The following is a 142,175-nucleotide window of genomic DNA, read 5'->3' on the forward strand; positions in this document are numbered from 1 at the left end:
CTCTCGGTAGGTCACTGTGCCTTTGCGGAGAGAGCACTGCCGGACTCCTGGGCAGCAGCAGCCATAGAGTTTTGGGAGGTCCTTCCCACAGAGTTTCCTCAGGAGGGGCATGGAGAGGGAGGCACTCATCCCTCCTCTCCGGCCTCCAGCCGTAGCACACGAGGGGATGCTCAAAGCCGCTTCGGGGGAAGCTCAGGTTGGGTAGTAGGGACAAACTCCACACGGAGAGGGTGGGAATCCTGCATGGGAATCACAGAACTGTCAGGGTCGCAAGGGACCTCTGGAGATCACCCAGTCCAACCCCCTGCCAAGGCAGGGTCACCTGGAGCAGGTGACACAGGAACGCCTCCAGGAGGGGTTTGAATGTCTCTGGAGAGGGAGACTCCAGGACCTCCCTGGGCAGGCTGTTCCAGCGCTCTGCCACCCTCAGCTTAAAAAATTCTCCCTCACGCTGGGGAACTTCTTGTGTGTTAATCTACGGCCCTTGCTCCTTGTCTTGTCTCTGGGCACCACCGACAAGAGTCGGGCACCATCGCTCCGGCCCCGGCTCGCAAACAGCTTCCCGGGCAGCGGCCGTAACCGAAGCCCTCGAGCGTCCCATCAACACTCAAAGTTCCATTTCTCTCCGTTCCCCGAAGCAACGCCAGGGCAGGGCTGCCCGTGACGGCTGCGGAAGAGGCGTCACAGAGGGGCGGTACCGTTCCCCCGCGGAGGAAGGACGGGCTCCAAGATGGCGGCGCCGGAGGAGCGGCTCGTGTCGGAGGGCGAAGGCGGCGCCCCGGGCTCGGCGCGGCTCTCCCCGGCTCCGCTGCCGGAGGCCGCCGAGCCGCTGGCGCCCATGGAGCCGCCGCCTCAGAGCAACACGCTCATGGGGTTGCCTATCGTGGCCATCGAGAGCATCCTCAGCTTCCTGTCCTACGATGAGACGAGCCAGCTGCGCCTGGTAGGGGCCGCAGAGGGGAGGCAGCGGGGCGGGGGCCCCGCTGCGGCCGGGCCGGGCTCAGCCCGCGGGGCTCAGCCCGCCTGGCCCGGGGCAGGTGCGGGGCTGTTGGCGGACCGGGCGCCCCCCGCCGGGCTGCTGCGTTCGCCGGGGAGGGGGCTGGATGAGGTGGGGTGGGTGGGATGGGGCTTTATCCCTTCTCCAGTTTCGGCGTGCGCTTCCATACAAGCGCTCCTAAAGCTCTTTTTACCGTCTCTTACTTCTTTAATTCCTTTCGCGCTCTGTGAGAAAGCACCGGGCTGCTGGAGGCTCATTTCTCCTAGTGACTGGTTGGGGTGGGTAGTCTATTGTGTCTCATATGTGTGTTTATTTTTACTTATAGAGCTTAAACCTACGAGTGTAGGACATGGTGAGCCTGCTGCTCCAAGAACCCTCCCCTATCTAGAAATGTGGGTCAAAAAAGACGATGTAAAAAAAAAAAAAAAAAAAAAGACTGCCTGCTTCTTTCAGTCTTAGTGGTAGATCTAATAACATGTAGTATCTGCACCTCTGAACTTGATAATGCCAAAAAACCCCGCAGCTGTCAGCAAGGAGATCAATGTATATCAATATTTAACTGCCTGCATAAGGAGCCTGATGTAAACCATGTCACATTATGATATGCTGCTGTCTTACTGAACCTCTTACGAGGTTATAAATGGAATAATAGTGAGGGAATTAATGCACAGGTTATGTAACTCTCAGTAAACGTGCATGTACTGTATCGTTCCTATTTTAAGAACTCGATTAGTTTAAACCGGATAATATTACAAGCATATTTCTGCAGGAAATTGGACTGTCTCTGTCCTGGATCGGCAACCGGAAGTGTTGCATCCTGACTGTAACTTTAAAACAAAAGCTCTTCAAGCAGAAAATATGATCTTATTTATACTACTCCAAGCACACCAGTTCCTAAACATTTCTAGTGTGCTGTCAGTGCACTGAAGATTTCAGCTTCTTCTGTAGGAGTAGGTAATGGATCTTTAAAAAGAGATGTACTTTGAGAACCACAGAGTAGCCTGAGTTAGAAGGGAGCCACAAGGATCATGGAAGTCCAGCTTCTGGCCCTGCACAGGACATCCTCAAGATCAAGGGTGGTACTTGCAGTTTGACCAAAGGGAAGGGAAGTACATCACAAGGTGTTTGGATATGCCACGTTTCAGGGTCGGAATTGCAATGCCAGGCACAGCCCGTGGCTGCACCTTTCCCGTTGCATCTTATGAGTGGTAGTGCCTGTGGGAGCTCTCACAAGTCAATAGAAGGCTTTTTCTTCCTCTAGCACGAAGTGTTTGTAAGCAATGCTGTGTTGGCAGTGAAGGTCAGTAGGAAAGATGATGATGTCAGGACTAAACCAGCTGTTTAACTCTCACTGGCACTTAAGAAGTAAAATGTAACACTTTTATGCTGTCTTATATAGCATCTCCAAGTTCCTTTTTCCAGAAGAGGACAGCCCCTTTCAGAAGTTTCAGAAATATGCAAAAACAGACTGGATAAATACCAACTTTGACACATACATAGAACAATACTGGGCGTAAAATGAAGGAAACTATTCAGTTGGTCTTTCCCTATTTTTAGTTTTTGAGTCAGTGACAGCCAAGAAAATTAATCTCCATCAAATTCCTAGCTGTTCCCTTAAGCACATCAGAAGGCATTATGAGCATTCTTCTGAGAAGAAAGTAGTCTTTTGTTAACCAGCAGTAATGTAAAGAATCAAAGCCCCTCTGGTTTGAGCCCATAAGCTTGATCAGCTGGGTCTTTTGGGTGGCTGTTCAGAGCTGAAGGTGTTCTTTTGGCAATTCACTGAGAGGCAGACACACAATGTTCTTCATAGCTCCAGGTGCTGTTGACAGAGAATTAAGGTAGCCTTTAAAAATAGCAATGCCTAGGCATAAATTCATAATGAAATTTCATGACTTTTGGATTTTTCAAGGTGGTGAGTAGCCTTTGGAAGGATCTGTATATCCCTGCTCTAAGATCTGCCTGGCACAAACAGTAAATTTTTGTTTTCTGTGAGAACTGACTTGAGCTGCTTATCAAAGATAAATGAGTGTATCTTTTCTGCTAAAGATACATTGCAGGAGCACATTAATTGAATGACAGGTATTAAATTGCTCAGGTCTCATGCATATTAGAAACGTGCCCAAAAGCAGACTCATTACCCCTTAGGATGTGGGATTCCCCAGGATAAAGCATCTCGAGGAAGGCAGGAAGACCCAGGACATCAATCAACCTAAATAAAGTTTGATCATACATGTTTAGACAAAAAATGTGGATTCCCTAAACCAGTCATTTTGATGCATTCTCTGGGTCCCAGCATGGAAGGAATGGATGTCCTAATCTGCTTTTTATTTTGGATCACCTTAGCTCAGTGACCCATAAAAAAAGGTGACAAATAAATTCTCACAGTTGAACTGGGTTTGGCTCTACAGTGTATACAAGACAACAGACTAAGGAGTTGGCTGAGTGGGAGGATATAGAACACCAGAATGTTTTCAGATTGAAATGGAGACAGAAACGAGCATTGTTTATGTGGAGCATAATGTCAGGCATAAGATCCAGAAGTCTTTTTCTGTCACCAAAGGATGAGGTAAAGAACATTTCCTGCTTGTGATGATTGCAAGGCAAGACCATGGGCCCCTCATTGTCCAGAAAGCACTTGCTTTCCTGAGCATAATGCTTTCTGCTATTCCTGGGGTTACTGTGTGTGAAAGCATAAATTGAAGCACCTACTGGTTAAGAAGTGAAGTAGATCTAAGGAACAGAGACTAAACAATAGATATTCAGAGAGCAGTCGTGTCTGAAATGAGGGAAATCTTGAGCTGTCAAACTTTTGTTCAGACAAAGTGAATGAGAGGAAAAGCAGCAGCATTTTGCTTTCAGCCCTTCTGAGTATTTACTTCATCTACTTCCTCTGATAGTCACCATGAGAGAAACACAGAAAACCCCAAAGACCCCTATGTCTGAAGCTGTACTGCTCTGGACAAGCCTCCTGTGCATGCTGACAGGGAAGCTTGCTATCTTCCAGCTTTTGAAGGCTCCTCTTACTGTGATATTTTTAGTGACTTGCAGAAGCTTTGAAATTTTTACCTCAGTGGGATAATAATGAAATTCTTATATTCCAGTTTCATTTTCAGTCACATGTCTGAGCTTGGAAAGGCACTTCCATTCAGGCTATTACTACAACAAGCATGATTAAAATCACACAATCCACGACCTCCTCCCATGAACACTCTGAGAAGGTTATCTTGGATTCTGATACACATCAGAATTGACTTAGGTTCTGCAGCAAACTTGTGCTTATTTCCTGCACAGCACAAGTAAGGACTGATAGCCTTTGGACAACATGGCTTTAATATTCCCAGTTTCAGTCAGTCTGTATTTACAGGCATTTCTATTTTAAAGTTTCTTGATGAAGTCGTAAACATTTTGCCACTTACTTTACCCTAAAAAAGGCATTTTACGGAACATGGTCCTGTGTGCCCTCTAAGAAAAAGAACAATCTAAATACTCCAGGATATTTATATCTATTTTGGAGTTGGTTATCTGGTAATGAAGCTTGGAAGAAATGAGACATGCTTGAGGAAACGGAAATTAGTAGATTGTGTCATTTTAGTTTGTTTACAAATGAAGTGGAAAAATAATTCATAGGATCATAGAAAGCTGTTATCACGTAAAAGTCAGCACATGAAGAAGCAACCTCTCTTTCTGCTTTTCACATGGACTTGGAATACCTTTCTAACCCTGAAATTTGAACACAGGGCCTGGTTGGACTTGACCTCTGAGGAAACACAGCCTCTTTCAGCTCTTTGACTAGAATAAGAAAATATTCACCAAAATTGCAAAAACAAGTATAAGGAAATACAACTTACAATCTGTCCAATAGCTAATATCAAGCTGTCTTGGACTACTGTGGACATCTAAAAGTATAATGATGCTACTTTACATATGACTGACTGCAATCTAGAAGAGGTGTATTTTCCTATAAATGTAGGTGCTATGTATGGTTTACATGGTGAGCCAGCTGAGAATTAAGAGATGACTGGTAAAATAAGTTGTAAACAAACACTTTCGATTTCTGGCGCTACTGATGTTTGGGTTCTAGGCTGATTATTGGCATAAATATGGGTAATGCTGAGAAACGAGCAAATAATTCTTCATGCTGTGTAGGGTAAGCAAAGGAGGAAGATTAAAAACCCCAGTGCGGTTCGTGTCTTGGGCTGCAGCTCCCTGGGAGGGCCTCTCTGCCACCAGATGTCACTGTGCATGAGGTTAAAACCCTCTCTGCCGCCTCCGAACGCGGAGCTGAGCGTGGCTGGAGCTTGTTTTCCTCCTGTGCCGGGTAACTGCAGAGCTGACGCAGCCTTGTGCAGGTACCGGTTCCTGCTCCAGGGATTCGGTAGTGTTAGAGCTGCGGGAAAGCTGCAAAGCCCCGACTCAAAAACGATTTAAATCCGTGCGCCCCTGGAGCTACGAGCTCAGGGAAAATGAACGGTTTCCTCCTTCCTGTAGGAAGGGCCAGCATTTTTCCATATACACAGGGGATGATTTAACTGGATCACTGAATGTGGGGCACAGTGTGCTAAGACTCTCCCTCTGCGGTTTGCCTGTCTGATCCTTCTTTGTTAGCCAGAAAGATCTGATACCGAGGAGCACGGACAGAGCCACAGTCACTGCTTAATGGTCTGTTGATACAGATCTGTCTGAAAATGGTCCGTTCTCACAAACCTTAAACCAGCTGTGACTAGAGGAAGACTCACAAAGCAGAACTTCCTTCTGTTTATACAGAAGGCATTACACAAAGTAATTGCAAGCTTCTCTGGGAGAAGTGAGAATCTCCTTCCTGCAGATATAAACTTACATGGACTTAAAAGTTATGAAATGAGGAGTGTATGGAGGAAAGGAGTATTTATTAAAAAAAAAAAAAAAAAAGAAGCTTATTTCTTGGCAAGGGGGGTCACAGTGGGAGCTGTGGACTTTAATACCTAAAAAAACCCAACAAAACCAAAACAATTTCAAAGAACAGTTGGGTCACTAAGCTCTTGCATCTTCAGAACTGAATAGCAATTGCTTTAAACTTTTGTACAAGTTGCCTTTGTCCTGTAACTAGTAACTTTGTGAAGGGAAACAGTTAACTTTAGCAGTTTATTATATCTTCTGCAGCTCTTAATGTCCCTTATTCCTAAATCTGTGGGGCAAAAAACCCCTGAGACTATTGGTGTCCAACATAGCAAATAAAGGAATCCTTTAAACAGAGGAGAAAAGACTTTTTTATACGAAAAGGAGAATCTTGTTCCATGTGCAGTGTTTTGCAGGTGTTTTTAAATTTAATTGTGGTTGACTTCAAAAAAACATAAACCTTAAACACTGGAAGAAAACCACTATGATTTCTTGTCTTTAAAGGTTTCTTTTTTTGAGACTACAAACTACTAACTTGATACACCAGAATCACTCTGGAGACCATGCTAAAAGCCAGGCATGGGCATTTGCAACTTCCATTACAATCAGAGGAAATTGTATCTGCTTCTAATAGGTGGCATTCAGCCTACTGTCTCTTGTTAGGCAAAATCAATAGATTTATTTGTGAACTGTGTGGAACATAGCTGCTCCTTTTTGGAGTATCATGACCTTTGGTGGAGATGGGAATGCCTTAATCTCAACTGCAGTTCTTGCTTGTTGAAATGGAACAAAACACAGTTAAGAGAATTTTTTGCTACCTGGCAAGTAGGGGTAAGATAATAGTAAAAGTGACTTGTGGCCTTAACTGAGCCTTAAGATTTCTTTTTACTTAATACAGGTTTGTAAGCGAATGGACTTGGTTTGCCAGAGAATGTTAAATCAGGGATTTCTGAAAGTGGAAAGATACCACAACTTGTGTCAGAAGCAAGTTAAAGCTCAGCTTCCAAGGTATGTATCAGTTAAAACTGTAATTAAATTTAATTGTGTTAGATTAATTTAAGCAGATTATTGAAAAGGAATTCCTTTCTGGCTAATTCCTCTTATGTATCTTGAAAATTTGAGTCACATTTGCCTTTATTTCATTTTTTTTTTCTAAAAGCACCTTGAAACTAAGATTTAATTACAGAATAATGGTGTGAAAAGTGTATCTGGTTTTTCAAACAGAGAAGACTGGGTTCTGTATTGCTCAACTCTTCTGGCAGATCAAGTGAGGATTCCTGGGAATGAATAAATGCCATTCCTTTTCAAGACCAACTGCCTTCACTGATCATTTATCAAAGCAAGTTTTTTGCTTTAAAAAAAAGGGCAAGGTTTTTCGCTGACAAGGATTAAACAGGAACAAGGAAAAGGGATTTGACATGTGAGCATTACTGGGAACTGGTTTCTCACTAAAATTATGTCTTTCTTCCTCTTCCCAGTGAATAAGTGCAGCTGCTGCTGTGTCCTTTCAGATTTCCCAGTCAGAGTGAAGCAACTAAATGCTACTTATCATAGAGATCCTTTGTCAAAAAGCATTTCTATCTCAACCTACACTTCACAGCAAGCACTACTAATATATTCCATTTATTATTTCAATTGCATTGAAGTACTGACCATGTAAGGGGGAGGGGGGGATAAAAATATTCACACTCACTCAGTGTCTGCTGATAGTTAGTACTGAAACCTTGTTCTGAAAAAGTCCTAAATTACATACTGAGTTTACAGATCACATAAAGTATAGTAATTATTTAGAGAACAAATTTTGTCTAAGAAAGTGTAGTATGCTGTTATGAGCTGGGTCTCAATCTGTATCTTTTATTTCCATGAAGACAAATGTTAGTGGCTACAGGGTTTTTAAGGGTGAAATTAATGTGAAAAATGTTACAGTTTGATTTTTTGACTCCTTGTTAAATCAGTGTCACCTTGTGGTCTGTTTCCTAGACGGGAGTCAGAAAGGAGAAACCATTCATTAGCTCGTCATGCAGACATCCTTGCTGCTGTGGAAACAAGACTCTCTCTCTTAAATATGACTTTCATGAAGTATGTGGATTCCAATCTCTGTTGCTTCATACCTGGAAAGGTAAAATGTAGACTGTATTATGTGAATATGTATCTGTGTTTAAAAAATAGCATTATGTAACTTAACCTGGCACAGCTGGGGCAAATTGATATAGAGAGAGAGAGTGTGTGTGTATATATATGTGTTTTTACATACATATATATATATAAACTGTTTCAGATACTTGCAAACAAACCTACAAGCCAATACTCTGTTTTACCAAGCAGTCTGAAATTAATAAACCAGGCTGTATTTAAATATTAATGATTTTAAATTTGATTTCTATTTGCCCTTAGATTCTCTCTTGATTCTGATAGTTGACTGGTGGTATACTCATGCTCTACAACCTTTCAGAAAAAACATGTGATCAGGCCATCTGAAGATGTAGTAATTTAGACTACATATAACACTAAGCACTCAGTCAATCAAGATTTTACGCACCTTTCTTAAGGATTTGAGTACTTCAGGTTAATTGAATTAAGACATTTAGTATGTCAAAACACTGTTCAGTACTACAGTGGATGGTATATTTTTGCACAGTAGGTGGAATTAGTTTTAAATGTAAAGTATGTTAAATGGGAACATTACTGAGCAGTTCTGGTGTTTTGGAATACTAACCCAGTGTTAAATATAAATTATGCAGGCAAGATGTACATGGAGATACCAGTGTTTTATAAGCTGTGAAATCACCAGTGCACAGGGGAATTGACAAAATCATGCTCAGAGGAAGACTGGTACAGCTCAGGGATTAAATTAGATCAGTGAACATTATCCTAATGCTCTGTTCATTGATCTTTCCATGTAAGGTTCGGATATGTTTGTGTTACTTTTTTGTGGGCAGAAAACTGAATTGCAGTGGGATGAATGGAAAAGTTATCTCTTGGATTCTGGGGAAGCATGCAGACATTTATGCAAGCAGTGGTAGGATAAACTGTGGATGTGGAATGCATTCTTATCTTGAAGAAGTAACTATTTCTGTGCACTCCTGTTGACTTGATATTTAATTATTTTTGAATTATATTCTTATTTGACTTTACATTCTATTTTTTATATCCCATGTATTTTTAAAAAATTAATATAACAAAGTCAAATGAACTCAAGTCCCTGATACTTACATGGTAAATGGAATACTTATTAAAAAGTGTTGCCCTACTATTTTGAAGAGTAGAGGGAAAGGCAGTACTCACTCTAGACCAGGGATGTGCAGGAGTTGGGCAGGTGAGCTTGCCAGCCATTTTCCTTCTGGGCACCAACTTGTAAGGACCTTGATTTTATTTTGATACCACTGCTAAAAAGTTTGTGGGTTTTTTAAAGAAATTATTTACTTAGTGTGTGAGTTTGCTAGCACTGCTGCTCACTCAACACAGTTACCAGTTCACTCAAGATTAATATTTTGGTCAATCAGATTTAAGGCTTAGTGTTCACTTAGTCTGTGGTTTCCCTCCCACCTGCTTTGCTTCCCTCAGGAAATTTCACTACAGAACTGCCAGTAAGTGAATTTGTGGTAGAATATGCAAATCCTGATTTGAGGTTCAGCATTCTGTGTGATAGCAGAGCACTGCTGCAAGGTTCTATATTGAGGATGTTGTTGCTAACAGGATAAAAAGTGAATGAAATTAGAGAAGTCTTTTGTTGTGTTGCTTGATGAGAAGCTTAGGTCTTGTCTAGCTTTTGCAACTGTTTAGCTAAACTTCATCAGAACAAAAGGTGCAACTGTATTACAAGATCCCTATTATGTGTGTTCTTCAGGAAACACTTCAAACATTCTTAATCCTGTGCAAAATACCTGTGTAGCTTTGGGTAAGAGATCAGCACTCCTATCTTGACCTGCCTCAGACTATAATAATGAGACACCCTTCATCTCTCTGTATCTCTCCTAACCAAAGGGCTTGTTTCCCAAATCTGTCAAGAGAGTTTTGTTCTCTGTCCGTAGTGGATTGGTGTTTTGTAAACAAATATATTTTGGACTTAATCTGAATTTGCAATATTTTGTGTATATGGAAGTGGACTCAAGTAAATATTTACAGCTCTTCAGGCTGACATAATGCTAATTCTTGCTTCTCCAGTTACATGTTTCATAACTGGCAGGAGTAGTGACTGCTCTGCTTTGGGGCTTCGTGCTCCAGGTTCTCCTGAAGGAAATGATCATGCTCTGCTGAGTATAGATTATATAACTTGTAAGTCAGCTATGGCTGTACTTAAAATTTCACACAATGAGCATTATTTCATGACTTTGAAGAGAGCTGTTGTGATAGATTAAATGAATAGCTTCTCTGATATATAATGAACAGCACTTCAAAAAGCTGATCTGGAGCTAAAACACGCAGTAGTGTGCAACTGTTATGTGGTAAAAACCCCGGAATATGCCAGAATTCCTAGAACAAACTGAAATAATCTTGCCTTTATCAGAAAATCCTAATTCTTCTTAAATGTTTTAGGTAATAGATGAAATTTATCGAGTGCTAAGATATGTAAACTCTACAAGAGCTCCTCAGAGAGCTCATGAAGTTCTTCAAGAACTAAGGGACATTTCCTCCATGGCTATGGAATATTTTGATGAGAAGATTGTTCCAATACTGAAAAGAAAGATGCCTGGGTCAGATGTATCGGGACGTCTAATAGGAACTGCCCCAGGTATTAATTCCAACATATAGTTAAGTTTTATTTAGTTTTTCTGTAAAAAATCACAGCACTGTATGTTTTTAAAGCTCCCTCCCTTAAATGGGAGCTTTATTACGTAAATATTGATGATACTTGCTTCTTAAGAATGCTAACTGAAATTCATTTGCTTTGAAATTTAAAGAGCCTTTGTGCTACCACAAGAACAGTCACTTGAATGTATGTTAGAATTATGCATAGTGTGTATTTGTTAAACAAATGCTTTTGTGCCACCAGTGAATGAGACTCTATCACTGCATTTGGTTGAAATTTGGCACGTGAGATGACAACTTGATGCCTTTTATTTTTAGGACAAGCAGCAAATGAATTTGCTTAAGCTGTAGTATTACACAGAGGGCTAGAATGGGCTTTTTTACTTTACTGGGGGCACTATTTTATGCACTAACAAGCAAAATAGTTCCAGGTAATAGTGAAAAGGCAATTAAAATAATGGTCTATAAATAAGCCATTAAACTGGCCCCTCATCTACTCTGTCGGACTTCCTGGAACTTTTGTGAACCAAACTCTAAGGTGGTTGCCTCATGGCCGAAGTTATCCTAATGGTAAAAGGCAAAAGATTGGTAAAATTGTAGAGTTTTCCCTATACAGGACATGTTCACACTTTAGGAACTGTGAAATTTAATTCTCTAGAAGGGTAACTTAGTAAAAATTGTGGAAAAAACCCCCATCTAAAACAAAAGCCCTATTGCTGGTGCTTTTGTTTCTTGTATGTCCTGTCCATCCTTTTAGCCATAAGTGTGTATGCCACCTTTTAATTGTATCCTGTTAGTTATACTTCCATTTTTTAAATTGTATACTTTTAAAGAAATTATATATGGGTTTACATTTTTTATTAATTATATGTGTTAATATATACTGAGCCTCTCAGCTGAGGAAGTATTGCTCAAACCCACAGTTGATGCCAATCAACTTTTCAAGGCTTTGTGGTGCATAAAATGCCTCTCTCTTGTTGAGGGAAGGGCATAACCTCTCCATTAGTGTCACATAATGGTAGCTGTGCTGGCATCCTAATGGACCAAACGGAGGAGGATGAGGATGACTGTTCCAGACTCTTCTGTTTGTAGAGCGGTTAAAGTTGCACCTTACTTGCACAGCCTTGCTAGAAGAGTATAATGGCAGCAAAAGTGATAGATATCTTTTATGGCAGAGAAAGTGAAAGAAATTATACTGTAGCTGTTAGTCTCCTTGATTTGCAGGAACTTTATTAGAATCAACAGTTCCAAGCTCAGATTCCAGTATGGTTTTAGTGCTTAGGAAGAGTGATTCTAAAGAAGCATGGAAAATAAATTCCTTTCTTCTAAAATGTAAGTTATACTGAAATACCTTGTTAAGTTCCAAACTACAAAATTCTAGAACTTTAGCTGTCTGCAACTAAGACAGCAGAATTTTGCTGCTCTAATGAAAGATATTTATTCAGTCTTAACTATTCCATATTAAGTAATTTATAGATGTTTTGTGGGGTTTTGTCTTAACATCTGGGACAGTAAGTCTAGATGACAACACAGTATCTCTACGCAGTTTTTGATACAGCAAAAGGAGGGGGGCTTCTATATAGGAAATGAATTATGAACTTTTTTCCAGATTACTGAAAAGCTGTAAGTATTTTAAATTAAACTGGTTGTGCTCTGAGATTACCACATGTTCTTGTTAGACACTTAAGTGGCTGTAAATCTGTTTACCTGTTCATAAATTGCAGCCAGTATTCAGATTCATGTGGGGGTTAGGGGTAAGCAAAATATGAACACCGGGACACCATTTCTACCCTTAAGTTGCAGAGGATTAATCACAGTTCTCTCTGAAGTTCCAGGGCCCTCTGCAGCACTGACAACAATGCAGCTGTTCTCCAAGCAGAGCCCTTCTAGGCAGGAAGTCACCAAACTGCAGCAGCAGGTGAAAGCCAACGGCACGGGCCTGACGGCGTTGAAGCGGGAGATCTCGGAGCTGCGCGTCAAAGTGCAGGAGCAGCAGAAGCAGCTCCAGGATCAAGACCAGAAACTGCTTGAGCAAACCCAAATCATTGGGGAACAGAACGCCCGCTTGGCTGAGCTGGAGCGCAAGCTGCGAGAGGTGATGGAGAGCACAGTAGGGAATTCTTCAGGTTCCGGCTCAAATGAACAATCTCCCAGGAAGCGGAGGAAGGCGGTTGATTCCACAGACTGTCCTAGGAAATCTAAACGCCTTCGGAGCAGAAAATAACTCGGGAGGAGATGGCGCCTTCAGGAGGATACACTGCTCTAGTAGCCCAAGCAGGTCTGCTTGTTTGGATACTGTGACCAGCTTCATGGTGTCACTTAGCCTGCTGGCTCTTCAAAACACCACTTAGACTTGAACAGTAATTTTCTTTCATTGACTTTTCCCCTGCTTTCTATATGGGTGGGCCTAATGCACAGAATCTTTAAGATTTGCAATAGCTACATACTAACCAGACCTGCTCTGTTATGTTTTGAAGGGTTAACCTTTTTTTTCCGTGCAGATGTGTTTAAAGTAAACTTATTTGTGTTTATGCATATGTTCACATGAAATCTTAAATAAATTGTCTTAACTGACTAAACGGTTAAGCGTAAAAACAGATGTCCTGTTCACTTGAAGGAGAGATCTGCTTTTAAAACCTTGTTTTTGAGAACTTGACCTTTTTTGTTACAAGTGACCTTGTCTGGAATGTCTGAAAAGTAGTTAATACTTTTTGGGGTTCTCTGTAATGAGTAAAACTGACTTCTTGAGCTACAGTATTGGCTATATATTTTTGTAAACTTACATGGAAGGGCCTTCTATCCAGTCTTCACATGCACACACCCTGGTTCTAGGTCTTGGGGGCCATACTCTACATTTGCATGGATAGATGCATGTACAGCTTAGTCAGCCTGCCAAAAGCACTTGCCTGAAACTGTTCTAAACTCTGGCAGAGAGCACAGAGACCTGTCAAGCAATTCCTTTGTTCCTCAGCCATACCTAAGCCTCTGCTTTCAGCACAACGGCTTCCTCACAGCAAGGTGGTCTGGGGAGGTGAGTGGCAGGAGCATTTGAGCCCAGGCTCTGTGGCTGCCACTTGCCCTGCCTGGAAGGCAGGGATTTATTGTTAGCCAAAGCTGGAGAATCGAGAGGCTGCCTGTGCATCGCTTGGGTCATAGGCCAACATCGAACACCTACAAATGGTCCCTGGAGTCACGAAGCTCGGGGACATCATTTGAGTGAAATGCTGTATTATGGAAAAACAAAACTATTTTGTGTGTCTGTGTTGGGGTTGGGGTGGAAATTTCTCTGTAACACTGATGACAATATTCTAAGCTTTCCTTATCCTAAAAGGTAAATCACTGCAGACAAAGCTTTAATTTCTTTTGCACTTCTGTTTTGAGCTTGTAACTGGAAAAGCATGTCTTGCACTGTTCAGTCTCTCTGGTCACTTTAACCACCTCAGAGTTGTGTACAGTGATTATTCCCCCCACCCCCCATCTGTATATTTTTGGAATCTTAGACAAATACCATTGTCCTTGGTTTTGTTTTAATGTACTAAACTGTGTAGCTTTATAATTTGACTTACGTTTCCTTTTTTTAACCAGCTGCTGCTTTGTCTTTAGGTGGTTCTGAATTCAACTTGGTATGGCACTGAAAATGCAAATGCTGCATTTGTAGCTGTTCTCAATCTTGATATTGCTACTGTGGGTTAAAGTGCAAGTTCATTTTGTATGGCTGTCAGCATAACCTAGTGGCTGTATTTAAGGCACCAAACAAATCAGAAGTTGTCTGGTCAGATATTATATAATTGTGGAAAGCTGACATTTTTCCTGAAACTTCAGCTACAATTTTTACTTCTAAAACATAGTAGCTCATACCAGAAGTAACATTGCAAATGCCTAATATTTGACAGACATTTTGTTTTCAAATAAACTTCTTGAGTAGTTTGAGTCTTTTCAAAAAAAAGGGCATTTTTCTTAAGCATCAAGGAAATTATAAAAGGCTGTCTGAGAGAAGACTTCGAAGGTTAACTGAGCTTTTGCTTGTACTGGTTTTCTACAGCTCAGAATGTTTTTTACAGCTAAGTCTATCTTGGAGATAGATATCTGCTGTTCAGATTAAAAATACTGGCATATGCCTTATCTTTTAAAAAACAATTTTGAGTCAGAGGGTCAGCGTTATAGCTAGAATTACTGTGTGATACAAATTCATTTAATGGTTATTTGTGATAAGAAATTCCTGTAATGGACTAATTACCAGCTACCTGTGGTTAAATACTTCTAACAAGTATAAACCTGTGAATTGCATTTACTGAAAAGCTTTATTGATACATCTCTGAATATTCTTCACTTTCATTTCTTTATGAATTTCTAGAATATGCAAACAATTTGCCCCTCCACACCATCCCAGTATACAAATTGTTTCAGGTTCCTCAGGAGTAGCATTTGTGTATGTGTTGGGGAATCTCTGGCTGTGTGTAAACCGAGCTGGAAAACAACAGCCTGTTCTTATGGGAAATGTTCTCTGTGAACGGTGCCAACTTGGAACCTTCAGCTCAAGGAAGTATCACGTGCTCCAGGATTGCAGGTGCTTCCTGCTCCTCCATGTGCTGACAGACAAATGGAATGAGGCCCATGAAACTTAGGGGGTAGAGGGGATGGTTACAAGGCAGCTCTGAGAAATTCCACAATAGAGGTACATCAGTGTTTTCTATTTCACATCCCAGAGAGGGAGATGTCCGATGGCTCTCGGGCTGGAATGTACACCAGAGAAATACACACATGGAGAAAACAGAATGAAGTAATCATTTGGACAAAATAGCTGGAACATTAATTTCTGACACCATATTGTCCCTTGTTAAATAAAAAGGATGCATTTTGCAATATATGAACAAGCTGATGAATCACCTGAAGTAAAACTAAATTTCTTTTCACTCTGAATGTCTGTGTACATTTATGTGAGTTGGTGTATCAGCCTCAAAGCAGTGTTGGTAGTGATTGGTGACTGTATCATCTGTTCAAGGGAGAGCCTTAAACCAGTGAGACTGAGATGTAGTTTACAAAGTTATGTAAAAAATTGATTGATTTGCAGCCACTATTCAGTTTTAGTACTTGTGTCAAGCACTGAAATTGAAAAAAAAGGTCAGAGCTGACAGAGAAAGCAATTTCAAGTGTCTTACATTTAGTTTCTTAAAATAACTTAAAACTACTGAGGCCAGCTTTACTGCTTTTCTAAAAACAGCAGCTTGCTTGGAAACAGCTTTTTGTTTCATAGTAAGGTTGGGGATTTTTTTACAAATTTGTATACCTAGTGAATATGGTGAAAATGAGATCAAAAGATACCACAGTGGTAGTTTTTTGAGGGAAAAGCTGTTTGCAACCAGGTTTTGCTTCCCAAATTGAACAGCTTCTATGGAACTACAGTATGTAAGGACACTCCAAACCTGAACTAACAGATGTAGTAGGTGGAAGCACTGAAGGAAGAAAGACTGCCTGCTTAACAAGAAAAATTTCACAGATTAAAGAACAGATGGAAACAAATGGAACTTCTTCAGTTCCTGATACTTGCTCAGCATTGCACATTAATCACTGAATTCATTAATGCTACAAAAGATGCCTCTGTGTAACTTCTTAATGTAAAAGGTAAGACAGAATTGAACAGAAACTTAGTTGCTCTTATTCAAATCTTCTAACAGTGAATTGTGGGGAGCACTAAGATTGCCAAAGGAATTTTCAACACCAAGAGCCTCTTGAAAATAGGATGACGTAGGATATAGTTGAATGTGCCTCAGCACAGGAGAGGATTTCCTGGTTTCTTGGTGTTCTGACAGTTTTAAGAGGGTACCTAGCAAATTACAGTGATAGATTGTTACTTCATGAATAAGTAAATTCAGTTTGGACTATTCTGCAACACGTCTGCTAGTTGTGAACTATTCTGTTAGTCTCCAGTCGCATTTCTGTGCTAGTTTGCACTGTGCCTGGGCCAGCTCTCCACTTTTATGGTTGTCCTACCTGGATCTCACCTTCACTGTTAGACAAGGATGCACTCCTGGCTTTGGTTTACATGTAAGTGAACATTCCAGGATTTTTGTTCAAGCTTTGTGCCGGCTGAAGACACACTAGGTACTGGATCTCTCTGTCTTTGGAATGGAAAATGTCAGATACAAAAACTGTTGGCTTGCTAAAGACCTAATGAATCTGGATTTGTTAACACAGTCTGCCTAAACCAGTGATTAAACTCAGTGATTAAATAGGAGAGACATTTTGCTCTCCAGTACACTTGGGCAATTATGTTGTCCAAAGCTTTCCTATTTAATATATATTTTTCAGTTGTTTAAGCCTTGTTTAACTGCTCTGGAATGTTTAGTTTATGAACCTGGGATCGTCTGTTTAATTTCCCTACTGAAATTCGCAACCACTTACAAACCTATGTATGTTTGCAGTGCTGTAAACCTGCCTCTGTGCACTGAACTCCTGATGTGCTGTCACTCCTCCAACGCTTCTGTCACCAGCTGACACACTCCTTCTTTTGGCAGGATCCTTCCCATGGAGGAGGAGGTCTTTAGCACAGTGATGGATTAGCAGTGCTGGTATTTGAACCAGAAGGGAACGCTGTCAGAAGCGTTACGTGTGGTGCTTGGAGCCCAGCTGAGCAAAACACTCGTGGCCCTGGCAAATCTGCAGTCAGCTGCTGCACTGGCAACCCCAAAGCTTCCTGGTTTATTGTGAAATGGTCACTGACCAGAAAGTAAACCTTGCAAGGTCACGGTACCTTGATGAAATCTACACATCTGCGTAGCCTCTTATGCTGCACCAGTCCTCGCAGTCCGCACAATCCAGATTCTGTGACTAAGGAGGGGAAGGCTGAGCATAACCTTTTCCATGTCTCACCTCCTTGCTCCATTTTTCATTTCTAAATCCCACCCTAGCATGCACAAATCAAAATGCATGCAAACCAAACTATTCACAGAGGTGCTGTGTTTTATGGATCCTGTGCTTTGTCCACTACTTTAGACTGCAAACATTTCCAAGTAGAGACTGAATTTCCCCTCCAATTGCCCTGTTGCACGTGGGACTTTCAGCAGCTTGTAGGCATAAACCTTTTGTACCCACTATTACTAATAAATTTTAAGTGATGATACTACATGAAGAGATAAGGGATCATTTACTTTGTGATAATACCCTCCATTGTTTTTATCTCTACTGCTGATTTAGATTAATTTGAGTGGATTTTTGATCGACTGGTTTAGATTATTATGAGTGGACAGCTAAAATTCTAAGCAAGTAGTGGTTCAACTTCTGCATAGGGTAATCTTTCTCACTGAACTGCCCACAGTCAGTGTTTTATGACAAATACATGCAGTAAAAGATTAAATGGACGTTAGTTCTTACAGAGGAGTTTGTCACAGTTCTTAAAATACCTTACCACAAAAAAGGAAGGAAATGGAGGCTTTGGTACAGGCGTTTGGAGTTGCAGTTCAGTACCTTTAGGCAGGGGTCTGTAAGCACGGGGTCAAACCAGGACAGCAGCTCATCGGAGCGCGGGCGGTGCTCTGAGGGCCGCTCCTTTCCTCGCTCCGCTCCCTCAGGGCCCGCCCCGCCCCGCCGGCAGGGGGCGCCGCCGCCGCAGGAGCGCGCCCGGCCGGCGGCGGCCAATGGGCGGCGAGGGCGTGGCGGGGGCGTGGCCGCGAGCCGCCTTCGCGGCGCTATAAAGTGCGGCGCCGTGGGCTCCGCGCGGCGGGTGGATAGTGGGCGTTGTGTTACCGCCATGGGGAATACTGTGGCTAGAGAGGATTTCGAATGGGTCTACACGGACCAGCCCCACGCCGACCGCCGCAAGGAAATCCTGGGTGAGGAGCCGCGGCGCCGCTGCTTCTTGCCGCCGGCTGCGTGGCGGAGCGGGGGGGAGGCACACGGGCACCCCACAAGATGGCTGCCCTTGCCGGGGGGCGGCGGGGCCCCCTGGAGCCTCCCGGCGGGGCGGCCGGAGTCGGCCGGGCCCGCATACGTGGAGGCGGGAGCCGCCGCCTTGGCGGCGCTGGCGGGGGAGGGGAAAGGAAGGAGAGGGGGAAGGAGGAGGGGGGCGGTCGCCTGCGGGGGCCGAGCCCGAAGCTCGGGGCGGCGGCGGCCCGGGCTGCCATCCCGAGCGGCGGAATAGAAGCCCGCGTTCCCCGGAGGCCCCGGGCCGCTCCCCGCCAGCGGAACGGCGATAAGGCGGTGTCTGGGGCGGCTGCGCCGAGGTCACCGCGGCACCCGCGCCCCGGGGTGGCGAATAGCGGCGTCCAGTGCGGCGCTGAGAGCGGGGCTGAGCTTTCCCGAGCCCTGGTGAATTACGGGTGGGTTGACGGCTCAGAGCCGTTTCCTTCCTGAGGAGGCTGGAGGTGGTAGTGGTGCTTGCCATGTACGTGTCTAGTTGCTGAGCAACGTGAAAGTGCTAAAATGACTCGATTTCAGATGATTCATTGTAGCAGTAAATATCACAAGTGGTAAGGTCATGCGTTTTCATTACCTTTGCCGACAACTCTTAATTGGGACAAAGGGAATAAAAAACTGTAATCTAATTGGGCTAGTTGTGAGGAGAGCTTTGAAATATCTTCTTTTTCATTTAATTTTTTTCCCATCTAGCTAAACATCCAGAGATAAAAGCACTGATGAAGCCAGACTACAACCTGATCTGGGTGGTTGTGCTGATGGTTCTGGCACAGTTGACTGCATTCTATCTGGTTAAAGACTTGGATTGGAAATGGGTGGTCTTTTGGGCTTACGTTTTTGGAAGCTGTATTAGCCACTCCATGACTCTGGCTATTCATGAGATCTCTCACAATAGTGCCTTTGGCAACAGCAAAGCCATGTGGAATCGATGGTTTGGAATATTTGCCAACCTCCCTCTTGGTCTCCCCTACTCCATATCCTTCAAGAGATACCACATGGATCATCATCGTTACTTAGGCGGTGACGGCATCGACGTGGACATTCCTACCAACTTTGAAGGCTGGTTTTTCTGCACCCGTTTTAGGAAGTTCATATGGATTGTTCTTCAGCCTTTTTTCTATGCCATTAGACCACTCTGCATCAATCCTAAACCCATCACTCGACTTGAAATAATCAATTTGTTGGCTCAGCTTGCCTTTGATGTCGTGATATATTATTTATGGGGCGTCAAATCAATTTTTTACATGCTTGCTGGTTCAGTACTTGGTCTTGGGTTGCACCCAATTTCAGGACATTTCATAGCTGAACATTACATGTTTTTAAAAGGACATGAGACCTATTCCTACTATGGGCCACTTAATTTGCTCACTTTTAATGTTGGTTATCACAACGAACATCATGACTTCCCCAATATTCCTGGCAAGAGCCTTCCACTGGTAAGTTTCCTTCCAAGATTATTACTTTTTCTTAAATTAAGGCCTACTTTAACATGAAAATAAGGTAGAGCCCTGACAGAAGAATAGGTTGGGAGCTTAAAAACAAACAAACAAAAACCCCACAATATAAATTGAGTGATAAAGGAGGTAATTATTTATCATTTTAGTGGTATCCTGAACTAGCTCCCTATATGCTGGGGCTCAAGCCTCTTCCATAAAAGGAGAGGGGAGGGAACGCATGTCTTAAGCTTTGCACTAACTTTAGCTTTCTGTAATTACAACCTGTCTTCTGAATTCTTGTTTGTAAGTATGCAAAAAACTAGTTAAGAGGTTGCAGATAACTCTGGAGATTTGTTATCTCTGCCTTTGAAATGTTAAGGACAGTATTGTAATGTGTGCTTTTCTTCAGTCTCTTCTAGCAGGGGCGTTCTCTGGTAGGGGAAAAGAGAGGGTTTGAGGTACTGTTAATGTTTGTTGTACTGTTTACAAATGTTTAATAACTTTTCTATTCTGGAGCACTTCAGTTTTCTGTAGCAAGAGCCTTTGAACCCTAAATAAATATCAGCTGTACATTGGCAGAATTAAGCGTTCTAAGCCAGGGCTTAGGCCTGTCATGCCTGCGTGAGTAGCAGAGCTGAAGCTTCTCCTCACTTCAGTCTTTGTTTCTTACAGGCAGGAGCTTCCTTCTCACTGTATCCGTGTTTCCCAATTGGAGCAGGGGAACACAGACTTCAGGGTTACATCTAAAATTCCGGTTTTTCATCTGACACAAAATTTGCAGTTTTGTGGTGTTGGTCTTGCAGCTTTGTTATTGCACTTGGCAATAGTGAGACCTTGTAAGATCGTCCCTCTGGTGAAGTCTAAACTTGATTGGTATTTCTGTGGTCAGTGGTGGAAGTGCAGCTGAAGTAACTGCCAGCACTTCTAGCAGAGCAGGTAGATAATGCAGTTGGTTTGTTGAGGCTTTGTGTGGGTTTTTCTGTTTGTTTTTTTTCTAAAGAGAGATGATTGCTCTTATTCATAGATTTAATCTTTCAAATACAGCAAAAGTTGCTTTAACTCGCCTTTGATACCTGGCTCTGTGCTGTGAACCAGCGTTTCACTTCTTGCACAGTACTTTAGGTATAAGCAGGGCATGAATTTTTTCAAGTATTTAGTTCTAGGGGTAAATACCCAGTTCTGCTGCAGGACTCGTAATCCACAGCTCTGATAAGAAAACAAAGCCTTTTGGAACAGGGCAGTTAATTTAATTGGACTGGATTCTGCTGTGCTGTGTGCTAAAGATCCCCAAGTACTGAACGCTCGATTCCTCAGCACTGGTGAGCTGAGAATTATTACTGTTGAGTAAAAGTACACTGCCTAGGTGCACTATTCTATAGGTGTGATGATGGGTCAAAACAAGCTTTGCCTTCAAACCAAGCATTTAAATATTTTGGGTTTGTTTGTTGCTTTTACAGATTGATATTATTCTTCTGACTAAAGCTATGGAATTTTGTGAAAAATCCTTTTTGTTCAGTTCATGTTTTTAAGCCTTAAAGTGGTTGGTCCTAAATAGCAGTAAAGACACCTAACTGAACCTGCTGCTCTCAGTTTAAATAGTGGTCTAGTCAACATATGCAACTGAGAGGAGAGTCTTTGGGAGCAGTTTATATTCATTCTTTGAAGTCTGTCTTCAGAAACAAAATGTTCCTCAGAAATAAAATGTTGTTTTTTTTTTCCTGAGTATGGAGATTTGAAATGACATGTAAAAATAGCTGGGTTAAACATCTCTTCCTAGAACTTAGAACATCATTTTTACTGCTACTTTTATATCTATGAGTCAGCACTGAACGGAGTCACTTTCAGTAGCAACCAAACCACTTGCTTTTGTGAGCTCCATCATCCTGTAGGTAGCACAATGAAGGGACATTGGAGTGTTAGCAGAGTTTGTTCCTGCCAGCTCCAAAAGCTTCATATGAGATTTATTTAGCAACTAGGGAATTGCTTTTTCCTTCAAGGAATGTTCACATTGTGGCATGAGTGGCCTTTCCTGTAGGAGCTAACTTCTGGAACGAAACTTCCAGTGCTTTTACACATCACTAGGTTACACATGGAGGACTGTAAAGTTGTCACAACTGATGTTAATATAACTAGTAAATAAACCTCATATCTCTCCTTCAGGTGAAGAAAATAGCAGCTGAATACTATGACAACCTGCCCCAATATAACTCTTGGATAAAAGTACTGTATGACTTCGTGATGGATGACACAATCAGCCCATATTCACGCATGAAAAGGCAATTAAAGGGTGAAGTGAAGCAAGATTAAACTTCTGGCAACCAAAAAACTTTGAAATGTCTGCTTGCTTTAAAGTGGCTGGTATAAAGGTCTCCTGCTAAAGCTGTTCACCTGTGTCCTGAATTAAGATGTGCAGCAACACAGCAATGCATCCTTAAGGATTTTGTAGCAGACTCCTACAAGCTATAACATTCCTCACAGTCCTCAGATTTGTTGGTTTAATGTGTCTCTATTTGCCTAAGGATCAGTGTTACATGCATAATGCAAAACCACTTTGTTTAAACAAAAACTTTGTTAAACAGAATTTACTTTGGTAGGTATTACATCTATATAAAATGTCTGTTTGACTCATAACAGTTTAAAAGTTCTCAATGTAGTATACTGCCCTCAACATGCTATTTAGATGACTAGTTTTAAAATGCTGTACTTACCTGCTAATTCTACACTAACATGATTTGTTAACTTAAACATTCTGTTGAAAATGTTTCTGAACTGATGGTTGGAAGAACTAAATTTGCACAGAAATGTTAAGTTTGCTTTTGTTTAAATATGTAATGTGTCGTTTGAAGCATTGCTTTAAAGGTCTACCTTTTCTACTGAAAGTACCTTAGAGGAGCAATCTATCAGAATGAAACTGCTATCTTCAAGATGGCTTTTGTGACTTCTTTGTTAAAAAAAAAAAAGATGTGGTATTCAAGGGTACTGCCAGCTCCAAGGGTCCCACCTACTGCCTGAGCTGCTTCTGTTGGCATGTGGTGTAAGCAGGTGGCATTTAGGTAACTTCATATACCCAGTGTGGGGTTTTATGTTGGAAAAGTCTTTTTACAGAGTCTGGGGGCTTTCTGATCTTCAAAGAAAAATTATTACCTGTTACTATGGTTTTAAATATAAATATTTACACTCACTTGGAAATTTGGCTTTTATGGAAAACTGAATGGATTAAAACTGGTACTATTCTGGCAAACAAGTCTGGCTACAACCACTGACAGTACTACCTATTAGGCACATTAGTCATTTGTGTACACAGAAAGGTTGTTAAATAATCTTGTTTGGCTTTTTTCCCCTAAATCCACAGTACCCTCCATAAATACTTGTCTTTCTTACCTATTAAAATGTGCTGAGAGGTGGTGATATCAAACTTCCTGCTTAGGAAATTTTTCATTGGCAACAGGTTGACTTGCTGGACAGTGAAAAAGCTTTCCATACCTCAGCACAGTAGATTTGCCTTCTACCATCTAATGCATTGATGATGGCTTTAAGCAGTCAAAACTGGCTACAAATCACCCTTAAATCTCAGATGGTTGTTCTGTGGTGTGTTCTTCGTTAATCTGAAAGATGGAAGGTGGAAGTTGTAGCTGCTGTAACCTAATTTTAGATTCCTTCAACTCCTGCATTTTGGGGTGGTTTTTTGGGGTGTTTGTTGTTTGTTTTGAAAAGGTGAGGGCCTGAAATGAATGTATTGGTACCTCTTAACTCGGTCTTGACTGTGGTGCTGTTTTAATGGGTGTTTTAAGTGTGGGCCCTTATCTGTGGCTAAGCAATAGAAGTGGTATGAAAGTCTGCCAGCCACCTACAAAGTTACTTCATTATGCCAGAAACCTGACAGGTGTAGCCAGTGTGTTGCTCAGGGTAGAGTGTAATGCCAAAATAGGCTTTGTCCAGCATTTTTACATGTAATTAAAAAGCCAAGATTAAAGTAATACTAGGTGAATTTTTGATTGGTCCCCTTATGCTGAAGGACTTAAGCTTTAGAGAAGTTTGGTACTTCTAAAGCAGATTTGAGACCCATTCTACTGAGTGGTGATATAGATGACCTGTAAAGAATCACTGCCTTTCCTCCCTACTCAGAGGAAAATGGACTTTGGTTGAAATACTTGTACAGGCTTAAGAAGTTGCAAACCAGTTTCTTTTTAAGCCACTTAATTAATAACTATCACCCTTTGTTTCTTAAATTGTCTTCGGTGTTAATGATTTATCATAGCTGGATGAAGGATGGAAAGTGCCTACAAAGTTTTACAGCTAAGAGCTATAGTTAAGAAATTCAGTTATCCTACGTGAATATTTAAGATAACCAGAGTTCAGAGTAAAAATTTTACCTATTTCATGGAATTCCTGCTTATAAACAGGACTGAAGTTGCCATCTTTCTTGTTTAAAATTGCAAGCATTGCGTTAAGGTGGTCTGACTATGATTTTCCCTTCCAACTCAAATTATAAATACATTATTTTCACTTCAAGAGGTACTGAATAGTGGGGAATTCTGAGGGAGATATCTGTGCTTGCCATAATCTTTCTGAAATATCTGGTACTGGCTACTTACTGGAGAACAATTTGCTGTATTAGGTTAATCTGAGCCAGTGAGACTTAAGTTTGAATTTTAACAATGGTCTCATTCTTGCAAGCATTGGTAGTGACCCTTTTTAGGCATATAACTCCTGTGTAAAACATAAAAAAACTGTAACAGCTAACTTCAATAGTAAGAACTGCCAAAAGCAGATATTTGAAAGGTAACCAGCATAGTTTCTTCCCTAAAAAACAGTTAGAAGCATTTCTGAACCACTGGTAAAAGTAATTAGGACCAGTTGGCCCTACTTGACTTGTTTGATATATTCTAAATGAACAGTGAATGTAAGTATGACTGGAGAAAGCATGGTGCTTACTCCAAAGGCATGACACAGAAATATGAAGCACTAACATTAAAAAAAAAAAAATACATATGAACCATCTAGTTATTGTTTGAAGGAATTAAATAGTTTTCATTAATGCAATTAAAACATATCTGGCAGAAATGGGTTAGTATAATTTTTGAAACATTTTATCTGAAAGTTGGAGGGAGCTTGTGGAGAACAAATTTAAAGCTAAAGAGCATCAAGAACCCTGACTGTTAACCCAGTTGTTTTTTCTAAATCTATTCAGATGGAATGAGTTAACTTTGGTGTTTCTACATGTTTGTTACGGTTTATTCCTGTCAGTTTGGAAAACATCTTATGTGAAATCAGTCAGGAGTTTTAACTGTCACCCAAGTATTTTAGCTGCAGTTAAATTGTGCAGAGCTCTGAATCCCCTTCAGGCCTTTTAGAATAACTTGCAGTTTTCAGAATAAACTTCCTTTCATGGCTTCTAACACTCCCTGCCCCCAATTATCTGAAGCTGCTTAAGTGGAGTAAGTAATGCATCCTGGAATCTGATTGTACTAGGCATTAGTTTTCCCACAGGACAGGCGTGGGTATGCTTTGCTTTCAGAACAACTCTTGCCTCTGGCATTCCTGATTTGCTGTTGAACCTGTCTCCTTCCCAACATTAACGTGCTAAATGGGTGCATCTGTCTGGTTGCAGAGCTCCATGCTGTCAGAGCCAGGGCAGGACTTCCTCCCTGGAACCAGAGGTCAGTTGAAACAGTTCAGATTTCCAGTTGTGTGTCTCAGAACTCCTCTGGTGAAGTCATTAAATGAGCTGGTGAGCACATAAGACAAAGGTCTCCAGGTGTTGAGACATGGATCTGTTGATGATGGTAAGTGAACCCTGTCAGATGGTGAGGTCAGTGGCTCACCTCTGCCTCCCTGACATTTCTTTCTTCTATTGGATGGAGTGGCATGCCCCAGTAGAGCTTAAAGCTGTTCATTCCTTATTCAATGATGAGGTTCAACAGCTGACACCATCAGTACTACAGACTGCAGGCCGCCATACTCCTGTTGGACTAAGAGGAGGAAAGTGACTTTGAAGCAGCAACCTTGTGTAAGGAGTCTGGCACAGCTTTTGGAAACTATTCCTCTGTAATTTGGAAGTCTCAAAAGACAGCAAAGCAAGTTCTGCTGTTTAGTTTGCACATTGCAAGGCACAGGAACCACTTCTGGGGCTGCCAACATTTGCTTCTGCAAGGTCCTAGGAAAACAATCTGTTAAAGAGGTGTGTCTGGATCATGTGGATCTGCCTTTAGCACAGCAACCTGCAACTCCACACAATTATCTCTTCTCTAGCAAATCTATTTCACAATCAAGCCTGAAGTGGGATATAAGACTTTAGTCAGGACAAAGATGTGGAAAAAGTTTCCTATTGAGCCATGACTGAAGACAGTATTTTTCTTTTCTCCTTTCAACAGTCCCCCACACAGTGCACTGCCTCTGCCCCCTATCCATGCTTAAGTTAGCATCTGCTATGCTCTGGGACAGGATCATTCTTGTGGTTTAGCTATGTTGCTAGCCTCGGGAAAAGAGAGAGGAGAATGGCATGATGAACAATTTCTTGATCTTGTCACAACAGAAACAAGATGACTGGAGGCGAAACCTCGAGGCATGTCTGTTAGGAGGGGTGGTAGCTGCATATGCAGAACAAAATATTTGTCTCTATTGCGTGAAAAGGCTCGTTCCTTAAAGCAGTTCCCATTTTCTGTGTACAAAGGATCTCTTCTGTACAAAGGATCATTGTTTTTTTAGTGATATATTCTATAGCCTGAGCAGAATTTCCCACAAGGAGCAGTGTGGGTGCAACACTTGTGTGTGAGCAGGCAAATGGAGTTCAGCTGCCTACCCTTGCCCACCCCTTGCTGCACACAGAGCCCAGACAAGGTAAGCAAGCAGGATATGGACACTTGACTGATTTGGCTTTTTCTGCCTTTCACTTTAACTTCAGATTTTCTTGTGCATTCAAACCCTCCTGCACCTCACTTCCTCTTCCCTTATCACCTGTTAAGAATGATCACCTGTTAAGAATGATGTTTTGTGTTGGCACTCTTGACAAGACTGTAGTGCTATTAGTACTACTCGATAGCATTTCCTCCCTTATCTTGCCTTGCAAGTCCTACTTTGCTTTCTTGCTCCATACATACACAGAAATAATGCCATCATAAAAAGAAAGGAAAATTCTTAGGTGGATATGCCAGGGCTTGAGGACTCCACTTCTGCCTAAGCTCATCAGCTGCAGCTATCCTCAAGGACAGTAACAGGAATCTTCTCTGTATATCCATAAAGGAGAAGTAACTTTTCATTGGTTCACTCAGCCACTCAAGTGAATTGAGTGTATCATCATTATTATTATATTGTTGTAGTATTATGAGTAAAGACTGAGAGAAATGTGTTTGTGCAGCCTTGAGAAAATAAAGCTTAGGGAGAGAATTTATCACCGTGTTCCAGGGGTGATTACAAAGAAGATGGAGACTCCCTTTTATAAGAGTGATGTGGAAAAGAGGAGGGGTAAGGAGTGCAAGTTACTCCTGGGGTGCTTCCCACTGGGAATGAGGAAAACTATTCCACTGGCTGATTGTACTCATTGTGAAGAATCTCCCCAGTGTCACACACTTGTAGGATTCAGCTGGACAGGGTGCTGGGCCATCGTGTCTAGACTGCTTTTTGCCAAGAAAGGTTGAACGAGATGATCATTGAGGTTTCCTTCCAACATGGTATTGATTGAAAATGATGATCCTTCATCTTGGATTTCTGGGAATCATAGCTGAAGCTTCAAGCCTGATTTGCAATTAAAAGCAGGCACATCATCATCATCTGCTTTATATACAGGGACTTAATTTGTTAGTCCTATGAGTCAGAATTTGAGTCACTGAGGCTCCAGCTTTCCTAGGAGAGGGAGGGAATGTCATACCATGTTGAGCAAAAATCCCAGTGGTAAGAACAAGCTCCCATGGGTGTCAGTATTTTTTAAATGCAAGTCTGTGGTGGTAAGTTACATGTGATAGCCTTCAACATGTACCTTTGGGTAAAAAGGTGCAGCAGATTTCTTGTTAGCTGACAATTCTGAGAAGAATTTAAGATGTAAGGTACTGTTCTCTGTCAAGGTCAGCCCTAAAGTTAGATCTGGTTGTTCAGGGTATTTGTTTAAATGAATTCAAGTAGGAGATGAAATGATCTCCCTCTTACGTGTTTAAGTAAGTAGGGGAGGATGCTTACGGATTATATGTTGCTTACAAAAACTATTTTGTTGGGGTTCTTCCCTGAAGGACTGTAGGTTTCATAAAGCTGGCACTTTTCAGTGTTTTGTCTTAACTTGGATACTGTCTGATTTGCTGACACTGTAAGTTAGGAAGTTATGACCTTCCTTCCAATATGGAATTTCTTGTATTAAAAAAAAAAAAAAAAGCTCTTGGCTTGTTTTTTAAAACAGTAACATTTTTATTTCTCCAGAGGATACTGAAACACTGTAAAAAAGTTTTTGTTGTTGCAAATTTATCTGTTTAAGAAAAATAATTAAGAACCAGCTCGTTAACTACCTCTTAACTCAAATGTTTTCTAGGTTGAATCATAGTATAATAGCACCTCACCAATTTCCAGACTTTACTCTCTCCTAGGTAACGCTCCCAGCTTGCAATCTGTGGGCAGTTTATTTTGGTAAGGTGGAAGGAAGCTGTTAGCAGCTCTGAGAACCTGTGCTGGCACAATTATGTGTCACTGTACTCAGAAAATGTGTGCAGTAACATCCAGTGCAGCACGTTCCCAGCCTACTTTCACAGCTCTGTCCTCCCAGTGCTTCTCTCAGTGTCCTCGTTCTAGAAAACACAGCACTTTTCTCTGGTGGTTGAAAACAGCTATTTGAGCAGTGTAAACACTTGGAGGGGCTAGCTTGTGCCTCAGAGATTTCAGATTCAGGGCACCAAATGCATCAGAATGGTATTAGCTTCTTAGCATTAAAAGCATTCATTTTGAAAATAGAAATGGTTATAAGCAGGAAGCATGTATTGTATCTTTTATTCTGGAGACAGTTAAATTAAGGATGCTTTAGAGCAGTAGGTTGTGATGACCTTCTTTTCAGATGCAGTATGAAAAGTTGAGAGATGGATTAGTACAGCTTCTTTCCAACCTGTCTCTTGAAAACAGGCACAGGAACTGCAGAACTCTTCACCAGTGTAGAATGAGTCTCTGTTGGGAATTGTCCAAATGTATCACCTGCACAGTGACTGATGCAGTTCTTCATACATGATTTGATCCTAACAGTGCCAAGAGAATAGAAAAAATACCTCAGACAGTGGTAAAAAACTTACACAATATTTAAAAGTGACTTTGTGTATTATTCAAGCAAGTGAAACAAACCAGCTCTATGAGCTACTAGCTGCATTTTAAAACATTTACAGACAAAAAACCTAAATAAGGGAAACCCCTACTACCCTGGCTCATTAATGAGGTTCTCCAGGGAGAGTCACCAATGGTGTGTAGTTCACAGAGACCTTGGGCAGAGTTCTTACTCTCTATGTTACCATGCTGGGTTAGATGGCAGCTTCACTGAGAAGGTACTGCCCTCTTCACCAGGGAGCTACTGAATTGACACTTTCCTCTCCCCTCTAGTTCTGCACAATGAGCAGACATCATCTTTTGCTAATCTAACTTAACTGTTCCTTAACCCTTTGCACTGGTCACTCAAAATGACACTTCTGAGGAATAGAATGCTTCCACTGAAATAACTGGCTTCAGAAGGTGATGTCTGTCCACAGCTTTAAGGATTTTTTTTGTTTATCTAGAGTCAACCAATTGAACCAAATACATATGTGTATGGATAGAAGAGGTAAATGCACTAGATCAGTGAGATGTAGCTTTTTTAGCCTTTTATTTTTTTTTAAGTTTTCCAGTATTCATAGCAAGGGCTGTAGAGTTTTTGTCAGACTGAATTTGTCTAGCAGATAGGAAGTAGACTCTGGAAGTGGGAGATAAGTACCTTGCAGTGCAATAGATATTTCAAAATACCTAACTGAAAAGTCTTCAGATGAATATAATTGAAATATAGGACTCTCAGACATACGATATTTAAGCTGCCTTTGAGATGCAGAATAACATTTTTGGTTAACCAGAAGAAATATGTTCTAATACTTAACAGTGATTACTCCTGTCCTATGTTAGAGGAGATGTTTTACATTTTTGTGGCTGTTTGCTTAGTGATTAGCAAAGGGAAAACAACAACCAACATCATCTTTAAAGGTTCTTGGAGTCACAGATCACTTAAATTTTATGAAAGGTCACTGACTATCAAAATACAATAATAATAAAAGGAAAGAGTTAGCTAACTTCTCTCTGGCTAGCATTAAAAGTGAATACATTGCTGTATTCTGGCTGCAGTACACTCTTGGCAACACAGGGAGACCTATATACAAGCTCTGCAATAATAACAAGTCCTATACATTAACTTCAAAATTACAGTAATTAAGGTGACTGAATAGCTTTCCTTTCATTCATTAAAAGGAACGGGACATAAGGAAATGTTTACAACAGACTTCCTTGACAAATCCAAATAATGAAAGAGTAATAAAAAGTAACTAAGATAATAAAGTGTGTTTTATGTCCCATGTCAAATTTACATCTCTTGCACATCAACAGAAAGGGCTGAGAATCTTTGTGTGTCATTGTCATGGGGAAGGAAAGATTGTGGCAGGATGTGGTGCACTCTAAAGGCCTTGACTTCTAACTGAAAATTCAGCAGCCATAAGAGCTTAGGGCCAGGTTAACAATCAATCTGGGAATGTCAGTGAAGTCCAAGGCACCACACTAAAAGACAATCTTGGTATCTTGGTAAGCCACCTACATGCAGTGCATCATCTACAGCTGAAAAGGGAGGCTTTAATTCCTGACCTTAACACAAACATCAGGTTTGTTAATGCAGAAACAGGTAATGTCAGTTTGAAATACATCTAAGTATGCTGCAACCTTAACCATTCCCACCAGTCTCCAGCATCACAAGAGTGTCCTTCCCAAGGGAGTCATGAGCTTTACATACTCGAATATTATCTTACCTTTTTGGATACTGAAGACTTCACTTTCCTAAAAGCTTCTTCAAAGTGTTTATGAGAAATCTTGATTCCTCCTTAAAGAACAGAGCATAATAAATTACTAAAATTGCAGACAAGTGGCAATCAAGTGACTGTTGTATGTATTTCAAGGCAGCGTTCAGGAAACCTAACTAACTAAATTCCCTTAACCTTTCTGGAAGTGAATCCCTCAAAGCCTGTTGTTTCCAGTTTGGGGCTTTTTTTTTTTTTTTTTTTTTTTTTTTAACATAAATTTAATATTAAGCTTCCCTGTTATTTAAGGAGTATCTAGAAAACATTTTGCTATCATTCCAATTCTACTCAATTTCTAAATAATTGGCTTCATATCATTGCCTTCTCTGATGTTAGACAGAAGTGATGAAAGCTTTCACTGTTACAACTCCCTGTGTTTAAGTTTATGCAAATTGCCATTTTGACCTTAATGCAGCTATCCACAGTAATTATTCCTAATAATAACCTTTTGAACAGGTTTTCTTAGTATGTTAAAACATAAGCATACCTCAAATAAGTAATGGATTTCTCTGCTCTCACAAGGCAGTACCTTGTTTAATCTTGACTTAAGAATCCCAAGATGCTACTACTAGAAAGATTCATTACAAGCAAACACTGTGCACAGGTATCAGATATGACAGAAATACAAACTGTAGTCTTGTTTGGTGCATTTTTAAAATGTCTTTCATTAGGATGACTATTGCTTTTACTTCCACTTTTGCCACGTGAAAAGGGATGTGCCACCATGAAAAAACTGTTAATAGATTTTGAGCCCGAGTTGAACAAAAATCTTCTGCTGATATAGTAAAAGACTAAATAGCAAATGGAAGGTACTAAATTAAAAATGAAATATACCTTGTCATAGGTATAAAGCAGAAGAGCAAATAGCCTATAGCTATTATTACCTGTGTTAAAAGTAAAGATGAAGGTTGTGGTTCACTGAACTAAACATAAAACCTCACTGCTCTGTCATCTCACTTCTCTGGCGCTCATATTCAACATTCCTATTACCAGATAAAGTTACACCCAGAAAAATTGAAGATGCAAGTTTAAAATGTTAGGAATTTAACCTGTTTCCCCAAGGAAATGCTATTTACAGTAAGGAAAAGGTTCCATTTGGGACTTTCTGAGAAGTCAGATTACTTTAAAACTCCATAAAACAATAAAATGAACCTACAAGAATTCAGTTTTGCTTTCACTTTTGTTTTTAAGCATGTAACTTTTTAATCAAACTGTGACAATGCTATAGGGAGGGAGAAAATCTCCTGCTGGGTAGTTTACCTCTCATTGCAAGTAAGTTAGGCTACTTCATGCTTATTATGTGATAAAAGCTTGCCCAGAGCTTGATCATGTAGAAAATGGAGCTGTCAGTAATCCAGACCTTGGCTACTTGCATTAACACACTTTGCCTTGATTTCTGATGACAAAACCATTTAGTCTGAATAAGTAGGTACAAATATTTTATTGTTTAAAACCATTTATATTGATAAAACGGAATAATGAAGTATATCAACAGGTACAATCTTTAAAAAAAAAGACCAAGTACTTGAAACACTAACTATGAAATTGATGTTTTCCTATTTACATAGATGAGTGAGGGATAGGTGGTTCCTATGAAACAAGGACAATTTGCTTTTCAAATTCAACTGCAAAGATGCAAAACTTCATTCTCACTTGTTAAACCACAGTTGCTCTTACCTGCTCTAACAAAAGCTCTCCCAGATTCTCATAGCCTTACAGACTATGCAGGTGATGTGGGGCCACTGGCTGTCTTTTATAAAAACATCCCAAAAGGGTCATTGTTTAGAAGGTCTGTATTTGTCACTGCAGCTGAAATAGGTAAGAATCTCTCCTATTATGATATTTCTCATACCCTATACATTCTCTGCAACTAGATCTATTTGAAATAAATATACAAGATCAAGCCAAAGAGGTGAGTTAAGATGTTAATGGGAAGAAAGTCCCCAGGAGCACATGGTATTCACCCAAAGTTTCTGAGGAACTGCTGCAGTAGGGTGGGTCCCACTCTGGCAGTGGTGCTGAAACCACTTTTATGCAGCATCTTCAGTGGTTTGGAAAAGGGAGGCAGAAGTGAAACTCCAAGTTTGCAAATGATAGTGAACCCTTCTGGGCAGTCAGATGCTGGGCCAATGATGAGGAAATCCAGGAGGACCTCATAAAAGTGGAAATCTGCCAATTGTTTGGAATTTCCCCTACAAACTTCTGTATCTGGCAATTCTCAGACCATAGTCACTAACATGATCAGCTTGCCTAGGCCTGTTCAAGTTGGCAGTAGAATTTCTGAATTGTTCTACAAAATATCACAAAAAGGGTACCTTTCCATTTCACTTTCTAAAATTACCTTCAAGCAAACTACTGCTGAGTGTTAAAAATACCACACCCCTGAATTTATTCCAGAGGAAAATACTAGGTCTAACAAGAAGTTGCAACAGTTTCTCCAGAATAGAAAGGAGCAGCCCTGATTCCAAAGCACTGACTGAGAAGGACACTCAGCACCCATCTACAGCCAAGCAGAGCGTGGGAGGGAGGCAGCTGAGCGTGTCCTGTTGTAACACTGAAGGAAGAAAATCCCCAGTCTTATGTTGAAGATAAAAATGAACAGGGTTTCAAATCAGAAACCACCTTACATGTTTTCATATCAATCAGGGCTGACGTCTTGGAAATCCAAGGACAGTCCAAGCAAGCAGCTGCTATAAACATGCAAATCAAGCCATACATATATTAGGGAGTTGTTGCTGGCTGCCTACACATCCATACAGTCAGTGCTTAGGCTGCAATCCTAACTGTGAAGGCTGAATTTAAGTGATGAACAGCTTTGAATAAAGTCTGCTCTATTCTGAACAATTATAAAAAAGAACTGATAAACTCAGAAATTTCCATCTCAAATCAAGAGTTTTCTCCAGCTACAGCAAGCAAAATGGGTAAGCAAGTCATATAACAGTGAAGGTTTTTATAGCTCAGGGTGTTTTCCCCCTCTAGTTGAACATGCTTGTTGCCTCAGAACAAGGAATACAAACATTGCTCTATTAACCTACTGGTTGCTAAAAACCAGGCAAGACTGGATAGGTATTAGATCAAAAAGAATCACTCAAAGCCATTAAAATTCCAGTGTTGTTCTTAGAAATCAGGGGCATAATGAAAGCCTATGACATTTTCCAAGGACATAATCTGAAAAGTCACAATTCCATCTTAGCTTTGCATTTTTATTTAAGGGTAAAATAAGAAACAAAATTACTGGGAAAAAATCTAGACAGACAGGCATGTTATATAAGAGTTTCAATCTATAATTTAAATAATGCCAGGAAAACACAACTTACACCAGAAGTTCAGACAGATAATGAAAGGGCAGAGATTGTACTTGAATCAATTTATAACTCCCTGTTAAAGTCCTAGCAAGAGGCACTGATGAGCTAAGCACCAAAGATCCAAAGTGGCACTCAGATTTTCCCAGCTCCATCAGTGCTGGATGTACATGCTCAGTTACACAACACAGCTGGGTGCCAAAGGTAGGTAACCAGGGAATGTGCAGTTTACAACCCTCCTCCAAACACGTCAGCACAATTAGTCTTTGGTAGTGATAGGGAAAATTGGCAAAGGGGTATTTAGTCTAGAAAATAATCAGCTTACATAACCATTTAACAGAATCTTTTCTTTAGGGTTGCAAGCTTCAATTCCTTAAAAATAAAAATTATGCTGACTTTCCAGCATAACCATTTTTCCTGTACCCTCCCCTACCTCCCCTTATGTGACTGACTTTTGTTTGGCTCAGAAGTCAATCAATCAATGATGTACAGCTTGCACAGTTTCATGCTTGTCTTGAACTACTTCAAACACGTTACATTCCATTTATCTTGTCACTGTTCAGTTAAGATTTTCTTTTTAAAGCTTTCTTACCTTTCTTGCTTTGAGTATTCTGCAGGGCCATTTCCTGTCTCAAGGCACAAAGGGAAGCCTCACGCACAAGAGCAGAAAGGTCTGCCCCTCTAGAGATACAAACAACAGATTATTTGGAGAAAAATTTCTTTTGTCTTTTGCTGATGGCAGATAGAAAGGCAAGACACTAAAAATGACATTAAAAATTGGTTGTGCTGTCACAAAGTTTCATCTTAAGAACATTGGAAAGAGGCCTGACAACTACCCAGTCTGCACGCTGCATTACAGAGTGATGCCCTTCAGATTTTAGTCACAGATTAAGATCAAATGAATTAAAAGCAAGGGAAGAGGCAAAAACCCCATCTTTGAAAACGCCAAAGAGTTGATAAATAATTTGCCACTTGGTTGGAACATAGCTTCTTTTTTTTATAAATCTTATGAAAGAATCAAATGAAGTCCCTCATCATTACAAAAAGGAGTTGCTCAAAGCTGCATGAACAGTAAAGTTAACATGCTTAAAATAACAGCATCTACAAAACATGGTCAGATCAGTTTAAGTACTTGTTTCCAGTTTCCTGCAACTGGAACAGCTGGAAGTTTTCACAAACCTTTCAGCTGGTGAAAGTCATTGAACCAAAAAAAATTTTCAAAATTAACTCCCCATGCTTCATTTGGGGGTACTAGGCATAAAGTATTTAAAAAGCAAAAATTAAACTGAACCAGCTAAAAGAAAAACCCCAAAAAAACCCAAAAGCAAAGAAATCAAAACCGACAACAAAAACCCAAACGCGCACACACAAAAAACCCCCAAACTCAAAATACAGATAAACTCAAGCATCAAAAAAAGCACAACCAAACAACAAAACCCCAAACAAAAAAACCACAAAAACTCCACAACAAAAAACCAAACCAAAACCCCCACACACTGAAAAAAAAAAAACATTGGACCATAAAACAATGAAAGGTGTAGGAAGAAAAAGTACTCGTCTTTCCCAGGTAATATTGTGGCAAGCAGCCTGTCGTAAACTTTATCTTCTGTGAACTCCAAAAAACATTGAATATTACTAACTTACTGAATAGCTTAAAGCTTTTTAAGTTTTATGGACCATAACTGCAAATAATTCTGACAGATATGGCCATCAAGCTTTCCCTAAAGCCACACCTTGCTATTCCCAAAGCACAAGTTGAAATGGGCCCTCATTACTTTGTCAAACAGATTGCTCTCAACTCTGTGACAGAACAAATTAGTTATGGCTGTTTAACCAATTTGCTTTTATCATCATTATCAGCCCACAACTTAAAGAGGGCTCTTTTGTCCTCAGATGATGCAAGAATTATAAAATAAAAGCAAGGGAAACCAAGATGCCCCTACTGTTCTGTATTTACAACATGAAGAGAACTTTTCCAGATGAAGAAGACTTCAGCATCCATATATTCCTACCAACTTCTTGGAAAAAAGCACAAGTGAAAGCAAGAAAAATAGCCTGAGGGCAAAGGTTTGTAAAGTTGAGAAACCCTCTTAATAATACCAACAAAACACACCCGATCATGCATTAGAAGACTGCTGGCACAGCACATTAAAAAGCAAAGTCAAAAGTAGAAGGTACTCACGTGTAACATTCACAATGCTGACTGTAAGCAATTTCCTCCAGGCTTATATCACTGTCTAGTGGAGGTCGGGTGCCATCCTAAAGGGGTTGAGGTAAGAAAAAAGAGAAGGTAAGAAAACTTTTTTTTCTACATATGCCATCCCTGAATAGATTAATTATCTTTAATCAGGAATCATATAGGGGTCTGACAAATTTCATGCAATATCCACAAATACTAATATTTTTAATGTCAAACTGACAAGAAGGATAATCAGCCTTAAAACTATTTAATTATAAAATGTTAAGTATTGTTAAATTTTTACTTGCTACCCACAGATTAGATTTTCTCTAAGGAAACGATGGCCAGCCTGCCACAGGGCATTGTGGCACCAGCACTATTCCATATGTGGAATAAGAATAATAGCTGGTTGCTTCAGCAGCTTTGTTTAGCTGCAGTTCCTCTAGTTTTACTGTGTGTTGAAATCAAACAGCTAAGCAATAGGCATGTCAGTTTACTCTTGTCACCTTTAAGACTAAATTAATTATATATCTTTTATATTCTGGATATGAATTTTCAAACTTAGAAGTTTTCCATCTGGATTTCATAGAGGTTTACATATACTGTAGATTTTTGGACACTACTTTTCCACATTATTATTCCTTCCTCCACAAAGATCCCAGAAGTGGTTTCTTTTGTTATTATTTTTGCATCTCCAACAGCAAAAAATACTAAACTGCATTATAAATGGTATTTGAAACTAGCCAACAAAACTTCCAAACACTGTTAAGCTTGGAGATCCTCCCTGTTATCCTTAGACAACAGAAAAGTAGTATCATGATAGTGCAGAGATTCAAGATGTCTCTTGTATCAAACAGTATCTGAGTTTTGACAGGAAAGAACACTTTTTTGATACAATAATGAATTTCTGCCAGAAACTAATTTGACAGAAATGAACAAATTCACATAATTATTTTCTGACTTCTTCAGAGGAACTAATATACTGCATATCTACAATATATTCAAGAGAAAAAATAAAATATATAGTAGCTGGCAAGTTAAAACACTTCAATACTTAACAGGCAGTAGAACAGTCAAGGACTAGGCAGAGTAAGGAAACAATCTTGAATGAATGTTTAAATGTTAGAAAGGGAAAAAAGCCACAGTAACATAACAAGTAACAAAAAAATAAAGGAGCAGCCTCATTTGAAAACATCCTGAGAGACTTTAACCTGGAAACAAGGAAGCTTCATACTGTTTCATATGGGATATTTTAGTAATTCTTATAGGAAATTGCAAGCCAGAGAGATGCCTTCTCCACTACTACAAAATTTGAGGAGCAAATACACCGGGCAGTTTTTGCTCTGCCTGCTCTGGTGCCAAGCTCTGTGCAGCAGAGGAGCTTGATGCAGCTTGCAGGAATGTCAGTCCAGTAGTAACAGAAACATGTGAAGACAGGATTCTCTTGCATAATGTGCATAATTGGGAATGACTGATTTGTACAAGTTAACTGAAATAAAAGTCTTTCACAACAAAGTTTCAGCCTACATTTAGGCTGTCTTCCTGACAACCTATTCCTCCCCCAAGTCCCTTTTCTACCCCTCATGCTGCCTTTCTAAGCATCCATGTTTTCATTCAGCAGTGATTCTGTTTCCACATGCTGTGTGTGTATTCCTTGGAGATTTCTGGGAATGCATGCCATCATCCAGAAGCCACTCACATCTGCACCAAACATTTTGTTTTCTCTAGCCTTGAGCAGAGGTGTTCTCAAATTTTTCAAATTTCCTTACCTAGAATGCATGGGTGAAATCTGACAAAAATTAAAGTATTTCAATTAATTTAACACATTTTCCCCTCGTCTTACTCCATGTTCTTCTTTCAGGTAACTCCTACACATCTTTAAAGATTTAACTCCTCATTCACCACAAGGATTTGTAATCAAAATAGTCAGACTAGTGTGAATTAAGCATGCATGAAAGCATCTTGCATTCCAAAATGCATGATAAGCAACATGATAACCAGTGGCAGGATCCACAGAAACCAAGCTGATAAACACTGTGCAATGTATTCCTTCTGTCACAAGAAGGCCCATAAGCAGATCAGGCCACATCAAATATGATTTCTCAGCAGAAGACAAAAATACTCTGGCAATGGGATAATAACAGGGTTACCACATCCCATAGCCACGCCTCTTGATGTTATCTCAACAGGAAGATAGGACTGTAGGCACAAAGATTCCCAGGAGAAGGGAGCAAAGACACTTTTCAGCAACCTCACCCCAGATTTATGGCAGTAAACCCAATTCTGAACTTGATTCTTGACGGGAAACTGAAAACAGCTCTCCCTAACAACCAGCTGGTCACTGCCAAACAAGAGGAAGTCAAAAGATGAAGTGAGAACTCAATTCTCACTTATTCCCAGTGCTTCCCAGGAGTGATCCTGCCCCTGCCAGGTGGGTTTGTGTATCTTGGTGACTACATGTAGCTGTGAGAGTGTGAGCAAGGGAAGCCTGTGAGAGTGAGCGAAATCAGCTCTGTTTAATACCACCTTTTCCTCCAGTGAAGGGAGCAAAGCACCAAGCTCTGCTGCACTATTCTCCTACACCCCTGATTACCTTTGAAAATAAATTTGGTAAAACAAACATCATGATTCCTTACAGTGTGTTTGAAAAATGATCCAAGGATGTTACACTCAATTTCTCTCAACATCTCATGGAAAGCAATCATCTTTAAGAACAGGGTTATAAAAATAATTAACTGAAGTATTTCTGTAAAACTTAAAAACAACAAACTGGTCTAGTGCAAATAGCAAATGGAGGAACACAATGTATTTTCATCCATGAAGTAATGCAGAGAACAAATGAAGGAAAGTCTAAAATCCTGAATTTGTAATGAGAATTCACTCTCTGAACATCCATTTTGGCATGAAAGAACAGGCTTGAACAAGTTCTCACTTTCTGAATTCTGAATCAACTATGGCCTATACACCACAACTTTAAGGTTACACAAGTGTGGATTATCTTTTATTACAAATACACTAAGTAATTTTTGCCACACTTCTCATAATGCTATCTTTCCTCTATAGTAAAGATTTTGTCTCCTTTGCAGCAAAAAACCCCGATCTGATAGAACACCTGCTCTTAACACTCAGTGTTGATCTACTGGAAAAAAGCAGAAAATATCCAAGTAATTCATAGTGCTCTGTATGTTCATTTTTAAGGCCTTGTCTGCTGCTGTGCCATACTTGGAGAAATACTCACACAGAATTCTATAGTCCAAGTCTCTGAGTGGCAGATTGTGCTGATAACTGTGGGGAGGACCCATGAAAGCACAGATTTCACATTTTCACATTTACTTTAACCTACAACCTCTATCATCACAAGCTTCCTTTAATCCTAAAGCCAATTACTGTTAAGCAAATACAGATGGAGCTTGTGAATCATTCTGGTGAATGTCTGGAACCTCCCAAAAAAAGCTTACAAAACACTTCTAGGCCCATTACTCACACAGATAGGAATCTTCTAATTAAATCTGTTCAAACTATGACTATAAAGGCAGCAACTTTTGTGTTTAACAGGTTTGCTTTAATCAAGATTCATCAGCCCCTTGCAATCTCAGAGCAAATTTAACAGCAGATGGGCTGAGGGATTATTTTTATGACCTCATGGAATACGTGAAAGTATTTAATGAGACAGGATCCTGCAATTCTTTGTAACATGTAATTTGTCTTACATCATTCCACCAAGCTTCAAGATTAAGGATATATTTCCAAATACTCACTTTGGTGATGGTCTTTAAAATAGCAAGTCGATCTTCAGGGGGTGGCAAACCCACATAGAGGGTTTTATCCAGCCTACCAGGACGCAGGATAGCTGGGTCAATTATATCTTAGGGAGAGGAAAAATAGAAAAGAATTAACACAGAAATGAGATGCACCCTTAGGAAGGTCTCCACATGAGAAGGAATATATGCATATTTGTACCAAGACTCCAAGAAGCATTTGTGCCGTGACTTGAAGCTCTGAGCATTAAAGTAGCTGATTGAAAAAGTTTCATTTTTGTGAATTTTGTCTCTACCACCCAGGACAGTTCAGCCACATCTGCTCAATTATGGCTCATAAATACCAGTTTCATTTCTTCACAGATGAAGACAACTACGTATCTGGCAATACAAAATTAGAACATTTTTGCTGAGGAATTCCACATCAATTATTAGCAGTTTGTTCTATTGGGAGGAACTCTACCCAAAGGGACAGTGATAAGTCAAGCATAACAAGTACACAGGGCCAATCACACCACCCATATGCAAACTTAATTTTATTGGTCATTTGCATTTCTACTACATAATAGTAATCTGAATGGTAAAACGGGAAACCCATGAAAATACTAAAGATAGCTGCAAAGTACAGAATTTGTTTCCCAGGAATAACTACAGACTCCAAATTTATTATGTGTGGAGAAGTAAGAAAGCAAAAATTATCACAAATGTTTCTAGAAAAATCATTCAAAGCTTAAGTGTAACAGAAATGTGTAGCAGCCTTTTAGAACCACAGGCTTCACTACTGAATGTACACAAAATAAGTCAGGATATAAATACTCTTGGTATAACAAGAGATACAGACAGGGCATGTAACTTGGAAAAGGCCTCAATTTCTGTCTGTGTTTCAGCACAAACTGTCTGCATGGTATTTCTCAATGCTTCTTGATGCCCCATTTCCCCATCTACCAAAAACCAATAAAGGTATTAACTGCTCTATTTCACTAAGGAATTCTATTGACTTGCCATCCCTGGAGGTACTAAAAAGATGTGTAGATGGGGCACTTGGGGACATGGTTTAGTGGACTTGGCAGTGCTGAGTTAACAGGTGGACTCCATGATCTTTGAGGTCTTTTCCAACCTAAATGATTCTATGGCTCTATGATATCCTACATGCCACAGCAACGTGAGCAGCAAAGTCACAAAAGCACTCACAGAAGATAGAAAGAAATCTATACTTTTACTGTAACAGACTGTTTTCAAGTATATAAATTCTATGGATGTGTGAGGTAACTGCTGCAAGAACCTTTCCCAGAAGTGGCAGTTGACAGTTCCATCTAAGTCTAAAGCTGGAAATGATCAAGGCTTCCCAATGAGGCTGCTGACAGCCTGCATTGGCTCTGCCCTGCTGACAAAAGGGAGCTAACAGACAAACTGCAGCTGTGTACATTAAAGTGAAATGTGGGAACAGTGAAGCTGCTCATCTTTACTGTATAGATGTTTTAAAGAAAACAGACACCACCCACGCCCTAAAACAGTAGCAGGGAAGTAAAGCTATCCCTTTTTTGCAAATGAAAAAAGTTTGCTCAATTCTGTCAAGACTTGAACTACCTGATCCTACCACAATATGGTCTTGATCCACTTCTTAAAGATACTCATCGTTTTGTTCCAGTTGCTCTCCCACTTATGCTTAAAGAACAACTCCATTATCTTTTTCTTGGACAAAAGCATTTTTTTCCCCTAAGATACAGCAGTCATGGGCAGAAGCATTTATGGAAGCAAAAATCAGCTACTGCGACTGTGATGAGAATGGTGAGGGGGAAAACAGAAGTAATAACTGGTTGTATTAATTTAATCCAGGCCAGATGAAACAAGGATTAAACAGAATCCCTGTCACGGCAGGCACAGACAAAAACATGTTCCTTATACATCTGTGCATCGTTCCAGATGACACTTTGCCTTGCTTTTGACACAAGTGCACTTTCCTGTTCCTGTGTTTCTTGTCACATTATTAATAGGAGATGACAAAGTTCACTCAAAGGATCAATTATAAACACCAAAACAAATCCTCTCAATAGGGACTGCATTACAACACCAGGCACTTGCTGATTTCTTCATTCTAACATTCCAAAAATAAAATATTAAATAATATTTTAAAATACTAAGCTTGCTATGGAAAATACTGTTTCCATTTTGCGTGCTGAGAACATAGTACTTGCTATTTGTCCAACAATGTGAAGTCAGTGATGTGGTCTGAAGTTGCATTCATCTTTTTGTATGGAAATGATCACACTGCCTGCATTCAAAGAGTTACCACAACTGACAGAACTTGATAAGCTGCAGTAATGGTGGTTTACAGCAACAAGACCACACCAAAGTTTAAAACACAGATCTACACTCCCCATCTCCTTATGAATCAACTAATTTCATTCTTCTGGTTCAGACCTGGGCCTGAAGTTCTTCAAAACTCAAGTCACATAACGCAGAAAATTAGTATTTACTCATTGGGCAAACTCACTCATTAGATGCACTTCATATCCATTTAAAAAAACTGAATAATGTTCCCCTTTAAGGAATTTCAAAACATTCCACCCTGATAAATCATAACACTCTCTCCATATCTATTACCTTAAAGGTTACCTAAAGAGAATCAACTCATTTTAGATACATTTAACATTTTAATGAAATTAAGGTAGTTATCGCAGATACCCCTTTCAAAGCCTATTATTATCCCTTAAGTTGGAAAGGAAGTGAAGCATGGAAATGTGATAAAACACAGCACTCCTTTTCCAAGCAGTTGTCTCACAGAGAGAATATACTCCTATTAGGAGAAATGTCTAGTTAATAATTTTCTGCCTTTCTGAGGTGGTCAGTGGTGTTGACTGTCATTAGAAGACAGCAGTATCATCTCCCAAATAATTTGACAAAATTACATAAGAAGATATTTAGAGTACATCTATTCCTTGCTTTGTTTTTAATAGTTAAAACAGGCACTAACCTCTAGAGAATTATGTCACATTTCAGTCTGCTACACTGCTCTTCAAACTATTGCAAAATTTGACAGAATCATTACATTCTATTGAAAGTATCTGTGCATGATTCCCTATACAGGGACATTCTGTTTTTCTAAATAGAATCTGTTAGTCCCACATTCATTTCTAGTTGATTATTCATTTCTTATCTCAACTGTACAGGAGCCAACCACATTTAGAGAAGTTCAGTGCATACCAGCAGTGACAGCTGTTGTGTGAGTCCATCAAACTTCTCTTATACTCTCACTACAGCTTTCAAAAATATATTTGAAGTACACAAGATCTAGGCCCTCCCATTTGTGATGTTCTGAAATGCAGGCTCAGAAGCCCTAAAAGGATTTCTGAGACTCCAGGTGAACGCTGCAGTTAACAACTGAAGTTATTGTGAAAGATACACAACACTCAAGGGCTGCTGAAATGCACAAATATAATTTGTGTCAATTAGAACTATTATGAAAGAAATTGTTCCATGCCTCACGTATTAAGTGTTTTTCTTAGATGTTATCTTGCCTTTAATTCAGCAACATGTATAAACAGGTAAAAACATAAACGATGCCCAAACCCAAACTGTAACTATTGTTAAAGACTGGTGATTATTTTTTTTATTGTGTTTCAAAACATGTGGTTCATGTGAATAGCTCTAAAAAAATTAAAATAAACTTGCTATCAAAAAATAGAACTCACTGAAACTAGGATCGTGCTCAAAGGTAACAGTAGAAGGGGAATTGTGCAAGAATTAATTTCAGAAAGCTAGAGAGAGAGGCCATGAATAAAAGCAAGACATCATCACAATTTATGTCAAGTTTAAAATCTTGGCTGTTTCCTCATGTTACATACATAGTTAGTTCCCTAGATCCCAGGGGAAATGCTGCTGATGCCTTGGTAGCATTTCTCTAAGGAGTTTATAAATGCTCAAAGCCTAGGGAAGTAACAGAAGAGCAGAAAGCACCAGTATCCCATCCCAAAATTCAAACTGGTAACTAGGAAATTGTGGGAAATTATAGATTTTATTTAACAGTAGTGTTTGGCAGTTGTGTAGTATTTAGTCTTGGATTTGGGGAAGGAAGTGGACTGGAAAAGAATATAATTATTCTGACCCATTAAAGGTCTAACAAGACATGACATTTCTGCCTCTATTTCCACCCCCCCCCTCTCTCTAACGATATTGAGTACTTTAAAAGTTTAATCATCTTCAGACAAAGTCTGACATTGATTCTGCATTTAGGTGGAAAGAGATTGAGTTTGGAATACAGCATCCCTGCTAATTTAGAAGGAGTCAAGAAATATCTACAGGGGACTTTCAAAGTCACTGAGTAAGTGCAAAAACCACGCATATATCCTGCTTTTTAGGGCACATCAAAGGCTTATTTCAACCCTGCCAGAATAAGAATTACCACTTGCAGATTGTATTTGATAAACAAAGGAACCAATCTATTGTGCCTGTCCTTTTGGCAAAATGGGAATTAAAACCTTCCAAGTGTTTAAAGGCCATATAAAAGAGAACTTGGCAGTCTTCAGCCATGGGGTATAAACTACCACCATTTCACAGTAACACCTTGTCCTGGGTGCCAGCACCTCACTGGAACAACTGTGCCAGGAACATACCTTGATGCCAACAGTGGTTGAGCCATTGCTAGCCTAACTGCAACTACTCCTAAATAATAACAATAATAATAATAATAATAATAACAGCAATAACAGTAACAACAACAACAACAGTAATAATAACTTATGAGAGAAGACTTTTCCTATTGCATAATGATTTCAGACTACAATGCTGACAACAAGCACTGACAGTCATGAACAGCACCAGCAACCAACTATCAAAGCTACCATGCATGCAGTCACTCTAAAAAAAGAAGCATCTTGAAAAGCCATTTTCTCTCCCAATAAATACTACTAACATGGGTTAAAAACCATGGGATCTCACACTTGACAGTACTAGCCCAGTGGAAGACTGCAGGCAGTTCTGCTAGGACACATATATTATTCAGATTTACATTACACAACCCCCCACCCCAGCAGCACCCTCTATTCACCACGACAAAGACAGAAAAATCTTTCTTACAAAGATTAAAGACCTTCTCAGGCACCACAGCTTTAACTGTTTGTGGGAATCACTTCAACATAGTAGCCCATATAAACTATGCTTGTCCTACAGGTCTCTGCCTGGGCTTTGCATTCTTAAGGTGGTTAAGAGTGCTTTACTAGCACAGACTTCCCTGCTCTCTACCTGCAATGTGCTCCTATTAAGTAGCCAGACCACACCAGCAAAACTTCATGTGGGGAACACCGCCTCCTCCCAGGCCCCATGAACAGTGAACAAACAACAGGAGAGAAAAATCAGCTTCCCTAACTTAACCACAACTTCAGTAGAAACTGTTCTGATGAAAGCTGCATCAGTTGGAAACTATTTCCTCATACTGACAAATGCAGATATCACAGGAAAAAATCATGGTCTAAACCTATCCAAAACGTTATTCATACACACAGCTGATGTCCATCCTATCCAAACTGCCTCTTCCTGCAGAAGCTGGATGTTCCAACCTTGGCCATTCAGAAAAAAAAATCATTTTATTAATACTGGCAAAACAGCTCCTTGTATCTTTATCAAGATAAAATCATCAAATTAAAGGATATTAATTCATTTACAAATTCAGTAAACAGAAATTAATTGTATTTGTTATTCCTGCCTTTGCATTTTCTTTGCATTTGGCATTTTTACCTCAAATCCACTTTTTTCACCAATGTCAGTGACTAATAATACACTGTTGATTTCATGCCTCATACATTTCCCAGCTGCCCTCAAAACTATTCCCGTATGGTCAAACAGTACACCTGCCACTGCAGCTGAACAAGGCAGCAGTGACATTTTAAAACTGAAGGAAAAAAAAAAAAGAAAAAAAGATCCCCAAACCATTCCAGAGGTACTTTCTAACCCCATAATGGTAAAAACGCACCGAGTATAAGGCTTATAGAGAGGGGAATTAACAATTGAACAGGTGTCTATTTCACATATGCATGAAAATCAGACCCGTAAGCAAGCACTGAATCAGTGTAAAACTAAATGAGGGAATTAGGACAAACCTGCTACACATAAGTACTTATATTTTGAAATTAACATCTGAGCAATATTTTCCCTAAACTGGCCCTGGTAAAGCTGCTGGAGTGCTTGCACTCAGCTGCCTCCACGAGAGGAATCCTTAGCTCAGAACAGTGACACAGAGCAGCCCAAAAAGGATTGGCCCCGTGCCCGACAGGCTGAGGAGGCACTGCAGGAAGTACAGCTGGATGTGTCCTCTGCTTCAGAAGTGCCGGAATTCCCAGCCCAAGCTCCAGTCAGAGATAATGACAAGTCAGTAATTAGATACGAAGCCCTTGAGAAACACTTCCAAATAAGGCTGCTTGATACAAATGCTTGGAATAGCACAACTAATTTAGGAAGAGATCTCTTTCCTAAGGCAACTTGATGACACTCCCACCAACACTCTTGGTACATCCCACTGCACCTACATGTAGTATAAGCCTATTCTCTATTCTGCATCGCATTAGATAGCTCAGGACCAGCAAGCTCATGCCAGGAAAACCTACCACTTTAAGTCAAAGAATCTGTACAAGCAGATACAGATTTAAGCCCCTACAGCTCATACTTCATCACGTGGAAGGCCTGAGAGTCTGTCATGATGCAAAGAATTGAAGACATAGGAAGATCTTCCTCAAAATCTTTGAAGCTTTTGACCATTGGAAAAAAAAAACCCACACCTCACAGTTGCCTATTACAGATTATTTCGAACCAAATTTTCCTTAATTTATAGAACACAAGAAATATCAAGTATTTTAACTTTCTCATCTTCCAAATTATATCCAGAACAGCCATGCTACTATTTTCCCTGTTAAGCCATTTCTCAGCAAAACTCTACATCTTGTCCTTACTTAATACATGCAGGTAAGAAATAACTGTGTCTCACTGTAAGTAGTGATTTGCCAAATTCTAGGTCCAAAGGTTTTTTCTGAAATTCTGGTACTCACACCAGTATAGTTTTATAAGACAGACTTGTAACCCTGTGTTTCATTTCAGTTGCAATATTCAAAAAACCCTCATAACCAAGGAAGGGCAACATCTTTATGCATGTTTCTTTGTAAAATTGACAACAAATTCCTTTACTTATAACCCACAGCTTTTAGATGGAATTCACATTCAGGAAAAGACAAGTTTCTTGCTATGAATAAAACACAGGACTTCTCAATAATACAAAACAACAAAAAAAAAGAGGCAGAAAATCATTCATAAAACACATGATGTTTGTAAAGCAGACATCAGTGTTTAGGTTACTAACTGAGAAGATGCTGGTGAAATTGCAAGAGCTACCAAAAACTGAAGAGCCAGCAAGGGAGCAAGGACAGTTGTCAATATCCAAGCTGGACAGAATATGAGGGAACAGGAGAGTAACTGATCCAAACAGAGTCTAGTTCAGAACATGAAGCCCAGGAAGCAAAAGATAAGAAAAATGATTTTCAAATGGAAAAATGATTTAATACGAGACAGATGTCTTAAGGAAAAAAAAAATACATCTATAAAGCAGAAAACTGTAAGGCTGCTTTGGATAGAAAACCAATTTAAGTAGTAAAAAAAAATTTAAAATTACATTTTAGGTCTCTTTTCTGCTTTTACATTGCAAGGACATAATCCACAGCAGTCAAAGGTCCTTCAAAGCATTTTAACAGCACTGGTACCAGGTGCTAAGTAAGACACATTTTAAAGAGATTGCTTTATCTCATGATGCCGCATGAACAGGGAACAGACTAACTCATCAGAAAAGCTTTGGATTTGAGGAGACACTGTAATTTTAAGTACAGAACAGGCTTAACTACAGAATTCAAATATTTAAGAACACATGATTTCATTAGAATAGAACCAAGGACGTCTGATTTCTTGTTTATGACTTTTGGGTCCTTACCTGGCCTGTTAGTGGCAGCCATAATGAAAACCTGCTGCCGATTCTCCAGCCCATCCATCTCTGTCAGCAGCTGGTTCACTACCCGCACACTGGCTCCTGACTTTGGAAGGAGAAATTTGTCAACAAAATCGAGGGAACAGTGGAAATGTGAATATTTCAAGGTAAAAGAAACAAAAGATCTACTAAGTCCCTGCACTGAAATAGTACTCAAAGAAAAAAGTTTCTTTTTCACACTTTCAATGTAGCTGCATTGTGGATTCCTTCTATCATATTCTTAGCGTGTCTCCATCCCAAATTTATGCCATCTTCACACTTGCCACATATTTTAACATGTGGCAAACCTTTTCTTTCCCATCAAAACTAAAGGACTCACTTACAGGAATACATATAAATATTTGTACTAGTCATTCTGATATGTACCTCAACAAGAAGCCACAAAATTTCTCAATACTCAGTTTTTTGAGAAAAAAGAGTTCTTAAATATTGAAACCTCTGGAATAACATTTTAACCAGGTGAACTACTAAGACATAAATGTTAATTCCGTAGTAGCAACATCCTGCAACCAAACTCAATAGCTTAACCTGAATTTCTCTGGATATTTTTTCTGTATATGCATACTAAAAAAAGTATTAAGCTTTATAAAACTTGACCAACACATTTTCCCTCAAATGACAGAAAGCCTAGTGGACTGCTTTTCTTGGGAGATACCCTTCTGGGCACTTCTGTTGCCAGCAATGTCACAAAAGCTGTAACTGAGAGTATTTATTTGTGGAAATATTTGAAGGCAGACTCACTTCACGGTCAGACCTCCGAGGGCACAAAGCATCAACTTCATCAAAGAATATAACACAGGGGGCTGAATTCCTGGCACGCTGGAACACCTGACGGACAGCACGTTCACTTTCACCAACATACTAAAACAAGAAGAGAAACAACATTGAAATAACGTAAGACATGAAGATTTTGCTTGGGAAAAAAACCCAATAGTTTTAAACACTCTTCAAGGTACTTTGCAAAGGAGAAATGCAACCTACTAATCTTTTATTACTGTTTATTTCTGATAACAGTTGCTTATCTCTGTTTTCTTAGTGATCATGATTTATGTGGGAACTAATTGCCACTAGCTGACTTTTGACAATTTGTAGTAGATTCAGAGTTCAACAGAATTCCTTTTTTCTGGGCATTAAATCTAACTTGCCATCATTCTGGTGATGAGAATTAACAAATACAGTCTTAATTAAGGACCCTGTTTTTCAGCTGCTCATAAACAAACCCAGTGAGCAATGTGAACACAATGAACATCTGAAGTTCATAGAGTTGTTGCCTGAAGACAGGGCCTTGGTGGTAGGGAACTCAAAAGTCAGCCAGAATTTCACTTTGAATGCTGAACTGTAGGAACAGCGGCTGTGAAGCTGTAAATGCAAACACTTAATTTTTTCCAAACAAACATGTTTTAATACAATTTATATGTTAACACAGTCTCTGAACCACAGCCAACTATTCTCTCTGTATTCCACAAGGAAGTCTGGTTTCTCATTAACCTAAGTGTTGTATTTCCTGCCTGTATCAGTACTTGAAGCAGACATATAAAAATGTTTGCGAAGAGATCAATCAAATCCAGTATGTTGGTTACAGCTTCCACATTACTGCTAAGCACAAAACTGCCACAGCCTTCCCAGACGGGAGCTACAGCCACCTTGCTCAGTTCAACACATTCTCTTGACTCTAAAAGGGACTGAAGTTACATCACAGCACTTCTAAGTCCAGTGCTTCAAAAATTTGAACTACAGCACTCTCATCTGTTGACATTTAAAATCTCCATGCTACAGAAAAGCAGTGATGTATGTAGCTGGTCATTTAGAAACCCTACTTCAAGTTAAGAAGGCTCCACCTGCCAGGTAATCTAAACTAAGATAAATATTTAAGCTACACAAGGGACTTTTTTCTTTTCACATGAACAACTTCACTGCTAAAAACTTTAAAGAGAAGTTAAATAAGGCAACTTCAGTCACACCAGGATCAGTTGTGTAATTATCAGGAATTTTGCTTGCCCCACATTTTGGACAAGAATTCCATAAATAACATAAGTCCCATGATTAGCACATACCATATTTAGCAGCTCAGGACCTTTCACAGATATGAAGTTCAGTCCAGACTCGTTTGCCACAGCCTATGAAAAAGGTAAAGTCAGCTATATATAGATATATTTAAAACACACATTTATCATGTCTTCTTTGCTTCTGTCCATGGAGTGATAAACAAATAGAAGGGAAGGAACATCGTTATCAACTGTTTGCAAAATATAGAAAACAGTACAAAGTATAATTATATGCAATTAAGAGTGGGAGGGGAACAGTGAGTTTAGCAGTGTATTCTCTCTCTCTCTCTGATGAGGCAGCTCCAGATCCACACTTCAGCCCCCACACCAGCAGAAAAATGCCCAATAACTATGGGAGTTAAAGAGACATTCAACTCCATAAGAGCACCTGAAGACACAGATGAGAAACAATCAGAAACAATCTGAAATTTGCACAATTATCTGTATTTACATGGAGAGGCTGTGAGAACTGAAATGCTCAAAAGGAGAATAGAAGCAATTGCAATAAGATAAATATAAACAATAAAATTACATATACATAATAAAGTGTAGAGTATATACCCCCAAATATATAATTTAATTACTGTGAAATATTCCATAAAAGTGGGTATCCAATAGAGTTTCTTCTCATTTTTGCTACTTTTTCCTTAACTAACTTCATTCCTTCAAGTTTTGCAGGAATTCCCTCTCAATTCAAGCAAAGTTGTAACTTTATGCAAGAAAAATCAAATAACTTTAGCACAAAGGCCTAAATCTAATTTTCTGATGAGATGTGGTGCAAAAGCCCAACTTCTGTCACTATCATCCAGACTCATCCTACAAAAACATCCACTTCAAGAAGATTATCCAGCATTTTTAATGATGTTTAGAAAATGCATTACCTTAGCTAACAGCGTTTTGCCACACCCTGGAGGCCCTGCAAGCAGGACACCAGCTGGAGTAGTCAGGCCCAGAGATTTAAACTGCTCTGGGTTTCGTACAGGTGCCTAAAAAGAAATTATCATCATTATTTCTGGCATAAAGAAAACATGAAACTTTTCATTTTAGTTACAGCTGGAAGAAAAATCATTCCCAAATTCATGGGAAGTTCTTTATTCCAATTTTTATAGGCTAAAAGAGTAACGATTCGATAAGCATCTTAATATCTTGCACTGCTAATTACCCCTAAATGGGAAAAATTCAGAGGCAAAGATTTTATTTACCAAAGTTACCTACAGGTGTTAATGTTAAGTTTCCCTCTGACTGGCAGCAAGACTGCTAAGCTTCCAGCTAAGTAGTCCCCAGTTCTTTGTGTGGCAGTTGCATAACCAAGGTTATTGGTACAAACCTTTTAGAATACTTAAAGGTTGAGCAATACAAACACACTGAAAGCATGAATACAAAAACCAAAATGTTAAATACAAACACCAGACTTGAAACAAATTCTGAAGTGAATTATAGAAGCTTGACTGTTTTAAATAAAGATATTGCAAAATACCACTATACCTTAAATAAATATTGAAAACAAACCTAGTTTTATTTCCTGCACAGGGGGGAGTACAACAGATCTTTGGAAGTAAGCTTAAGACATACCAATATTGCCATAGTCAGCTCCTCCCGAACATCCTCCAGGGCTCCAATGTCTGCCCATGTCACATCAGGAATTGTGACAAAGCCTTCTCTCTTGGCAGAGGGTTGCACTGATGACAGTGCAACAATAAAATCATTCATCTCAATGCACAGCTTCTGCAGCTGTTCCTCAGGCAAGGGGTCTTGCTCCTTCAGCAAATCCAAAAGTCTCTGCAATTCATCCTTAAGGTACATGGAAAGGGAGAGAAAATGATTGTGCAACTGGGTTAGACTTCTAGAACTATTTTAAGGGCTTTTTCAAAGCCATACTTCAACTATCAATCCCATTATTATGTACAATACACATAAAATATGTAAACCACTATTAATGATAAAAATGTTCCAGGAAAGCTCTGTGTAAATTTACAGGTTTGAAAGCACTGAGCTGAGCCTAAAATTTTGATTTAGATGCTACAGAAACTGAGCTAGCACACGTATTTTGCCTTCCAGGTCTTCCTACTGCTTCTCCCACATTTACTAGGAGAAAGCTATTTCCATGCTGAAATTTCAGAAATATGTATTATTCATATGTATTAATTCTGCTTTTAACAAGAAACTGCTTTCAAGAGAAAGTGAAAAACTGCTGGACAGTACAATGCCAACAATTTGCAGAATATTCAGTTCCATATAAACTGTTAAAACTCTTAACACACTTCTAGAACATCCACTTTTATTTAACACCATCTGATTTCAAGACAACTCATTTCCTCAGCTTGATTAGGCCTGGTTCTGCAACCAGGCCCTGATAAAGTTTGGGCCAACAGAATAGAGATGCAGGGTAATGCTTTTCTACACTGCCCCATGTTGCAGACCACAGTGACCCAGGGAGGTACATTCCAATTTCTCCAATCAGTTCCATATTGGGGAAACTACCTGAGAAAATATTTCATCAAAGAACTTTACATCTTCACAACACAAATGCATCCCCATTCCAATACAGAAAGGCATTATCAAAGCAAACTGGTACTGCACTACTAGTAAAACTGTATCAGGATTTTCATTATAAGATAGAGGGAGAAAAAATAAATGTAAAAACTGTGTTAAGTTTCAACATTTTTGCTATAGGAGAATAAAGAAAAAGTATCACTTCCTGTCAATTTCAGCTAGGATAGCTCTACAACTGACCACAAAGAAATACAAGTGCTTAGAACGCCTGATATTCCTTTTAAGCCCTCCCTCCTCTTCTTAACAGAGCCATTGAGAGAAACTCTGAAATAGCCAAGACCACTGGGTTTGTTTACTCGAATTGTGTGAATGATTTTTAAAGGTTTTGTATGTTTATTTTTCCATTATAAACATAATACAAGGGTTTTAATGACAATACCCTGTATTAGACTATGTCAACCTCCTGCCAGCTATCAAAACATGGCTTTGTTAGGATTAGACTTCCTCATTCTCAGCGACCCCTTTGATCATGGTGACATTGATAAAAGCTGCAACTACCTGCCCCTCCCCACTTTCTTTTGGCTACAGCAGGCCCCAGGAAGCACTGGGAGGTATAAGCACTAAGCTTATGTTACACTAATACAAAGGCTTACTACAGCTTTTTACACTGATTTCTGTCATCACAGCAACAGTGCTCTTTGACAGTCCCTCTAAAAACAGAATCTGAGCACAATGTGCGTTTAAGCCCACTTATCTCCAGACAAATCTTTAGGAGGCACACAATGAAGGCATATACAGACTCCAAATTTTGAGAAGTAGGACCAAGGACTTCTCTATAAAGTTGTTCTGCTTCACCAATCCTCATGTTACTTAGGCCAAAGAATAATTCTGGCACTTGAAATACTATTTTCTGCAACAGAATTCCAGTTGTGCTGCACATTAACAGCTCATCTCTTCCTCAAACCTGCTACAGGTACCAGACACCACATGTGATTTACCTCAAGTAATCACATAACTCGAAGGCATACAAAGGCTGCATAAATACTTCTAGACTTTGGCTTACTGTAACTCTACCAGGTCAGGGAAGAGCTCCAGGCATCATAACAGATATTTTACTGAGGGCACAGCAAACAGCTTGTGCAAAATATTCAGTGCAAGTCTGATGCTTTTAAAATTCTGTTACAGTCAATACACTTCTGAAGAGAGATACAGCCACTCTTTTAAACTCTGCTCTGCTAGAAGACAAAACAACACAGCACAAACAAAACAAAAAATCCCAGGGAAAAAATACACCTTGTATAAACATGAACATGATTTTTAGGAGGACTGGAGTTTGGAAGCCACTTTTCCAGACCCATTATAGGGTCATTAGGAGTTAAGCTCCTGCCTTAGAAGCTGATATTTATAAAGCTAAATTTAATATTAGGTTGGCTGTGGATGTTTGGGAATTTATGAGCAATGACTTTCATAACTCTAAAATGGCTCAACTCTTCAGATGTTAAAAACACACACTTCAAGGAACACATACCTTAGGAGGAAGTTCTGGTTGTCTGGTGCTGTCTTCCACCAGCATGTCTGCTCCTATCCCCGTACTTCCTTCAGTTGTGTTCCCCCCAGAGTGTGTGTGTTTCCTCCTCTGCTCCTCAGATGTTATCAGGACCCTGTTGACTGTGCACATGGCTGCCTCTCGACACAGGGCCATCAGATCAGCCCCCACATAGCCCGGAGTCAGCCGCGCTAAGTGACGGAATTCAAACGACTCTGGGAGCTTCAGTTTTCGACACAAGGTCTGGAGAATTCTGATCAAGCAGAGAAAAAAAAAGGAAAGATAAAGCTGGAGAAAAAGCTGATACTTTTTTTTTTTTCCCCACATGAAAACAAACAGCATTTAATGTCTCTTTCTGTCAACATGAATTGAAGTAGTACAGTGGGAAGTTTTCACCCAGCTAGGAAGTAACCAACACTGAAACCCACAGAACTGTGCTATAAACTTCCTGTCAGTTCTTAAACAAAAACCAACAGCCTCAACCAGACATTGCAAATCAGTGGTTTTGCTGACCTAAGTTTTATAGATTATTTCAACCTCAGTTTATATTCAAAATTGGTGGGCTAGGACTCAGAATGTACCACAGAGATGCACACGAGTTATCCATTGATACATTTAACCTTGTATTCCTAATACCTACATCTGCATTGTCTGCTCCATGACACTTTTATTTATTTATTGAAGAACAACCTAAATCTGCATTGTCTGTTCCATGACACTTTTATTTATTTATTGAAGAACAACCTAAATCTGCATTGTCTGTTCTATGACACTTTTATTTATTTATTGAAGAACATCCACAACAAACTATTCTGCAAGAAGCAAATGAAATCAAACTGTGTGATGAGCTCTGGCTTAATCTTCAGTATCTTTCCCTGACCACTGCCAGTGGAATACAAGTGCAGATAGTTCCTGGGTCCCCAGTAAAACTTCCAGTAGGCAACACAGGGCTTCTGTTACCACCTCATGAGTTACCTTATCCTCAATCGAAGGTAAAGTTACACCTCCTTAGGCAGTTTCCTCACTAACATAAAACAGCTCTGTGTAACTGACAGTGAAGAGCTACACTTCACACTTCTTTTAATGGGAGCTTTTTCCACTTTGTACCACAGCTGAAGCTTTCAAAATCTCATTCAGGGTCCACCAAAATTTCCTGCTGCTCTTCTAAGCCAAGGACAACCGAAAACTACATGACTTGTCAAAAAGAAAAAAAAAACCAGCAAAAGCCAATGTCCCTGCATAAACACTAGCACTGAAGAACTCAGAGCAGTTGATCAAATCAACTTGTTGAAACAGCAAAATACCACCTCATTGGGAAAATATTTTTAAAAGGCAGCACAAACCAAAGAAGTCCAGATCAGTAATGTACTTCTAGTTCCAATATAAACTAGTCCAAATTACTTCCAGAACAAATAACTACAGAGAAGTTATGAAAAAACCAAGTGATTAAACTATTCATAACTCTAAAATTATAATACATTTCATCTGTTTCCCTCCCTCACTAGCAAGTTGCATCATCTCTCCTTTCAATCTTTATTAGGGATAATAGCTTGTTTCTCAAGATTTTTTCAACCTGTCTGACAAGAGCTGTATGTAATCAATCGAGTCGAAGTGTAAACAGTTCAGAACTACAAATGGCTCGTTCTGAATTTGCAGAAGAAAACACCAGGTAAAGCAAGATCTCCAGGTGCACTTTCTCATCTCACTCCACCCCCTAAGGCTGCAGAACCACAACTAAGCAGTTCAAATCCTGCCTTCAGCAAGACTCACTTATCCTGCACACTGGATGGACTTATAAGGTCTATATGACCCTTTAATTTTAAATAAAGGAACAAATCAACACCAACAAATCAACACCTTTGTTTGCCTTCCACAAAACAAACAGAAAGCAGAGGGAGGGAATAATTTAAAAAAGAAAACAAAATCATCAGTCCCTGTAAGCCTACACCTCCAGGAACACAAATACAAACAAACAATAATGTGAATGTGACTCCACTCTAACCTGTGAATGACCTCTACAGACCACAATGGCTCTGCTGTTCATAACTCCTGTCCTTCAACAGTGTGCTATTTCTGGGAATATCATCTTTTTAACGTGTTCCTCAGAACTATCAGAGAATCACTACTCTCCTCAGTTAACTCTTTAGTTCTTCCTTTAATGATCTGCATGTCTTGCCCACAACCAAGAGGAACATAACTACTACAGTAAATCTGGAGGAAGAAGGGAGGGAAGAAAATAAAAAATGGAGGTATGGCCAAAAGGGGAAAAAAACCCCCAGGGTGGAATAATGGACAGAGTGCTGACAACACAAAATGAGCAATACTGCAAGCAGAAGTGTTTGTCTCTTCAACTTACAAATATGCTTATTTGAGCTAGAAGAAACTTATCCTTTCTTTCCTTTCCATAGCAAGATACACTACAAGTTTTTCAAACCTCCCTTCCTGTGGTTTTTGCTGTTGTGGAAATGAGTAGCAGTTCCTTTTTAATTAAAAAAGCAAAAAAAGGATTTATTTCTTTTAACCTAATCTGACAGTCATAGATCTTTTGAGTAAAAAGGGAGAGTCACACAACACAGCATGACTGCAGCTCAGTTTAATGCCTAGACTGATGTATTTACATGAGGAATGGAAGGGAAGAATCCAGGCTTGTTGCTTAAGGTACGTGCTCGTATGAACTAACAAATGGGCTTTAGTTAATTAATGTTTCTAATTTAACAGTTACATAGGGAGCACCAAAGACAGAATGTTAACTTCCTGAACACAAGAAAAGATACATTTGATTCCATCATCTGCACTGTTAAGGCATTTCAAAAGCCATTAACATAATGCTAAAAGCAGATCTGCACACAAGAAAGGAAATCACTCCAAATGTAGACACAGCTACCAAGACAAACAGGTCTAATGTCTTCTGCAACTTTTCAGTGTGTGCTGACCCACTGAAAGTGTGTAGAGGTACAAACAGAACTAAACACAACAAAGTAATTTTCCTTAATTTGTATGTTAACTTACACATTATTTTCTTATTTATCAATGTATCAAAAAGGAAGTTTAACTTCACAACACATACTTTTCTCTTGCCCCTTCATCTGGGATCCCTAAACAAATTTCTCTGTCAAATCTCCCAGCTCTCCTCAGTGCAGGGTCCAGTGAGTCAGGTCTGTTTGTTGCTCCAATAACAAGGACCTGGGTAGTGGCAGCCACATTATTCAAGTCTAAAGGAAGGAAGGAAGGAAGGAAGGAAGGAAGTCAGTACTCATACTCATTGTTCCAACTTTGTTCCCATATCTGTGGCACTCTGTTTCTGCAGCACATGATAGCAGTCAGCAGAGATAAACTAATCAACAGTCAGACTGAACTGCTGTTCATCTCTATCTCTACTACCTAGAGCTTGCATTTTGCACAATTAAGCAAAAATGTTAACATTAACAGATTAATTAATTATTAATTACATTTAACAGGTTCCCCCATTATTCCATTGATACAACAGACAGGCTTATATAATGCTGTACAGACCACTGTGAAAATATTGTAGTAACACCCCTTCAACTTATGATCTTCCCACCACTCCCCAGGCAAACTGTGTCAAAATATGAAAAAATTATTGCCACTATCTCCTCCAAAGTAAGCACAAATCACTACTGAAGGACAGCAGACAGTGAGCCTGATAATTAGAATTTGGTCTTAACACAGCTGCTCCTGAAACTCACCATCCATACAAGTCAGGAACTGAGCCACAATCCTCCGCTCCATGTCCTTCGATGCGACCTCTCTCTTTGGGGTGATGGCATCAATCTCGTCAATGAAAAGGACACACGGAGCACTGGACTAGGAACAAGAACGATTCATAATTACAAAATTACACTGGCAGAGGGTATTACAAGAAAGAAATTTTTCATGTTTTCTGATCTGTAACTACTACGGTCAATCTGCTGCACAAACAAATCCTGGAATAATTCTGTTGTTCTTGCTGACAATCTGGAGAGCCACCAGACTATGAAACTTCACTGAGCTGAAGCTATGGAATAATAAAGGCATGAGATTTAAAATATCTCTACACACTGCCCAAAATTTAAATATACCTCTGTGTTGCTTTATGTTTTCCCAAAATATTCCATTGTGACTGCCTGCTGAAATCCATAAATGAAAATCACACAAGAAAGGTTTGGTTTGGTTTGTTGTTTGTTTTGTTAGTGACATTAGAGCTGTGGAATTTCAAGAGTAGTATTACTGACACACAGAATGAAACAAAAGGAGCAGTAGGTGGTCATGGAACTTCAAGACTACTACAGAGCCTGACCATGTTCAAAGAGTAAAAATGAGCAGTGAGAAACTCCCACAAGTGTTCTAAAATTCCATGAACTTTGTAAAAAGCCAACAATAATATAGATTAATAACTAGTGTAACTAACAGAATGATGCTTAGCTGACGTAAGGTTATTAATATTCCAACAAAGCACTAGTAGTGCGAAGGAATACTTAAGGAAAACACTGGAATCACGTTCCAAAAAAGTCCCATGTAAAAAACCCGTGCTGAACATCCCCTGCACGGGGTGTTCCCAGGCACCAGCTGCGCCATCTCGTGGTCATTCCCTTTCCCACTGTAACAGAAGGGAAAAGGCCGTAAAAATTTCACAGCGCCTGAATAACGAGGAATCGTTGTCTTTTCCCCCCCACAAAAGTTGCTGCAAAATCTAAGTGGAAAAACTATTAAAGGGAATGTGAGAGACTATAAGAAAGCTAAGAGATTTTATTTCAAACATATGTTATGCAACAGATGTTATTTCTGTAACAGTAATTTAGAGCAACCTCCCCTCAATCACTACGCATACAAAAGATCTAATTTCTAGAAACTTTGCCATAACCTACGTAATTTTATCCTAAACAACTTCTTAACAAGGCTCTCTAAAAATTAAAATTTAGTATGAACTGGAAGCCTAACAAACAGCTTCACAATCAACCTTTTTGCCCTGTTCAGGATTCTTCTTTACAGGAACGTTACCCATACACAGTGGGGGAGAGTCGAAAAATGAAATAAAGTCGGAAAATCAGAACATTCTCAGAGGTCAGGAACAGAAAATTGACCTCATGAAATAAAATACTAGCCAAATACTCAAAACCAGAAAAATCTGCATTTATTTAAATTAAAATTATCTCAACTTGTCTTGTTCTCTTTGCTTCCTACTACATCCAGAAGTCACATCAAAGCAAGACTTCAATGGCAACTTTTCTCCCACTCTTACCATGTTTGTTCCAAATTTCTTGCTTTCTGCCTAGACCCTCAAAGCCTGAAGTCTCTGACATTCACTCAAATTCCATGCCATGCAAAACTAGCAAGAACCCCTTGTAGCAAAAAAGCACAATTAACTGCTCATACTTTTTCTTTTATATATCTAGCCAAGCAGATCCAAATATGTAAATCATTTATGTTGCTCTCTTTACATTGCTATGATGAACCATCTTTTGTCAAGGCTTCAGAATAGTAAGCTTTGTGCTCCATGACATCATGACAGTACAATGGAATTCTGGTCACAGAAAGGGAGACAAGTCATGTGTGCTGCAGGAGAAAGATTCACTCACTAAGATTTACTCAAATTCAAACCACAGCAACAAAGTATGGATGTTTACAAAGAAAAAGACAAACAATTTACAGAGCTATTTCCAGCGGGTCTCTTACCACAGCCTGCTCAAAGAGCTCTCTCAGTTTCTGCTCAGATTCCCCTGACACTCCAGACACAATCTCTGTTGCTGCCACTTTCAACATTGGGAGCTCAAGCTCCTGGAAGAAACAAGGAACATTATATGATGTAGCCAGAGGTTAGTAATGCTGGCTGTCCTTGAGGACCAATATTTTTCAATATGACCTTTTACACCTACAAATTATGTATTCAGGACTAAATCTCAAAGAACTTTTTAAAAAGTTAAGGAGTGTCCTCCAACTAAAATGGGTAACAAAGCATTGCTTAGCAGTCTGGAAGGTATTCCCCACCAGGTTTGGTTCCCAGAGTCCAGTTCCAGAAATATCTGAGCAGGACTGTACAGTAAGACACTTGTAAAGCTCACACTCAAAGTGTTCTGCTATTAAAAAGAAATAAATACAACTGCAACTTTAATAGATTGCAGCACTACAGTAGTGCTACAGGTTGCTGCAGCCTATTTCAAGCTCTTTGAATTACATATAAAAGAAAACTAACCCTAATTTATGCAACTCAAGGCCACAAGAGACCCTATGGTGCTCAAAGAAGATAATCTGCCTAAAATAGCACTACTGAAAATCTCTTTTTAAAGAAAAAAATATTTAAGAAGCAGTCATTAAATTTATTTCATCTGAAAGCTTTTCACTTGTGACATGTTTCTTTCCCCAAATGCAGTACTCTTCCAGGTTACAAGTACCCACCAAAGCATCAAATATCATCAAATCATTCAAAGGGTTCTGTTTTGCAATAAGGCATTAGAAAGAAAACATCCAAATCTTCTTACTTAAAATATTTGAAGGCGCAACCAACATTTAAGGAATAAATATCAGTATTTTCTTTATCTGCATTACAAAAGTCAGTAACTTACATGCATCTACATTTAATGCTATAATCAGTGACATTTAAGGAACAACTGTATTGAAGAAAAAGAAAATGTCCATGGTCATCACTGAAGAGCCCTAAATAGTCCCTAGATTTATATCCAGAACAGGAACAGTGGCACAGCAGCTTCAGCACACCCCAAACTATTGACACCAATAGTGTCATGTGCTCTGAACACTTCAGTATGACACAGGAGAGGCAACATCCAGTTTTGGAATTCAGAAGTCAGCTGTTTAACAGATGCCACCCAACAGAACCAATGTAATGCCTCATAAAAGGTGGTACGGTCAAGTCTAGACTTGAAACACAATGGTAAATTTAACCAAAATTATCTTTCAGTTATACCCTTCTCAACACCTATGCCTGTATTGCTCTGTTCTGGGAATGCCTCCAAACAGTTAAATAAAGCACAAAACCTTGTCGCTATGACTCTTCTTTACACATGAGGTTCTATCAAGTAAAGATTCAGATGGAATTCAAACAAAGGAAGTAAAGATTAACATATTTCAGACTATCAAAGGATGGCTATCGTGAAAACCTCTATTCTATTATGAAGGAGGATTATTCTCTTTCTCTCTAAATGCAACTCAGGAAAGGAAGAAGCTGTAAATGTGAAGCCATCTCACCCCAGCAATTGCCTGTGCCAGCAGTGTCTTCCCACATCCTGGTGGCCCATGTAAAAGAAAGCCCCGAGGTGGAACCACTCCTAAGTGGTTGTAGACCTCAGGATGACGGATGTGGAGGAGCATCTTGCAGATTTCCTGTAAAGAACAAGGGAGCTCCATTTAAATTGCAGAAATTAGTATTATAGATGGCTATTCTTACAGGCAGGGCAAAATAAAGTTCTGTTTATCAATCTGGTTTCAGTGATTACCTACAGAAAGATTAATCAAAATAAAACCAACAACCTTGTTGCTTTTGGTATAAGCAGCTTTTCTCAGTGCCATGCAGATGAACTCTGCAGTATTTCTTATCATTTTTAATGTGACATTTTCTTTAGTGCATCCTGTAGCCCACAAATAAAATTTTAACTAACCTTTAATGTTTCATCATTGCCTCCTACATCCTCAAACTTCACTGAAGGGTGGTAAAGCTCTGATCCCTTACTTCTCACTGTTAAGGAGGAAAAGCCATACAAATTTAGCCATGGTATAAATGTAGTTGCTAATACTGAACAGAAAGGTATTCAGCCTAAACAAACAGCTAAGCACACAGGATAGTACTATTTTTTAGTAGTAGACACAGGACTGCAATATTTTTTTAGTACAACATTAAGGCTAAATTTCTTTTAAAAACTGCCTGAGGTCACTTCTCTGCACATCAGAAAATACTTCTCTGGTAACAGATTCCATGGTCTAATACCATCTCATTGTTTGGAGTAACACACCAAAAATACCTTCTCACCTTTCTTAAGTAACATGGATTCAATTTTTCCATCTACATCAGGAAATTCTTCTTTTCTTCTTTTTGTTCTTCTGCCCTTTGTCTTCTTTCTTTCACTCTCCAAGACAGAAAATTCTGTTGATTTCTAGGACATAAAACCAGAATTATATACATAAAACCTCCCAAGTCAGTGAACTTCTGCAAAAACTTAAAAGAACAAAACATAAGTCTATGACACTTAATTTACACATATTATGCAAATAAAGATAAGCAAGGCAGGAATTTATCCCATTTTTTTTGTAGAAAATCTTTTTTGTACTTAGGATTTGGCTTCTTTTAAATGGGTTAATTACAACAGTCACTTTTTTTTTTGTTACGAGAACACAGTAATAAGCAAAAAAACCAAAACCCAAACCAAACAAACCCCCTCAAAACTACTAACCAAAATTAGACACCAGTTATTTGTATGCCATGGAGGAATCCACTCTGGGGATGAATAAAACTCTATGAATGTATTTACTCCCTTGGAAACATTTTTTATTACAAGTAAGTCATAAGGGGGTGTAAGAAAAAATTATTCTGTCCTAACATGAGTTATCTGCATGTGAGAGAAGGACTTTTACAAGATAAAAGAAATAAAAAGCAGTTTCCTGTTTTCACCCAGGGTCACTTAAGACTACCATTGGCTAAGGAAGACCACCTGCTATGGCTACAGTAAGGCACAAGCCAGGTAGGCTGGTCACTGGCAAATGGAATAAATAACAGCTACATTCCACTCATCTTTCTCTCAGTATGGGCACTAATCTGGGTCTCCTTAATATTGAGCACTACATTTCCCTCTAAACAATCTGGAAGAAACTCATCATTTGGTCACTTTCTACCTCTTACACAAACATGCTTGAAATGGGTCAATTCTATTCATACATCCACTCAAAACACTGTGGATTTGTGAAACACAAAGTACCTCAGAAATCAGTTTCTTTTCCTCTTCTTCTCCATCCTCAGAGAGGTCAATGAAAAAGTCTTTCCCATCAGGAGTTTTATCAATGAACCAGCCACCATCAGAGATTTGTCTTTCACCTCTTGCTTCTGGTGTGAGGGTGCTTGTTTGAGGTGCTGTTCTCCCAGGAGGAGGGGTCTCCACTGGGTCATTTTTTGGAGTGGGTGGAACAGAATCAGGATTGCCTTTCTTGTATAAGCTCAGCAGGGAACTGTTCATGTGATTTGTAGACTGCAGATTCAGACATTTGAAAAGAAAATATACAGGACAGGTTATAACTTGGATTATTTATATTAAAGAGGTCAATGAAAACTATTTCATGGACATAATTCAGCATTTTCCCTGATGGAGAAGACAGGTAATGCATCTGCCAACCCACTCCTCTGCAAAGCAAAAGATTGCATATAAAAGTACATGTGCTGGCTGAAGGGGCAGCAGCCTTTGCAACTGACCCTGGAATGACCCCTGTTAATGGACAGACACCTCTTTTGGCAGTAGCTGGACATGTCAGTTCCCTCAATCACTTCATCCATTTGATAGCCAAGTCCTTCAGGCCCTCAGTGTGCCTCCTCAAAAGTGATTCCCCACCACAAGCTCCTCTGTCTCCTTCAGAAAACATCCTCCTTCCAGCTCCACAGATTCTCTGTTGGAATTGCCAACTCTGACTTGACTTTATCTCCTCTTCTAAATGCTTTCAAGTGCAATTTCACAACACAGAATCATATATTAGACAAATACAGACAATGATAATAAAATACAACTTACTAGATCTTCTGGATAATCATCAAAATCAGAGTCATCTGTGCCACTTCCAGTAGTCCTTAACACGGAAGGAAGACAAAAACTATTAATTTATCAGAGCAGAATTGCAAGTGAGACATCCGTAAAATAAAACAAAAGCAATTTCCACAATGTGGTTCCCCATAACCCTGATATGTAGCCTAATGCTGGAGAGAAATTCCTGACTCCCATGCTCTCAATTTTCTACTATGAAAAGTTAAAAAATGTATCCTTTCCAAGTGTGTGATGAGTTGGATCAATTTGTCAACCTATCTGAAAGACAGACCTATAAGAAAGTGATGTAGGTTCATTCTGATTCAGTTCACAAGGGAAGTAGGAGCAAATCACTGCTGAGCCAGACCAATCTTTCTGACAAAAAAGATTCCATGAGATCCTTAATATCTATCCCAGGTTAGAGAAAACAGAATGCTCCATGAGACTATGAACAGGGGTAGGAGCCAGGAAATCCTCATTCCAATCTCACACCCACTGGTGATTTACTCTGAGTAGCCTGTCTTGCAGTCTCCTCTCTCAGATGTGGCCAGTATGTCTCACACCCAAGAAAGACTAACAACAAAACAAAGGAACTGAAACACATGAGGAACAGGGCATTACATGGAAAACTATCGAGGAAGCCACAAGATTGCCCACTAATTCAGGGCTGTATGTTCCCTACAACAGAGAAATCATGACTGGCTCTAGTATCTGCTTGTCTTCAGTGACAAAAGGATTTCCAATAACTACAGGTAACTTCTGAAGCCTATGGGAAATCAAGGATCCACCTGCAACTTTGAAACAACCAAAATGTAATAACCCAGAAACAGAAAGCTTTAAAGAAATGATAACAGCAATGGCATTATTAATCCAGTAGTAAAAATTCTTCTTACTCATTTTTCTCTTGTTGCCTTGCTCTTTTTGCCACGTGCTCAGATTCTAAAACTGCCAAATCTTCACGTTCTTTTTCATTACTGATTATTTCAAACACTGAAAGAAAAAGTTCAGCCATGTTAAGAATAGACAGCCAAAGCATGATCAAAGAATTTGGCATCTTGGACATAATATTAACAGATCTACCTTTTGCAACTTGTATTCTAAAGGCATTTCTTTTTCTTCGTCCATAATCTACACTGAAAAAAACCAAAATAAACACGTTACACCAACTGATTTTTCTCCCAACATAGTGTCATTCCCAGTGAAAAAAGTACATGGGAAGTCGATTCCCAAGCTTCCACACAGGTTCTTATTAAAAACTACCTGTGTGAAAATGTGACTGTCCTGCTGAGCAACTGAGCAAGATATTAGTGTCTTACTGGATGCTGTATCTCCCCCCATGTCTGCACTGAAGTGTTACCTTCCCTCATAATTTAAACTCACTGGGGTAAATCCCAGCATGCTGCAATGCATCTGTACCTCTTTATTTAAAAACAGAAATCAACCCAAACCACAACTAGATCTTGTAATACCAGTGCATTAATAAAATATGAGTCATTAAATACATTAGCATAGTGGAAACACTGGAGGGGAAACAATCTTAGTGCTTCAATCAACCTCAACAACTGGCAATGAAGGTAACATAAAGAAATAATAACTTTTATAATGAATGCAAAATAACAAACTAATACATTCTACATTTTGAACACAGGATAGAAGACAAATCTTGGCTCACCTGTAGGTTTTCTGCAAATCAGATGCTAGAATTCCAATGTCAACATACTGCCCACATTTACTACTTGCAAGATACTGAAATGAAGAATTTTAAGCAGGGAATAAAATCTTTGTCAGTCACTTCACCAAGACAGCTTGACCAAATATGCCTATTTTAAATTCTACCCTCCTTAGAAGTTGAAATTAAAATCAGAATCAGGTTTTCACTGCCTTGCAACACACCAGATAGTATTTCCCAATGAAATGGGAAATTCTTATTAAAGCACAGATTACTGGGCAGCTCTGCTTTCCAGGGAAAGGCAGCATCCTACATTAGGGGGCTTTGATGACTTCTGCTGGATCAACTCTGTAATTTTTATTTAGCAAGAAAGCCAACTTTGTAGCCCACACCCCATCTTATTGTCTTGGTTCCTCTCAGTTATCCTCCTTTTGGTTCAGATCTCCTACTCTAAAAATGAAACCATCTGTATCAATCGGCATGGGTACTGTCATAAAAACAACTTTAATCTTTACAAGATACTTCAAAGAATACTACAAAGAAGTTTATTAATTAAAATGAATTCTATCAAGCTTTTTATTGCTCTGACAGCAGCTAATCTAACCCATTTTCAAACCCCAGTTATTGAAAGTGTGAGAAAATGTACTAAATTTCATGTACAAACTGTACTCTACTTGCTTTCTTTCCCCACTCTCCAAATCAGGAGCCAGAACTTTTAATACTGTAAAGGTGGCTTCCTTCTTAAAAAAGAGGAAGAAAATATAGAATCACCCTAAAAGATGTGGTATCACAAATGTGACACCAAGGTGAAGATCAAACCCACATTTAAATTAGTAAGTCTATACAAAACAATCAAATTGAATACAGATTTAGCTTTTAAAATTATACTACACTTCAGATCTCCTGCCCTACAAGAAACATCAAGCCTACCATAAATCCAGCTGGGTTTTCCACTTTGGAATAGTCAAGGCACAATCCATGTGATCTTGTGAATTAAACCAAGCAAGTTCCCTCAAGCAGTCACTCTCTCATTTTAAGGAATTAGAAGTGGAGCACACTTATACAGAGGCTCAGAAAATTGGTGTTTAAGGTGCAAAGTCATTACAAACTATCATAAGATGTGACACAGCACTGCGCCACTTGAAGGAATCACAGCTCTCCCTGTCCTTCCCACGTGTATTTGGGAAGTAATCCCATCTTCCCCTTTTCCCAGCCATTCAATAAAACCACCGTACACGTTTCCAAATACAAACACCACTTGCCAATATCGCAGAATCACAGAATCAATTCGGTTGGAAAAGACCTCTGAGATCACCGAGTCCAACCCATGACTGATCAAACACAACCACGTCAAACACACCAGGGCACCGAGTGCCACATCCAGTCTTTCCTTAAACACTTCCAGGGACGGTGACCCCACCACCTGCCTGGGCAGCGCATTCCAATGTTTAATCATCCTTTCTTCGAAGAAATTCTTCATAAGGTCTAAATACACACACACACACGCACACACATATATACATACACGTACATATACACCACATATATATCTATGTATGTATCTGCATATATATACACATACATATACACGCCATCTGTATATATATATATATACACACATATATTTATATCTATCTATCTATCTATCTATCTATCTATCTATCTATCCTTTGAGTATATTTCTTTTGCCCTGTTCATTTCACATCTGAAGCAGCAGCCGGCCTCAAGACCAGAACTACTAAAGGGGACAGAAGAATGAGAGAAAACAAAACTATTTTCCAGAAAAGTAAAATAAATAAAATAAACAAATAGACCTCTCTAAAGCCTTTCTAAAGCCCTCAGAGGCAGGGACGGGGTTTGGTCCTCTCCCGCCACTGAGAGGGCCGGATGCTCAAGGCTCCTCAGGAGAGAGGGACACACGAGACCCCCCACCCCCCACCGGCTGCCGGTGCCGGGGGTGCCGGGGGTGCCGGGGGTGCCGGAGATGCCCCGGCGGGCGGGCGGTACCTGCTTGATGCGCTGCTTCAGCCGGGGATCGGAGACGCGGCCAGGCCGGCACCGCATGGCCGCCACCCCGCCTGAGGAGGGGACTCCATTACCCAGCGTGCCGCGCGGCGCGGGCCCGCCCAGGCGGGGCTGGGCCTACGGCAGCCGGGAGGGCCCGAACGCGGCGGGCGCGGCGGCGGCGGGATGGAGTCGGTGGTCTTCATCTTCTCGCTGATCGACTGCTGCGCCCTCATCTTCCTCTCCGTTTACTTCGTATCCTGCTCCTCCTGCGCGGGGTGGGCAGGGATGGACCCGGGGCCGGTGGGCTGAAGGCGACGGGGCGGGGGGGCTGCGCTGGGTGGTGGCCGCGGCGGCGGGGCCCGGGGGCTGTGGGGCGGCGGCGGCGCGGGTTCGGTGCCCGGAGCGCGCTCGCTCCGCGGGGCTGCGGCTCCCCGGGCGGGCGCGGCCGCGGCTGAGGAGACACAAGCGCGGCACAAGGAGCGAGTGCCCCGCCTTGGTGCTCGGGAGCAACGCGGGCCTAAAAAGTGCGGCCAGCAGCGCTTTAATTGCAAGGACGCCTTGCTCCGTGCGGGCTGTGGGCTCGTAGCTGTGGGCTCCGAGCTCCTCGGCAAGCAGGGTTTCCATGTTCTTTTGTTGGAGGCTGGCTCGCAGTCTTTGCTGTCTGGTGTTGTGCACAGATTTGACGTCTCTTCCTTACTTTTCTCAATAAAAGAGAATTGGCTTTCACACTCTTTCAATCCTGGTGGGATTTTTCAGTCTCCCCAGCTCTTGTAGCAAAACCACTCGAAAGAAATTCATCCTAGAAGGAAAAGTTGTTTGTTGAAAAATGAAAAGCCTTTACCCAAATTTTAGGAGTAGAAGAAAAATCTCTTAGTGTTCATTTCCTTGGAGAAAAGAACCATGAGCTTTACAGGACACAGCATGGCGAGGTGCCCACGTGCATCCTAAGCCTTTTTTGTAAGGACTTTTCTGTCTGAAACACTCGTATTTCAGTCTGAAAGTTAATTCAATAATGATGTTACCCTCTTATTTCTTACCAAAGTATTAATTAATTCAGTGTTGTTGTACATGTTGAAAAAAAAGTTAGATTCACTGCTTAAAACCGCGCTATTTTGTGCGGAGAGTTTAAAAGTGCATGAACTCTTTCTTCGGTTTAAGTTTTGTTTTCAAGTGCTGTAGTAACAATTTTGATACTAAAAGTACTGACCTTGCCACCCTGGTCTGGTTTAAGGGCTGAACTGAACTTTAGCACTTGTGCAACACTTGCCCTTGGAAATACATAATAAAATGATTTGGCCATGATGATAAAATGTAGCCAAGCCTTCTATCTAAAAGAGGAGTGAATTGTAACTAGTTGAAACATGCCTTTGAAAGACCAGCACAGAGCGACAGTGAATGCTGAGAGCAGAGGGTTCTCCCCTAAAAGCAAAGTAAAGCTTTGTGTATTCTGAGTTACCATACAGCGTTTCCTTATCTTGAACTTCAGATAATCACGCTGTCAGATCTGGAATGCGACTACATCAATGCTAGATCATGCTGCTCCAAGCTCAATAAAGTAAATTGTTCTTCTTTGCATTTACTGTGGTTTGAGGAAACCACATCCTTCATCTGAGTACCTGCATCTGAGTATTGCAAACAACTGGGGTGTGACGGGTATCTGAGGAGCCTTGAGTGGCAGTATTTTGCATGTATCCCTTATTCAGCCTGCTTGTCTTTTTTTGGACATCCATCTTTCAGCAAATTCCATCACAAAAGTACCATTTTAAATGAATCTGCCTAAAACTCTTAGCATTAAATCAATGTGGCCTTCCATGTGTGTGTTCCCTTTGATTCAAAGGTATTCTTTTTCTTAATATGAGAGAGAATGGTACAAGATCCTGTCAAGCCAAAAATGTGTAATTGCCAGGGGCTGACCCAATGTAACTATGTCAGTTTTTATATTGATCAGCTTTCTTATCTGTTCCAAGCCTGAGGCTCTTTGTGCAGTTTTTAATTATCTGAGTTACTAAATCCACTGTTCTCTGCAGTGATTTCAAATGAGCTCTGTATACTTTCTCAGTTCTCTTTCTCAAATGCTTGTGTGGTATAGTTGTGTTCAGACAGCTGCTGTGCTGCTCTCCAGAAATGTTTGTAATGCTTGGATAAAGCACTTCTGTTACAGTATCTTAGGGCTTGATTTCTGCTTACTTGTGTGGAATCTGCCTGAAGGTATCGATTTCTCCACACTGTGATGGAATCACATGCCTCTGCTGTCAGGTTTTTCCTGATTTTACATGATTATAATCAGATTATAATCCCAAATAGATGTCTTTTTCATAAAGGAATTTACATTTGTGCATGTAACTCTTTTCTCTTTCCCCTTTTTGCAGTGGGTGGTGCCTGAGGTGATTGGTCATGCTGTTGTAACGGTGTTAATGCTTATTTCATTGCACTGGTTCATCTTTCTCCTTAACCTGCCAGTGGCCACATGGAATATATACAGGTAAGTGCACAAGGGTTTGTGGGCTTGCTTTTTAGCACTGTTACTAGTGCTAAATCTTTAAGTGTAGTACAAAGATGAATAATATGTCATGGTGAGATGTTTCAGTTGTGTTCTTGAGCTGCTAACAGTCTTCATTGATCAAACTAACACAATTTCTTGTCATTAAAATGACAAGAAACCCAACAGGTAAAGGATATGAAACTTTTGGTCTTTGCTTGCATTCTCTCTGGTGCCCAGGAATCTCAATTTGTGGGTCATTCCCAAATTCATAGGAAATAATAGCAGATTAATTGGGATTATGAAGTAGTACTGCCAACAGAGCTGATAATGTTTTCATGCTGTTCCTGATAGTGCTATCAGCATAAAAGTGCTTAGGGTGGCATGGCTGATGGCTGTACAACCATGGGGCTGTGGTGCTGTCCCCTGCACCCTCCTTCATTTACTGACTTGTCTCTCCCCCTCATCTGCATTGGTTTTGGCCTCCTGTCCTGCCAGTTTGTATTTGGGAAGGTTTGTAGACTTTTCACCCTAGGACAGCTGTCAGTGTTACTGGTCTTTGTACACTGGGCTGCCACCCTTGGAAACAGTTTAGCTGTCAGGAGGGGTTTCCATGTGGCAACACTGGGACTGTCAGTTCAAACCATTCTTTTTATCTGGTGTCATTTGGTGTGTGGAGAACTGACCCTTCACAGGTGTTAAGCTAATTCTGTGGATTTGTCACAGTTTGTCACAACTTATCTCCAGTCACTATACTGAGGGAACCCAAAAGCCCAGGTGTTTAAGGTATGAAAAGCTGGCTGTCATTCTTGTTTGCCTGAACCTGCCAGGGCTAACTATTTGCAGGGATGGGTTGGATTGCTGGTAGAATTAAACAGGAAGTTTCACAGCTCTCATTAAAACAAAGTTGAGGATCTTTGTACTGACAACCTGGTTGTTCATGGGCAAAATAGGTATGCTATTTAAATATTGATAAATATCATTCTTGTTTTCTACAGAACTGCCTTCAAATGTTTCTAAGCTGGAGAAACATGAGACAGTATAACTTTGTGCTTAATAAATAAATGTTGCCTAAATACACACACATAGGGCATGGTTTTGCCTGGTTTTGTTTGCCCCTCCCTGTGTACAGCTGTGACTCATAGTGACCAGTATTTGGTTTGGGATCTGCTGGCAGCTTTAGGGTTTGATGTTTCATTTAGGCAAGGCTGTTTCTGCAGAGACACTGCAGGCAGAATGCATTGTCTTTGAAGCTTTGATGATTTCATGTACTGGTTACCACTTTGCTGCTTCATTTTGTGTACTTACGTTAATTTTTGAAGTAGCCACTTGCTTTCCCTTCTAAACCTGGTCAGACAGTTTTAAAAGAGAAATTATTTCTATTTCTACACTTCAGGCAGTAAGCTTTGACTGCTCTTTTGTATTGACAGCTCTCATTTTGTATCATTTTTATACATGGCATAAATATCCTGAATATCCTAAAATCCAGGATTGTTTCCTCAATTTTGGATATGCAATGTAGGCAATAAATGAATATGACAACATGATACTTTGCCTGTCCTGCCATAAGAAGTCCCAATATTAAGCCTGTATCACTAATCCTCCCTTCTTTCTGTGGATCAAGGAGTTTCTCCCACATTAATAACCGGGACTATCCCATTTCTAGTGAAGGAGTTGGAGGCCTGCAAAAGCAAGTGTGGGGTTTAGCATTTTCAGTTCATTAGGAAGTGTAGTGATAGGACAAGGAGTAACAGGTTCAAAGTAAAAGAGGGGAAATTTAGATTAGAAATACAGAAGAAAAATAATTCTGTTGAGATTGAAGAAGTCTGTGCTTTGCAGTGTAAATGATAGAAAGGTAGGATAATCTCTTCCCCTTACTCACTTTTCTTTAAAATCTGGTTAATCCCAATGACCACATGGCAGCTACAGGCAGTACTTGCTTAATTTACTAATTCTGTCAAGGATTTCAGTGAGAGGAGAGAGGTTTTGTGCAGAGGGTATACCAGAAACAAATCCTGGGAAGGATAAATTAGTCAAAAAGAGCATCAAGAGACTCTTTCAAAGTTGCAGCATGTTTATTGTAACATCCTACTGGCCCTTCTTGTTCAGCACACTCAGATGATATTTAACTTTTTTTGATGAACTTTGTAGTGTCTCCAGTGAGACATAGTTTTGTCTTATATTCTCCTTGTTTTAAAACTAAGGAAAGCATTCAACTTTTTTTTCTTCTGTGTTACATAGATCTTGAGAGAATAGGCCCAAATAATGAGATTCTTGCCATGTCTTTAAGAAGATAAAACTGAAAGAGTAAAATTAAAATTAAAAAAAAAAAAAAATCTTTACAATTCAGTGAAAATTCTGGCCAGAACTTCTACATCCCTTTAAAAATTGGGAAATCCAGAGGGAAGTGTCCTGTTGCTGTGGTAGCAGCTTCCACGGAATGGCAATACTGGAAGCACTAATGTGTGTATTTATTAAAGCTGACAGTTTACTTGTTTGCTGCAGAAGTTTTTTGCTGTGTAGAGTATGACAGCTGGCTTGAGCTGGGTTTGTCAGCATCCAGCAGCATTGTATCCATGGCTCAGTTCCTTAGATATGTAATACAGGCTGTCCTACCTCGGGGGCCTCTTGGAAGAAACACCTCACAGCTTACACAATCAAGTTGCACCATTTAAGTGTTATCATTCTTTATAAAAAGCAAAATTAATACATGCTGTCTTTATGGCAGTCATATCCCAGACATATAAGAAAATGATGCATTCTATTTATAGGATAAATTGGTACAGGAAACGTGTTCCTCCTTTTATTCCAATAAAATGTGTTACATTCCCAGGAAATGGACAATAAGTTATGTTACAATACTGAAAACAGAACAATCACTCAAAACTTCAATTTTAGAAGAGAATTTCAAACTGGAATTATTTAACATGAACTATTTTAATGGGACACAACTGTCTTTGATATTGGTCAAATATGCTGCTGTGCTTTTCAATGCCTCTGTGACAGACAATTACTGTGGTCTGAACTTTTTATTTCCAAGTGCCCTACTGCTGCTAGAAAACCTCCTTGTTGCTTGTTCCCTTCCCTTTCCTTCCCTTCCTGTTAAGGAAATGAATGTTGTAAGGGGTGGGGAAGTGCCTTTTGGACTACAAGTGGTGCCATTTGAGTAGATGAAGAAAATTTAACAAGCGCTCTGTTCTGAGACCATGTTTCTGCTCCAGCTTTAAGACAAAGAGTTAAATTCCTGTATAGAAGGAGTCTGATTCCAGGAAGGTAAAGCCTGTGTAACATCTCAGTGAAGTGATGCTCTAGCCTGAGCTCAGCTGGAGTGAGAACTTCGTGTGCTCGCATTTGCTCCCTCGAGAAATTCTTCTGACAAAAGAACATGCTGCTGGCTCAATTGTCACAGGACATAAACATTTGGTCTGCTGGTTTTATGCTTCCTTGGCTTACATTTCACTTGACTTCACTCAGCTTTTGTTCTCATGTGGGTTTGGACAGCAGAACTTGACATCTTCAGTTCTGCCCGACTCATCTTGTCGGCCTCAGTGTCTGTGCTGAGGTGTCCCAGAATGGCTGTGACAAAGGCAGGAGTAACAGCACAGATCTTTTGCCTTGGCTTATGCCATCTCATTTTGACCACTGGAGTTTGTGATTTCCTGTGTGAGGTTTTTTGCTAAATAAATTACTGATTCTTAGCTAAATTATTTTCTAGTCCCCTTCATCTAATGCACTTTCCACTGTGGGTAGGTGCTTCCCCCATGACAGCAACTAACCGTGAACAGCAATTAAAATTAACTGGAATTGGCTATTACTTGGAATCCCTCCCATTTATTTATGGAAGCTGGACTGATGTTTTTAGTGCTTCTTATTCTCTTATTCTTTCTTTGTGGGTTGTATTGGCAGAGATAGGTGCAATATCCAGAACTCCCTTACGCTGAATTGTGAAACAACTCTTTAGATGAAAGTCCCTTCTTGGCAAGCTCTCCCCCGACACTCCCTAATGTTTCAATGATTACATTTTTGGGTTTTGTTGTGTGGGGTTTTTTTATTTGGGTTTTTTTTCTTATTCTTAAACTTTCAGGTACATTATGGTGCCAAGTGGAAACATGGGAGTATTTGATCCCACAGAGATCCATAACCGAGGACAACTGAAATCACACATGAAAGAAGCCATGATTAAGCTGGGCTTTCATCTGCTCTGTTTCTTCATGTACCTTTACAGGTTAGTTTCAAAAAAATTGCTCTCAGGAACAAAGGGATTGTCTGCCAGCTATTTTTATCTCCTCTATTTTACTGCTGTAATTGCTGGTATTCATGTCTTACCTTTTGCATCCTGCTAAGCCTCAGTAATATATTTTGACAGCTATCTCTGGCCTCATTATATGCCTTTATTCATTCTGATCAAACACTGTTTGGAAACTCAGGCTATTCCTTAATCTTAAAACAAGTACAACATAAAGAGTTATATGCTTTCAGCACCTACAGTAAGTGGCCTGTTTAGAATGGAAATACTCTTGAGGACCAAGTTCTGTTTTTAAAAAATGAAGTTGATCTGGCTGAGTTACAAACAGATGTGTTCTGTGATAGGGCCACTTACTCCAAGGTGGCAGAGCTGCTGTTCCTCTGCTGCAGCACTGCTTCTGCAGTCTTGTCTTCCTAAGCAAAGCACACAGCAGGGGTGCCTTGACTTTCTATTTCAGGTTCTCTGAGTGCAGCTCTCCCGTGACACTGAGAGCTGCTCCTACTTGCACAAGCTTCAGTAATCCACTGGTATCATGTTTTCTGTTTTGTCACAGTATGATTCTGGCTTTGATAAATGATTGAGAAGTTGAAAGAGAACCATTAGCTGCCAAATCGGGTCATCACTCCAGTGACTGGTTGTGGAGCCACAGACACCTTCCGAACACACCTAGATCAGTGTCATCATGCAGTATATTTTTCCTCTTTGAACAAGAAATATTTTTCTGTATTTTTAACATAAAATATTTTCAAAAGACATTGGATTTGTCTAGCAGTTGTTTTTGTTCCTTTACAAGCCAAACTGCTGGAGCTGCTGTTTCTGTAAGATGAAATCCTTGCTTGCAGAAGTGACCTCGTAGGAATTAAATGGTGATAAGGGAAACTCATTTCAACAGCATGAGCTGGTAACGATGGTAGTTCCAGAACACATTTAAGTGCAGCTCTGATAATCTGATTCTTGCTGAGAGGTGTCAGGATGAGACTCCGGCTGCCAAGCTGTCCTATCAGAACCTAATTTGAAGCAGCACTTGGAACAGAGATTTCAAAGTGGAACAGGAGCAGAGCTTGCATCTTTGTGTTGGTGTTTTTTCCAGGCAAAAATCAATGGAATAAAAGCTACATTTTCCTCCCTTTCCCTGCCTCCCTGCAGCAACCTAGATGAAATCTTGTATTTGGATGGACTAAGATCCCTTTGGTGGACATGACACTTGTGTGTAAGAGTGCAGATTAATAAGATGATTAATACTTGCTTTTTCCCTTCAACTCCTATTTTGGCATTGAACTACATTGTGGACACCCAGATAAAGATCAGATTGCACTGGGGTGGAGATGGTTACAGAACAAAAGACTATCTGCAGTTGCTACTCCCTGAACCTGCTGTTTCCATAGCGGGTGGGGTGAATCCAAGAGTCTGTGTAGCTCAGGGAAATGGTCTGGTAACCCATAACCCCACTTTTCTCCCAATTCTGATATGACTCTGCTTCAGTGATACCAGCAAGTTCTTTTTGTGCAGCTCTTGCATCGGTGATAAGTGTATAAACCTGAGTTTGTACCCTCACTGTCCAATAACTGTCTTTAAGTTTTTTATATGTGCTTGGAAACAGGTCTCTTGGAACAAACACATCAATTAAAACACTTTAAAAAATACACTTCTGTAATTACGTCCTAAAATTTATGAGCTTTTCCTTCTCAAGTACTTGGGGTTCTAGTGTACAGCTGGAGTTAACAACTGTTTTCAGGGCCAGTCATGAAAAGGCAACACTGATGCTTTATTGCTGTAGATACCTTGTGTTCAGTGTCTGTTCTAGGAAAAGTTTGGCTGTAAATTTTTGATGGATGGAGTCCAAGTTCAGCTGTGTTAAAGATGAAAAACTGCTGAAAATCGTGCTCATTAAAAAAATACCTAAGGAAACAGCTACCCCAGCTGGATGCCACTGACTACCCAACAGCACAACATCAAACTACAAAAAGTACTGCCCTGTAATGCCAAAAGCCAGACAGGAGGTAGGTCTGGAGAAAGGAGAGCAAATAAAACTTTAAAAGGGTAGAAAGTCAGTAACTTTTTTAGCAGATCATGTTAGGCAATTAAATGATTTTATTTGTGTGCGAAAAAAACCTACTACACATATTTTGGGGGTCAGAAGAAAGGGCCTAAGTCAAGTCCTTGCTATACTGCTGACAGTAGATATATTTCACTAAGCTTGTTTCACACTGAGAAACATGAGCATTAATTTGTAAGTCCATCACTTAAACCAGCAGCTTGATATCTTACTCTAAAGACAAGATTTTGAGAGAAGAGCTTTACTATTAATAAAAATGTGTGTATGCTACGTTGTCTCCAATGATTTCCAATAGCACCTTAGAATTACCCTGAGGACATTAGATAGAGCAGACCCATTCCCTCAGGGAATTGGAAAAATTTATTACTCACTATGAAAAGCTTCTGTTCTCTACCAAGGGAAGTGTTTCTTTAGAGATGGGAGTGGGACAAAGAAGGATAAAAGAAAACAGCAACAGATGTGAGGGGAAAAGCCAGTGAGATAGCATGTGTATATCCTGACCTAGAGAGATGGAATTATGGATTTTCCCCACTTCTCTCCTCAAGAGTGAATTATAAACCATGAGAAGCCAACAAAAAAGTACAGATATGTTTTGTAAGTGGTGCTTGTCAAACATTAAGCAGTTGACACTTCTATATGAATGCAAGATTCCCACCTCAATTTTTTAATACAAGTAAGTTCTCTGTTCCTTTATAACCAACAACTTATTATAAGAGTTGTAAAAACCTCAGCAGCAGGTTTCAGAGACTACAATTCTGCTGAATAATTACACTGGTAGTGTAGAAACCTTCCTTACTCTACAGGGTCAGTGCCTGCCTCAACAGAGATCTTCACAGGTCAATGTCAGCAACAGGAAAAATGTAACTGCTAAAAACATGGTTCATTAGCTAGAAATAGGGATACTACAGTTATCTCACTCCTCAGAGGCCCACAGAGCACAGAAATTTTTATGATAGCAAAAATAAAAAACCCCCTCTGTTTTCCAGCAGAGAACAGGGTAATTTAAACCCAAGCTTATAATACAGAATTCAAGACAATTAGAACCTTGAGACTGATTTTTTAAAACAATCATCTAACTATCACTACAAATTGGTGTGAGGTCAAATACAGATTCCTTCCTACTCACTTAGACTATTTCCCTTTGGACCTGAGGTATCCAAGTATAACTTTTTGAGGAACCATTAGCTATGACTGACAGAAAACTCTTTTAATCAGTAAAATAAATCAAAGTCCTGTAGAAATTCCAACTTTTAACTGATGTTACTGATTCCTTTTCCTTACCCACAATCTACATACTGGCCAGCTTGCAAAGACAATCATCCTGTATCAGTTTTCAGAGAGATTAGATTGCTGTTAGGAATTCTGCATTTGGGGGGTTAGTTAAGCTGTGGACCATTGCATGTTTCCCCCTAATTAATCATTAGTTGCAGACTGCTGGTTATTTAGCCTGAGACAAATACTTGTCTCCTCAATCCAGTAAATTACTGGTTTGGTTTTCTAAAGTGGTTCTGTATTATGGAACACAGTAAATCAGCAGTGTGACCAGTAATCCTAAGAACAATTCTACATGCAGGTTAACAATCAACCAGAAACCCTGGTAAGCCCAAAAAGGCAAATCTTTATCTGTTCAGGATTGTCATAGCTTTATTCTAATTCTTTCTTCTCACAAGAAGGTTTCTAGGATTTTGTACAAGTGCCAAAAGACCATTTAAGCCTTTAAGTATAGGGTATGATGGACAGTGGTTTATATATATATATGAACCACCATGCAGTTATCAGTACAGTCACCACCTTATCTTTGGCAGAATCAGAGGCATACAAGCCTCAGTGGTTACCCTTCAGAGCATTACAGGTCTTTTAAAGTGAGGAGACAACTGGCACTGCCATCCCTCTGGGATGAGGTGACAGCCTTGGCACGTGCAAGACACACAAGGTGACCAGGCAGCACAGAGAGCACAGGACAAGCTGTAAGGAAGGGCTCTCTGCTGGGAGAGTTTGGATTTTAGTTAATTAAGAAACACACATCTACTCTTGGCTTCCTTGTGGAATTTCTTTGAAATAATCTGAATGATTTAAAAAAACAAACAAAAACCCAAAAAACACATTAGAAAAAAAAAACAACAAACAAACCCACAGGACTTAAATCTTACAAATGCTGAAATGTCACAGGTCTATAGAATTCATATACCTGTTTCTCTTGCACTCTTCTGACCCATTTAAAGGCAGACAGGACAGCAGATGAAGCACAGCTTTTTGGCTGGGTTTGTCAGGAACTTCATCTGCTGTGTGGATAACTTATGGCTGAAGTGGGTCTGCAGCCCAAGAACCCTCCTGCAAATAGCAGCAGCCAAGGGAAGTGGCACAAAGTAGGACATGGAGAGGAATAAGGCACATCCCTTCTCGTGGCAGCTGCATTTAAACCATAATTGTCTATATGCTGCCTAAACTGTAAGGGAGAGAATAAAAATACAAAGGTGCTACTAGAGGGAGTGAAGACTTCTTCTAATCAATACATAAGTTAAAAGAATTCAAAGACTGAATGCACTTCAGCAAAAGGTTTGAGTTTGGAAAAGCTACAGGGAGTGGAGATTCAGGCACAACTTTTTAACACAACATAAGGTAGAGCTGAATAAAAATGCAGGACAAAGGTGACTTTCTGTTTTAAGGCACAAGGAGGAGGGACAAGAAAGTGGGGTCAGTTGGAGGGAACACAGAGGCAGGAGATCCAAGTACTTTAGGAGCACCTTCTTGATATGAAGTACCAAAAAACCCAGTAAAACTCACAGATCACCTCCAGCAACCAGAGTCTGGTATTTAAGCAAGCTGCAGCATTAAGGAATGACGGATTTCACAGAGCCTCAAGGGAGCAGATGTTCAGCAAGTGAGATAAGCACAGCCTGGGACAGGGGCAAGCTGAGTGCTGAAGTGCAGCACAAACACAAGGGTGAGGTAGATTAGAGCCAGACAGCAGAGACTGGAGAGCTGCACACAGCACTGAGTGACTCAGCTGCTGCTGCACTGCACAAATTAATTGTCCCAGTGAGGAAGTGAAATACTACGGCAGAAATCTATAATTAATGATCAGGAAATTAACATCCAAGTCAGTCATAGAAGTTAGGGAAACTAAGAACTATTCATTCCAGTTATTTATTGTTTATTGAATTGAAAGAAAGGGAATACAAACATTTCTGTTAAGTGCTGTGCACCAACATGGAAAAAGTGTATTTTTTTTTTAAAAATCCTAATAAAAACAAATCTGAAGTTAATGTAGTTCCAATTGAACAATTTTTAAAGATATGTTTAAAATACTACACATTTATAAAATAAAAAAGTTAAAACGGTGTTCTGTAAATAATTAGTAAAACAAGTGAAAATAAATACGAGACCCAAAGTTCTTATGTTTTTAATGTAATATAGCAAAGAAATTTTTAACTACTTAATAATATCCGAGGAGAGTAACAAAAATCCAGAAAGTTTAAGAACGCAATCCTTTGAAACATTTAATATCAGTCCATAGCAAATAGTCATTACATACCAAAAGCTCTAAGTGTTAACTAGTTCCACCACAACTCCATATAAATCTTGACAATTTAGAAATCTTGAGATCAACAACAAAGTTCTTTTCTTGATCTCTACAGCTTGGTTTGTAAGTACATACATGCTTTGAGGATCCATTTTGTCCCATATGTTTTCAAGGAGCCAATAAACTTTTTCCATCTGTGCCTAAAAATGTTAAGTTTCAAATCTAGCACATATACCCTAAGAATGAAAAATGTTCATGAAAAAAGATGGGGCACAATGAATTTCAAATTTATAAAAATATACTGATATTAACCAAAACCTTCTGGTCAAAGGACACTTCACATACACACGACTTAAAGTATGTAATAAAACATGACAAGTACCTAGAACATTTGGTTCTCTGTCTGTTCGTGGAACACATGCACACACACACTCACACCGGATGGGAGGAACACTCTCACAGATGTTTTACTGAATCCAGATTATCTGGATGAATAGACAGAAAACTTGGCTACAGAGTTTATTTCAACTAGAGGCAGCTACTGCAGCAGTAGTTCAACACTGCACACTTCAAATAAGTCCACCCTGTTTAAAAAAAGTGTCATAGTTAATGATTTTGCTTTCTAGACATCATTAAAAGTAGCAGTTTTCAAAAATCAAGTATGGCAGCTGAAAATGGACTCAAGCCAACGTGGAAAAGACAGGAGGAGGGCAAAAGGAGGATTAGCCATTTATGGGATGGGTGTTCCTCTTAATAGTTGTCTCAAAAAGAAATTAGATACAAGCGTATTGTGTAGCTAAAAATATGGACAAACTATTGAAAGTGCATTTTTCCTCCTCCCCCTTGAGTTACAGTAGTTTGTTTGTTGGTCAGTAAATCCTGCTTTTTATGTCCATTCTTTTTTCTCTACCTCCCTCCCCATTTGGATCCACAACATATCCCCTCAAGCTACAGCTAATTGTACAAGTCCTGGCTTCCTGCTAGGGAAGCTTTTACAACTGATTTTGGGTGGGAGCATCACTTAGCAGTGTAAAAATACACAACTAGACACCAACTCCCAAAAGCAGACGGAGTTTTATTAAACATTACCTGGTTGAAGCCAAGTTGAGAAGTAACTGGCAAGATCTGGGTAGATTTCTAGCTTGCATCTTTGCTCCAATCATAAAGAGAAGTTAACTTTAAAGTTGGAGAACTTTAGAAAAGACAGAGGGAATTTAAAAACAAAAGTGTCATTTCCCCCACTTCCCTCCCCTCCAAAACATGAACAGAGCTACCATTTTCCCTTTTGTGTTCCATTGTGCCTTGAAAATTACTTACCTGAACAGCTAAAGAACATTCATATAATAAGATGCTTCAGCATTTTTTTTAAGATCTGCCTTGATAGTAGCCTAGGGCTACTGTGAATTATTTTACAGGTGACCAGAGAAAGTTACAAAATGAGTACACACTTACAGTATTTTCCTCTCTAAAACCATGGGCCTGCTGACTAGAAATACAGTCATTTATTGTGGGTGTGTACTTGTTCCAGCCTTACACGCCAGACTACGAACATTTTTAAGCACATGGAAATCAACGTGTTGCAAATGAGCAAACTTATTTGGGTTTTATCCCCCCACCCCACCCCAGTCTCATTTTATTGTCTGTGCACAAAAAGTATTGGTACTTTTCAATCCACATAGTGTCAATATGCAATGTGTTGGAAATAGTTTAGGTTGCTCTTTCATCTCCAGGTTGGAATGGTAGTCATTGCTACATCTCTAGTGGCAGCTGCTGTGGGACCAGGTAGTGTGGCAAAATGAAGATTAATCTCATCTTTCTGTCCTGCCTGCTCATCACCCATGAGACACACACAGGCTGTCACTGAGACACTCTGGAAGCAGTGCCACCTGCTTGGAGCTTGCCTTTACGTGGCATGGCTGCACCAGGACTCTAAGGGAGAGAGATCCAACACGTGCTTCTCCCTAACTCAGCTTCTAAATACCTCAAGTGTCCTTCAGAGGGACAAACCAAGTCCAGAAGAGAGGGGCAGTGTCTTGGCAGAGGTCCTAGCTTTACATTCCTAATTGCACTGCTGGGGAAAGCAGGCATCAGCCCATACACCCCCCAGAGCTGTACCAGGGAAGGACTCTCACTCTGGTTAGTTATGGCCACCACATAAAAAATGCCTGCTGAAGTGCATCTGAGACTTTAAATCTACACTTGAGATTTGATCCAGCCTTCACCACCTGCCTAAAGTTCCCATTTTATTTCCAGGAGTACATAGTGACAGACCATTGTATGAGACATTAAGAGACATCAAAACCATTATTCTCCTTACTCTCTCCCTAAACAATGTTTGGTTTGAAAACCTAAGTTCCAGAATAAGACAATACTAGAGTAACTTCCAAAGATTCACACACTGGCATTGCTTATGAATTATACCATGTTTTGAACATGTAAAACACTTTTACAATTTACTGTTTACAAGTCAGGTAATTAATTTTTCCTTAAACCCCAAGGTTTAGCTTACTCAAAATTGGACCATAAGAACTTGTCTCTTTTCCTGCAACATTAAGGCCACAGGCCTGACTAATCTTACACTGTCTGAACTAAGAAGAGAAATAAAGAGCTTCCTCCAGAACTGATTAAAGAAGGAACTGATTTATAATCTAAGTTTACACATGTATTCCCAGTGCTGTGAAACAGTAATTGCCACCAAAGCATTCACCTTCGTTTTAAGGCTGAACATTAAGTTCCTACCTGGTTTTGGAGGTATTAGAAGACTCATATGTCAGATTTGGGGCTGGTCTCAACCACAGTACCAGAATCTTAGCTCATGCTTATGTTTGCACACAAGGCAAGACAAACACACACCACCTGATGGCTGGAATCTAAAAGGAAAAAAAAAAATCTAACCTGCTAACCTTTACTTTGTTTTTCTGGGAAACACCACACTCCCATTCATCAAAGTGGCTACACTGCTCTTCCCAGGAATTCCAGCAAACCTTCCCCCACCCTTCTTCCACACATGACTAATAAGGACACTAGATCATTATCTCATGAAAGGATGAAGTCCACACTTCTGCTCACATGACTGCTGGTGGCATGCCCTTCCCTGCTCCTTCTTTACTTTGCAGCAGTACCAACACTATCTTTCCACCCACGGTGGCAAAAGGGAATCCAGTGCCATCCCATAATGGATTTGTGTGTAGTGCAGAAGCCCAGAGATGCCAGGCCATCTGCTTATGTCAAAAAGAATAAATATTTAAATTATAAATGTCTTTGTTTTTTCTTAACACGGGACATTAGTGGAACTATTCCTAGGTGTGTCAAGATGTCCACAGCACCAGCACGCAACAAGGTCTGGGAGAGGCATTTAAATCTGCAAACTTAAAAGTATATTCTCAACAACAAAATCTGTCCACCCTTGTTTATAAAATAAAGAAAAAATTTCCATCATAATACAAGTGTTTAATTATGATTTGTACGTAATTTACTTATACAAAGTGTTGACTTTGTGAAGAAAGGACTCTTTCAACACATTCTTCCCTCGAAGTGTAGTCTACCTTTTACACCAGCATTGTTGCATATATTTATATAATTTAAAAAACCAAAAAGACCTCTTCTTGTTTAAACTCTTAGACTGGTGGTGCAGTCTGAATACTTTTTTTTCCTAACTAATACAGTTTATCTGTTAAGATGGACAGTGAATCCCTCCATCTGAAACAAGCTTTACTGCCTATATAAATCTCCTTCCAGCCACTGCTTTTGATTGGGTCTCAGGACACTCCAGAAAAGCATCAGTGATACCATGTTTCACGACACTTCTTGCATTGTTTTAATTCCAAATGTATACAAATGAAGTCATTTTAATCCTATAAATAATTTATTTTTAAAAAATTGTGCTGTTAACCCCTTTGCAGGGCAACGAGCTATGTGAAAAGTACAAAACTTTTTGTCAAATGTGATACTGAGAGTGCTTTTGACATAGTTCATTGGTTTATCCTCTCAATTGATAGATATACTGCGCAACGGGCAAGGCTAGAATCCATGAACCAAGCTGCAAAGATCTCAAGCTAAGTAAGGCGGAGAGAGACTTGAGAAACAAGAGAAGGAAATACTTTCCTATCCAATGTATACTCTTCAGACTAAAGCACTCTTTCTATCAAGCCTTCTAAACTGTTAAATAAAGTGTTCCAAACAAGCATTTAAACTTCATTACACAGAAGAGCAACAAGAACAGTAGCCTGCCAGACAAAAAGGCAGGAGGGAAAAATATATATACTGAGTTCAATGGTTAGCCTGAATGTAGCACAGTTCTTCACAACCGATGGGGGGGTAATTTCAACACGGTGTCCAACAAAGTTCTAAGGACGTGCTTCATCTCGACTGGTTACTATGAAGCAAAGGTGGTAAATGTTTGGCCCCAACCGGGCTTCAGAAATGGTTCTTTTTCATGACGAGCATGTCTGTCCAGCTATCAATCATGTTTGTTTGCACCAAATCCCAAGCCATTTAAAATACGACTAATTAAGTTAAACTGAAGTCGTCTGCTCCAAATTCGCCATCAACTATCCATGCTACTGCATTCCTCTGAGCAAAGACAAAAACATAGAGAGAAAGAAATCACAGCTTGAAGATCTTAGCAACAGTTCATATTTCTATCATAAAGTAATTAATACAGTGTAGTTACATAAATTTTAACTGAACATGCACTAGTTAATGGATCTTATACAGTGGCTAAATTCCATGCTTAAAGTTATTTATTTTAGATAAAATTGTTCATATAAATCTAGAAATTAACTTAGCATGTTAAGTGTGGGTACTCAAAAAGCATCTGGTCCAGAAAGACGTAACACACATTTACATACAAGTTCTAGGGGAGTGTGCTAATTACAGAGCTGTCTTGTCACCCATTTAGGATTCCTAAGTGGTTAGGTGTTATTCCATGCACCTACACCGCTTGCAAAAGCACTGCTGTGAGAAATCCATTTGCTGTTGGTTTGGTTTTGATGGCACTTACTAGTTCATTTTCTGGAGGAACTAAGAAAGAGTGAGCAAGCAGCTCACTAAAGAAAACCAAACAACAAAGCCACGAGTACCAACTGGAGGACAGGCTCTGACTCCTTATGGGTGCATTCCAGGTGTTACAAACAGATTAGCCAGGCTGGTCCACCTAGTCCAAGACTAGAAGCAGATGTATCAAAGCACTGGAGCAGGGAGAGGAGATAATTCTTCCTCCTAATACCCTTCCAACTTTCAGCCATTTTTACCTTCGGGACATTCTGAACTAGAAGTGTTTACTTATCTACCAGCACTTAATGGATTTCTCTTTGATTACTTTGCCCAGGTTCCCCTTGAAGTCACATCCATAAGGGCCTGTGGCAACAGGATATGCTATAGACCATTTTAATGTCTCCTGTAAATTCTTACTGCAAGGTTGAATACGTAATGACAGAAGCATATAAACTGTACAACAACTCCCCAGCAGTCATCTCCTTAACAATCCTGGGGGAAGCAAGAAGGGCTGGGAACACCTGTGTGCATTTGGGCAGCCAAAAACTGAGCATTGTCTCTCCCTCCCCTGGACACATATGGTTACTGACGGTTAGTAAAGATTCAGTTTTTACAGATTTTCCTGGGGAAAACTCTCTCTCTAGACTTTGGAGATTCCTTTTGTAAGCATTACAATACCATTACTTAATTTACAGTGTGGTTAGAATGCACTACTTAAATTTTAATAACATCATATGTTACTAAACCTCCAGCATTAAAGGCAAGATTTTTAAGGAGTCTGCATAAATAAGTTAATACAATCCTAAGTGACACCACAGTTTTCTACAGGGCCATGTCAGATACACGTTGGAAATATCGGTTTTCTTTTTTATTCCACAAAATGAGTAACTCGGATAAAAATCAACAGTCAGACACTTGAGAAAACAAACCAAAGCAGTGACTCATTTTTTAGTAAGACTTTTTTTTACCTTCAATATCCTGGCTGTCTACAAAAGGCGCTGGTCCCCATATCCTAACGGTGCCGTCGTCGGAGGCGCTGGCCATCATGGCCGGGATCTGCGGGTTCCAGCTCACGCAGTTCACCGTGCGCGTGTGCCCCGTCAGCTCCGCGATGGGCAGCTCGCTGCGCTTGTGCCAGATGTACACTTTGTGATCTGAACAAAAACCAGTGAAAAGCAGCATGAGCAGCACTGCTCTGCACAGACCCATCTGTGGGGCCAACAGCATTGCCACACCAGCTCTCATTAAAACCCATGTCAAAAACCTGAGTCTCGAGTGTGCAGCAGCACTGACAAAGCTTTCCTTTTACAAGTGATCAAAAGAACACTGGCAAAGCTCTTCCATTAAGAGACACATTCTTTTTTGACACCTGCAAGTCTACTACACTTGGTGTTTGAAGAAAAGCATTTGACTGCAATGCAAATAAGACAATACATGGCTAAAGAAAGAAACCAAGCTACTCTTTTAGTTACAGGTATGGAGTTGTAATCTTATTCAAAAGGAAGACTTCAGATTTTTTCCCCCCTCAAATAATTGTATTTGCAGATTACCAAATGCATTATAAAGTTGTGAGTATTAAGAATAATTATAACCACCTCCTGTTGATGAGTACCAGATAAGATCACAGCCCTATACTAAAACATCTTAATACCAAAAACGTGTAACACTCCAGTGAAAGTGCAAACAGAGCAAATGAGGGAGGGCAAAGCTTAATGGCTCAAATTGTGAGCTATTACTGTATTTTAAAACTAATTATTGTGTGGTATTTAAAGATATCAATTTGTACATATTAAAGTAGATGCAAATAAACGCTCTAGATCCTATTTTGTGATGGGAAGCTTTTAATTACTTCTAGCAACATGCTAGGAATAGAATAGTGAACTGGTTAGACACTCTACTGCAATGTTTAGAGAAGAGTCATTCTTTATAACCAACCATATTCAAGAATAAATTGGGGGGTGGTGGGTGGTGGTATCCCAGCTGTAGACCAGCAGCCTGCAACAAATCTGTGGGTTTACCTCTCCAGGAATGTCTACGGAATATTCCAAACAGAGCTACAGAAACTGGACAAGTATGTATTGCTAGTATTACAAAAAAAGCCTAGTATTAGTGTCTAGCACATCAAATGAAAGTATTTTGATGTATTTGAAATAGATGTCTATATTGGACATAGACATCACTCTGAAGGCCTTCCTCTATTCCTCCTCCCAGCCCCTTATAAAACAAACTTGCTCTCTGACCTCCCTGCTAGAAAACCCCCATGGAACCATGTGGTAACCCCCTTGTCTTGAGCTGAACCAGCTCATTTGAGGGTACCGCCTTCACAATGTGGCTGTGTTGATGAAAATGTTCAGGCTGTGCTTATACTCCACTTAGGATTTCAAGGGGACTACACATCCATGCCATTCACCAAACACCACAATTCACACACTGGACACACAAGCCTCTGCTCTGTCAGAGAACCAAAGCCTAAACACAAAGCAGTACTTTGGTTTGGAATAAACAAGATATAAATAAGATAGCTACAAGGCAGCAGTCAACTCCCCTTTGAGACAGAGACCTCCATTTTCTTCCTGTGGATGCCACTGTCAGGAAAACCCCTACCTAGCTGACAACATGTTTTAAGAGGTTATGACAATGTGTATCAATTACTTTCTAAAACAGGCTATGACAATGTGACCTGTTATTTTTGTTGGCTTGTTTTATAAAACAGTCTTTCTCAGTAGCCACATTTGCAAAGAGGCACCAGCTTCAGACAGTTCAAATCTAAGGAACCATCAGTTTTAACTACAGTGGTTTTTAAACAATGAAGACAATAAAGTCAACAAACTGGGGAGGAAAAAGGACTGGTACACTACATTATCTACACCTACACATAGTTATGGCTAAACAAATCCTGAACTTTCAGGCACTCAGGACTCAAACCAAGAAGCTTGCCAACCATGAAAAGAGATTCACACTGAATTGGAGGACTGGAGGTGCTGTCCTTCAGTTATATTCCACTGGATATAGTCAGAGGGTGAAACTTGGTTTTATTTTAGACATATTTTGTATTTTCCAAAAACAGGATAGTAGGAAATGCCTTGGCCAACTTTGTTTTCCAAGAACTGTGAGTTACACAGTACTCACAGTAATCTGTTTACATATTACAAGTGCAATTCTTAGCCCTGCATAAGCTTGAATTTTAAGTGACCTCCATGGCAGGTGATGGCACTACACCAGTGACAGAACTGAACCAATTTAACACATAAGCTTTTAACAAATTTCTACTCTTGCCACAGACAGCTGAATAAAAACATACCACAAAGCCTTTAATCACCAAGAAACCCTACCAGACTACGTCAACAACTGCTTCGTTTGAGACTCCTCTGTCTGTAATTAAAATGATTCTACTGAAATTAAAATAACCTCACCACACCTGTATCTTCAACAGGCAAATGAAGCTGTTATTCCCCAGAAGTACTTTTTATTCAAACCAGAAGTCTAAATATCATACCACAAAAAGAAAAATCCTCAAGAACACCCCACCCACTTCTAATTAAAACTGTGCAGATGCTTTTGCTTTAGAGGAGGAACACAAAAGAGTCATTAATGCGTTCTACCTCTGCCATCCTCTCAGAAGATTCTTTCTGCCAGCCCACAATTACTTCTTGAAGTATGCCACAATCTCAGCACGCCTCAAACTTATTTCATGAACCAGTTGGCTTCTTTTTATCATGTTGTTGTTAGCAACTGTCATCTATAAAATGAACATATAGGAAGGACACCGTGTTCCAGTTTTCTGCACAAAGGAGAATGGTGTTACCTTCACTGCCACTCGCAATGAAATCTTCATTATGACCTCCAAAACACGAGTGAATTGTGTAAAATCCTTGTGTAACACCTTGATACTTTCTCACTAAAACTCTGTCTTGTAAGTCCCATAAGTGAACTCCCTGGAAATAAGAAATAGAATGTTATTTTATCATCGAACGTTATTAATGGCATTCTTTTGAACAATGAAAAAAATACACATGAAAGTACAGTAACTTTAGAGCCAACCTCAGTACTGTGAGGAGGTGAAAAGACTAAAGATGTATCAAATTACTAAACTGAACTTTCAGCCTTTGGTCCCTTCCTCTCTGAAAACTCTTATTCTTACCCGAGGTTTCAAAAGCAGAAATAGATAAATAAAATCTAATTCTCATGCCCCCAGGCATGTTAACCTGCCACAGTTCTTGCTGTACCTGGCTCCCCAATGCAACAGCCAGATAATAACATTTAATAGTAGATATTTCACAATATGAAACTCTTGACTATAAATCAGTCAAAAAGAAAAAAAAAAAACAGGTCTCAAGAATAAGATTGCCTTCTTGTCAGAGAATTCCATGCTGTATTTCAGAATATTAAGGCCTTCATATCACACAATATACAACTAGTTAATATCTAACATTCCAACTCTCATCTAAATATTTAAAAACAGGTAGCAGTTGCAAGCAGATTTATTTCCATTTCCTTCCAACATCCCCAACTCACCTGAGTTGCTACATTTAACAAAGCTAAACGGCCATTTTTTGAAATAGTAAACGACATAATAGGGTGATCCTCTTGTACTCTGAAATGATAAGACACGAGTGTCAAGATAACCAGATAATAATGCAACACCAAAACAAAAAGCATGTGCTGTCTCTGCAGTATGATCAAGGAAAAACAGTTCTGAATTTGAAATTAGGTATGACTCTATACATCAATACAAGCCAGGTCTGCAATAGTTCCTTATACTTATGCCAAATACCAAGACTAAAAGGGACTTCAGACCTCAACTTGAACTCCTAAATTCAAGGCAGAATCTACTAAAAGAAGACAGGAACTGGGAGGATCCCATCACAAGCACTTGTGATGATAGAAATGCCAAAACATCCACCAGAAACCTACTCCAGTTCTTAGGAAGTTATTTCTAATACTTGATCTAATGCTGCTTGCTGAAACTTGCTCACTAATTCTTGTCCCATGTTATTCTTGTCTTATTTTAATATTGAGAGCACTAAGTAATTTCCCATCCTGTCCCCCAAATCCTCCTCAATTTTCTTCCAACACTAAGAAGCAGGAATTCAGAACCAAAAAAAAAAGAGGTAGTTACATGTTCCTGTCTGTGAGATCCTCAAAGTTATAACCCCGAATTCGCTGGTGCGTGTCTGACGCTAGAACAGTTTTCCCATCACTCAAGCACCAAAGGCATTGTACTCTCACCCCTTCCCAGGAGTCAAGGAGATTACCATCTAAATCCTGAGCAGAAGGGAAAAAAAAACAACAAACATTGAACCATTAGTCTTAGGTTTCTAAGGAGCTGTGACACAAACAGAAATATTCTTCACTTCCTATTCAGACAATTGCTACAGAAAGCTATCTTACCCTCTGCAGGGAAGGGCTTAATGAATTAGGAGTTGGTTGTCTTAACTGAGGGCTTTTGTAGGAATCTGCCCTGGAGAGGAGAGAAACTCTTCTGTCACTTACTTTCTTGTGCATGACACGTGCCATCTGCACCCCATCACTGAGATGACCTTCACAGTGAGGCTTGCATACTACATTTTTATTCCAGGAACCAGTTGAAAAAATAATCAAGAATATGGTGAGACTGTGGACCACCACCCCAAACCAATGCTAGTCAGGTAATGAGGGTTTCAAATTCCTGTTTTCACTAAGCAAAGGCAGCATGCAAAAGCTAATAAAGATGTAGTCAAAACTCTGTGGAATAAAACCACTTGTGGACAAAGGTACAGCTTTTTATTAGTGTATTTTCTGGAGCAGCCAAGAAAAAAATTCCAGACCACAAATCCTCCTTGAGGCAGACCAAAGATGCTCAAACCCTTCAAACTGCTCCATACAGAAGTGCTGCTGAAATACTTACATTAATGTATTGCTTCTTTGAATCACAAAGGATAAGAAGCTGTGTGTGTACACACACACAAAACGAAAAAGCATCGACCAAACTTTTATTTCTTGCATTGCTTACAATGGGGCAGAGATGCAGAGAACTTACACACTGATAGAACTGTCCACGCTGCCCTCCCGTTACAAAACGCTTCCCATCAGGATTCCAGGCCACACTTGTTAAACTGTCTTCATGAGACTGGCTCATCTTTGTCCTCAGCTCCCCAGTCTGGAAAATAAACAAAGGCAGCAAGCCCTTATACCAGAACCCTTTCCCAAAAACGCACTGGTAATTTTATCTGACGTGAATAGTGTTTGGAAGTGTATATATTTCAACACGTTTATTAAAAAGCAACACATTTAAGAATAATGCAATAAAAAGGCAGAACTACTTTAGCATCTCCAGTGAATCTGGACTTGATTTGGGATAATTTCTTTTGTTTCTCAAATCAAGAGAGATGGAATAGCTGCTGTATCAGACAACTAAAAGATTTTGAGTAAAGAGTGAAATGAAAAGAAGTTATATGAACAAGCCAAGAAAGTGACAAGCAATATCAATGAAAAAAACCCCAAAACACTCAAAGAAAGGAGGCAGGAAAAGACTAGAAGAAGTGACAAAATACATTTTAGTAAGAAGTTAGGAATATCACAGTCATTAGAATGTTTTCCTCCTTGAACTGAAGTTCTCCATGCAAAAATTTAGCTTTCATCCCAGCATATAAAGCCACCGTTTCACAAGACAAAACACTAGTGAGTGGCATTGTCAGTAGTGCTCTTCACTGAGCCAATTTAGTCAATTAAACAGAAGAAAAGTGTTCCAAGGGTGAAGAAAGGCAATGTTTTTGTTTTAGGAAACTAAATTAGTTCAGAGTCCAAGGCAGCACAAGGAAGTCTATACAGCTCTCAACCGAGGCAAGGGAAGCTTTTGTATCAACTCAAGTGGCATAAAATTCAACAGCAGAAAGTGATTTTCAAGTTCATGAAGGAAATGGCAAAATGCCCTAGTGCCTGACAGAGATGAAGTTCTGAAATCATAAATTTAAGCCTCTGTGGATCTTTCACTAACATGACTGGGAGGGTTACATGAAGTAAAATAGTTTGCATCTTTTACTTTTGCTATTTGTTAAAATCATCAATGAGCAACTGCTTCCCTTTGATAATTCCGTCCTCTGCTTCTCCTGATTCATTTGCTGTCCCCTTTTCTTCAAGAGCTCTCTGAGGTCCTGTGCATTTATGCCATCCCTTCTCAGAAATGATCAGTAAATACATACATCTGAATTGCTGCACAATCCCAGACACTTAGACTTGAACTCCAATTTCAGTTCTGTCCAAAGTGCAAAGAGAATTTAAAGGCTGCCATAATTACTCTTTCAAGCTGAGAGGAGGGCAGCGAGATCAGCATCTCTTCTTTACACTCCCACCTTGGCACAAGTTTGCAGCAATTACTTCTTTCACACCTGAAGTATTCAGATATTGAAACAAAAGCAGCAGGCTGACCACAAAGTTTTATTTTTCACTCTTAGCCACCACTTACTTGTACATTCCAGAGCCAAAGCTCAGAACAATCATCTGGGCCACAGGCAACAAGGTAGTTGTCATCTGGACTCCAGGCAATGTAGGAGACCCCATATGCGTGACCTTCTAACGTCTTAAGTAGTTTTAGCTGGTGAGTGTCCTGCAACAAGAGAGGTGCTCTTGAGACAATGCAAATGAACTCCCACCACATTTCACATTTCCACAGTGTCCATCCACAGCATGACAGGTTTGCCAGTTTACAGAGCCAGAAAATGAAAGCTCCTAAGTTTCAACCTTCAAAACAAGAACACTCACAGGTATTTTTGTTCTAATCTTCCATGATTCTGAACATAAAACTCATGAAATACCATTGTGTACAAAGTTTTGCATTACATTACACTTGCTTTAGTACAGAAGACTTCTGCAGTGTCAAGTCTTTCTACATCTACTGGAATACGAAAATACTATTATCTGTGTTTTACAGAATTAAGTTACTTTCTTAAAAGTAGACATGTTGGAAGCCTGTTATGGTTAAACAGAGAACCAAAACCTTCACAGATGCTGACAAGGAAAAATCTTGAAGTGCCAATATTTTTATAAACTCATGTGTATCTTGTGTGTGCTGCTCAAGGAAGGAGATTTACAGAAAGATATTTTTAAAAACTTCCTTGAGAGGTATTCTTATTTCAGAAGTGTTGCCTACAGCAAGCTGTTTTCTGCCAGATTTAGTGAATGAAGCATACTTGGCACATGCAGCATCTTGTATCATCTCTATATTACAACTGTTTTACTGCTGCCTCGTCAGAGGAACTTGACTTTCAAGCAGCTTACAAAAATAAATGGTACAGCTAGATACTGTGAAACAACCACACACTGGCTTCCTAAATACAGAAACATGCTTCAGTACAGCATGAGCACTGACTCCTGGTAACAGCATACATATACAAAAGTAGATCAGAGCTTGTTAAAACACTGGCAATAATTATTTTGAAGCCTCTTGGAAAGGGCAATCAAGTTGTCCTCCCTCCACCCACCCTCAGTTTTTTCCATGCATGGCAGATGCTTATATCTCCAACTTCTTTTCAAAAAGAGTGACTAATTTGAAAATATAGCTTGATTTCTCTAATTGTCCCTTCTCTCTTTGTTCTTCTTCTTTTTTTTTCAGTATTAAACAACAGAGCACTTCTTGATTCTAAAGAGAAAGACCAGAGGAAGAGTGACATGACAGATTGTTTCCTGGGATCAGCTGTGAGGGCTTTGGTGACTCTTGGCCAGCCTGCAGCACTGGGGGCTCTGCTGGCTAGAAAAAGTAAATTCCTCAGAAGAAAGTGAGGTAAGAATAATCTTCAGAGTGCAGAGAAAGACGGGCAAATCAACGGACCTCCTCAAGACCCCTTTTCCATTCTAATCATTATTCCTGGACTGCATTAGACACTGCTGTGTCTGTAGCTAAAGTGATTTTCAAGAAAACTGAGTCATGTCTGACATCATCTCACATCCTGGAGCTTGTCTGGAACAGATACATTTCTTTTTACAACAGGATTAAAGCAGCCTGTCACTTCAGCATATTTGAAACTCATGAGAAACAAGATACATAAGATATTCCTCTTCTAATGATAGAACTCTGTGGCTGTTACTATCTTCCATACTGCTCTAATACTTCCCTCCAAATACCATAAAGCTGCTATACCATGCTCTAAAACAGCAGTCAGTGGTATTTCAGGCAAACATCCCCAAATGTAGTCAACCTGCCTCCCACCCACCACCGAAAGAAATCTCAGCACTTCTGTGCTTTACATATAGCTTTCCAAATTTTTGTTGTGTATGACAAGCAACTATTCAGGCATCAACTCAAGTCTGCAGTAGCTGAGCTCCTTGGCTGAAATGCCAAAAACCTGTCAATGGTTTTCAGAAAATGCAGAAGGGATTTTTGTAAGGAGCCAGTTAAAGGAGAACTCTTAACAAAGAAGATGCCTGTTAGACAAGGTGATGCACGGAGTGTGCTTATCCTTTGTGCTCCACAGAGATTCTGCCACACTTCCTGACAGTCAAATAATGCATCCCACACAAACCTAGTCAACTCAAGACACTATTTAATGCTGCTGAGTCTGCATTAGAACTTTGAAATTAGCCCACAAAGATGACAACAGAAGCATAGGTTAAGACAGTCTAGACATGTAGCTGGGTCTTAGAAAAGAAATAAGAAATGCAAGGTATGAAACTAGGAAAACACATTGCAGCAGCATCATTGCAGTTCCAAGAGGAGCTTGGACAGGGAGAAATGAAAGATTCTCACACACGAAGTGTGTGTGTAAAAATCAAACACTGTTCATTTAAAACAGTGCTCTCCCATCACTTGCCCAGACATTGTTGGATGGATGTTTCCACGTAGTTTATGCAAACAGATTAGAATAATTCTGTATACCTAAAGCCTTGAAAATCAAATTAAATTTACAGGTCAAAAGACATTGTCAACTTTACAGGAAATACAAGAAGCATGTTCTGGCAAATACAAAAATCAATCACTTGATGTGGCCTAATGCTATTTAAGTATCCACCTGCTTTAAAGGGTTGCAATTTTTTTTAAAGCATCCAAAAAAAGAGAAACCAATGAAACTCTACAAAACTGCTTTCCCACTATTTTTTTAGAGATTTTTATTCTTTAGCAACCCTCGGTCAAAAGGGTTAACCTAAACACTCACAAAACATTTATCTGGTTTTACTAAGTAGGTATTAGCTAACAATTCACTTTAAGATGTGCTAATCAAGATGTGTGGTATTAAAACCCATCAATATAAAAGGAAGATGTGCATCTACAGTCAAGTGACAAATTAACAGCAAAAAACATTTGATCCTTAATTTACCTAAATTACTCTGTCTGTTAAAAGAAACCCCAACAAAACCAATGAACAACATGCAGATGATTTCCAAACTAAATAACAGAAGTCAGCTTTGCTGCTATGCAGCTCTTGGCCCAGATCACACTGGCCCCAGTAACACACAAACCACAGCAGTTCTTATGCCTGAAAAAGCCATGGTTCCTGCTGTTAGTTCTGGGGCTACATAACAACTATGCACATGCAACAGGGTTTTAAGTCCTCCCATTATTTTAATAGCAAAAGGGACTCAGATTAATGGCTTCCTAACCCAAAGCGTAAGAAACTAAACTCAGCTCTCAAATCCTACCAAACACCAGGATGGAGCTGCAAAAACCTTTCATTTTCTACCTTACATATCAGCCTGCATCTGTGTGGTTAAAAAACCCACAAGGATCTTATTTTTAATACTGTTTCACAAGCATTAGCAACTTCAGATATTGTGTGTGTGTGTTCAAGTTTATTCACAGTCTTCAACTGTTATGACATGTATGGACATACTTTCATAATCACTTCGAGTCAAAACAGGCTTAGATTCATCAATCAACCTCCTTATTTATACACTAATAGATATGTGTAGGAAAGCTGTATGAAATATCCTACAGCTACAAGACTTACAAGACTTTTATATCCCAGGGAATGGGATGTAAGAGGGCTACAGTCCATGTCAGCCTGTCACACAAGAATCATACCATCCCAGCAGGAAAAAGCTGAGAGCGAAGGGAAAAACAAGCTGTCACACTTGTTTTCATGCATGTTTTCACACTTTGCACACTTACTGGATCAACCTGCCATATAATAACAGTTGTGTCCTTAGATCCTGTTGCTAATTTAGTGCCGTCGTTGGAGAATTTACAGAACCACACTTCATTACAGTGCTCCGTTAGGATCTGCTGGGTATAGCATGGGAACTGTTTCCTGGGAAAACAAAGGGATGCATTTGCAGATTAGTAAGAAAGCAGTAAGATTTTTTAAAAACCAAGCTACTAAAAAAAAAAAAAAGCCCCAATCAAACAAAAACCTTATTTCAATGCATGACCAGACAACTTGGAAAATACCTCTATTAACAGCTGCTTCAAATAAGTAGAGAATGAAATGCCTTATCTGGCAACAAGCTCACACCATCAAGCCATCATAATGAACCATAAGAACATAGAACTGTTCTTATTTTATATACTCACATAATTTGTTATGCTTTCATGTAACTTGGAATAAAACTGGCCTCATCAGGAGTGTAACAGTTTATTACTACCTAATTTTCTGATGTATCGAAAATACCATAAGTCTCTCTGAACCATAAGTGCAGTGTTTTAACTCATGAGGTTTTTGTAGGTATCTAACTCACTTAGCTATATTTACCTAACAAATGATTCTTACATAAAAGCTTTTTCCTCATTGTGACCTTGTAATAAATTAGATGTTTCTTTGACTTTGTTTTGTCATTTTTCACCTTCTTTGCAGAGTACCACACACAGTATCTTAGATATTGCATAACTAGCAAGACACCATTGAGCTTTCACCTTGAACACTTCTCCCTCCCAAAATCTACACTATTTTGTAAAATGTGGTGTTTATCAAACAAAATATTACACAATAAACTACTGAAGAAGATTCAAACATTCCTCTAGAGCCGATATTTAATATTCTAGTTACACAATGAGAAAAAGCTAACACTCAAAATATTAAATTAGGTGAGAACTGGAGACAAGTTTTATTTGATTTAGATCTTGCCTACAAGCGCTCAAATAAGAATTTCAGAGCTAAGATAAAATAAATGTAGGCTTTTACAGCAGATGTCTCTTTTTGAAGTAATACTGCAAGAAGTACAAGTTCATTGTTCAGATGCACTAGAAGATAGCCTCTAACCACAGACATTTTTTCTTTAACTGCAGAGATCCTGAAGTGGTTTAGTCTTAGGCTGAGTTTTTACAGCACCCAGTGCAACAGGGCAACACAACTCTGATGGGACACAGTGGTACAAAGGGAATTACAGGGCCCTTCAATGTACAGTTGTATTTATCCCTGGAGATAAACTGGCTTAAAAAAAAAAAAAAAACAACCAAAAAAACAACCAAAACACAACACACCCCACACACCAAAGGAAAGGAAATAAAACAAAAAAAAATTAGACAACCCCCTCATTAATTTAAGCAAGAAACTTACTTCCTTCACATTTATGTTTACAAATACATAGTGGTGGCAGCCAGACACCTAAAAAACTACTTCTTGCCTGAAGCTCGAAAAAGTTCTGCTTCACACAGTGTCTGTACCTTCTCAGTCTATTTTCCTTTACTAGAAGAGCTTCCTAGACTGTGCTTAAAGACTATCAAGCAGCACTGAACAACCATACAGTCTCATTTCCTGTCCTGTTTTAGAGGATAAAATGTACATATATATACACATATCTGTAATTGGCTTCCTAGGGTATGTCTATACTTACTTGTTTATAGAGAAACACAAGTGTGCTCTGCTCCTACTTTCAGCTGACCAAGAACTGCCTGGTTGCCCCTGGAAGAACACTGAACCCAAGGTAAAAAGCCCCACCCATGAAAGACAACCTTGTTTTCCTTGAAGTCTAAAGGGAAGCAGGCAAGCCCTTACACAGACATGTGCACCTACAGGAGCAGTGCTTCATTATTATTTAGCCATATTGTTATAAGTTAACATTTTTACTCAGAGCAGCAACTCGCCCAAGCAGGTGAGGCTGCATCCATAACTCACACAAAGTACAAGGAGCACACTGTGTCCCAGGAAAGTCTTTTCAGCATATTTCATCTCAAAATAATACTCTATGGAACAACAGCTCTTCCATATTAAAGCTTAAGAAAAGCAGCCAAGGTTCTGCAGACATGAAAAGCAAGCAGGATAATGCTGGAGGCACACAGTTTTCATAGTAAGATGCCTTTAGGCTCCTAGAAGGGGTGACACACAGTTGATAGAGCTGCTGCAGACACATCCCAATACTGAATTATGCTATCCATAACCCAGTCTGATCAGGGTGCTCCCACAAAAGTCCTCTTCACTTAACTAACGTAACTGTGAAACACAGAACCCAACAAGTTTGACTTCACAGAGAGCAAAGCTACATTAAACAACCTGGCTGTGGAAGGAAATAGAAGCAGTCTTGAAACAAGAAACCAGAACCAGTTGTCTTAACAGCTTCTGGTTTTGGTAATTAGACATTACTGAAGCTCAAAGGTTTTTCTTTATCTTTTTTGAAGCATTTCATTAGAAATTATTCTGTTCAGCACTAAACACCTGAATTATGCCATTCACATACTGAAATAAAGCATCCAATAAAGCTTCCTGTTGTTGTATTTAGACAAGTTCAAAATTATAAACTAATAGCTACCTTTTTAGCTATATAAACTAAATAGCTACCTTTTTATTCCCTGTACATACAATGAAAGATTTATTCCTCAACAAAGAACACAAAAAAAACCCCCCAAAAAGCCCCAATACACCCAACTAGGCCAAAGGCTCTCAAAACCAAAAATCATCATCCCCAAGAGCATCACTTCAATTCAAGCATGCTTAACCAAAATATTGCCCTAAGTCCAAAACAGATTGGTTCCAGCTAAAAAAGGGAAACTTGTCAATGTTCCATCATTTAAGTAGTAAAGGACTTGAACTGTGTAAGCTATTAGACTACTGTTACTTCTGTCACCTTGATCAAAACTTGGCTTCCACTGTCTAACTCACCTCAGTATGCCCAAGCATGGCAGCCTGTACAGCACACCACAAACTGAACCCAGACCCCTGCTACAGGCAGGTACAATAGGACAAGGACAGAATGGAAGCCTTTCTTTTCAAGTGAATTTTTGGGTACTTTTTTGCAGGGGCAGGGGGGGGCATTGCTGTTGTTGGGTTTTTTTATAATACATTAGCACTGAGTATCTATGTATGTATATACACACAGAATATGCAAGTTTAGAAAGTACTATTTTAGTGAAAAAAAGGAACCAACAAACCAAAACCCCAAACTGTGGCCAAACTTTTATGTCAAATAGATTCAGATAGGGGGAAATTCAAACCCAGGTTTGTTGCATGTAGTATCTTTTAGATCTGGCTCTAGGTAGCCTGACTTCAGTAAATCATGCTCTTCACAGTGATCTTGAATGCTCCTTGGGGTTTGATTAGTAATATCAAACCTGTTGCACAACATCCAACACTACTTGTGGACTTGTTTAAAGGTTAAATCTCTTTTAGTCTGATTTTAAGACTCTTCTGAAAGATGGAAGCCACAATATCAGTATATGATCATTTCCAACAGCTCTTAGAGTGGGCAACAGTCAAATGTGTGCATACACATGCAGCTGCTGAAACAATGCAGTGCAGCAAAATTGTAAGCTAAAAGGTTACTTGAATACATAAAGTGCCAAAGATAGTAATTTTAAAACCTTAGGATGGCTACAGTGAAGTACTGTGGAAGTCTGCATCTTTAAAAACTGATTCCAAGTAACTCAAGAATACAAGTCAAAACAGCTGAGTTCAGAAAATTTCTATAATCAAGTTTATCAGTTCTTAATTAACTTCCTCCAGTGAGCTAACCTTAACATGAAAACAATTCCCATGTAAGCCCAAGTGTTAGCCTGTTACATGGACAAATATATACAATGTCCCATACAGCCCTTATGTTCTAGCCCTCATTCCCTTAATCCAGCATGCAGAGCACAGCAGTTTTCCATAGAAGCTACACTGGGTTTTTAGGTCCTTAGCCAAGTTTTGCTGGATGAGGAAAAACTGCTCAAGTCAGCCATTTGCTAAAAACAAACATCTTCCTGTTTCATGTTTATTAGAGTATTGCATTTTGAAGGGTCAGAAGCAGCATCGAGGTCGTTACCAAAAAAAGTTATCCAGTCTAAAGAGCCAATACAAAGGTATAAGAGACACTCAATTCTTACTACAAATCTGAGAAAATAGTTCCTTATATTGTTCGTATTATATATTATGTAAATCAGAAACATCCATTGCACATTTCTCCTCTGTTTTAACCTTTGTGTCTAAAAGCACCTGTGTCCACTATTAAAAGTTACAACTGAAAGCTGAGGTCATAGAAGCATGGTTCAGTAGGCTTTCTGCATTCTAGTAACCTTGAAGACAGAGTCTGGATAAGCAACACACTACTGATTCTCCAGTGAAAAAACACAGCAAGCCTGTGTTGATGAATAAAGAGACTGGCTGTCCAAAATGACAAGAAATAAGTGGCTAAGGATTAGCATAGCAGTATCTTCTTTTCATACCAATCTGATTAAAATTTTAAAGCTTCAGTCTGATCCCATTACCCCACATCCAGCTACCAAAACCTCGACACACCTTCTTTACTCCCCACCTCCACTGCTCATTTAGCGCAAACTGCTTTTTCCCAGTAAAATCCTGTTAAACCACCTCAGAATAGTTTTCACGCTTCTCCTAACAATCAGATTATTTTAAAACCCCAAGAAAAGATCCTGCTGCCCATCTCAGAAGCCAGGAAGGTTTCTTACCTACTACAAACGTGATCTATTAGCAGCGAGACAGAATCTAGATTGCTGTCTAGTTTTGTGTTGTGATATAGGCACCGGTCCCGTTGGAGTTCCACAGCCTGGCGCAGCAGGTTCTGTAAACGCCTCGGAGGAAGCATCACTGATGGGGGTAGGTAGGCTTCAGAGGAGTTAGTAAGAAAAAACAAACAAATCAAGAAAAAAAAGACTTATCAAAAGCAAGTTACAAGTGAGAGCATACCTTGATTTGAGTGGTTTTGGAAGAGACCTTAGTAAGTAATAGCACACAGCTTGTCAAATTTACAGCTATACACCTGGAATTATAAAAGCATGAACTTCTGGAAAGCACAGCTGTATGCAAGGTATTTGCTGTTATAGAGCATGTTGTCCTGGCCAACAAGCACCACTTACACAAGCTAACTCAAAACTCAGTATTTAACAAAATCTATAATGTTGTAAAACAACACTACCAGCTGTGTTCATTTAAGGAATTGTCTATTAGCACTATGAAAATAAAGAATACCATGGGTTTTGCAACTCTGGTACATAGTATTACAACAGCCACAAGAGAGAGGAGAAACCATAGTTCAGAGCAAACTATAACACCACCAGTACCAGTATCACTAATGGTTATAGGCCACACTTAGTTTCCACCACTCACTACAGCTGGCATTTATAACACACACCCACCCCTCCCTAAACCACACATTTAATCACCAAGGTATATCAGTGCTGAGTGCAGCAGAGCTAAGAAATAACAGTTCTTATTACAAACAGTTTATCAGAGACAGCAAAGGGTTAGGTACAGAAGACCAAAGGGTAAAGGCACCTAAAGGCATCCCCATGAACCAAGAAATAAAAAATAAAACCACCAACCAGCAAACAGAGTCAATTCCCTGAGATATATAAGTTATACTGCATTTAACAGAGGTGAGAAGAAATTCTAAGCACTAGAACATCTTACTCTGGAGTTTGTCCAAAAGTTTAGATCTGGAAGCTGTTCCTTTCCCTTCCCACTCTGCTTTTGCACGCAAGTCTTCTGCATGGCTACACATCAGGTACCTGTTTCAAAAGTGCACATACACCAACAGACCAAGTCTTTTTGGAATCATTCTTTTCACTTCTAAGCATGATACAGATCATAATGTTTTTAATGAACTGGGAACAGGTAACTTAAACTTGAGAGCAATAGGGAAAAAGGCAAGGAACTATTTCACACAAACACACGTCTTCTGAACAAATGTCTGCAAACTGCCCATAGAAAAAGAAAATGAAACACAAACAATTTTAGGAAGGTAGAAATGTCTTATTTTCAGCTAAGAACAAACCAGATTACGCACTTAATTCCATTATAAAGTAACTGGCTAATAATTCTCAAGATCAGATGACCATACATATGTACATATGTATTAATTTGGGTTCTAGTAGTATTAAAGTAAATCATCATCAGGTTGTTTTCAGGCATCTGAAACAGAACACTGTCTACCGAACAGTATTCTTTACTCAGCATTTTATCACATCTCACTACAGCTTGTTAATCACCAGCATAGTAGCTTTACTACAGCTTGAGTGTTCACAACATCAGCTATCAAAAGCTACAAAATTTCTTAAAAACCTTCTCTGCAAGAGCTCTTAAAGTCCAAACACTTACCCACTGAGGACATGAATGCGTTCTGTATTATATTTCAGAGGCGTCAGTTCACAGCGTAGAACCTGAAGTGCCTCCAGGACCTTGCCATCCTCCAGGTATTCCAGGTACTTCTGCTGCAGCAGCAAAAACTTCATCCTCTGACATGACAGAAAGCAGCAGTCAGGGGAAAAAGGTTGACTGAAGTTTCAGAAAACGTTTGAGCCTAAACAGAACAGTAGAAACCATTCTACTATGCCCTTCAGAAATACAGCTCTAAGTAACGTTTCATTACTCAATTTCTTTTGTTGGGTTTTCAACAACATTGCAGCAATCAAGCTCTCCATGAATTTCCTCCCTGCCTGATGGGGCTCCAAGTATGTTTCTATCTCATTCCCCAGATCCCCCCTGCGACGGGTCCCATTTTCACCTGCTCTTTAGTCATCATTCTTCAAACCCTGCATTATACAGGCTTTCCAGTGCAATATTCTATCAAGAAAAGGGCCCCAAATCAGCTATTCACATATTTAAGACTGCACGACAGCACAGAACACAACAGGACAACAAGTTCTCACACTGCTTACATAGGAGTTGACACAGATTGTTTGCATAGCTGCATAACATATAACAGTAACAAACTGACACTGCCTGAGGTTTTGGGGTTTTCTTTGTAGTTCTATGTTAACTTGTTTTCCTCGGGTGTTGTTTTCAGGATTACAAAAAAAATATTGTTTCCTATATTTAGGAGTCACTTCAACACTCTGAATTAAGTGCTGTTATTTCATAGTGCTCCTTTCACTTGTACAGTTTTTGGTTGTTTTCTTTTTTTAAAAAAGAAATAGAAAGCCTGCTATTCTAATAACAAATATCTATGGATTAAAAAAAAAAGGGAAATTTGGCATTAAGTTACTATTTTAAAAAAAACCAGAAGTCCTAGAAATTTCTAATTCTAATTTAGTAGAAACACAGTTTGGTTGTTTCTAGGTGAAACCAACTATCTTGTGTTTGTACACATATTTTACTGCTAGCAGTTATCAGACAGAAATAGTGGTTTTGGTCCACAAAACTCACCAGGTTAAAGAGGAAAATGTACGTGCTGAGACATACTGGTGAGAAACAGACTGGAGATAAAGTGTAGCAAACTACATTTGCTTTCCTAATGAATACACCACCAGTTCAATCCCCAGTTTCCTTTGCTTTCATCAGACCTCAGGCACCTCACTATTTTCATGCTCATATTTGGTCAATGTTTACTTAGTTTCAAACACACTGCCAGCCTCCTTAATAATCGGGAAGTTTAAGATGTTCCTGTCCTATTTAAGCTCACATGAAAGTTTAAGGCTTACTAGATGTTAAATCCAAAGTTAACACATAAAGCATTTTCATTTCCAGAGACACTCAGTTCTTCAAAAGAATGAAGTTTCCACATATAGTGCTACTAACTTACCACACAGCCTTGTGAAGCATAAAACATGACACAGTACAGATGATTTATGTTCAAACTTGTCTGTAGTGCTCTGCTGTCCTGTATCTGACAGGCAAACCTGTATTGCACTCCAAATCCAGCTCTTTAGTTTATTTGAATTTGGAATTATTAGACCATTACTGTACACTTCTTCCAGGTGAGACTTTTTTTCGATGTTCTGACATGTGAAAAACCAAATGAAAGATATCCCAATTATTTACAAGCCCAGTGGTTGGCTCCATGCAGCAGGCCAGCAGACCTCACGCTGTTTGCTTATATACCAGCAGCAGGAGGGATAAGAGCTTCCTCCCCCAGCTGTGCACATGCTCTCTAGAATACATGGAGATGCCCAGGTAGCAGACACACACTGTATTTCACTGCTCTTAGTCACCTCACACTGATGATCACCACCAGATTAAAAATAGCCTGATATTTCCAGTTCGTAATAAAAACTGAAATTCCTCCCTATTTTCCTTCTCCACTCACAGCATACAATATTTATTAAATTTATATCATATTTCCATTAAATGTGATAGCCTACCTTGTCTCTCTCCTTACTTTTAGGACTTGGCACATAAATTTCATTTTGTTAGAGGAAAAAGTAAAAAGAGCAGAAAACCCCTATAACATGGGGTTTATAACACCAGTCCCAGCAATTTCAGGAAAGTATTGCAGGAATACTACCACTCAGAATGTTGTTGCCGAAGTGGTGTAATTTCAGTTCTAGGTTAGGAAGTATGGTTTAAAAAAAGAGGTCATAGGTGCCATGTGTGACTTAGGCATATCAGGAATATGAAGGCCTCCAGAAAAACAAAGAATTATGTATTTCCTGCAGCAATCTACTGTTGCCATAATGGAGAATTAAATGGAGAATAAAAAATAAACAGTTTGAAATAGTAACTTATCGAAAGCAAAGGGCAGGGACTAAAGTCTTGATGGGGAAATTAAATTGATTTGCTAAGTTATTTTGATAACTGCTCCCAAACTTGTCTACAGCATACTCAAACAATGGCATGAACTTCCTCAAGGCAAAAGTCACCCTCCAGTAATATCACATTGCAGGTCATTTTTCAACATTCGGACAACTCACTGTCTCCTAATTCTCATTTTGGCGCAGTTAGTGACTTTGCTAACAAATAGCTTTGTCTCAACTCCTTTATGCCCTCCTAATAGTATTTCTAATTTCTTCCAACACCACCTTCTATGACATCCAAGACCATTTTGGGTACATCATCTCTTTTACAGCCCAAACAACCTCTTCTAGAAGGAAAGAGAGCTGTTTATAGTATTGACAGCTGTAAAGTAAAAGCAGAAACTCCACTGTTTAAGTAGCTTATTCTTTCTCCATATTCTTTAGCTGCCTTACAAAGAAGGGAAATCAAAATTATCATAATCGAAACCATACCAATGTAACACAAGTGCCTGTGATTTGTTATCTCAGTGTTTGCAAAGGAAATTCAACATCATTACACTCATTACTGTTTAACAATTTAAAATTCAGACACCATCACTGCTTAGCTTATAGCCAAGATTCCTCACCCTGAAGAACCTCTGGAAAAGTCCAATCCAAGTCTCAGCACTGCAGTCTGGCTGGTTTTGTTCAGTTATTACTACCTCATCCTGTCTGTCACCTCTATAGAAAGGATGAGGATAAAGTGCATTACTTTGTTGTTTCTACAAGCGATTATTTAAGTGTAAATTGAACTCAGATTACCCTGGGGCAAAACTAAGAGTTAACAGATTTACAGTGTTTTGTTTCTTTTAGCGTATGCACTATTAGCATTTTTCTTTCTTCAAGCTATAGCCTTCGATTACTAATAAGAATGCTTAGCACTGTACTCCTTCCTTGTCCTCATTGTTAGTAGTAAAGCCCCTTCCAGAATCTTAAATTCTAGGACATCTGGCATGTCCCATAACTCACCAGCACTACCTAACCAAAGGTGAAAACCTCTGCAAACAGAACTGTGAAAGGAACAGGACAAACATACTACCACAGACAAGAAATTGGGGCATTCTGATCAGTAACTGTAACTGGGAGCAAACCTTCAGAAGTTATATGAGCAAAATGCAAAATAGCCTAAGTTTAGGTTTAGATTTTGGTGTTATTTTCAACCTGCGTAAATAACCAAGCTCCACAACGGTTTTATTAATGTACTAGGAGTTCAAAGTAAGTAAACATTGCTGAAACAACTGTTCTTTGAATAGGTAACTAAAATACATGGTGAAATTATCAGCAGATGTTTTAAAACAAACTCAACACAGTAGCTGTCTACTTACAGCCTGCAGAACTAAGACCTCAGTCTTCTTTATCCTGTAGTCTTTTACTTTGATAGTTTTGTAGAACACTGATGAAAGCACTTAAAAACAATCTAAAACTTAAATACTCTGATATGTAAAGGGCAAAAAAAAATTTGCTCTACAGAATTCAGCAAGGAATTTAATGAGGCTTCAACCATACCAAGTCCTGTCACACAGAGAGTAATTAACTCCAATAGGGAACTGCCCTTAATGCTGGTAGCAAGAGGGACACCACGCAGGCAGGTGGAGCACTTTACCCAGATGATAATATTTAACTCACTTTTTAGATTGTATTGCCTGCTGCATGCTGTATGCTTATAGAATAAGTAAAGAGAACAATTTGAAGGTATTTTCTAGATGACTGTAAAGGAATAATCTCCAAGTTTCTTCTTAGGTTCAATTAAGTACCCAAGACAGATGTCATCATACGCTTGAATAGCCCCAAAGTAAGCACAACCTCAGGCTGGCTTGAAGTTAGTGTTTTCTAACTGTTACTCAAGGAAAAAGATCATTGATTCAATTATAAAGTTTTCCTAGAGATTCTCTAAGACAGCTGTATCTTACATGCTGGAAAAGTTAACATGACTAATCACATACTGTACAGCACTCAGTTGTGTTGACACAAATAGAAATAGCAAACTCTCCTGGGTGCTGCCACACCCTCCTCCCCCCATATCAACACACTGCATCAAAGCTTTAAAAATTGAGATTAGCCATTTCATATTTAGATTTTTCACCTATAGAACTTAAAGCACTTTGCAGAAATCAGGAAATTAAACGTAAGTAGAATTTTTTAAATACATATGAATCTCCCTTCACTGACCAGACATTTCAAAAGAAGCTATGTATCCTGGTTATTTTGTCCAGGTCATATTAACTATAAAGAAAAAAAAACCAACAAACCCACTCAAACCACAAACCAAAAACAAACCACAAAACACACACCCTACTTAGTTAAATACACTGTGTCATCTAAATTTTTAGGTACCCATTCTTCTTGTATGCACACATTTTTAAAACATCTAGTCACACAGTGTGAGTCACAAGTCAAAATCCAATTTTCTATTTTTAAAGAGTTACCTGCAGCAGCACCTTGTTTGGACTTTTCCAGATCAAGGCATTTATCAGCTTCATTAGCTCTGACTTTACTGCAGTTGGGAATACCTACAGAGCATACAGCATCCCTCCTTACCTGTAATGATCTTTCTCTAGCTTCCCAGCTGCTGACAACACTAATACCAACCCAGAAACTCAACCATGTGCACAAAAGCTGGACAGAGAGAGACAAGGAGACTGTGTGCACACGATGGAACACCCACAAACTCTCAATTTATCTTTGCAAATAATGCTGTCTTACTAACATACACATGTAAGACATTCAAAACTGTTACCTGTTTTAAATTATATCGAGTTTATATAAAGGAGATCAACTTTAAAAAGAAAGCAGTTAATATTGGTTCAGGTAAAGTTCAGTCTAAACCAAGTATTTTTCCTGAACCAAGCTTTATGGAACCAGTTAAGACATCAACATTAGAGAATGCTCTCAGAGCCCTTCTTAACAACAAAAGGAAAACATTTTTCTCAAATTGAGTTCTCCAAAAAGTACAATGTTGATAACTCAATTAAACCTCTCACCTCACTGACATGCAAAACACACTTTAATACTACAGACAAACTTCCTAACTTCAGAAGTCAGAAACATGAGAAAATTTGTTTCAAACGACCATTAATAGTCCCATATAGCAGTTCCATATTTTCAGTCTGCACAAACTATTGAAAGCTGCATGCAATATTCTAAACTCCTTCAAGTCTTTGACAAAAGAGAAAGTGAACTACTGTCCTAATTAAGAGGTGCTAAGCTTTGACCAAATTAATAGGACCAAATGTAAACTTCTATCAAGTACCCTCTGATGTTTTGTTAAACATCTTTTTCCTACTTCACTTCCTGTTCTCTCTTTCTCTCCCTCCCCCACCAGACAGGAAATTGTCTTGACAACAAATGAATCAGCTAGAAGTGGAACTAAGCAGCCATCAGCTGATTCCTCATTGTTTACAGTCACAGACACTTCAAAAAGCCTTGCTACTGTTTGTTTCCTAAGTGACCATAGCTGTTCTAACTTCATCTCATTAAAATAAATGTTTAAACACAACAGAACAAGCTCTTTGAAGAGCCAAGTAATGATTTTCATCTTGAGATACAAAAATCAAAACAAGAAACACTTTACTCAAAGCAACTGAAATCATAACAATACATATTGTAGGTGTCAAGTCACAGGATCCACCAACCTTCTATTTCTAGGTTTATCTTTTTTTTTTTTTTTTAAAAAGCCACCCGAAGAGAAAAAGCTCTAAATAAAATCCCGAACAGCAATACAAATGGATTTGCTCTTTAAAAGCCATCTGGAAAAGCAACAGTATTGTTCATGGTCTATAGCAGCCTCTATATTCTTGTAATGTGCTATTACAATGCCAACTCCACATTAGTATTACTGCATTTTATTTCTAAACTTCTCTTCCCCTCAAGAAAACCTAACTCCTATAAACACAGAGATTGTGAGAAATATTTCAAGGTTGAAATTAGTATTCAACATAGGCAGTTTCTACAGAAACTGACCTATTTTAGGACTGTGACAGGATTTATATTTTATCAGTTAGGTATGTTTAATGGGGTTTTAACATTCAGTACACCAAATCTTAGCCTCAATACTTTTGGGCTGCCTATCTCACATTCTACAACAGATAAAAAAAAAGTTCAGATTAGTATGACATTTGAGATAGCATGCAAGCAGCTTAAAGTAAACAAAAAAGAGAAAACAACTATGGACAACCAACTCCATAGTGAAAGATTACACCACTACAATTAGTCCAACTACACAGCTCTGAAAGAGTTCAAGTGTGCCTCTTACCACAATTGCATGCGGAGAATGCACTAAGGCCTTAAGTTCATTCAGGTCGTTCTCAGCCTGCAGAAATCGGCATAAGAAAAAAAAAAAAGTATATAAGGAGGGTGAATTTTGAATTCTCTCATAGATACTATAAATTTCAACAGTGGTTAATACAGTCCTATAAGCCCTACGTTACCTTATCCCATTCTCCTTCCATGACATGATTGCGGAATTTGGTAGCTGAAGGATGTTCTAAACGACATCCTGACTCTTGCATGAGGAGATCAACAGTCTGGCTGCAGGAGAGATACAGTGTAAAAAAACCCGACCAGTTTCACCCTCGCAAATACACCGCCTGCTACGATAACAGTTTACCATACCTTAAAGTAAATTTAATAAAACAAGAATACTATGACCAGATTCAGATGCTTGTTCAAGATTATCTCAGTTGCCTGAGACATGTAAAAAGCTACCTCTACCTAAAGCAAGTAGTCAAGGAGCTTGAAAGCTTCGCTGAAGTACCATAAAGTATGTGACTTACCAGCCACCACAAACAGCCATCCCTGCACAGAAGATAAACTTCATGAAGGAAGACACAGTCTAGAAAGCTGTTAGCTACTGGCCACCATCCCCTGCCCCCTCCCTACCTCCCCCCTAAGATAGCAAGGAGAGCTACAACATCTGGCAGAGGCCTAATTTTTTCTTCTTCATCACTTCTTAAAAGACTAGCTCCTTAAAAAAAAATAAACAAACTCAGGAACCTGTAGCCCTCCCCCTTTTATACTAAAAATAGCTTATTTACTGTGGTGTCATCTATGAATAGTCACGAGTTGTCTGCTGCTGTAAACTTGCCTCTTGTGTCAGAGGCAATTTATTTTATGGAATATGTTCTTTATAGCTGACCCATTCTGCAGCGTTTTGAAGACTTCTTTTGTGGTAGCTACATAAGCACTTTGCAGGACTTTTCTAGCCTCCTTCCAAAATTACAACATGCTGGCTAGCTTTAGCTTTACTCACAAAGTGTTATGATTAAATACTTAAGACTTCCCCATTCCACTGGGAAATTATTTTCTCTATTCTGATTTTAAGGGCCAACATACTAATTTCTTGTTTACGAGTAAGATTATTAGCAAAAACACGTGTCCAGCACAAATCTAGAGAGGCCTTCACCATTTAGAGGGCCAAAGGTTTCCAGAGGGAAACCAAACAGCCTGCTTAAGTGGCAGTTTACTTTGTGTCGCTTCCTCCGAGCTGACAAGCCAAATCTTGGAGCTCATCTGCGAAAAGCCGCCCCCCCCCCCACGCCCAGCTGCGGGCTCCATTATGTTTACCAGATAACTTCTCCCCCACTAACACATTTGTATTGATCTACCCTTATCGGTGTGTAACTCGACTTCCATATTGCCATTCCTGGCAGGGGAAGCTCCTGTCCTGTCCCTTGGCTAGACACCGGCACAAGCTTGGAAAACACAGCTCCGGCTCCATTTTTTCCGGGAGCGGGCCTGCCCCACCGCTCTGCCTCGCACCCGGGCACTGCTCTCCCCTCGCTGGAGGCCATGGGCTGCGACGGGGCAGTTTTGACCACCAACCCCCTCCCCCCGCCGGGGGTCCCTTCCTCTACTCTCCTCCCCACTCCAGACTGCCCATCCTTCACGGGGACCCCGCGCCGGACCCTCCCCGGCGGGGCTGCCCCAGCCCCGGGGGGACCCTCCGGTCAGGGAACCGCAGGAAGGGAAGGAAGGAGCCTCTCCCCGGCCCCGCTGCCCCTCGCCCACCGCGGCCACTTACTTGAGCCCCAGCCCGTGGAGGTGCTGCCCGATCAGCCGGATCACGTCCTCGTCGGACTGCGAGAGCCGCTTCTTCTTCTTCAGGGCGCTGCCGCCGCCGCCGCCGCCCCCCAGCTCGGCGGCGGCCGGGCCGGGCCCCCCGGCGGCGGGCACCCCGTTGTTGACGCCGAGCCCGCCGGGGCTGCCGCCGCCGGGGCCGCCGCTGTTGGCCGAGGGCAGCAGCCCGTTGGCGTGGGCCAGCTGGTCACCGGCGGCCGTGCCCGCCGAGGCCTCGCCGTTCTGGGCGCCCAGGCAGCCCAGCTCCGGGCCCTGCGGCGGCGGCTGCTGCTGCTGCTGGCCCCCTCCCGCCCCGTTGGCCTGCATGGCGCTGCTGGCGATGCCGCCGCTGCTGCTGCTGCCTCTGAGCGGGGCGGCGGCGGGGGCGAGCCCGGCGGGCAGCGAGGGGGACTGGGACGAGGTGAGGCCTGCTCTGCCCGCGGAAGCCCCGGGCTCTCCTGCTCCCTCCACCGCCGCCGCCGGGGAGGCCCGGGCTTTTTTCCGCGGGGGCGGGGAGGCTCCGCCGGTGTCCGAGTCGGAGGAGGAGGAAGCGGAGGCCAGAGTTTCCTCGCCGAGAGCGGCCGTGGTGGGAAGCCGGGGGGGCGAGGAGGGGGAGGCGGCGGGGGCGAGGGGAGGCGGAGCGGGGCCCTGCGCCCGCCGGGGGTCCCGGAGGCAGCGCCGCCGCCCGCTCGGGGCTCCCTCTGGCGATGGCGGCCGCCGCTGCCCTGAGCCCCCGCCCGGCAGCCCCAGGCGCCCGGCCCGCTCCGCTCGCTGCCCGCCGGGTTTGTCTCCTCTCAGCCCAGCTGCACCTAATGGAGTCCGGGCCGGGACGTCACAGGAAATTCCTGCACTGCCCCCTACACACACTTCCGCCGCCCGGGGCCGCGGTGGGCACGGCCCCATGGCTGCCGGGGGGCGGTGGCGGGGCGGCCCCCGGGGGGGGACGGGGACGCCCCAACGGCACCGCCCGGGTCGCCGCCCGCCCGTGCGGGGTCCCGCGGTGCCTGCGGGGGTCGTGGGCGTCGTGCCCGAGGGGGTCCCGGGGGTGCCGGGCGTCCCGGGCATGTGCCCGCTGTGTGCCTGCGCCCGGCAGCGGTGGGGCGGGAGAGGGGCGAGGGTGGTCGTGCACGAGGTGCGGTGGGCGCCCGCTGCCCCGACGTGTCCCGGTGGGACCGGCCGTCCCTGTGACACCCTGGAGGTGACCGGCTAATTTCCGGCCTCAGGTAGTTTCCTGATGCAATTTGGACAAGGAGAATTGGGTGCAAACTGAAAGAGGGGAAAATCAGGTTGGGTGTGTGGAAGAAATTCTTCTCTGTGAGAGTGGTGAGACAGCGGAACAGGTTGCCCAGGGAGGTTTGGATGTCCCAACCCTGGTGGTGTTCAAAGCCAGGTTGGATGGGGCTTTGAGCAACCTGGTCTAGTGGAAGGTGTCCCAGCCCATGGCAGGGGTGTTTGGAATGGGATGGTCTTTTAAGGTCCCTTCCAACCCTGATTCTATGATTCTGTGTTTGGGTTTTTTAAAAAAAGGAAAATGCTTAATGAAGTCGTATCCTGGTGTTGCCCAGGTTGGTTACTGGAAGGTTTCCGACCCGCTGATGGTCTTGTCTTTTGTAGGCACTGCATGCGTTGGCACGGAAAAAGAAGGGAAATGGCAGTTTTGCTGTAGATCTTACAGGAATGCTGAGTGTTGGGGTACATTAGTCAGGACAGGCTGCCAGAAGATAGTGGGAATTTTAAGGGTCCCAGTCTCTGCGCTGTGGTTTCTCCCTGCTAACCCCTCCTGTGTGATGGAAGGCAAACTCAAATCCTGAGCCAAGTCTCTGGTCAAAAGTCATGAGATGAGTGAAATCTTGGTCTTTAAAAATAGTATCTTGAAATAATATGTTTTATGTTATTTGGTTTAGAGCCTAGAATTTTTATCTTTGGTATGCTTGAACTTTATTCCAAAACCCAAAGGGAAATAACAAAACTTTTTTCCTTATTGAAAGCTGAGATTAATGTCTAATTATCTTCCCCTTCAGAAGCTGAGGTTTTAGGGGTACTGACTTACTGACTTTAAACTAGCAAGTTTGAAAAACAGTGCTTTGTTTTGAGTGGAACTTTGAAAAAGTCCAGCTGAGGGAAACCACAGGCCCAAGACCAGTGGAGAATTCCATGAAGAGACAAAATGCATGAAAGGAGTGAAACCAGAGAAGGAGATGAGACCTCATGGAGGCCTGGCCAGCTGAAGTAGATACCTTGGCCCTGTTTAGAGGCTGCAGAAGACATTTGGCTGATAACAGCCAAAGCACTCTTATGCCAAAGGGAGAGGTTGGAAAGAGCTTTGTCCCTGACCTCTGCCCAGGTATGGCTGTAGGGTTAAATTCAACATTGGTCTTCCAGAGAGGGGAATGTTGATTTTATGTTCTTTAGCTCACCAATTGCTGCTGCAGAACACAAGGCTTGTGTTTTAGCCACTTCACTGCTGTATATACTCTCATTTCCATTGTTCTGTGTTTTCGGCATTCTTGAGTTCTTTCTTGGTCCTCCCCAGATGCCATCACCGAATCTGTAATTCAAAGACTTGGGTAAAGATGACAGGAACAGTACAGAGAGCAGTGCAGACCCTGTGAAGGCACCTGAAAGTGCACTTTAAAGATCAAGACTAGGTTTTCAGGAAGGTAAAGTTTCTCATCATTCTTTCCTGCCCTCTGCCTCAGTGTCCAGGGGTGGGGTTTGGTAAAAACCCCTTTCCACCTTCTACTCCTCTTGTCTTTTGTCACTTACAGCTTTCCTAGTCATAGAGATGGTTTTTACTTCTCCTAGGCTTTCCCTAGTCACCAGGAGGGGATCTTGGAAGACAGGTCTGGGGCTGGCACAGTCACAGGAAAAAGAGAATTGTGAAAGCGGTAATGGCACCATGCTCTGTCAGTTTTTCATCAGCTAAGCCCTGATTTGGATCTGATTCTATTCTGTACCCAGATGAGAGAGGGCAGATTTAATAATCCAAATAAGTGTGCAGCTTTTTGAACAATTAGAGAATCAACTGGTAAATACAAAACCCGTCTCACTTGTGACAGATGACTCTATTGTAATAACAGAAGTATGAGTTCATCATATTCAGGCATCTTCAGAGTTTCCCAAAAGTAGAGAATTAATGCAACAATTCAGCTATAAAAAATAACAAACTTATAAACACCCAGAAGAGAAATTTTGAAGAGAAATTTTGGCAACTTTAAATTCAGTTGTAGTATCAGCCATGTTACTGAAGCAGAAGTGTAATGTATAACTGTGCAGAATATGTAGAATTCTGACTATATTGTAATTTAGACCCTGTTGTACAGATCCACATCTTTAGTAGAAAAAATGTTGGAGAAATACTTCTCATTTATTGTGATAGTTTAGAAAACTGAAGAGACCAATCACTCCCTGTCAAAAACAACCAATGAAATTACCCATGTAGAATATTTTGAACAAGTGGTATCTCTTAAATGTAAGAAACCTGTCTTGGGACATTCTAGACTAAATACAAAAGCTTGAAAAGCAAGAAACACTTCCATTTTCTAGGTCTGGGAAGTCAAGTAAGAAAAAATAACCCTTGAAGTTATCATTTATGAGCTGACTAGAACTAATAAACTTTGGCTAATTTAGCTTTTTTTTTTTTTTTTTTTTTTTTTACTTTTTTCCCCATCCATTTTGTTTTAGAGGAGGATGGAGCACATAATCCAGATCTGAATAATAGGAAGGAAATCTTGTTAAGGGCCTGGGTTATTTGATAATAACCATGTGAGGCTGCTTCAGCAGAGCTGTAATACTACAAAATATTAGAGAAAATCCTCGAGAGATGGATTAGCAGTCAAAGCTGCATGATGAAGGTAATTAATTGTTTGATTCTCTATCAGGTGTGTATACTTTCCCTTTTCTTCTGCACCAAATTTGAGGTTACTGAAAACAAACCAACTAACAACAAAGAACAAAGAAAGAAAGAATAATTTAGAACAATGGCATTTTCCACAGTACCAGCTAAATAAATGCTTGAACAGGCACCTGGATATGCTTACAACTTCCAAAAAATTAGATAAGGATGAAAGATAAGCACCCTCCTTAAACAGCATTTCTAGAAATCATTCAGCAGATAGTAAGCAAATTACACTGGTCTGAGATTCTGTCACTTCCATTTTAGTAGAGGAGTGGAATATGGAAAGCCAAAATTTGGCTGGAGTTGCAACTGCAAGACATGAGGGGCAACATAAAGAGCTTCTACAGGTGAATTGGCAGAAAAAGGGAGCATGTGGGCCTGCTGCAGAACTGGGTGATTGAACTGACCATACAGGTCAAGGAAAAAGAAAAGACCTCTTTCATCTTGGACTTCCAAAAAAACCCTTCCACATCTCCTAAGCTTCTGTGGGCTGGTATCAGGGTTTGGGCTCCCACCCCATGACATTTAGAAGACTGCAGGTGATTGAACAAAGGCTAATATTACCAGTTCAGTTGTGTCTGACCTAGTGTCACTGACTTTGGGCTTAGTGAGCAAGGGGAAAGCAGAGTGTCATTTAAGCTTGTCATTATTAGGGCTTTTGGTAGACTTCCTCAATAACTTTATAACTGGGGAGATGTGGGGGGGTGGGCAGACTGTGTGTGTGAAAAACTGTCTGTACCACCAGGCTTGAAGGGTAGTGTCTCATTGGTTTAAGTCTTCACTGATGCCCTGTTAGGAGGGGTTAGGGATCAATACTGGAGCAAGTCTTGTTTGACAAGTTCACCGTGCAGGGGGTGGTACAGAGTGCACCCTCAGCAAGTTTTCAGCTGATCCCCTTGCCAAGCTGGGGAGATCAGTTGATACACAGGAGGCCACAGCTGCCAGTCAGAGCAGGCTTGCCAAGCTGCAGGAGAAGGCTAGTGAGAACCTTGTGTTGGTCAACAGAGACAAGGGCAAAGTCCCAAATGCGGGACAGACTATCCTCATAGGACACTACAGGCTGAGAACCAGCTGGCTTGGAAGTAGCCCAGCAGAAAGGGGCCTGGCCATCCTGGTGGACAAAAGAAGTCCCTCATGGGATTTCAACACCTGCAGGGCTGCCTTATCCATATACCCAGCAGGTATGAGCTCTGTGTGCAGCACTGGTGAGGCCACAGGGTCCAGTTTGGGAACAGCCAGTTCAGCAGAGGCTGCTGAGGTGGTAGGGGCTGGAGCACGTGCTCTGTGAGGAAGTGGGTTCAGCCACACCAGGATCTAATTACAATGTGCACCTTCCCAGAGGGATTTACAGGGAAGATGGCACAAGGCTTCTCTCTGAGATGATCACCAACAGGATAAGAGACAAAAGTGAGAAGCTGCACCCAGAGATATTCCAATGGTGTATAAGAGAACAAAAGTTCAAAGTGAGAGTGATCATAGAACACTTTCCCTGAGTGGCTGTGGATTCTCCATCCTTGGAGACAAAACTAGACAGGAAAAGGCTTTGAGTAACTAGTTTATCCTTGAAGATAGCTGTGGAGGGAGTGGGACATTGAACCAGTGACCTGCAAAGTATCTTGCCCAACTTTAATTTTTCTGTGATTATACTTTCTACAAGACTATCTTTGTGTTATGGGGGGAACAGTATTGGTGACTTGATAATTGTCATGTCTCAGGGGTTACTGATATTATGTCCCAAAGCTTCAGTACAGTCATGTTGCTTTGTAGCTGAGCTTGCATGGTGAGGATAAGGGCAGTAGTGCTATTGTTGCAACCTAATTAAATATTAGGTAATAACACAGTGTCTTCTGTCCACCAAATTCATGTGCATACACTGATGTTGACCTCTGCGCTCTCCTGGGTAAGCACAGCGTGGCGTGGTCACAAAAATAAATGTCAGAAAGTGCTGAGGATCCCATGTGGTACAGAACGTCCTGTTTAATACAGGGTCTGTCATACTATTACATGGTCAGGGCAATTTCCCATAGGAAGAGCATACATGGCATGGTTTTCCCTGTATTTCTGTTGCCATAGGTGTCTTTCTGGATGTGCAGGACGCCATGTATTGGGAGAACTTGAACCTCCCTGTAAGGACAGATAAAACATGCATGTGCAAGGGGTGTGATGCCAGATTGGTACTTACTGTGCAACTTCTCTGAGCAAGACAATATTGCATATGCTGTCAATCTGACATGTCAGACTTGCTTGCATGCAGGATTTATCTGTCTGGGACTATCCTAGATGTCACCTTGCAAAATCTGTCTGTGTATATTGTGATATATCAGGCATTTTCAGATATTTCATAAATTATGTGTAGCCAGGATTTGGAAAGAGTAGGCCACCATGTCAGTGCTTCAATGGACTTGCAATGGGCAGAATAACAGTGTTCTTGGATTTTTCTTTATTTTTCTCCACATCTTAGTAGGTGTAAATGTTCACTCTAACACTTATGAAATCCCCTTCTGACCACTGTGCAGCAGGAGCTGGCAGGTATTCCACAGAAAAGCCAGTCACTGATTTTGTTCCATGAAGGTTTACAAGCTTGTTTTGTGTAGTCTGTGTTCCTTAATATCAGTGTGTCAATTTCATGTCCAGGTCTCAGATGGGTTATCGGTGTTTTTATGTGAGATTAGATTTGTCTTTCTATTGTTGCAGTTATTTTACTTTTCCTACTTGAGGGCTGCTCCCCTGCCTTTTACTTCTTGCTGGCTCTCAAGGCAGTTGTTATTTCAGGCTTGTTAATTGTGTCTGCCAACTCCCACATAGCTCCTAGAGCCTAACCCTGAGTAGGGTAACACACCACCTTCTATTGCCTCTCCTTGGAACTGGGACCTGTCTCTCCCAGAATGACATGTACACTTGGCCTTTCTCTAGGCAGCTTCAGTGAGCTCTCACACCTGGAACTAAACATTCAAGACCAGGCGTGTAGACTGTAGTATCTCATATCCACTCTGGAATGGGCAGAGGGGGGAAATTATTACGTAATCACCAGAAGATTACATTTAAACATTAAGCTTGTGATTAGCTCCTTGGTGCCCTGGGATTACTTACTAAGTTTTTCCCCTTCTTAATCAGGAATATATGGTTTTTCAAGTCCATGTTTAAAAAAGCAAGTGAACCAGACCCTCCTTACTTTGGGCAAGAGATTAAAGGCTAGTGTCACAAGAATGTCATTGTACTACTATTCAAGTGCCCCTTATTTTAAGGGGAGCCATTAGTTTTTCTTGTAACTGTACCTTTACTTAAAATACAGCTTTCCATACAAGCTTCTTCATCCTTGTTGGTGCATGATATTTACATCAGAAATAAAGAGCCACAAAATTAGAGAAAAGATTCCTTTGTGTATCTCCATACATTTATATAGTAAAAAGTCTTCACCACTTCCTCTAATTTGTTTTCTGGTGCATCCACTCTGGCACTTACTCTCAGACTTAAGACCTCATGAAGTTTCAAATAGCTGCTCTGATAAAGAACCCAGAACACCACCGCTAATCCAGCACAAAAATACTTTTTCTGCATGCTTGAAAAAGGGTGTTGTTCCAGAACTAGACTGGTCTGAGATGCAGCAGTGGGAAAGAGCATTGCACAGTATTGAAGACTGATCACTCAGGCTTTCAGAAGGACACTCATGCAAGACACAAGCTCTGAGGCTAATACCAGGCAGTAAGATGTTAAACCCATGTGATCCAATGACTTTTAAACATTATATTTTGATTTCCAGAAGAGTTTCTTCAGATCCTTTTCCAAAGGCTCCTAGTATCAGAGAGTTTAGTTTTTTTGTCTTTGGCTAATATATTTGGGTCTTTTGTACTAAACCAACCTGATTTCTCAAATTGAAAGTGTAACATTCACCAAATTTTCTATAATACTTGGGGTGGGGGGTTGAAGAAGGTACGATCTGTGGAATATAGGCAGGCACAGTTTTTTAGTGAGATGTGTTTGGAGCAACTAATACACCTTATTCAAATCTTTGCCTTATAAATAACATAATAATTTCAAATACATGCAGATTAAACCTTTATGCTTTTGTGGCTTTTCTCTTAAAGAAGAGTGCCAAGAGGGTTTCTGAAGCATGGTGTGGTAGCTAGGATTTACTGACATTCATTTGGCTGCATTACTCATCACCAGTTGGACTAATGGGCAGGACACCCTAGATACTGTCATTCCTATTTTTATCCATCAGGACAAGATGATACAATAGACGCAATTACATCTGTAGAATTTTCGAGGTAGTTCCTCATTTTCTATAAATGCCAACACCTTCTTTGTAAGTAACTCCAATTTAATAACACTTCTTCAGAGCTCCACGTCTGAGAGAGGAGTGTGTCCTGCTGGATACTGTCAGTGCTGGGAGGCATGGTGGGAAGTAGTTCCAGCTGGAAGGAGGAAAGGGGAGTTTTGTAAAATTAGGATCAAAGGTTCTGTCTTTTAAATATTTCAGTGCATGCATAGACATACTTCTGTGGGCAGTACTGTTTACTGCGTGTTCACAGTTGGAACCTGGTTTTATGAATTAAAACAAATCTGTCACCTCAGAGTAACTAATTATATTGCACACTGTGGCCTCTCAAAACCTCACAATGCATCCTGAAATGAGCTCAAGCTTTCTGTCCTAAAAGACAAAGACACTCCTCCCTGAAGCTAAAAGAATACCCATGTGTTGTTAGGAGTCCCCTGCCAAAGATATGTGGTGCCAAAGGCACAGCTGAACAGAACTAATTTCATTTTGCCAGGAGCATTGACACAAATGCAAAGTAGGTAGCTTGATAAATCTGCTTTGCTGTTATTATTATAACAACAGTGTTAGCAGGAAAACCTTGATAGAACTTTCTTTTTGAAAAACATAGTTCATGGGATTAATCTAGGCTGACTTCGTACACCTCTAAGTTAAGCACTTGGCCCAAGCTATTTTTCTAGGCTTCCTCTGGAGAGGTGGAGGCACCCACAAAGGTGATTCATCCCAGATCCTTATCATAGGATGGGATGTGTGGCTTTCTGATGTCTTGCAGTGACACTGTGGGAACCTAGCCCAGCTACATCAGAGTACATCAGTAACTCGTAGATGAGAAGAGTTAAAAGAGGTGAATTCTGGCCTACATTCTTCCACTGTGATTGCAGATTTGGAAATTCAAACAGTGTCATATTAGGTGAGGGATGCCAATGTGCCACTGACAGCCACAGTGAGCTGTGGCAGTGGAACACTTACTCCCTTGTAACTGGGAGGCCAGCCTGTGGCTCGTGGATTGTGGAGCTGTACCATCACATCCCTTCTTGGTGAACTGTCATCATCTCTCCTCAAGGGTCATTATGGTTCCTAAGACTCAGCTGTGGGATGCTCAGGCCAGTATTGACAGGTCACCTGAAGAAGCAGAAGGTCTCCAAGGACATTACCAGGGAGGATCTGAGGATGACCTTTGGGGATCTCTGAGGGTCTAGACCTACCACATCTTATCTTGAAGCTGCTCCCAGAGCTCTCCATCCTCTTGATTCTTCAGGGTATGTGTCTTGTGACTGTTGGGCCTAACTGGAGCCTATGTGCAGTTCATTAGATAGTAAAGGGTAGTCACCAATGCTTAATTAGTTTTGTTACTTTAAAAATATGCACACTATTAAAATGATTATAGAAATATTATCAGAGGAACAAAAAGCAAAGTGAAAGCTTAAAAACCTTTACTTAGATGCAGTAAGCATTCTGTATATACAAAACTGACAGCAGTGTCTCTTTATTCCCACAATCTCTTATCTTTTGTAAAAATAAAGAAGAAATACAGGTATCCCATGTTGAAAATAAAGCCTTTTCAACAAAACTCTGAAATAGGCACTTTAGTTCACTAAACCCGTTCATTTTTCATATTAATTTTTATATTTTATTAGGTCAATTACCCCATAACACATACTTGCATGCCTTCTTCAACAATATTTTGATAGCATTATTTCAACACTGAGAAGAGACTTAGGATTATCTATTTCATTGTTAAAAAAGTTTGACTGTGCATATATCCTAAAATGTCTGGTATGAACATGTTATGACTTCACTGAAATCTTATGAGTTATTTGGTGCTAAAACATCCTTAACCTGTCTTCTACACAGAACTAATATATTACTCAACATCTTACTTTTATAACATATTAAATATTTGTGTTTTATCAATATTGTTAACAAAATATTAATAAGGTTAATAAAACATATTACAAATGTTATATGAAAAATAAGACTATGCTACTTCACATATGTTCTAAAGTTTGTCATAGGAATAGCAGTTTTAGCTATGCCTTTCAACACCTTTAATGGTTTTTATCATTTAACCTATATAACATGAATACCTATAAGCATTAATTTAAATTGTAAATAATTTAATGTATGGAACAGATATTTGATCTGGATTTTTTCAACTACAGATACTGTGAAGACAGTAAATTGAGGCAGATTCAGATTGTCAACAACTGCTTCCATGACTTGGCTTTTGAAACAAGTCTTGATGAATAATATTGCATAGTTATTGCCCTATCAAGCATTTTCAAAACATAATTTAAATGATACTTTTTTTTTAATGAAACCTTCCAGAATGCTCAACCTGCTGAATTTTACATTGGACCTTTGTATTCCTTAGGGAATAAAACTAGTGATGTTTCAAAAGGGAGCATTTTTGGGGGCAAGGCAATATAAAGCTGCTGAGATAGGGAATTTTTGCTGCTTGGATAAACATAATCGAAAATAGATAGTAAAGTAGAAATCATGTCTTCTGTGGTGTTCAACCTGTGCTGATTTATGCTTTTTGTTTCTTGATCAGTGGGTATATATCAGTCTTGTCATTTCTAAAGATGTTTTCATTAAGGGTTTTCAAGCTCAACTATCATTTTTATTTGTTGTTACATTGGATTTCTCTTTCTACAGATCAGGCTGAAAAGTTTTCTTTCAGTTTTTTCAAAGGTTTTCATAGGGAGGAAAGAGGATTGGATTGTTCTGAGTGACACTGGCATGCAAATAAATAACACTGAAACTTGGAAGAGTGTTAATTAAAATTATTATAACCTGACTGACCTGACTTGGCATCATGGTATCTTGCCAAACTGGCTCTTTATTCTTGCACGTGTCTGATTTGTGTTTGTGGTGTGAAGCTAATGAGCTCATGGAATTGTTTGGCCTAATCCTGCTCTCTTTACACCGCAGAAGTTTATGTGAGGAAGAGCAAGAAATATCAGAATGAGGTTCACTGGGTATGACCCATGGTGATTAACCCAAGTAATACTTGGTATAGATTGCTATTTTAATAAGTTCAGGTAGATGACATATTGGGCCTGTTGTTTGTTTACCTAAATGAGATTTACATTGCTTTAAGACTAGCTTACACCTGTGTGTAAGCTCTACTGGCTTCAGTGCACATTTTTTGTGATCTTACCTGTGTGGGGCCACATAGGGTCCACTGAAACAAATGAAAATGTGTTTAATAATCTAATTAATCAACAGCAATGTAACACTCAATTTGCTGTGACTTTTGATCACATCACCATCATTTTAGCTCTGCAGATGCAGAGCAATTTGGGTGGCTGTGAACAAGAAGGACTGGAATCTGACTTAGAGAGGTCCCTCAGTTAAAAGAGAAGCAGATCTTATCTTAACATCCATATGTGCTACATAGACATCAAAAGGCTGTTTCTTAAAGTCTTTGAAGTGAGATGGGTCTAACAATTGTCCTATTTCTCATTCCCATTCCCAGAGGGACACTGGACTGTGGGCTGGGGCTATGGAAGATGCAGCCCGCCTTCCCAGCTGGCTGCTGTGCTCATTATCCAGGGTGGAGCAGCCTGGTGACACACCTCTCCAGCGTCTTGTTTTGGAGTTACTTGGTAGGAGTGCTGCACTGAGCTGTGCAGCCATATCCTGCATTTAACTATAGGGTTTCATGAGTAATAAGTCAGGGAGTTCAACTGAAGTTATTCAGAATATGTAGCACAGGTGATGCAATTACCGAACACGCGCCGTGGGACCCCACTCTGTGGCCAGTTCTGTATTCAGTAATTGTCACTGTTGTTTGACATGTGAGCAGCACATTCTCAGTAGGATTTATCACACTGTCCTTTTTTTGCATCTCCTTTTTTTGATAATTTTTTTGTAATATTTCATGAAGAATTCCTGGAGGTTATTTTCTCTGTTTCCTGAGTTATGTGGTAGTAGCCACAATCTGACATTATATTACATTGCATTATTTACAGTGCATAAATGCAATGCCTTTAATATCCATGTGCCAGTAATCCCAACAGGCCTAGGCAAAGTGAGCCCTACTTTTGGAGATATTTAGTTTGAATTTATGTCTGTCCATGCCCCAGCAAGCTTACAGTTTAGAAAGAGGAGGCAAAATGGAAAGGTAACATAGAACAGTTGAATAGGGGGATTCCCCTGTAGGTTTATTCTTAACATTGGCATCAGTCTTTCAAACTATTGGAAGGGAAATTATTGCTGAGAAGTGATGGGAATGGGAAGGGAAAGACAAATAGTGGCACAGTAGTGTGAAGGGAAAGGGCAGAAAGAATGAATTTGAGTCAGAGAAGCTTTTGGTGACTGACTTCATAGAAATAATACAATAGAAAGTGGAGAAAAAGTCCATGGTCAAATCACATGAGGAGTCAGTCCAAAATTTCCAAATAGGTCGCTGATGTTTGCTGGCAGCTTTCAACTTCAGCTGGAAGAAAAGAGCCTCTTTTCTCCACAAACCAGAATTAATCTGTAATGCTTTTCTCCTCCAACTCAAGTGACTTGTGTTAAGAGGGCAGCTTTCAGACGAGGACTTTGGAACAAGTCCTGTTTGGGTACAGTGGAAGATTTCCAGCTGTATTTTAAAGCACCATTCACCTCTTGTGTCTGAACTGTTAATTTGCAGTGGGGTCACTCCCAACTTCCACTACTGCTAGGACATTAATGGTCTAAATAACTGCACCTGCTATGTTAATGAAAGTGTGCATAAAAGCTCAAGTAATTTAGAAAATTATGTATTGTGTTTGGGTGCCAAGAAGGACAGAAAGGTACAAGTGGCAAGAAGTTGGTGAAAAGAAATACGGATTTCAGATCACTTGCTGTATTATTGCCAGAGTGTTAGCAGTGCTGCTAATGCTTTCAGTATTTTACTGACTGTATTCAGCTTTGTAGTTGAATGTGTTGCAGAGTGGGAGGGTTTTTTGACTAAGAGAAGGAATTGGAATAATGTTTATTTTTTAAAAAGTCCTTCCTATTATTTTGCTGGCAGGTTTTTAAGATTGTGAGGTTTGTTTATGACCAATCTGTAGCAAAAAAAATAGGTCATTAGGCATCTTTGGATCAAAAAATCACAGGAAAACAGGACTAGAAGGGACTTTGAGCAATACATTCCTTGCTCCAGTCTGCAAACCTGTATACCAATATGATTCCTGATAAATGTTTGTCTAACCTGTTTTTGAAATCCTTTGCAGCCTCCTCAAGCAATCTATTCAAGTCCTTATTATGCCTACTGTTAAAAGAAGCCACTTCTAATGTCTAATCTAAAACTCCCACCTGCAGTTCACACCCATTACTTCTTATCGTGCCATGCTGGGCATGAAGAACAGCTTAATTCTCTTCCTCTCTGCATCCATCTTTTATGTATTAGATAATGCTTGCATTCTCCTGCATGTGCCTTTTTCTGTGCATCTGGACTTGGATGAATATAGGTTAAAGGAAAAAGAAAAAAGAAAAAAAAGATCACATACTGGCTGAGACAGTCATTTTAGCTGATCAGGCAGCAAGTGGCTGAAATGGAGGAGTTAGAAAATGCTGGGCAGGGCAGGGTGATTTGCTCAGGGCGATCTGAGGCCCTAAACATAGTGCATGAGAGAGAGGCTGGTGCCTGCCATGTGTTACACATCGCTCATGACAGTGCCTGTTTGGCATTTCTGTCTCACCTGCCCATGTCTCAGCCTGCATCTCTCACTCGCCACCTGAACTGTGGCCAGGAACCATAGGTGCTTCTGTGGAGCCTGATTTTCAGGGATTAAGTTAGTTCTCTGCTTCCATTTTTAGTTGTCTCCATTTTTGAACTTAGAGATGGGTAAGAAAAAGTAGGGAATGAGAAATGTGGCAGCTGGTAACTGACCCACGCTCCTTAATTCAGCCTTCAAATGTCAAACTCCAAGATACAGGAGATATCCATGGAATACCTTCCTCCTACTTTCTTCACATCTCACAGGTCCTGGCAAAGAGCCCCAAAACCCTGTTTCCAGAATTATCCCAAACATGAATCCCTGGCTGCTCTTAGCATTTGCTCCAGATCAGTAGCCCTTAGCATGTGTACTACAGAGGCTTCCCAAGTATCCTGCAGACATTCCTAGGCACTTAGGAGCACCAATCCTTTGGCTGTCCACTCTGTCTTCTCCCAAGTGTCCCAGCCATGCCAGCCTTTCCTCATGGATCATTTGGATCACGTATATGGTGACACAGTCCCTATAATTGCAAGTGGTTTACTTGGTGCTGCCTACGCTTTGGATGCCCAGAGCAGCTCTCCAGTACTCCGGGTGTAAGGCACACCTGGGTGGGTGAAATCGTCATCTCATGGGGATTTTGTGGGCATGCTTTGTCCCTTTGGAGCTGACAACTGAACAAAGATGTGGAGCAGTTAATATGATTTAAAGCTGTTGGTTGCAAACCTGAATAGTCACTGGGGTCACATCTTCTTTTCTGTGATGAAATGTACTTTTTTTCATTAAGAAAACTCATGTTCTTCTGCTAGTTGTGTGATTCTGAGAGCTGGGACCTGAAGCATAAGGCTATAGTGCTGTTTGTACTGCCAAAATATTTAGATTTTCTTTGAGTGAATGGGGTTCTTATGAAGTGGAGAGGAAATAATTGTTTCTCATGTCACCTAATTTTTGAAAGAGAAAGCCTATGGAAATTTTTCCTCAAGTCCACGAAGTCTAGAATTACCTCATTCCACTCCAGCAGTGAACTTTACAAATATGCAGTATGACAGAATCTTACCTGTAGGTTAAGTTTGAAATATATATCTCCATTTTGCTACATTTTCTAAAAGAACACAGTTTGTATTAACTCTGATTTTTTTTATTGAGGAAGCCATCTCCTCATCTTGGAAGGGGAGTGGATATTAACATTACAGGTATAGGAATTGGTATTATCTGGGATGATATGAATCCCTATTGAAATGAACCTGTAAAAGTCCCCCAAGCATTTTCTGTTGATAACTGTGACACCCAGTGGTTATTTAAAGAAGTATAAAAATGTAGTACAGTAGGATTGCAGTGAACCTAAAGGCTGCACAAAATACTGAGGTTTACACAATAAATGTGTGCTTTTAGAGTAGTACTCTTTCCCTTGATAGGGTGTACAAATAGTAAAACTAAGCTATTTTAGGAGATGTGAGGCTTTATTCCATTAAGTTTATGTTTTGCCATATGTAAAACACACACACACACACACACACACACACACACACACACACACATATTTATGTATTTACTTGTAGAAAGCTTTTTAATGCATTGTGAGGCTGAGGTTATAACTCTGGTGAAACACTGACAAAAAGTAGCTATGAAGTATGAAATGGCTTTTAATTCTTGCTGGTGAGAGGCTGGCTCAGAAGAAGTCTGGAAGATAAAGGAACCTTGTTTCCTCTCCTTTGTTTGCCACTGACTCATTGTGTGGCTTAGAACAAATTGCTTGTGTGCATGGCTGGTAAGTACTTCGGTCAGTCTGTTCATAAAGGTGCAAGGTATAATTAGTATCAATCTAGGTGGCATTCACCTCTGACTGTTTATGCTAGAGTCAAGAGTGATTAAATTATATGCTGTGTATAATGCCTCATATTTATATTCCAAAGCATAATATTACTTTATGAGCTGTGTTTTATTACAGAGCTCTGAATATGGATTTACTCCCATATACCTGGTAAATGAGAAATTAAACTTTATTGTTTAGGGATCACTGACCATTAAATATTTACTCTTGGTTGCATGTTTAAAATAAAGGAATGCCATCAAAATTCAGAATATCTAATTGCAGTGGACCAAGCAGCAGCTGCCCATTATAAATATATTACTATATCTATTGTTTGGGGATGTCTCAGGGAACAACTGAAGCTTTTTCTTACAGGTAAGAAGAGTTACACAGCTGAAGGAGCAATGTCAGAAGGCAACCACTTATAAGCCTGGAGATTAGACAGAGCTCCAAAGTCACTTGCTGCCTAAGGCCCTGTCTTGGCTGCATTAGCTGTGGTTATACTGCGTGCCTCAGCAGTGCTCTTCAGCTCCCTGAGTGTGTGCCTTGTCTTCATCCAGAACTGGGGTGACATCTGTATTCGCACCCTTTATTCATATCTACCCTACCCAGTTTTCCTGCAGGGAAACTGCAGCCAGAAAGGGAGAAATGAGACATCCTGACAAGTCCAGCTGTATAGGGTGAGGAGAGAACCAAGACACACACACAAACACAAATGGAAAGGCTGTGCTACAGCATCACTTTGCAAGAACATCAATATTACCTATTTCACACTATTTTAAAATTTTTATGATCATCAGTATTTCATATTTAATAGGATCACATGAAATACTGAATTGTCATAAAATCCTTAAATGCTGAATTCAGGATAAAATTACCTTAAAACAACTGCACATGTTGGAGCTAAAGTTGTTCATCATGAGAGAAAAACCAGGTTTTGGATGTTATTGCTTGGAATTCTGTACATTTAGTAGTCCTTGTTTCACACCTGCTGCCCCAGTCTTTACAAGGACACAAAGAGATGGAAACAGAAGAGTGAAAATGAAGGAATGCTTGATAAAGTGCACTCTTTGCTGCGAACAGATTGTCACCTGTTGTTATTAACTCCAGGATGAAGAGTGTTTTTGTCTTCCAGGTTCTGATAAGAACAAATGTATGTGATAAAATGTTGTTCTAACATAAGAATATATACTGGTACTTACTGATATACTACCATATGTATACACTTGGCTCAATTCTGGTTTAATCTCCAGAAGGAGATGGTGAACAGATCTTTTGCTCTTTAACCCAATCCTGAAATATGGATATGCACAAATTTGGTTTTGCATGGTGTCCCTCCACTGTTTATTCTATATTCAAATGACTTGAATTCTGGCTCTGGGTCATTGATGCCTACTCTTGGTTTGGTTTTTTTGAATTATATGTAGCTCATTTCAATCCTTTCAGTGCTTTGGTTGGTTGGTTGTGTTGGGTTTTAGCCTTAAGAAGTTTTATTTTATTCCTCAAACACTGCACGAATCAGGTCAGAAACCAGTTTGTCTTCTGCTTTGTTTACAGCATATTTTGCTAGCCAGCAAAACAAAGCCTAGGGCAATTTGCCATCCTATTCTAGACAGGATGTCCAACAAGTGGAGTAAGTGCAAAGTCTTTTGTTTACACTGTGAGCTGAGTTTGGAGGTTTTTACTTCCCTGTTCTAGATTCTTTATTCTTATCTTGTGAGGAGAAAACTACAACTCACAGTGTGCAAACCTGCATTTTTAGGTAAAAGAAAATCCAGATATGTGGTAGGTGGAAGAAATGTGTCCCAATACTTGGATTACAGGAAAAAGAGTATGCTGAGAGAAGAAAGAAGTCTGACATGTATATTGATATTTACCTTAATTTTTGTGTTGGGAAGAGCATACTTGAAAGACATGAGTAGTGATGTGTTTTATCCCTTCCCACACTCTGGGGCTTGCCATGCCCTGGAAGAGAGTCTCCTAGTAATTGTTATTAATTTCTATGATGCAGCACCCCAGTGGCTCATACGTGTCTCTGGTGTCTCACTGAAATTGAATGTTTCAGATACAGACATGAATATCATAAAAGACACTTTTCCCAATAAAGTTACACCCCTGCTGATTAGCCAGTGCCCTGAGGTCTTGTGATAATAAGACCTGACTTAAACCTCCACACTCACCCCTCTGCACACCTCCCTCCTGTGTCAAAGCAGCTCTTCCAGCACTCACACTCATTTCAATAGTTAAAAATTGGCTCCTTGCTCTCAAGAGTATCAAGGTCTGGCTCTTTGCAAGTGGTGGCTGCTAGACATGCACATTAATTTCTTAATTTCAAGGAGAAAAAAAAGAGAGTGGAAAAAGAGCAAGGAGGTGGCTGCAGGAGCACCCCCACAGCCTGGTAGCAGGGTGAGCCACAGTGGACTGTCAGGAGATCAAAACAAGTGGATCCACCCTCATAATCTTCTTCTTGCACAACCCCTGACATAGCTGTGTGTGGCTGTGTTTCACCCTGAAAAGAGGTGAATAGAGGACAGACCACTGACTTAAACAACACTTAGAGGAGATAGAAGTGAATTTTTAGACAGTCCCTGCAGCCAGTTCACTGAATAAAATGATGACTATAAAGGATGTAGTAAGCAAGTTGATTTTGTATCAGGGTGCAACTAATTTAATAGTTACCAGACCAAACTCCTGCCTTCTGATGTTTTGAATTCTGAGGTATGAAAATAAAATGTGTGAAGTAAAACCAGGATTTCTAGATGGCAGGAGTGATCAAGATTTTATTAAGGATGTTTGTTTAAATACTGCTACAGCAGATGTAATACAGATCATGCCATCTCACTAAGTCACAGGAGTTCAAGAGTTGAAAATGGCCATTTAAAACTTATATGTATAAATAAGTGTCAGAGAACTGAATAAATTCTTTTCTCTTGAAGTTGAAAAACCTTCTCAGGCACAAAAAATGACAGAAATTTCATCTTATTCACTAGTAAGCCTTTCCAGAGCAGTCAGTGACTCATAGATTCAATGTCAGTCCTAAAAGCCTTCCAAAACAAGGAGAATATGAAATGATGAAGCATCCTCTGCTGCACATCTGCTTGAAGTACAGCATAATGCTGTTTTAGCACGCATGATTTCAGGAATAAAGGCACCAGTCTCAAGTCACTGAACACCACTGTTGTGGCAAGACAGGACTGTCCCTTCTCTGTGGAGTTTTTTGTTTGTTTGGCTTTTTTTTTGTTTGGTTTTTTGTTGTTTGTTTGTTTTGTTGTTGTTGTTTCCGTTTTGGTTTGGTTTTTGCTTTTGGTTTTTGTTTGCTTGTTCAAGCACAGATAGCCAAGGGAGGAAATAACTGACTGATTGATTACTTGTGACTATTGAATGAAGGCCCCTTTAAAGAAATGTCTTTGAGCTTAAGCAGACAAAGTTATCACTTGTTAGCCTGTTGATTTGCAGTAGGAAATCACTTAAATAGATATTCTTCCTGGAAAACTCCTGTCTGCTGCTTTGCTGAGGCTGAGATGGAGCACTGTGCTTTGCTTCTTCATCACTTACATTGTGTAGTATTCCTGTAGGAGTGCAAAGAATGGGCAAGAGACCAACAGACAAATTTTTAAAAGTTAGTGATATAATATCTTGGCCATGAATTATAGCAGGATTTCAACCCAGCTGTGCTAGAAATGTGCTCTGTTAGTTTGGACAAGCCATTGCACCCATTGGCACCTCACAGCCTCATTTGATTTAGGACAGAAGTTTCATGATTAGCTTAAGCCGATCTCAGACTGTCCTGCTGCCAAAGGGACATTCCTCCCCCTCTTACATCAGACCAGGCACCCACATGACCATTCAATAAACTGATCCAACTCAAAACCAGCCCTGGGGGGAAAAAAAGGGAGAGATTACTTTTTAAAGTCAGGAAGTTAAGCAAGAAGCCAGAAGGTTGCTGGGGTTAATGGAATGGATGGACTGGCAACAAGCAGCTAGGAGGATGGAGAGGTGAGACAACCACCCTCTGAGGCAGTGGGATTCAGCAGGTGAGTCCCGTTTGAAGTCCCTTTAGCTTGCAGTGTGGCCCAAGAAGGTTTGCTCTGGAGAGAGAAGCAGCTTGTGCTGCCAGCCCAGCGGCTGTGCTGTGTGCACTGCAGGGGTTGTACTTCAGGTTAGCTCTGGGCTTGTCCCGTGCAGGAGCCTGATGTACCGGCTGTGCTCCTGGAGCGTGTCTTCCACTTGAGTTGATAACACAAACTTATGTAGATGCACCCGGTGTGTACCTGGGGGTACCACTGGTACTCACATTTTTTGTGACTTCTAGATGCTCCCATCGTATGAAAGTATTTAGAGTGTTTAAACTCTCCAGTTTGGGGGTGAGAGGCAGGAATGCAGCAGAGCGAGTGTTGAGCGAGAAGAGAGAGACCACAAGGATTTCATGTGGTTTTATCCCCACAAGAGACTGAGTCTTTTCTGTGGTCCTGTTTTGAAGCAACAGAGGTGTGCCAAGGCTGAAGCTCAGCTCTCTGTGTGGTGCCTGTTGGCCATGGTGCACTCAATGTTTTGCCTCCTTGTGATCATTCCCAACATAGAGCTCTGCTGTTCTCAGCTCCTGGGTGCTTCACCAAAGCAGTCTCTGGACTCACACTCTAGTTTAAATGTGCCTTTTTGAACAGCATCCTTCATTTGCTCTTTGGGAGTGTTTTGTGCAGTTCAGCGTGTTTAAACACTTACTCGTATTTTTCATGGGTCACTCTGGTAGTAAAAGACAGCAGGGGGCACCAAATCTGCATAATTCTGTTAAAATTGCAGCATCTAGGTCCATGCTCATAAAATTTAAGTAACTATGCATACTTTCAGTTTAACATCTGGAATTTCTTTCTAGCACCGATATTTTCTAAGATACTTCCTTGCTTCTCAAGAGTTGCAGTGGTGGGAGTGGGGGTTGAATTTCCACAAAAATACACATTTGGGCCAGTAGCAGACTTTTCTCCTGCCAGTTGTCATCCCCTTTCCTTCACTACTTAGTGCTGTAGGCTCCAGAGCTCATGCCCAGGAAGATGCTTTCTCTAATACTTAATTCAGGACGCTGTTTGTATTTGCAGACTTGGGTTAATTGAAGGCTTTGCTTTTCAGCTCCAAAGTATCCTGATACATGCTGGCATTGTGAAAAGATTTTGTGCTGAAATCAGTGTTGGAATTTCTAAAGGATTTCTCACTGGCCATGCAAAATGTTTTCAAGCCTAGAATAAGCAATGTAGCTGCTTCTGTTCTTTGGGAGGAGCTGGAACTCAGCTTTCTTGCAAGTTTTTAAGAAAAAATCCTCTGCAAAATAAAAATGAAACACAAAATATATTCTCTCATGGTTCTTTGAGTATTGCTTTAAAAGTAATCTGTGAGCATAGATCTGATTCAAAAGCCTTCCTAATGTGAGTGGTTCACACTCACGAAACAGGTGTGGGTACACTCAGAAAAGTAAACCCTATTATTTGTGTATATAACACATAAGTATTATTTGTGTTTTGGAAGTGCTTCAGGGTTGGATCCCAATTTGATAACATACAAGAAAAGTAACATTGCAGTTTGACAGACACTTGGAGAAACCTATTAATTGGGATCTACTACTAGTGTATTTCTGTTACAGACAAGGACCAGGAAGATGAAAAAACACGCTCAAGCCTTGCTGAGATGATCATCACATGATTTTTTTTTTCTGCCCTGCATGCCCAATCTTGGATTTCTATTCTCCTAAATTTAAAATCCTTCTTTGAAAAATCAGACCATAGAGAGAACAAGTCATGCAACTAGAACCTAGGTCTGAGACATGGCTGGTCATTCTGTGGATTTTGGTAAGTCATTTTAGTGTGAGATTCATAAAATAATTTAGTTATTTGAATTCTAAGCTCAGCTGATTAGGTGTATGCCTAAATAAGTACCATTTCCATTTATTATTTATCTACTTAAATGCAATCACTCATTGGCTAAAATAGGCAAACAACAAACCTGCTAAGCCTTCCAGAACAGCATGTTCTTACAGGCAGTTGCTATTGTTTCAGTCAGCAGGAAAAGAATGTCTTGTCAGATGACCAGCACTCGGGGGGGAGTATTTAATGTGCATATTAACAGCATGGTAAGTGTCTAACAGCACCTGTCCTGCTCTGTGCTGAACCGAGGGCACACGCTCCACTGAGCCGTGCACGTACAGTCTGCCCAGTGTGCTGGAATTCCGTGATTTGGGCACATCTGAAATGTTAAAAGCAGGAGCTGGAAATCAAGAGTGCTTTCCTCCAAGGAGATACCACTGGATTGCTCTTCATGACTGGCTTACTGAGCATTTTCTCTTGGGATTCCCAAATCTTGTGGTTTTGATTGTGTGGTTTCACGGATTCGCTGACCTTACGGCATTATTGTGAAGTACATTAAATATTGGGAAGAGTACTAATACTGCCATAATGGGGATTGCATAAATATCTTGTGTAGGTAGACTCTACATTACCATTGATTTCTTAAGAGAAATTTTACACCCCTAAACTTTTGGCTTCTCACAATACCAGGTTAAAATAATGATTTCAAACCCATATTTTACAGTCACCTGTCAAAAACTGTGCAAGACTGTAAATAATAGATCTGGGTGGTTCCTTAATCATCTGTAGGCTTGCTGTGTGTTTTCTGTCTCCATAACTCTTAAACCTTGTCAGCTGGAACATCCCTGGAAGTGTTCAAGGTCAGGCTGGATGGGCCTCTGGGCAACCTGAGGAAGCAGAAGATATCCCTGCCCCTGGCAGGGGGATTGGGCTAGATATCTTTGTAAGACTCTTCCAACCTAAACCTTTCTATTATCTTATAACTTAGATGTGTTAGGTAAGGTAGTGAGTCTCTGGCTCGTAATTTGTAACCAAAATCTAGCTAAACATCCAGTCTTAGACCTTGGATGCTGTGGGCATGACAGTTTCAAAGGTAGGTTATGGAAGCATGGTTTGGTTGGCATTTTGGTAAATGGCATTTACATTACCATTAATGTCATGCTGGGAGCAAGCAAGCTTAGTGAAATGAAGCTTTCATTTCTTTACCTATGGAAAATTCTGTCTAACTCCTAATGTAAATCACTTTTTGTAGTTTTAGATCATTACATTTTACCCTGTCTGTGATGGATAAATATTATATTTCTGCACTCACTACCACTTTATGTATCTGTTTTCATGTGTGTCTCCAGAGTTTTCCTTTGGTGGAATGAGCTCAGTTCTTCCTGCGTTATCTCCAAGGCCAGTAGCTCTAGTATCTCCTGAATTATCTCAAGTACGTGCATGCGGCTTTCACAACTGTAATGTCCCAAAATGTCACTACTCCACATCTTCAGTGCTACATTTTGGTTTATGCATCCCAGTACAATATTTTCTGTTTTCATTCTGGGTTGATACTGTTCCATTTGTTCCATTTGTGATAAAACATGCAGCTATTTTTCTGAGTATTGCTGCATCATGTTGGGAAAATGCAACTGGTTTTGCTAACCATGATTCATCATCAAAATGGAAGGATTCTGCACATGGGGTTGTGTAGGGTTCTACCGCAGGTCTAGCACTAGTCAGAACTTCCATTATTATTTTGGATAACACGGTGGAGAGGATTATTAAATAGCACTCAGCCATCAGCTGCAGAGGATCCCTTAACTGCCTGTGAAAGGGTAGGATGTAAATTGAGAATCATCATGACAGTTCAAGAAATCAGTGTGAAAAGTATACACAACTCAACAAATTAAAATGGGAGCTACTTCATTTAGGTAGGAATAATTAAATACACAATAATAAGAGTGGGAACAACCAGACAGCACAGATTGCAGAGCTAGCATATATGGCTTTAATTGCTCATTCTTTTTCCCAAGACCTGTTACTTTGTTATAGAAAGAATTTTGCTTAATTTCATACAATTTTCCTTTGATTAATCATTGTTCCTTGCTATTTTTTTATTGCTCTCTTCTGGTTAGTTGTTTAATTTAAATCAAGAGAAAAATAATGGAATAAACAATTAAACATGCCAAATGTTGACCATTCCAAGGCTATTCCTTTTTCTTAAGATGGTTTTTATCCTTACCAGTCTTCTGGAACCTCAACTGTCTTCCAGGATTTCTCAAATATGTAGTCAGTCTGAGATTACAGCAACTTCTGAAATATAAACCAGACTGGAAATGTGTGCCAGTCTCCTTAAATAAACTCGCTTTCCTGGAGGGACATTTCATGCATATCTCAGACTGTCTCACAATATTCTGTAGTATTTAAGAGACATTTTTATTGCTGTCAAAGATAGTAAAATACTACTTTTTGTGAAAAAGCACATTTTCACAGTATATAGAGATGCCATAAAGCTTGCATATTGAAGCAGAATCTCATTTAAGAAGTTGTATGGACAGAAGGGAGAACGTCTGCTGTTAGCACTTGTGAATTTGACAAATACTCAGATATGAAGTCGTGGTGATCCACTTTCACAATACAATATGACAGTAAATTCAGATACCTCAGATTTGCAGGGTTTGGAATTCACATATGATGTTCAGAGACAGAAGACACTAAATAGGTTAACAAAAGAGACTGCATAAAATGAGTTTATACAACTATGATCTGTGCAGCTTTGGACCAAAGTACAGTCAGGCAATTGCTCTTGGTTTATCTGGAGACTCCCCCCAGTTTGGTTTCACACCTTGCCTAGGAATTCAAACAAGCTGAATGTATCTTTGCCTTGCAGCACTGTTCAATTAATGTTCCTACAACTGGAATTTCTAAACTCAAAGTTATCTTTTTAAAGAGGACCCTGGCTGTGTAGTGGGGAACAATGGAAGATTTCATGCCGTTTCCATGTGCTTTTGTAGTTAACAGCATATTTTTATTGATTTAAAATAAAAGTCCTACACCTGACAACAAAGAATATTGATAAATGCAATCAAAGAACTGCAACCAGTCTAATGTGTTTGGGTTCAATTCCAGCCTGGCAGCTCTGGAGGATGAAATAATCCATGTAGGATAATTTTGGAATGGGTAAAGGCATAGATGGTCCCCAGTGCAGTCTCTGGATTTTAATGTAGAGGTACCATTTGTTGGAGCAGAAGGATAATTAAGTTTTTGTTCCTCTTCGTTTGCACCAAGATGATTAGCAGGGGAATCTCATGCTTCTGAGTTTTGCAAGGCAGACACTTTTCTGATAAGAATTGAATTTGCTTTCTTCAGGCAGTGTGGTAAACAACCATCAGAGGACAACTTCTCCCAGCCGCTGTGTCAGGCTCGCAGCAGTGAGGGCACACCAGGCCACACTCAGCTATCTTGGTTCCTCAGGTGAGTAGTTAGTTAGCAGGCACATCAAACTCTTTACTCAGCTACTTAAGATCATTTGCAGTAATTCTGCCTTCCTTCCTTCCTTGGGATGCACTACTTCCTCCTCTTCAAGGTGCAATGAACTCAGTAACACCATTTGTGGTCATAATTCATCCTTAATTCATTTTCCTAGTGACTTTTGTTACTTTTGTGATACAATTTTTTTTTCTTTCTGGGCATCTATTACCCTGCCAGTCTGCTCCAGCCACCTGTCCTACTTATAGGCATTTTAACAGAAGGAAGTTAATAGAAACTCACACTGGGTGTGAATTTACTAATTCACACTATTCTTGCTGGAGACACTTCAGCGTTAAAGGAAAAATAGCTTACAGTACTTTCAAAGCAAGATTACTTTCTCCCAGCAAGACAAAGTGGCCTTAGTGGGAACTAGGGCAGCTAAACTGCTGTGCTTGGAAATTTACACCCTAATTATCACAAATTAGCTTCTCCATCTGGGCCAGAACAAATATGTGAAGAAACTCAAAAGGTTGTCCAGTGTGTTACCTTTTCCTGCAGGATGATCTTCACTGAGCGCATGTGGGTCATACTGAGACCATCGCAGTGGAAAACCCTTTTGCAGTTCAAATTAGCAAAAGTGCTTTCTGATTTTCAGTTACCTGAAAGTTCAAAGTACCTCTCACAAGGCAGCATGCATGTAAATTACAACAATAACTGATGGATCATTAGCATGAATTGGAAACACCAGTACTGCTAAAATGTCATATTTGCTCCCATTTCAAGCCTGAGTCCCCCAGCTTTGTGTAACTCAATAGCTTTGCTTTTGTTACTAGCTTCAATGGACACCGAATCATTGTCATTAAAATGAATGCTTCAGAAGCCAAAATAACCCCTCACCGGAATGCTTGTTGAAAAATATTTTTTCTTTTAGAAAACTATGTCCTCAAAGAAAACCTCCTTGGAGTTAATTTGATTTTGAGAGTTGCTTTACTTGCAGTCCAAAGCAAACTCTTACAAAATCTCTTAGGGATAAAAAAAAAGTTCTGTTATGTGTTGTTTCACAGCACTTTATAGGTCAACAATTTGTGTAGCCCAGTCAGCAAGAAATACATACATGGCATCTAGTCTGAATCAGAGAGCTGGCTGATGTCAAGGTAATTACATTGATGTAAGACTGTTGCAGGTTCAAGGTGATGAGAGCTGAGTTTCTCTATAGAAGAACTAAATGCCTTGAACAGAGCATAAGACTCTGTGTGTATGTGTGTGTGTGTGCAGGTACTTGTGAGTCATGATAGCTTCTAAAAAGGCTGTTTAACTTTCTGAAGGTGATGTGAGTCATTGTTCTCTTCCCAGGTAATGACTAGTTAAGATCACATTTAGCTCTTCCATTTCTCTAGTAATCTCTGAGACCTGTGCTTCATTGATCTTCCAGTGGAGAGCTGCTTCAGAGCTCTGAGTGACAAGTAAAAACTCTGTGAAATAACACAGATCATTCTCTTTGGAGAGCGTAGATGACTAGAGCTGGAACCTGTTACTGTTCAGCCACTTTTGTCACATAAAAGTGACAATTGGTTTAAAAAAAGAAAACTTGTACTGAGTGTTTAATGTAGGTACAAAACATACGGGATTGGGAAAAAGGTGACTCTGGATGACACAGAATAAAAATAGGCACAAGGGCAGGTTTTTCACTTACGACATCACAAACACTGTTTCTCCAAACTATTCCTAAACTGAGTATTTCAGAGGGCATCCTGAACATATTAAAGATCTAGACCCAAACTTATCTGACCCTTGTGGTTTAGGCAAGTTTAGCTAGACATTTCAAGGTTACAGAAAGAAAAAGAATCCTAGAATCACAGCGTGGGTCAGGTTGGAAAGAACCACAGTGGGTCATCTGGTCCAACCTCCCTGCTCAGGCAGGGTCATCCTAGAGCAGGTTACTTAGGATTATGTCCAGATAGCTTTTGGATATTTCCAGGGAAGGAGACTCTACAGCCTCCCTGGGTGATGTGTCCCAGTGCTCTGTCACCTGCACAGTAAGGAAATTGTTCCCCATGTGCAGGTGGAACTGCCTGTGTTCCAGCTTCTGCCTGTTGCCTCTTTTCCTATTGCTTGGCACCAATAGAAGGTAGAACAGAAATTGAACTACTTGCAATACAAAATGCACTGGAACCTTCAACCAGGATTTCAAACCTTCTCTTCTTTGTAAGAGATAGGTGAATTGCAGAGAATCACCTTGTCTTGCTTGTTCTTCTTCAGACTGGAAATAAAAATATATTAGGATGTTAAAGCCAGGATGGCTAATGTATTAAAGGTTTATATTTAGAATAAAAATGATCTTTCAGCACAGTGTTCTCATGAGATTTCTTGCTAAACATGTTCCCAACTCCTCCATTGCCACCTCCAACCTTTTCTTCTGGTATTTTTCCAATTTACAATATGAATTCTTCAGTACTTGTTGTCAAATGCTAAAATAGTTTTTATAAGGGATTTGAGCTGAAGTGACTAGAAAGTCTAAGTGATACAGAGTGTTATAATAATTAGTTTTACTCCTACAGTTAAAAATATCCCTATTTATGGATTTTCTATTTTCTCTGGTTTAACATGAGGAATATGTTTCAAAGTTACAAAAGCTTAAGGGATCAGTTTGGAGAGTGTTTAAATTCAGTGTTGATAAAGAGTTGTGTTGCTGATGTGCTAATAATACAAGTCATGTTTTTTTGGCAACTGATTTATTTATTTATTCCCTTTAAATAGAGGTCAGTCAAACCTGATCCTAATTTAATGAATTAGAGGACAAGGAGACAGGGCAATAGGGGTCCTGAGCTGATGGCAACCAGGCCACTCATACTGTCACTGCAGCACATGCTGCTGTACACCTGCATGGCCTCTCCTTCCTTTTGTACCATAGATGAGCCCACCTCTCATAAAATTGCATCAAAACCAACTTTTCTGAATAAATACAACTATAATTTAATGTTTATGTATTCATTAGTCAACACTGTTAGTTATGCAGACCATATTGTAGCTATTCATTTACGCGTGCAAGTTAAAAATGACTAAGACCATTAATTCACTGAGAACACATATGTCAGTTTGGTGAAATACTGATTTTTTTCCTAAATTATAGCAAAGACACCAGGTCTAGGTTTACTGCAACAGATTGTTGTTTTTGGGACAGCAGGGATGAGCATTCAGTATCAATCTCAGTTACAGAAAGACAAAGAGGAAGAGCATTTGGTTTAATAGGAGATAATTTAATCATCCTCTGAGAAGGAGAACTGTTGAAGGGCATCACATATTTGACTTTGTTCTGGCATCTCTGTTCAGAATGATGGAGCCATGGGGTGTGATCTGATACAGCCTGCAGTGGGTGGGAGCAGCAGCAGGTCTTGGAGATTAGCAGAGTATTACAGGCTCTGGGGTGGGAAAAAGTGAAACCTCGTCAAAATCAGAGGAATCTGGTCCAGAATGTTATTTCAGTGTTTGGACAAATGCATATCTTATGCAAATTGTCTTTATTAGAGGTCTGCTGGGTCTTCAGTGACTGATGAGGGATTTCTTATGAGAAAGCTTATTCAGAACATTTGTTATTCCTTTTTCATTCCTTTGATGGAATTCAGTTATTCAGAATTGATGAAGTTGTAACCCACTCTCTCCCCAGCACAGACACAAATTAAATTCCTTCTTGGCAGGATTAAGCAATGTTAGCAAGAATTACTTCTGTACGCTTTCCATGTATTGATTTGAAGCAAAATAGGTAATGTCAAAGGCAATTAAGACTGCTTCAGATACTCCATGTTAAGATCTTGCTTTCTATTCCCTTCACGGGCTCCCGTTCTTACGTTGGGTTTCCCTTCCAGACTAAAGGTCTTGACTAGTTCAGAAAAATGTTCTGAGGAAAAAACCACAGATGCTATTTTGCCAATGCTGAAAATCTTACTACTAATTTATGGCAGGTTTCTGCCTTCCATGAATTGGAAGGACTTCATGTCTGGAAGGAGGTAACTTTTATGAGATGAAGATGACTTCTGCTGTTGCCATGAATAATTATGGTCTTTGGCTAATTCTAATCCTTCTGAAAATTCCACATATAGTCATTAGAGATCTGTTGAAATTAAGAAAATCCTTTCCTTAATCCATTTCACTTTAAAGCAGGAGCTCCCCTGAAATTGCTTTTTCCACTTGGTTTTTCTACTCTGTCCTGGAACCAAGGGCAGAGATCCTGTCTTTCTGGGGGGATTAGTATCCTGTCAGATATTTCATCACTGGTGAGGAAGCAGTCTTGATGAGCTCCCAGGAGATAAAAGCTGAATTTGGAGGAGATATCAAGTGAGAGGCAGATGGACTAGGCTGAGACTGTGAACTAACAAGAAGATAAGGGAAAAACAGGCTAATGGGAAAGAACTGTCCAGTAGAGAGACAGAGGAGGCTGGAGCAATAGAGGAGAAAAGCATATCTTAGGAATTAAGAGGTGCAGTGATATCTATGCCCACAAAGTTGCTCCACTACTCCTGCAGGTGATGGAAAAAGTCACGAAAGATTCCCTGATGACAAACCCTTCTATTTGCTAGCAGATCATCGGTGACATGAAGAGCCAACATGTGCATCCTGTCTCTGTGCTGTTGGTTATCAGCACACGGCACAGAGCAGTCACTGAGATCACTTAGTTCAGCTGAGTGGTCTGAGCTGCAAACCTGAAGCCCCAGTTTTGCCAGTGGCCATTATGGACATGAGTGGGATGCTGTATAATTCTGATACTGGCTGGCAAGGGAACAGTGGAAGCAAAGCATTATAGTGTCATGCTCTGAACAGTCTTACTTCGCTCTTTAGGAACATTTCTGTATGGCACATTAATCCACGCTTTCAAAAGTGGATTTCAATAATACGGAATTTAGAGCCTGACAGGAACCTTACAAACTTCACCAGGGACAAATGTAAGGTTGTGTGCTAAGGAGGGAATAAGCCCTGGCAATGAAACAGCCTGGGACCTGACAATTCTGCTGAAGATGGCCTGAGATAGGCAGTGGAACAGGTTGCCTGGAGAGGCTGGACTGTCTCTGTCCATGGAGGTTTTCAAGACTTGACCAGATGAAGCCTTGAGCAATAAGCCTGACCTTGCATTTGTCCCTGATTTTAGCAGGACGTTGGATTAGAGATCACCTGAGGTCTCTTCTGACATAAACTTTCCTATGATCTTATGATAATGTCATTAAAATTTATTCATCCAAGTCCTACAAAAAAAGGTGGGAACAGCTGGCAGTAAAATGAGATTATTGTCAGTGGGTTTGTGAACTACCTTATTCTTGGTATCTGAAAATGAGACTTCATTAACAAAATGTCACTTGTCTTTATTATTGCAAAAGTAACCTTTTGAAAATGAACTGACCATGAACTAATAGAGTAATTTCATCTGGAATCTGCAGATAATCTGAAATAATAATGCATAAGGGCATGAAATGCTTCTATTAATCTCTGTGGGGTATTAGCAGCAAAGCCCAATTATGGCAATTTGTATATAAGAATTGTTAATAATTTAGTATTACTTAAGGTTCCCAAAAGAGAGCGTTACATGTATTATTAAGAAAATAATCTGTGAATGAGAGTTCTCTACTATAATTAATATTATGGCTTTTACTTTAACAGGCACTCAGTAGTATGTTACACTTAAACAACAATAATGTAGCAATAATATATAAATCTTAAAACTAGGAACTACTTTGGCTGAGGGTGTATCACCTCGTTGGTGGATTTATGGTGATTCTAGCCTCTCACTTCAGGGACTACAAGCCTTGTAAAGATTTGTCCTTTAGGTTTGTCCAGTTGTGGTAATTATTTGGGAGTGAAAGGACTCATTAGCAGTCCCTTCTCATCTCTGATGCCGTTCTGTAAATTAGCCACTGGAAATTTCTTTAAGTACTTTCGAATTCTTTCATTATCTAGCACAAAAGGTCATTTCACATGAAATCAAGTGCTCTGAGACCTGCTAATGTAAGGACATCCTGAACTCATGAATCTATTAAATCTACTTTCACAATCTGTTTTCACAATTGGATGTTGTTTGTTTTTGAGGGCTGTCTGCTGCTCACCAGATGTACTCTGTTACTATTTATCTAGTGACTGAATTTTTATGGTCCCTTCATAGAGGTCCTCACACAGTAGAAAGCCATCCTTAATTAAAAATTCCCTGATCCTGTTTGTGCTTTGAGTTATGATCATATTTGCAGAGTGATAGCTTTGAAAATCAGC

At 40.0% G+C, this 142,175-nt stretch overlaps 5 protein-coding genes across 7 annotated transcripts; 3 read left to right on the top strand and 2 right to left on the bottom strand.

The window, feature by feature from the left end:
- The first annotated feature begins 655 nt into the window (after positions 1-655).
- FBXO28 (F-box protein 28) lies at positions 656-15,544 on the top strand. Its single transcript, XM_069009252.1, has 5 exons — positions 656-943; positions 6,774-6,883; positions 7,856-7,994; positions 10,412-10,607; positions 12,454-15,544. The coding sequence occupies exons 1-5, from the start codon at positions 731-733 to the stop codon at positions 12,846-12,848; spliced, it is 1,053 nt and encodes a 350-aa protein (XP_068865353.1). The 5' UTR covers positions 656-730; the 3' UTR covers positions 12,849-15,544.
- A 2,764-nt stretch (positions 15,545-18,308) lies between these two features.
- On the top strand, positions 18,309-22,798 carry DEGS1 (delta 4-desaturase, sphingolipid 1). The gene is made up of 3 exons (XM_069009256.1): positions 18,309-18,453; positions 19,229-19,971; positions 22,132-22,798. The coding sequence occupies exons 1-3, from the start codon at positions 18,372-18,374 to the stop codon at positions 22,276-22,278; spliced, it is 972 nt and encodes a 323-aa protein (XP_068865357.1). The 5' UTR covers positions 18,309-18,371; the 3' UTR covers positions 22,279-22,798.
- Positions 22,799-22,922: 124 nt separating this feature from the next.
- Positions 22,923-67,889, bottom strand: NVL (nuclear VCP like). Of its 2 annotated transcripts, XM_069009253.1 has the most exons (23): positions 67,767-67,889; positions 65,763-65,836; positions 65,171-65,223; positions 64,984-65,080; positions 64,082-64,136; positions 63,281-63,547; positions 62,338-62,461; positions 61,970-62,046; positions 61,560-61,694; positions 60,033-60,134; positions 58,067-58,184; positions 57,427-57,571; positions 54,342-54,612; positions 51,893-52,111; positions 51,202-51,306; positions 50,330-50,392; positions 49,017-49,136; positions 48,222-48,321; positions 40,256-40,362; positions 36,501-36,577; positions 34,911-34,999; positions 30,969-31,039; positions 22,923-29,177 (listed from the first exon to the last, which is right to left on the bottom strand). In XM_069009253.1, exons 1-23 carry the CDS (start codon positions 67,821-67,823, stop codon positions 29,133-29,135), a joined length of 2,571 nt encoding a protein of 856 aa, XP_068865354.1. In that variant the 5' UTR covers positions 67,824-67,889; the 3' UTR covers positions 22,923-29,132. The 2 variants fall into 2 exon arrangements, with proteins under 2 accessions (XP_068865354.1, XP_068865355.1); XM_069009254.1 differs by lacking the exons at positions 22,923-29,177; positions 30,969-31,039; positions 34,911-34,999; positions 36,501-36,577; positions 40,256-40,362 and having other exon boundaries at positions 48,225-48,317.
- A 15-nt stretch (positions 67,890-67,904) lies between these two features.
- CNIH4 (cornichon family member 4) lies at positions 67,905-76,134 on the top strand. Of its 2 annotated transcripts, XM_069009257.1 has the most exons (5): positions 67,905-68,018; positions 69,253-69,321; positions 70,136-70,248; positions 74,330-74,470; positions 75,045-76,134. In XM_069009257.1, the coding sequence occupies exons 1-5, from the start codon at positions 67,950-67,952 to the stop codon at positions 75,070-75,072; spliced, it is 420 nt and encodes a 139-aa protein (XP_068865358.1). In that variant the 5' UTR covers positions 67,905-67,949; the 3' UTR covers positions 75,073-76,134. The 2 variants fall into 2 exon arrangements, with proteins under 2 accessions (XP_068865358.1, XP_068865360.1); XM_069009259.1 differs by lacking the exon at positions 69,253-69,321 and having other exon boundaries at positions 67,959-68,041.
- A 3,802-nt stretch (positions 76,135-79,936) lies between these two features.
- Positions 79,937-111,771, bottom strand: WDR26 (WD repeat domain 26). Its single transcript, XM_069009255.1, has 14 exons — positions 110,913-111,771; positions 109,321-109,420; positions 109,146-109,202; positions 102,501-102,637; positions 101,814-101,911; positions 100,853-101,009; positions 96,146-96,284; positions 92,510-92,650; positions 91,085-91,204; positions 90,185-90,330; positions 89,581-89,659; positions 88,871-89,000; positions 86,034-86,219; positions 79,937-84,642 (listed from the first exon to the last, which is right to left on the bottom strand). The coding sequence occupies exons 1-14, from the start codon at positions 111,272-111,274 to the stop codon at positions 84,617-84,619; spliced, it is 1,878 nt and encodes a 625-aa protein (XP_068865356.1). The 5' UTR covers positions 111,275-111,771; the 3' UTR covers positions 79,937-84,616.
- Between the last annotated feature and the right edge of the window lie 30,404 nt (positions 111,772-142,175).

Source organism: Aphelocoma coerulescens, chromosome 3 (assembly GCF_041296385.1).
Source record: "Aphelocoma coerulescens isolate FSJ_1873_10779 chromosome 3, UR_Acoe_1.0, whole genome shotgun sequence".
NCBI classification, from domain to species: domain Eukaryota; kingdom Metazoa; phylum Chordata; class Aves; order Passeriformes; family Corvidae; genus Aphelocoma; species Aphelocoma coerulescens.

What these genes read in the sequence shown, in the direction of transcription:
- WDR26 (XM_069009255.1), bottom strand. Translation starts at nt 111,274, where the DNA reads ATGCAGGCCAACGGGGCGGGAGGGGGCCAGCAGCAGCAGCAGCCGCCG. An exon ending in CTCCACGGGCTGGGGCTCAA is followed by an intron (nt 109,421 to 110,912) that starts GTAAGTGGCCGC and finishes TCTCTCCTGCAG; the next exon opens with CCAGACTGTTGATCTCCTCA. An exon ending in TGGAAGGAGAATGGGATAAG is followed by an intron (nt 109,203 to 109,320) that starts GTAACGTAGGGC and finishes CGATTTCTGCAG; the next exon opens with GCTGAGAACGACCTGAATGA.
- DEGS1 (XM_069009256.1), top strand. Translation starts at nt 18,372, where the DNA reads ATGGGGAATACTGTGGCTAGAGAGGATTTCGAATGGGTCTACACGGAC. An exon ending in CCGCCGCAAGGAAATCCTGG is followed by an intron (nt 18,454 to 19,228) that starts GTGAGGAGCCGC and finishes TTTCCCATCTAG; the next exon opens with CTAAACATCCAGAGATAAAA. An exon ending in CTGGCAAGAGCCTTCCACTG is followed by an intron (nt 19,972 to 22,131) that starts GTAAGTTTCCTT and finishes TCTCTCCTTCAG; the next exon opens with GTGAAGAAAATAGCAGCTGA.
- CNIH4 (XM_069009257.1), top strand. Translation starts at nt 67,950, where the DNA reads ATGGAGTCGGTGGTCTTCATCTTCTCGCTGATCGACTGCTGCGCCCTC. An exon ending in GCTGCTCCAAGCTCAATAAA is followed by an intron (nt 69,322 to 70,135) that starts GTAAATTGTTCT and finishes CCCTTTTTGCAG; the next exon opens with TGGGTGGTGCCTGAGGTGAT. An exon ending in TTCTTCATGTACCTTTACAG is followed by an intron (nt 74,471 to 75,044) that starts GTTAGTTTCAAA and finishes GTTTTGTCACAG; the next exon opens with TATGATTCTGGCTTTGATAA.
- FBXO28 (XM_069009252.1), top strand. Translation starts at nt 731, where the DNA reads ATGGCGGCGCCGGAGGAGCGGCTCGTGTCGGAGGGCGAAGGCGGCGCC. An exon ending in GTTAAAGCTCAGCTTCCAAG is followed by an intron (nt 6,884 to 7,855) that starts GTATGTATCAGT and finishes TCTGTTTCCTAG; the next exon opens with ACGGGAGTCAGAAAGGAGAA. An exon ending in TCTAATAGGAACTGCCCCAG is followed by an intron (nt 10,608 to 12,453) that starts GTATTAATTCCA and finishes TTCTCTCTGAAG; the next exon opens with TTCCAGGGCCCTCTGCAGCA.
- NVL (XM_069009253.1), bottom strand. Translation starts at nt 67,823, where the DNA reads ATGCGGTGCCGGCCTGGCCGCGTCTCCGATCCCCGGCTGAAGCAGCGC. An exon ending in GTTCCTGACTTGTATGGATG is followed by an intron (nt 57,572 to 58,066) that starts GTGAGTTTCAGG and finishes TCCTTCCTTTAG; the next exon opens with ACTTGAATAATGTGGCTGCC. An exon ending in CTCGGAGGTCTGACCGTGAA is followed by an intron (nt 48,322 to 49,016) that starts GTGAGTCTGCCT and finishes CTCCTTCCAAAG; the next exon opens with TCAGGAGCCAGTGTGCGGGT.